Source organism: Sorghum bicolor, chromosome 9 (genome assembly GCF_000003195.3).
Source record: "Sorghum bicolor cultivar BTx623 chromosome 9, Sorghum_bicolor_NCBIv3, whole genome shotgun sequence".
Classification (NCBI taxonomy): domain Eukaryota; kingdom Viridiplantae; phylum Streptophyta; class Magnoliopsida; order Poales; family Poaceae; genus Sorghum; species Sorghum bicolor.
In genome coordinates, this window is record NC_012878.2 from 4,986,347 (window position 1) to 5,129,548 (window position 143,202).

Here is a 143,202-nt window from a genome sequence, read left to right on the forward strand (position 1 = left end):
GTGACAGAGACTGGATCTTCTTCTTCACACCCTTCTGGAGGCCGTACTCCTCCTTGAGCAGCTCGCCTAGCTTGGGAAGAAGGCTCCCCATCACCCCCGTTACCAGCTCCATGGCTGCAAGCTCGATCGGTGTGGATGGCCCCTGCGAGCAGCAGCTTGGTCTGATTAATTTTTTTGTGTTGGCAACAAGGGGGAGTGGAGTGTCGTAGGCTGGTAGCAAGACTCACCTAGCTAGGTAGATTCAGCGCCTGTTCTTGATCTGATCTGAGTCGTGCTCAAGCAGGAGAAAGCCAAGACAGGTCTTCACCACTCCTCTAGCTGCTGGATGGGGAAGGAGAAGAACAAGCAGGTGACAAGGGCCATCACCAATAACGCTGGCTCAAAAGATAAATGTAGTATTATTTACTTAATTAGTGCGTTCAGTGTCATCGAGATGCGCGGCTGTGCTGTGTGTGACAATAAAAATAACTAGAGAGAGAGAGCAGGCAGGCAACTGTACCAGTTGAGGACAACAGAAAAGCTGAGGTTTTTATTTTTCAATCGCTTTTTTAGCGTGTGTATGCGTGTCTCACGCAGAGCTAGCTAGGAAGTTGCACAAAAGAGAATAAAAGCAAGTGCTCCCTCTGTATTGTGTGTCTTCTGTCACTATATTAAACTAATTTAGATCCACACGCACCGGTAAAAATAAGTATGTGTTTGGTCTCTCCAATGAGATTCCGTAGAGCTGCATATATCGTGTATCCTGGACAAGTACAAATAGACTAAGTGTTTGATTAGTTTTATCTATGGATGCAGTCAGCTGGCCTTGTGACTTGTGAAGATATGTGGTTGGCTCTACAAGCAGATACATAGAGCGAACACAATGTTGAAATGTGCTCTTGCAGTTCGATTTGTGATGAGTGATTTTGTTAAGGTGATCCACGACCTAAGTTGAGTGTGTTATCTAACCATGGCATGATTTAGGTGTGCGACATGTCTCTTGGCTTGTGGTGTGCACATGTGGAGCTCGGAGACGGTGGTCGATAGCGAGGAGAATGTCAAGTAGAGACGTGCCGTGCAGATAGACCCAGAGTGATAAAGGACGGACATGAGGCTTGGACCAAGGGAACAGGAGGCCGGGTGACCAGCCATCATGACTGACATCTGGGATATCGATAAGCACATGTGTACATGAGAGTGACCATGTTGACCAAGTCAAGACATCGGACATGCGAGTCGAGTGAGGCTTAGGAGAACTTGGCGCCGGTCGATCGAGGACGGTGGTGACACATGTCGAGTGGCAGGGGACGCGCATGGAGTACGCTACTCGCGGACGGTTTGGTGGTTTGGGCCTCAAAACCATCGGTGATAGGTTTTGCGAGTTTGGGCCTCAAAACTCATATGAAGGCACCAAGAAGAAACGGACGACACGTGACAGCATTGAGGAGTTTGCGTCGAGGCGAAGCTATCTTATAAAGGGCAAGAATGCCCCTATAACTAGATGGTTTGCTCCAAAATATCTAGAAGCAAATGAGAAATGTGTAATAGCCCTCGTAATAAGGATGATAGAGCCCCCATCTCCCTTATCTCTCTAGAAAAAGTCTACATAATCCTCCAAACTATCTAGGGTGAACTACTTCAACCTCCGAACTATAAAACCTGATATTCTACCCCCCTAAACTTTCAAAACTGGTCAAATAACCCCCAACCCCCTCGAGTGGTTTTGGAGGGTGGTTTTGCTTTTTCTTTTTTATTTATTTTCACTAAATCTTTGAAAAATCATAATAAATCATAGAAAATCATAAAATGGAAATTTTAATTTCATTGGACTTCTAATAAGTAGATCTACACAGTGAATATATAATATGGTATACTTTAGTACAGAGTTTTTGTTGTAGCCTTAAATCTATGTTTTTCCATAACTAATTCGAATAATTCATATATGTAGTTCAAATGGTCCAGTTGTGGTAAATTTTTTATGGTGGGCTCATTATTGTATGCTTTAACTATGGTAAAAATTTTATACTCATTGGATTACATATAACTTAGTTATAAATAAAGCATAGATTTAACAAGAATAAAGCTAAATAAATCTATAACTAAGTTATACGTGATCCAATGGATACGAAACTTTTACCATAGTTGCAGCATACAATAATGAGCTCACTATAAAAATTTTACCACAATTGAATGATAGAAACTACATATATAAATTATTCTAATTAATTAGAAAAAAAATATAGATCTAAAGCTATAGCAAAAACTTTATACTAAAGTATACCATATTATATGTTCACTGTGTAGATCTACTCATGTGGAGTCCAACAAGATTAGATTTTATATTTTATGATTTCTCTAAGATTTATTATGATTTTTCAAAGATTCAACAGAAATACATAAAAAAGAAAAAACAAAACCACTATCCAAAACCACTTGAGGGGTTATTTGATCGGTTTTGAAAGTTCAAGGGGTAGAATATCAGGTTTTATAGTTTGGAAGGTGAAGTAATCCACACTAGATAGTTTAGGGGGGGTTATGTAGACTTTTTCCTTATCTCTCTTCCACTCTCTCATTGTTAGTTTTTCTAGTGTTCTAGAAAGGTTCTATGATCTGAAAAAAGCATGGAGTATTTGTTATGATTTGGAGTGGGAATGGAGGCTCAAATCTTCTATGCGCCCTCTGGGATTCATCTATTTTGTCTGTATCATCTATTTTGTTTGTAATTTGTCATAATGTGTCACTATTTTTCGCCATTTTTTGTGCTCGACTACGATCTGATCTTCTGTAAGGTCCAAATAGCTAGAGGGGTGAATAGCCTAATTAAATTTCTACAAATTTAACTAAATAAGTTTGTTAGTAGAATAAATAGTGAAGCAATTCTAGCAGTAGAACTACTGAGCTATGCAAGCCGCCTATACAAGTCTAGTACAAGGCTAAACAATAAACCAAATAAACCACGCCAACAAGAGAAGGCAACCCTAAACTCTACTCATAAACAAGGAAATAAAGCTACACAAGCTAAACAACTAGCAAGGTAACCAAGTAAGTAAAGGAGAGAGTGAGGATTCTTATACCGACATTGAAGAGTAGAGGCACAATCAGGAATCACTCACAATCACAATAACAAGATGAAATCCTCGGCAAGGGGTGACACATGATTTTTTTACGGAGGTTCATTTGCTTCTCGACAAACTAATCCTTATTGTGGCGATACACCTACTTGATGGATTACGAGCTAATTGGTAATCCAAAATCAAATCCTCAGTGGGTACCACATATCCACTCACAAGATGGGAATTCTTCAAGCAACGAGCAATCCACTAGAGTAGCTAATTACGATCTCCCATGAGGAAGGCTCAAGAACCCCTCACAAATTACTTGGTGAGACTCGAAACAATCTCCAATCACGAGCTCAACACCTCTGCTGCTCAAAGCCATCTAGGATGTCAGGAAACACCCAAAAGTAACAAGAAATCCGCAGCAAACTCAAGGATCAAGTGACACTAGATGCAACTCTCAAAGCAATGCACTTGAATCTCACTCTTTCTCACTAGGATGAGCAATCAAGCAAGGAGATGAGTGGAGGAGATGTTCTCTAGTTTAAAGTATGCCTCAAGTGTTCATATGTGCAAGAGAGAACCCCCCATCCCCAAACACAACCACCTTCTATTATAATGTTACCCTTATGGGCTAGCCGTTAGGTGCAGAATTAGGGGTTTCATACGCTCTGACGCTTGCCCATCGGACGTGGCCCAGCATCCGATGCTCGTCTGCGACACGCGTAAAATCTCTGCCACGTGTCACTCTTTAAATGTGATCCGTTGATCTTCAACGGTCACTGAGAACTCACCGAACAGCTGAAACACGCATCGGACGCACCACCTCACACCGGATGCTACTCAGTAAGATTTAGAAACCTTTGAGTTCGCACCGGATGCATCTGACGCTGAGGCATTGGACGCACCTAGCGTCAGATGCTCACCCACGCTAGAACATGCCACTGAACCTGCGGGTACCAGACGCTCAGACGCACAAACTGAGATTTGCCTAAGAGCGTTGCACGCGTCGAACGTGGTCTTAGCGTCCGATGCTGTCTGACCCAGCGTTCGACGTCGCACAACTTCGCCACTTCTTCAACTTCGCCTCCAACGCAATAGAAAATAAGCATTTTATTTTTACAAAAGCGAGGATGGACAGAGCCGAAACACTACTACTTCATAGCAGTGGTCAGTTAGCATCCAGCTGGAGAACAGTGACGGAGGCGGAACTTCAAACTTGGGTATTCTTATTTCCACGTAAAAAAATTGAATCCATAGGTATCCCATAAAGTAGTCTGGTTTGGGAATGTAGAAGTCTGAAAAGTAAACAAAAGGGGTGTTTATTTGATTTTTTAGGCTGCAATAAACGAAAATAGCATAGAATATTGCAAAATATACATTTATACATAAGTATATACACATATATACATGAAAATATCCCAAAAAAATTGGGTATTCCCAGAAATACTGGGAAATACCCTTGGATCCGCCCATACTGGAGAATGTTGTCCTATCCCATTACTTAACCTTCTCTTGCCGAAGGTTAGTTTTATCCTCGTTGCAGGTGCTCATCCATCTTATGAGGCTTGACAAATTTTGTCCAGTTGGTTTATCTTATCTTGATGATGAATTACCCTTCACTTCGGCTTGCACGCAATTGTTAATCATGACATATAGTTTATGGAATTGTTGTTTAAGATATTTATACATTTTAACTGAAAATCTTGCATTGACATATCTATGTTGCGGATTAATAGTATAGTATAGTAAGAATTCTATTTTTTAAAAAATTTAAAAAAGAAACATTATTGCATATATATTTACTTGATATGAAAATTCAAACATCGTCTTAAGATGTGTGGGAGGTGAGTGAGGTGGCTATAAGAGCGCTTTCAATGCAGAAACCATCATAATTTCTATAGACATTAATTATAGTGCCACTAAGTACTTTGCTAATGTGGCAAGGTAGTTATTGAAGAGAGAGCAGAAATCATAGAAACCAGGTCTAAGTTAGAAACCATGTCTACACGAGATCCAAGACATGAAGTAATATGATTACTTGAGAATGGAGAGACAATGAATGTGATTGGATAAAAAAATATTTTGTAGAAACTATCCATTGGACTATGGTTTATATATATATAGTGTCTATAGAAATTAATAGATATAGAAACTACATATAGTTTCTAGCATTGGGATTACCTAAACTACCTAGTCTTTGTGATTCTTTATTAAGTATATAAACAATGATTATAAATGTTTCATTTTTTCAAAAGATTTATTCTGTTTTTTTAAAGCAATTAAAGGTCATAAAAAGACTTTGACTGGGTTTTTACTCTTCCAGATGAGACTGCAGAGATGATCCCTAACTCCCCCATGAGTCAGCACCTGGTGCAAAGATTTAGTTGTGAACATATGAGATTTATCAATCGAAAAACTGACAGCATCCCTATTGGTAAAGTCAAGATGCACCTCTTCCAACAGCTTTTTTAAAAATATCCAGTCCTCAATCAATTCCTCATGCAAACTTCTCCTGAAGGACAAGTTCTACTCTTGTTCATCCCAAACATCTTGGACTGGGGCTTGCTAATTTTCACGATTCTCAAACAAAGAGTGAAACTGAATTTTCAAAGGCATATTGAGTCATATCTCCTCTAAACTAGCACAGGTTCCAAAGAACTTTTAGGCCTTGTTTAGTTACTAAAATTTTTCAAAATTTCCCGCCATATCGAATCTTATGGCACATGCATAAAGTATTAAATATAGATAAAAAAGATAACCAATTACACAGTTTATCTGTAATTTGCGAGACGAATCTTTTGAACTTAGTTAGTCTATAATTGAATAATAATTGTCAAATAAAGTCGAAAGTGCTACAGTGGATAAACCAAAAATTTTCACAAACTAAACAAGGTCTTATTCAATTTAAGCTCATCAATCATCACACGTGCGTATCTACATGCACCGTGTCCACTTCTTTGTTCGTCACTTACCATATTTCTGCCGAGTTTGTGTGTGCTGCTCAATCGGGTTTCCATAGTGTCACAGGGACACTGATTGAAAATAAGAGGTAACTTCCAACTTTTATCAGCAAGTTGAGATGGCCGAGTTGGTCTAAGGCGCCAGATTAAGGTTCTGGTCCGAAAGGGCTTCATCTTGAACTTCCTTTTTGTTGCTCTACATCATTTCTTTACCCCCATTTTTGTTTTTTTTTCAAGATGACTTTTCAACTTCTTTTTTGTTGCTCTACATCATTTCTTTACCCTCCCTATTAACACCAAAATTTTGGTTCTTCTTTTAGACAACTTTTAAACTCCATTTTTGTTGCTCTTCATATCTTTACCCGCTCTCAACACTACAATTTGATTTTTCTTTTTGACAACTTTTAAACTTCTTTTTTGTTGCTCTTCATCATATCACACACTCTCAATACTAAATATTTTGACAGCTTTGAACTTTTTTTAATTATGCTCAGGGCAATAGTTAGTCGAACCACTAATTTTGATTTTTTTCAGATGATTTTTAAACTTCATTTTTGTTGCTCTTCATCATTTCTTTACCCATTCAACACTAAAATTTTGATTTTCTTTTAGGTGACTTCTAAACTTATTTTTCATTATGCTCAGGCCATTGGTGAGGCCGAATCTAGTAACAAGATCATCTTGATCAAACTTGTGAAGAAGATTATGGCCATTGTGAGGTTATTATATATCTATGGTGCTACTAATGTTACTCCTTTTGAGCTACGATGTGGACAATATCAACGAGGTAACTGAAAAAAGATGAAGGCTTTGATGAAGATAGAAAAAAAACTTGTATTGCCAAGGCTTATAACAAGAAGATGAAGAACAAATTGTTTCATGTTGGTGATATGGATTGGAAGACTAGTTTGCCTCTAGGGACCAAGACGAAATAAGTTCGACTAGTGGTCTTAGAGTTAGAAGGACTATATACAAGGTGATCAAGGTTGTCTTCAGGAATTCGGAAATTGGAGAGGCTGCTAGGAGATTGTTTATCTAGAGTGCTTAATAATGAAAGGTATTTGAAGAAGTATCAGCAAGCATCTGGCGGTTAGCATATAATGGTAAAGAAGGCCTATACTTGTGAATATCGCCCTTACAACCGATGGGTCTTCTCCTATTATTGCCTTTAGATGGTTTAAACGCTATAATATGTTTTTAGATTTGTAAGTTTCACCTAAAAGTAGTGGGAATCCGCTTAGTCCATCCTAGTCAGTTGAGCCGTGCATATAAATATGGATGACAGCGGACGCGGTTTTTTTTTGCCTTTAAGGGCATATGCCCTCACTCTCCCACCCATTAGATTCGCTTTGAGAAGTGTGCAAACACACATCTTAAAGCAGTTTCGCATTGAGATGTGTGTTTGCAGTTTTGCACATTTCTCAAAGTGAATCCAATGGGTGGGAGTGTGTGCCCTCAAAGCCAAAATAAACTTTACCTGCACTTAGACCGATCAGCAGGCAAGTACCGGGGAACGATGACGGTGGAGACGGGGTCGCACTGGCAAGCCGACGAGGTGGACTACTGGGCCTGGATCGACACCTCCGCCGCCGCCGCTGCCGCCGGCGACGACGACGACGAGCACCCCCACGCCGTGGTGTCGCAGATCAAGGAAGGGACGAGGAAGAGGCTGTACGAGCACGGCGACGGCGAGGTGGAGGACAGGGAGATGGACAAGATGTACAAGCGCGACTACTGGGAGGACCCGGCGTACGCGCCCCTGCTAGAGTTCTCCGGCCTGCTCGTCGCGCGCGCCGAAGCCGTCCTCTGCTTGAGCGAGCGCGTGCACAGGGACTCCGAGGCCATCGTCGCCGAGTGGCGGCGGGAGCGGGAGCGCCGCAGCAGGGCTGATGAATCGGAGCCGGAGACGGAGACGGCACCGGCTGCCGCCGCCGGCCAAGGTCATCGTCTGTTCATCTTCTGTTTCTGGAGATCAATCGTGGACAACCTAGCTGCCCTGCTACGCTATTTTCTAGGATGATCTGGTAGCCTGCTATAGGAGTACATGCATCATAGGATCGAGTGATGTGCATGCATGCGCATGTGTACGTCACTATACGTGTATATGTCACAAAGGAGATTTAATTTACCACTCTATATATAGCAGTAGTAGTATTTTGTTTGTTACTATATATATGTTTCCATTTTGCATCAGTTCCCCGACCCATACAACCCGATTTTTACTCCGTATTTCGTCCTTCTTATACGATGCCACATCTTTGATATTTTTTATGGTTTTTATTTAATTCATGGCACATTTAGTTCTACAGCAATGAACTAAAATGCCCACAGCATCTCCAAAAGTTTGCCAAAAGCACTTGCCATCCTTGTTATTTTGGCAAAACTTGAAAAATACATGCTCCAACAGTTTGGCAAAGCACTTGGCAAAATTTGACAACTTGCCATCCACCTAGTGTTTTGGCGCATATTTGCGAGCACCGATCGGCTTGCCATCGTGATATTTTCGGCGCGGCTTTCCTCTCCCGCGCAGTTCCCTCCCGTTCCCGCGCGTCCAGACTCTCCGTGATCGGTTTATATCTCTCCAAGCGCGACTCGAAGGGACTCTGTGCGGCGGCCTCCCTCCTCGTGGACGCGGCTGTCGGAGGGGCGCTCCTCGGGGACGCGGCTGTCGGAGGGGCGCTGCGACGGCGGCGTCGACAGCAGCTGCACGGCGACCCTGAAGAGCGCCACGATCGCCTTCTCGGTGAACGGGGACGGCGAGAAGAGCGGCAGCTGCGACACGGCGCTGAAGCACTCGAGCAGCGGCGGCCAGAAGGTGGCGAAGCGCTGGAGGTTCGCCGTGGCCAGGAGCGCCAGGAGGTCCCAGCAGAAACCGACGGTGTCCTCTTCCTCGATGGGCGTGCTGAACTTCTGGCCCTTGCCCCCCGCGGCGAAGATGAGTGCCCGCCCGAGGTTCTGCAGCGCCTCGTCCGGCAGCTTGCCGCTCTCCGTGAAGATGCTCCCGGCCTGGCACTGCTTGATGATCTTGAGGTTGTTCTCGAACTCGCTACCGACGGAGAGCAGCGACTCGCCGCCGTCCAGCGACAGGAACTGCGAGAACCGGCCGATCATGCCGGACACATGCCGGCTCGTCCCCGCACCGTGGTGCGTCGCGGGGAAGATGACGCCAGCTTCCGATGCGGATGACCTGTGCCGGTGCCCCGGGCGCTGCTCCGCGCCGCCACGGGCGCCGCCGCTGCCGTCGGTGTCGATCAGGTGAAGCGTCCAAGTTAGTTGACGGTGGTTTGGGTGGGCCTACTTTTTAATTTTTTGCCAAGCCCATATGGCAAACCATTGGAGAGACAACAATTTTTCACTTGCCAAATGTTTTATTCACTTGCCAAAATACAAGTTTTGCCAAGTGAGTTTTGGCAAACTCTTGGAGATGGTAGAGTTTTTCTTTCTTTCTTTTTTACTTTAGCTTCAGGAGCAGCTCCAAAACAGCTCCTCACTAGACACAAAGAATGGAAAGACTATAATGTGGCATATTTCCTCCCCTTATCTGCTTGGCTTGGGTCTTATCTTCTTACCTGATCTGCTCTTCACTGATGGCCCGTGCGCGCTCAACGGCCGTGCATGCCGGCTTAGGCCTTGTTTAGTTCCCAAAAAAATTTGGATTTCGGCATTTTTATTTTTATTTGATAAATATTATTTAATCATAGACTAACTAGACTCAAAAGATTTATCTCGTGATTTACAGGCAAACTGTGCAATTAGTTTTTATTTTCGTCTATATCTAATGCTTCATGCATGTATTCTAAGATTTGATTTGACAGAGAATCTTGAATAGTTTTTGGTTTTCAGGGTGAACTAAACAAGGCCTTAGAGCAACTCCAACTGTTTTGCAAATAGTTTTGGCATTCTTGTTTTTTTGCCAAAACTCTCAAAATCTTCATGCGCATGCTTTTATAGCAAGCTGACAACCTGATGCTTCAGAACTAGTAGAATTTTGTTTTTGCCAAGTCAAAATTGTCAAACACTTGAAGATGTCCTTTTTTTCCTTCCCCCATATCGTTTTGGGAGTTGGCAAATAACAACATTTGCCAAACAAATTTTGCAAAACTGTTGGAGTTGCTCTTAGTAGCTGCACAGTTGTGCTGCGGCAACCGTGCCTAGGTCCCTACTATGAGGCAAATTCGACCTTTGACCATGCCATGGCCCACAGTGCAAGACGAAGATGAGAGAAACGGCTAATTTAAGCACTCTCTCTCTCTCAGATCCACCCCTTGTAAGAATAGGTTTTCAAAATCTCATCACGTGGATTATTCGATAGGCATGTAGTGAGTTGATTTCTTGCAAAACCTACAACCAAAAACACAAAGAACAAGTACATCAGGGTGAATCTCCCAAAAGCTACGTTACATGAGTACGGGTACGAGTATCCGATACAATACGTATCGGATACGCGGAATATACACTTTCTCAAAAGAAAACCCACTAAAATGATGTATCCAAGTATCCGTATCCGCGTATCCGACGAGTATCAGATACGGATACGTCACCCCTCTTGGAGTATCCGTGTAACATAGCCCAAAAGTAAACATGAGCAACAAGAACATAAGAACAAGCAAAGGATACAGATTTGTTTACTGAAGTTATTCGGTACGTCTCCGTGAATGTGTTAAGAGTGTGTGAGAGAGTGGAGAGTGCGAGGAATCAGTTCCTCCACCAGCCAACGGAGCCTTTAGCACCTCTAGTTTTCCATTCCCTCTAGCCGTTAGCATCTCCAGCCACGGGCCCTAAAGAGCATCTCCAGCCACGGGCCTTAAATCAGGCCCCTACATTTCTATTTGGGAGGTGGCCTGCAAAATTTGAGGACCCAAATCAAAGCCCAACTCCAGCCATAGCCACTGTCCCTCTAGAAAAAAAATCTCATCCTTTCCCACCGGACACCGACGGCCGCAAGCGATGCTAGCGACGCCGACGGCCGGCCTCCGGCACCGGCTGCGCCTCACACCCGCAGGCCGCGCGCCGCTGGGGAGCCACCCCTCCGCCGGACACGCGCCTCTAGGGAGCCGCGCCGTCGAACTGGTCGGCGCCGAAGGAGGAGACGCAGGGCCGGATCCCGGCGGTGCCGAACGCCGTGACGTAGAGCGCCGTCTGGAGGTACGCCATCTGCCAAAGTGCGGCGGGCGCGCAGGCGCCCAGCAGCATGGCGAGCTTGTCGCATCCCTCCTGCGTGGGCACGAGCGCCGGCACGCTGGCGCTGACGGTGAGCGCGATGAGGCCCACCAGGTACATGGTGGTGAAGATGGCGACGGTCCAGTACCGCCCCAGGTAGGCGTCGGCGAGGAACCCGCCCAGCACGGAGGACGCCTGGGAGATGCCGAGGAAGTTGTTGACGGCGTTGGCGGAGCTGGTGAAGGGGCGGTGCATGACCTTGAACATGAAGATGACCATGTCGACGGAGAGGCCGAAGTAGGCCATCCGCTCCGCCATCTCGTTGCCGAAGATGAAGAAGGACGCCACCCACCCACCGATCCTCGATAGGTCCCGGATCGGCTCGCCACGGATGTTCACTGGCGTGGTGCCGCCGCCGGCGGCGGCGCCAACGGAGGAGGGTGGCTCGTCGTAGCCGCCGCCCAGGGGCGTCCTGCAGCCGCGGGAGAAGCGGCGCTCGTCGCTCTCTAGGAAGTGCGCGCCCAGCTTCTTCCGCTGCAGCGCCGACAGCGAGCTTGGCTCCGGCAGCACCTCCGGCGACTTGATCTCCTTGGCCGCCGCCGCCGATGCTGACGCCGGGGGCAGTGCTTCCAGGTCCATCGCGGACAAGCGAGGTGGGGACGAGGACGGAGCGGGGCACTAGCGAGGGGAGGTGCACGGCCAGGGGAGGTGCACGGCAGGGCGGCCGCAGTCGTGCGCGAGATCGGAGATGGAGGCGGGAGGACGGCGTAGGGACACAAGCTTGCGAGTGGAGGCGGGTGTGCTCGTGTCCCCTGTCTGGCGGCGCCCGGAGAGGAGGGGGTGCACACACGGAGGGCGAGGAGGAGGCAGCGGCGGGGGCATCGAGGAAGACAGAAGCGGCGTCGAGGGGGAGACAGAAGCGGTGTCGTGCGAGAGGATAGGATCCTCCTATCCCTGCGGGCCTCAAACTAAAATTTGGAAGTCCTCCTAAAATGAGAGCCCAAATAGGAGGCCCACTGGAGTTGTTTTTTTTTACTCAAACTTCAAAAATTTAGAATGGAGGCATGTTTAGGAGGCCTACTGGAGTTGCTCTCATCTCCTCCTTTGGGGATGCCACCAGAGGTGGCAGTCCAATTTCACCAGCATATGGGCATTAAGCAAATTGGGATCCGGCATGGTAAAACACTCTTCTTTCCATGCTTAATTATGCGAACTTGAGGACTGATGAATAGCGTGAGAATTTCCATGTTCATGAATTGGCTCGCTCAAACTGCAAAGTGATATGCTCTATGAAGCTGAATAAAGAAAAAGAGAATTTAGTCCACACTTGAATAAAGAAATTATCACCAGCGCACCCTGCAAACCGATATTGAATTGGCTTGTCATTTTCAGAGTATAGTAGCATCCCGAACTGGCTTGCCATCCTGTGCTTGCTGAATGCTGACATTGCTATGGATTTCAGTAGCCATTCGTTACACCTTGCTCATGATCAGTTCCAGCTTGGTACTGTTGTACAGCAAGGAATACTAGCTGAGTTAGATAGTTGTTTTTTCTGTTAGAAAGATGTTCTGAACATGTATTAGAATGTTCAAATATTCAGTTCATCAACACTTGATATTGCTTTTTGTTGATTCAGAAAATGAATGTTGACATTATGGTATCATAAAAAAATTTACACTGGTGATGTAAATAACTACTAGTGACATCCATCTACATAGGTATATAAGGTTTGGGGAAATATGGCGCACCGCTCTAGTTGTTTGGTTGTTGTCTCTTGTTTCATGAGTTGCTAGGGTGGTAGGGTGTGCTACGCCGTTTGTTGTTGTTTTAGTGTGCTCAATGTGATGAATTCCTGAGCAAGTTGTCAGAGTTGCTAAGGGTGTGTTTCATTGTTTGATTGCTTTTATTTTTTTAATCCTTTATATCCTAACCATGGGCCACCTTTTTGGCTCGGCGCAGGCACAACATGGCTCAGTGGCTATTGGGCCTATGTGGGTCTAGTTGGGTCGCACCCTTGGGATAGGGTGCCAGCCTAGCCCAGCCCGATGAGATAGAGGTCTGCTAAGGCCCATGTGAGCCACCTTCCTCTCTCATGTATAACCATCAGCAAATCCTAATTTCCTAATCCCACACCCAGCAACTGACTCCCATACCCGATCACTGCAACTCGACTCCACGCGCGCACCCTAAGTCGCTGACTTCGTGCGCACATGCCGTGTCTCGCCGCTACCTCCTTGCTCTCCTCCAACTCCGCCTTCAACTCCCTCTCTCTTCCTCGCTTTTTTCTCCTCCTGGCGGCAACGTAGGAGCTCCTCCTATGACAACCTCGCGCTCCTCCCATGACGGCGGTGCAGCAGCTCTCGCGATGGCGGCAGATAGCGCGTTGCATTAGTGATGGTGTAGTAGCTCACCCCTTGGGCCGGCTCAGGCACGACGGGCTTTGGTGGGCCATCGGACCGGCACGGCACAAGGCCTTATGACCGTGCTTGGGCCGTTGGTGCCACCCATGGGCTGGCACGGCATAGCCCAATGCACCTGACGTGCCGTGCCAACCCGTGCCGAGCACAGGTCTATGTCGTGCCACCGGGTGGCCCGAATGGCCATCTATATTACATTGTAGTTCATTCCTGGTTACCTGCACAAGAACAATATCCCCTAAAGCAAAGCTAGCCTTCATCCCACTATTCGGCCAAATCGTGTGTATTCAGCTATGCACACTTCCTCTTGCGTCTGCTCTTTAGTCGAAGACACAGTCTAACCACTTATGTAAGAAACCAATCATCACATATACATAATTGTACAACTCCCTGTAGAGGCAAACCAAATTGTACCAAATTGCATCGCCTTGTCTAGGTTAACGATATCCTGCATAACTTTTAATATAATGCAATATGGATGCAGAGTAACCAACCAAACCCTTAATAGCTGAAAGATGGTTGTCTTTTTGCTCGATTTTCATTATAAATTAAGGGAATTCTCTTATTGTATATAATAATATTAAGGTTAAACAAAGTCTTTCACCATCCTTTTTTTAAAACCAAATAATGTTTTATACTCCCTCCCATCTGGTAGAGTTTAGTCATGCAGTTACAAGTAAGTTTATGCCTTGGCATTGCCTTTGGTGATACTCATTTTTTTAATACACTGTGTTCGAACCTCCAGGTTCATCCTTTCAGTGTAACAGGGGACCTAAAAGGAAAATATCAACATTCAAATGACGGACCTAAAAATGTACTAATGGGACCTTTTCGTGTTTATTACAGAGACAAACGGCATAACAGCAAATGGCAAAACAGTTGGACGGAGATCCACGTCGTCGGTCAGAGACCGTCCATCACGGAACCAACGGCGGATATTCCTTCACGCGGTTTTGAACACTTCAAGCCCAGCCCCCAACGATTTGTTCGGTTCGTCGACGACATTCCACCCCTCTCTCTCTCTTCTCTCCCTCTCTTCTTCCTCCTCACTCCTCTCTCTCGTCCTCCGCCACGCGCCGCCGCCGTCTCCGGGCAGGCAGGGCAGGAAGGAGGGGGTGGGAAGATGATGATGACGCGGGCCCCGATGGGGCCGATGGAAGGCGCGGCGGTGGACGAGGTGGTGCGCCGCCTCGTGGAGGGCGGCCGCGGCGGGCGCCAGGTGCAGCTGTCCGAGGCGGAGATCCGCCAGCTCTGCGTCGAGGGCAAGCGCGTGCTCCTCTCCCAGCCCAACCTCCTCCGAATCCACGCCCCCGTCAAGATCTGCGGTAATCCTCGCCTTTCTCCTCTCTCTCTCTCTCTCTCTCTATCTATCTATCTATGTACCTGGGCGATGCCGCCTAATTCCTTCCCCTTTTGGTTTGGGCTGCCGCCTAATCTCTACGGCGTCGTGGTTTTCCCGATGTGGATGGGAAAGGGTAATTCGGTTGCGCTATTTTGGTTTCGTGGAGAATTGCTCGGTCATGGTTGGATTTCGTCGACGCGGGATAAAAAAAAAAGTTCTTTGATAGGATTGATTAACCCAATGGTGCCATGTTTTCCTGTCTGCATTCCGTACGCGTTACGTTTGCAGCCTGAGAGTGAGAGGCATGAGAATGATTGATGCAAGTGTGGATAAGTTGGCGGGAGTAAATGATGTGTGATTAGGTAGAAAGGGAATGCCCTCGAGCACCCCGCTTCTGTGTTCTATCTTCCATGCCTAATCTAGTTAGGATAACGTTTTGTCCATATATCACTAATTGCTCCTTCAAGAACTTTCTTTTCCATTAACCTATTGTACAATTGTAGCAAATACTATTATCAGCCGGTTATGCACGACCTGCTTGACACCCATCATTTCCACTGAGAACATGTGTGTGTTGACTCTGCTTAGATACATGAACTGACTTGTGCGATTGAGAATTGTGTTGACATGAACACAGTAACCCTCTTTTCATGCCATGTATTTGTTCTATAAATATAAATTCTTGTACGTCTACAGTCGAAACAATTCCGCCTTATCGGTTGCCGTGTCCTGCAGGTGATATCCACGGCCAGTTTGTTGACCTTCTGAGGTTGTTCGATTTGGGCGGTTATCCTCCAGCTTCGACTTACGTATTCCTCGGAGACTATGTCGATAGAGGCAAACAGAGCTTGGAAACTATATGCTTGCTGCTGGCATACAAAATCCGGTACCCCGAGAAGATTTTCCTGTTGAGGGGGAACCATGAGGATGCCAAGATCAACAGAGTCTACGGTTTCTATGACGAATGTAAGAGGAGGTTCAATGTTCGGCTGTGGAAGATATTCTCCGATTGCTTCAACTGCCTTCCTATTGCAGCGCTCATTGATGACAAAATACTGTGCATGCATGGTGGTCTGTCACCTGAGTTGACTAGTTTGGACCAGATAAAGGATATTGAGCGGCCTGCTGAGATTCCTGATTATGGTCTCCTGTGTGATCTGCTGTGGTCTGATCCTAGCCCTGATGGAGAAGGGTGGGGGGAGAGTGACAGGGGTGTTTCGTGTACGTTTGGTGCAGATAAACTTGTGGAGTTTTTGGAGAAGAACGATCTCGATCTTATATGCCGAGCTCATCAGGTTTGTGAAAGTCTATCTTCTATCTTGTTTTATCAATTATATTTTTGGTTCTCTGTGATCTTTACCTGACAGTGCTGTCATGGCCCTAGGTGGTTGAAGATGGTTATGAGTTCTTTGCACAACGAAGATTAGTGACAATCTTTTCAGCTCCAAATTATTGTGGAGAGTTTGATAATGCTGGTGCCCTATTGAGCATAGATGAGAGCCTAATGTGTTCATTTCAGATCCTGAAACCAACTGATATGGGTCCACCACATGCAAGAAAACAAATTCCGAATAAGGTAAATCAGCTACCTCCACCTAGGTTTAATATTCAGCCATAAAGCTATAACTTGAATCAGTAGAGATCGAATTGTTTGTTATATCATTATCATGTTAGCTTAGATATCTAGAACCCATGCTTCACATAATGACGTAATGGAAGAGTATTTAAGACTCCAGCTATCAGCTGATGACAAAATTTGAATTCCTGAGAAAGACAATGTGTGCAAGATATATTCTGGTTTGCTAATTCGAAAACTTGTGGTCATGTGGTGCTATCACTGAGGCTTATTCATAAGAAAAGTTTAGGGATGTTAATCTCTTTTGCTAATGCTTAATACAGAAGGATGGTGATGTAATTATTACCAGATATCCTTTAATGAACCTTTTTTTTCCTGAGATAACTGATTCCATACATCTCGTCCACCTCAAGACATATCCTGTAATGACAATATGTTGGCATTTCTCACATCTGACTAACATAACTGTTGATTCTTACATAGCGGTAGGCTTATAGGGAAAAAAAATCTTCTGCATAGTGTCCTGATTGTTCACTTGTTTAGTCAGAGAACAATAGGGGTTAGTAGGTTTTATGTTGAGTACTCACCAAAGACTTAATAGATCAAGATGCTTATGTAACGAGATCTAGGAGGAGTACAGCTCATGTTGTTCTGAATAGGTCAGTGAGTATTATACTAATATCAGTAGAGTTTGCATATATCATCCCTTCTGAAATGTCTATGTAGATGAGCTAATGAGTGACCATCAAATAGCTACGTGTGAACCACCCTGAGGTGCAAAGAACAATTGACTCACCATTGGATAATTTTAAAGAAGTACTTTACGATGTATACTTGTTTATATTCAAACAAAATTGTACTTTCCGCCAGACGAATGATTTGAAGGCAAGCAAACTGATTACATCACTCTGTCTCCCACTTTACAGCCAGCAAGAGGGTGAAGCCTCCGACCAGCATCCAATCCAATTTAAGTATCATCACGATCGTCAGTCAGCTCAAAGGGGGTGATCTGTTGTTTGGATAGTTGGATCCACCAGGGCATGGCATTAGACATCCATCAGCCAATCCATCCCCTTAACCACCCTTTACGTACTCAGCGTCTTGGGTGGCGGCGGCTTGGCTGTAAAGGATATTATTCTGTACAGCATTAGGTTGGATTCAGCACACCATCTGTTTTATTGTTCTTCCTGCCGGCACAGGACCTCATTGGCAGCTTGACTTCCAGTAGATGTTAGTGGTCTCTATTTTTTTTCTTAGCTGTGACATGCGTCGTTTTTGTGAGTGACTTTATATTTGGTGATTTTTTATCTTATCTTTGTAATTTGTAGATGTTGCAGGAAATAGGTCTGCACAAAATGTTGTGTCCATCAGCAGTACCATTCTTTTTTTTTTTACCTTACTTTCATTTCTTTTGTGAATCTAGAAGACGTGAAGCTGATAATGTCATGCAAATGCAAGGGGAAAGATAGTGGTGAGCACAAGCACCTAAGTGCCTGTTTGGATCACCTCGTCGAAACTTAGCTCTAAACAAATTTAGAGCAGTTCACCTCAGTTTTAAGCTCTAATGTAAGGTGGGTGAAAGTTTAGGTCTAATTTTAGACCGTGAGTTTGGAGACTTTAGTTCTAAAATTTACAGATAAGTTTAGAGGGGTGGATCCAAACATACCCTTGAAAAGGGATGTTTATCGGCGACGGGAAACAAACGCGAAACAACATTATCGGGTTGCACTGTGAATCCGTGTTCGGTTTCTGGAGCAAATTTGACGGAACCAAATAGGCAAACATTATCTATACTAGCAAAAATATGTCCCGTGTGTTGCAACGAGAGAAAAACATCAAATAACTCTAGAAGTGATGACATAATATTACATATCTATTTATATTTATCCTTTTATACAATTTAAAGTCTATAATTTATTTTATTGATAACCATAACATCTATGGTATTAGATAGTTAATATTTACAATAATATATAGCTTGAAGACATGTTTATTTAATAATAATAATAGAAATTAGTTAAACTTTATCTTACTTTAATATTACCTTTTAATATACCTTAGTATTATATTAAAACATGAAAAGTTTGTTCCTAGCATTAATTTTTTTATTTAGATTAGTATTGTTATGAATATGAATCAAGCATCACATTAAATAGGCTACCATAAAATTTTTATAATAATTGGAGCAAGATAAATATAATTTTAATTTTACACTAAAAAGCATAGGCAAGCATCTCCAGCAAAAAAATATACTAAAATTTGTGATATTTTTTATTTACTATATGGATTTACATATGTGGAGCTGAACAAAATTTGTTTTGTAATTTTTAGATTTTTCTATGAATTACTGCGCATTTATCAATTTTTCAAACGATCAATTTTACACTAAAAAGAATAGGCAACCATCTCTAGCAAAAAAATTATACTAAAATTTGTGATATTTTTTATTTATTGTATGGATCTACATATGTGGATTTAATTTGTTTTGTAGTTTTTAGATTTTTTATGAATTACTACACATTTATCAATTTTCAGCCGATTTAAAGAATAAAAGAAAAGTAAATTGGTGATTTTGCATTGGGAACCCTAGAAAAGCTTCTATTGTTTTTTATCTCTTAGCATTATTTTTTTATTTAGATTAGGATTGCTATGAAATATGAATCAAGCATCACATTAAATAGTCTACCATAAAATTTTCATAATAATTGGAGCAAGATAACTATAATTTTTGTTTTACACTAAAAAACATAGGCAAGCATCTCCAGCAAAAAAAATATACTAAAATTTGTGATAGTTTTTGTTTACTGCATGGATCTACATATGTGGAGCTCAACAAAATTTGTTTTGTAATTTTTAGATTCTTCTTTGAATTACTGCGCATTTATCAATTTTCAAACGATCAATTTTACACTAAAAAGCATAGGCAAGCATCTCTAGCAAAAAATATATTAGAATTTGTGATATTTTTTGTTTACCGTATGGATCTACATATGTGGAGTTGAACAAAATTTGTTTTGTAATTTTTAGATTTTTCTATAAATTGCTACGCATTTATCAATTTTTAGCTGATTTTAAAAATAAAAAAAAGTAAATTTAAGATTTTGCATTGGAAACCTTAGAAAAGCTTTTATTGTTTTATCTCTCTTCCATCCTACCGATTCCGGACGGGTGGATTGGGTGGACGGATTCGCGAGTGGACACATGTATAAGAGATCATTGGGAAGTCTAAAAAACTTCTATTTTTTCTCTCTCTTCCACTAGAGATTCCGGAGGCAGACAGAAGGCGGACAGACAAGCGGCGGACAGAAACGATTGGCGGACTAAATTTTTGTGATTAAGTATTAGGGAAAAATCAGTTTTGGTTTCAAATGCTTGTTTGTCTCCTGAAGACGAAATTTCGTACCAAAATCTCTTTTTTTTTCAAGTTGTATTTACCGAACCACGATTAAGAGCCAAATCCTGTGCAATTGGTGGATGCATATTGATTATTGAAAGGTTGCTTATCTAGTTGTTGCATTTTAATTCAATTGGCAATCGCTAGGTTTTTAGAGGATTTAATTTGCAATTAGTGTTGCGTTGCTATTTTCACTCTATTGGCTTGTATAAAAAGTTGTGGCTTATAAAAATATTATTCGTTGATTCGTCGTGAAAGAAAAAAATACAACCGACTAATTGACAGACTCTTTGTTTGTTAGTAAGCCGACGTGACCAGCCGGGATTGGCAGGCGCTGCTCGACGCCGGCAGCCGGCGCCTGGCGGTGACCGGTGAGCATCGGGCATAGAGCGGCCTGAGATTTTGAGAACGGCAGCGAGGAAGAAGCGGAGCGGAGACAAGGAACGTGGTTCTTGGGCTCATTATCTGTCGGAGGCCCAAACGGGACCAACCAAAGCCCAAGCAAGCTCTCCTCTCAAAAAGGCCCCAAAAAAAAGCCCAACCCGACAACGAGCAGAGGAGAGAGGGGTAGCAAAGAGGCGGCGAGAGAGAGAGTTCTCGAGCTCGACGAGCGCCGCCCGAGGAGAGAGAGAGAGAGAGAGAGATGAGCGGCGAGGCGGCGGCGGCGGCCGTGGGCGGCGGAGGAGGAGGAGGAGGCGAGGGAGAGACGAACGGCGTCCAGCCGAACGTCACCATCTACATCAACAACCTCAACGAGAAGATCAAGCTCGAAGGTCTCTCCTTCCTCCCCTCCTCTCCTCTTCTAAACCCTAAGGGATTTATCTCGATTCCTTCCTTAGTTTTCGCGCCTCCGTCGGGAAACTTGCTTCTTAGAGGGTCGATTTGGGTGCCGTGCTCTAGGCGGTGGGCATTGGAAAGTCTCTCTGGCGTTTCTCGTGGATGTAGTGTGGGCTGGTGTTAGTCCATGGACCATGGATTTGTGAGTGTGTTGTGACCGGCCAGTCTGTGCTGTGTGATGGTCATGGAGTGCTTCGGGTATTTGCATGGACTAGAAGCGGTTGCTGTTGCTGCCTTTGGGGTGCGGATTGGGGGCGGTTACTATCGGAATTGTGCTAGATATAAGTGAGGTTGTGCTTAGTTTGCTACTGAAGATTTGGGCTGAGGCGTCTATATGATGCACTTTTTTTATATATATACTTCCAGCTGCAACTGAAATATCTGTTTGAGATTAGAACCTCAAGAATACTTGTACTCATGTTGGCGTTTATGTGCATTCTTAATTTTATCTTATGATTTTGTTATAGCTGATAGTAATTTTATTAAATCCTTGCAGAACTTAAGAAGTCCCTAACTGCCGTTTTTTCCCAGTTTGGGAAGATTCTTGATGTGCTCGCTTTCAAGACTTTGAAGCATAAAGGCCAAGCTTGGGTTGTCTTCGAAGATGTCGCATCAGCGACTGAGGCTCTCAAGAGGATGCAGGGATTTCCCTTCTATGACAAAACTATGGTGAGTTTCGTCGGTCAGTACAACTGCACTGCAATATGCTGCTGTCTTTGGCTTAATGGGCAGGGTTTTGTGAAATACATTTTGGCAAAGGTCATGCAGTGTTCTCCTTTCTGTCATTCTTTTATGGCTTCAGGAAATCAGCAAAAGCTTATTGGCATTCTTAAGCTCACCTTTGTGTTGTATTTACCAGTGCCAGTTTTAAGACCTGTGGCTAATAAATTAGTTTACATGATGTAGGTGCATTAACACTTCTTTTTTGAGATGATTCTAAACTAAATCAAGCTTTGCCATGTTGTCAAGCATACAACTCATTATGGTCTGCAAGTGCATTTTCGTCTGTGTTGCTGCATTGCATTTAGGCTCCAGGAAACTGTACCACCGACTCACCATTATATTTTCTATTGCTTTACTCCTGAAACGTTTATTGTTTGAATTCAGAGAATTCAATATGCCAAGACCAAGTCGGATATTGTAGCAAAGGCCGATGGCACCTTTGTACCTCGAGAAAGAAGAAAGAGGGTCGATGAAAAACGTAAGATGCTGGCTAAAACACCCTTCTTTTACATTTCTTGTTTATAACTGATGTAATGATGTACCCTTATGTGTCAATATTTTAGCTCTTCTAGACTAATAACTTGATGTTCACCACTTACTTTTACTTGGGACATTATAATTAGGTTAATTTAATCTATTGCAGATTAACACTTCAATACTTCCATGTGTACTTCATAATACCTATTGACATGTCTTCTGAAAGTGGACTAAATACAAGTCACGAGAATTCTAATGTCCCCTTCATGGTTTCTCTTTGTTGCTGGAGAAATGATATGGCACGTAGTGTTACAATATTTGGAATTGATCAGTTAACTGTGGTATCAACATGTTTTGGCGGTCCATCCATTGAATATGAAGCTTTGTTCAGTATGTAATGGTAGCTAGCAACTTTTGGGGAAAAGAAACTCTTCTGATCGGACAGGAGTCGAATTAGCCCTCTTTCTATCGCTACTTTGTAACAGGAAACTATTGTGAATGCATATTTTTAAACCAAGATCACAATTTCCCTATTACTAGAAATATAATTTTGGATTACGGGTTGGCTATTTTTCTTTGTGACAAATGCATTTTGTGTCCAACATATGCTTTTGTTTCTTCTATTAGGATGTGAATACGAAATTGAATAAAACTTATAGAAGTAGTTGTGTCAATGAGGAGGCTCTCTCCCAACCAGAAAATTAGTTATCTCTTCTGCACGCTACACATAAACTCTGAAGAAAGAGTTGCAACTTGTTAGGAAGAAATCATGCCAGTTAAAGCTATGGGCTTATGAAACTTTGTTCACATTCTTTTTTTTCCCCTTTTTGGAGCGCAAGCATCATTAATTTCCCTGCTCTTGAATATTGCCAGCTGAAAAGAAGCAGAAGCGCGAGCACCACCATGATGCTAGTCAAATTGGGATGGGTGTAAATGCTTACCCTGGTGTATATGGGGCTCCACAGGTGAGTTATATTTCTGCTTCATTGCATTTTTTTTCATGCAAAATATTGTGCATGTGGCATGTAAGAGTAGGCCCTTTGTCTTTCCCTTTAGGAGGTGAAGGCTTGTGTTCTGAGCCCTGACCGTGTATTGCATATTCCTTGACCACGAGCACCGATATCCACTCATCTTAGTTCCTCATAATTTTATAATTCTTTATGACAAGTAAATTTTCCAAGGCTGTTCATGATCCAGTTTCTGATTGCATAATCATGTTAGTGGAAGACTTTTGATGTAAAGTATTGAACATTTATCTGACATGCAATATAGCTTGGGTTTTAAGCCTGATAATGTCATAGCTTGGGTTTTAGTGTTATGATAGGAAAGCTCCGTAGTTGATGCTGTTAGCTGCTTTCACATTTGACTGCGTTCCTCCATCACTTGATATGATTCCCTCAACTTACATTACCTGACTTGTTTTCTGTACCAGCTCACCCAGATACCTATAGCTGGAGGACAGAGGGTCATTATGCCAGAGATTATCGTACCAAACAACATCCTGTTCGTCCAAAACCTGCCACACGAGACAACACCCATGATGCTCCAGATGCTCTTCTGCCAGTACCCTGGCTTCAAGGAGGTTCGGATGGTCGAGGCGAAGCCTGGGATTGCTTTCGTGGAGTATGGAGACGAGGGGCAGGCCACTGCTGCCATGAACAACCTTCAAAGCTTCAAGATTACAAAAGAAAACCAGATGGTCATCACATACGCGAAGAAGTAACAACCTCCCGAGCTGTGTTGACCCTGATCTGTTAAATGTTGTATTCCGAGTTTTTGCACAACTGGTAGATTTCCTTCATATGTTAGGTAGACAGCATCCTGAACAACTGTTAATTGTACCCGCTTAACAGCAGCTATGTGCACTTCAGGAACTGAGATGAAATGCAAACTGTTTTTTTTTATACGCTTCCCCATTATTGACACGTAGCAACTGCTCCACTAAATTGGGTATTTGTTTGGAGAAGGTTCTGTTCAACCTGATCCAGGCCAGGCACATGATACAATACAAATGGAGTAAAGAACTAAAGATAGAAAGGAACTTGCGAACATGTCGATCATCCAGAGTAGGCACAGGAACCCGTTAGCATTCTATGTCGTTGTACAACGGCAGAGACTAAGGGGCAAGGAAAAATGCACAATCAAACATCGATAAAGTGAGCTTTGTTCGTGGCTTCCGACCTTTAGAAGCCATCAAAAGCCGATTGCTAATCATGGCGTGTCAGATCTAAAAACATGTACATAGTTTATAGGGCATAACATAACATTTGGTCACCTAGAGGTTCATGGTCACTACAAGGGAAACTGCAGAATCACACTCCTCACACCCTTTCAAGCTCGGTGATGTGCTTGCCCAGCTGCTCCTTCAGTTCTTTTCGCCACCCTTCAATCAACTTCTTGTGCTTGGCAATAAGCTCAGACTTGGTCTTCAGTTCTTCCTCCATTGTAGTAATCTCCTGTGCAGTACAAGCAAAACCAAACATGTCAACAAGATGATAAGTATTGGGTGAGTAGGTATGCTAATTAAGACCGGCAACAATGCACTTGTGATTCTCTCAACTACTCTCTAAATTCCAAATTATAATACGTTTTGGCTTTTTTAGATATATTACTTATATTATGTATCTACACATAGTGCATAGCAAAAGTTATGTAGCTAGAAAAGCCAAAACGTTCTATAATTTGGAATGGCATACTATCAAGGCATCTTTACAGAAACGATTGCATGAAAAAATTCATCTGTACAGAAGATGTATGAATGTACTTGGAAATTCCTTTGGGAACATTATTTTCTTCAAGTGAAGATTCAGGCAGTCCATCAGTTTTCGAATAATAAATGCTTAACTTTCGAGTTAATAGACATCCTATTCAGTACACAAGTTAACCATAAGAATATAACAAAAATATTCAATCACATTCAATGTCAGATTTCGCTGGGTGACGTAGTAATCTTTATATCTAAGGAAAGAAAGGCATTGCGAGAATATGATCAAGGAGTCTTTGTAATAAAGCTATACTGGATGTAAAAACTGCCTGTAGCAAGTAGCAATAGGTGATTTTTAAAGATAGCTATACCAAGGATAGCGCCGACCACAAATGATTAAAGTATTTGGGCTGATCAAATCATATGAAATGTCAATCCCACTACCAATGGGAAGTTGAAGCAATTCTCCAATCTCCATAACCAGTCCCCACTTCAATTTAACCACCCTCCTTACTGCACTCTTAACTATATGAAGATGAAGTGAAATATACCTTCCGAAGCATCTCTTCTGCAGTTGGCTGATCCTCACGCTGCAGGCTGATGAAATAAGACTGGAGCTTCTTGGCAGCCTCCATGAAATCCCTCGCATGTCTCTCAACATCAACTGTTCAATTGAGTAGAAACATAACCACTCAAATATCCTTTCTGGCAGGAATGAATGACAGAATGCAATTTAACTAACTTCTCTAATAAGCATCGCACACCATTTAAGTCGGTATCTAAAAAAAATGTGATTAACATCTCTAATAAGCATTGCAATGTGATCTGAACAGTTGATACAGGTCTAGTTATCAGTCTCAGGACCTAAGCAAAGAATCACTATACAATTTCCCGGGCACAAGATGCAAAATCTTCTTCCTTTAGAAAGAGCAAGATCCCGTTAATCGTCTCGTAGGCAAAACAACGAACACCTGGCCCGCGACGGCGCCGCGGACGGACCGAACACAACTGGGCCTGGCTGGTGCCGGCGACGCCGCAACCGTGCCGTGCGGATCAAAGTGAAGCGAAGTCGAGAGGAGGAGGGGGGAGGGGGGGAGGAAAGGATGGAGGTCGGCGGTCCGTACTCTGGTGGGAGGACTGGAGGGAGCGGTCGACGGCCTGGAGCTCGCGCGCGGGGAGGCACGGCAGCAGCGCGGCCTCAAGCGCCGCCACGCACGCCAGCATGTCCTCGCGTCCGCCCGCCGCGGCAGCCTGCTGCGCCGGCGGCGGGGGCGGTGTCTGCGCCGGCGACTGCGACGGCGTCGGGTCAGCCATGTCGTAGAGCGACGAGGGAGAGGGTCCGAGACGGATTTGGGAGCGCTTGGGCCAACGATTTGCCTTTGGCAAGGATTGATTTACGGAGGGCGTGTTCTGGGCCTGGATGGCCATGGGCTCCAGGGCCGAGGCTGTCTGGGCTCCACGAAAGCATGCTAGTTAGCCTATTCAGGCCTTGTTTAGTTTGCAAAATTTTTAGGTTTTAGCTATTTTTACGAACTAAACAAGGCCTCATTTGAGCTCAGACATTCAGCAATTTTCTTTTATACTAATAAATTAGCGAATAGTAATTTCTGTCATGGCTTATCATTCAAACAAACACGGTTTATTCAGGCTGATGTTTTTTCTGAAATATATTTTATCTTTTCTTTACATAAATAGTATGGATAGGTCAAGGACTCATAGTCATCCTTGCAAATTTGACACACTGTGATAGTAAACTTATCTCAACCTTCAAAACCCCTTTCAAATTTGCTACTTATAGTAAATTTTTAAACATATATAAGATCAACACTGAATGGTATAGCCTTGGGTCCGGTTTTCTTGGTGTAAAGGGTAACATTAAAGTTATGATATATGCATTTGAAAGTTACTCACCTAAGGAGGCAAGGAAACTTGCAAACTTAAGGCACCAACCGTGTCTACAGTGACACAATAGGACATAAAACATTCTTCAGCATTTAGAATTATTTTTTTTACCACTAGAGTTAGAAGATTTGTTAATTTTCTGTCCAATTTCCCTACATGGAGTAACACATATGAATGTCATTGGTTCATGCTAATGATAACAGGATCATAGTGGAGGATGGTAGTTGTCGTGAGGAATAATTACCGGACGAGGAATCTTCGGAGCAAGAACATGGGGAACTTCCTAGAATGAGGGGACGAGCACTAGTTCAATGTGCTTGCGAGGATGAGAGGTGGGACTTGATAACATGTTCTTAAACGCTCTAAGAACACGAGGAATAGACACTGCGTTCTTGGCAAGCTCAAATAAGGAAGATATCATAATGAGAATAAGATTGGAGCCTAGAGGGCGGTGGCATGTGAGACATTATTTTTTCATATATTGATCTAAGCTTGCATGCCTATGTGTTATACCATGACAAAAAGATGCACATCTTATTTTTTGCAACAAAAAGCCATTCTACATTGACATTTAAATAGAGTAATTTATAAGGATGACATACGATGAATGAAATAGTTAGAGATCTCTATTAGTCTATTGCACTATACTTGACGACTACTAGTCTATACTCTGAAGTTCTGTTTAGCAGGTTTATATGCGAATGATTTCACTAAGGGCGTCCCCAACAATTTAAAGAGTTGTGGATCCTACACGTGATTTTTAATTATATCAATCTCCCCAACGGAAACCGCTACACAAGCAAGATTCCCCATCTGCCACCACTGCATGCCCCTGCTTCACCTCGTTTTATTGAGCGATATGAGCGATGAGAAAGTCACTAGCGAGAATGTTTTTCTGTTTTCTCTCACATACACGTCGTGTGGGAAATCTAAGTCATAACACGAAGTCAATAATAGTTAGGGACCCCTAACAAGCCAGAGAAGTTGGAGAAGTCACGCGAGATGGTCTCATCCTTATAGTAAAAAAACTTCTCTCCTCTCTAGATTCACTCGCAAAACAGTTTTTTTAGTGATAGGGCTTTGTCCAAATCCGAAAAGCCAAGGGAAAAACAAAACAAAACTGAAGCCCCCTCTGGAACTACTAGAGAGGACCCCTAAATGGGCATCAACGGGCTAAGACCCAACAAACTAGCTTAATTAGCGAATGGGCCATAAATTTCTATTTTTCACAGTCCAATGAGCCCAATAGCCCACTAACTCAAAACCCTAGCGGCAGCCCCAGACTTCCTCTCCCCCACACTATAAAACTCCGTTGCGCCGCCGCCACACTTCCTTCCCGAGCAGGAGGCGGACAAGGTAAGCAGCCGCAGCAGCCGGAACCCTAGCGCCGCCGCCGCATCCGCAGCCATGGTGAGCACCCGTCCCTTTCCTTGCAGCGTCCCTTTCCAGAGGACTTCTGCGCTTTTCCTGACGCTGATGTCGCGCTGTGTCATTTAGGGTATCGACCTCGTCGCCGGTGGGAGGAACAAGAAGACCAAGCGCACCGCGCCCAAGTCCGACGATGTCTACCTCAAGCTCCTCGTCAAGGTACGCGGTCTCGTGTGGTGGTTTTCTAGCTTTTCCGAGCGACGCGGCGATGTTGGATTCGGTAGATCTGCCCGTGGTCGCGATGTTTGGTTCTGAAAATGCCTTGCGATTTGTAGTCCCGCACTGTTATTATAGCAATAGCATCATTTTCGTGAGGATTTGCTTGTTGAGCTGATGTAGTAATCCTGTAAGCTTCATTAGCCTGAAGAGACTTTGTAAGATTCGTTTTCTATTCATTTGTGTTTTGTAGATAGATGTACCATATGTTATGTTTTGGGTATCTGCTTGATCTTTATCGAAAGTGTCATGCCGTTCTAGGTTTTCATGTATGCCGTGATTTTGAATTGTGTATGCTGGGTGCAGCTCTACCGTTTCCTGGTTAGGAGGACCAAGAGCAACTTCAACGCTGTCATCCTCAAGAGGCTCTTCATGAGCAAAACCAACCGCCCACCAATTTCCCTGCGCCGCCTTGTCAAGTTCATGGAAGGAAAGGTATGCAGTTGACAGCCACTCGAGAACAGTCTGTTATTCCGAAAATGTAATGCAATATGCTTGTCTCTTTTTGCACCTGCTATGTAATTGTCATGTTAGTTTTATGTATGTTAATAGTAGTGCATGAAAAAATAGCTGAAAAGCAAAATGGTTAATCTAGATGGTTTGCACTTAGTTTGGTACATTGGGTATAATGGCCATGAAAATGGTGCTGAAATAGTGTCTAATATGTTAACAGGAGGAGAAGAACATTGCTGTGATTGTTGGCACAGTCACAGATGACAAAAGGATCCAGGAGGTTCCAGCAATGAAGGTTACTGCCCTGAGGTTCACCGAGACAGCAAGAGCCAGGATTGTCAATGCTGGTGGGGAGTGCCTCACATTTGACCAGCTTGCTCTCCGTGCTCCACTTGGCGAGAACACGGTATGTTTTGTTTTAAATGTTGGAAAACAACACATGTTTTGAATGCCACAAGTTGAGTTAACATTAGTTTGCATGTCTTAAGCCATAGTAATTCTCAACAGATGTCAGCCTTATGGGCCTAACAATCATGAAGTGTTATGCTAGTACTGACATTGCTCTTGTCGTTTGGCAGTACTCTTTTTAAGTTTCCTTACCAAGGCAAGGATTCCAACTGTGTTTTAAGCTATTTCTATTGGTTGTTTGGTCTTGTTTTCTGGTTCCCAGTGATGGTATATATACATTAACCATGCTAATGCTGATGTCCTTTGACGAGTATAACAATGTGCTGAGGGAGCTTTATGTGAAAATCTATTTGACTCGCTTAGAACATTGAGTTCTTCATACTTCTGAGCTTCTAACTTTTTTGGTCCTGTTAGTTGAAATTTTGAGCAATTATGTAGTCTTGAATGATTTTTGTGATGATGATAATCTTTCTACCCAGCTCATTATGAGACTTCCCTCTGTGGGCTGTCATGATATGTGCTTTTCCATTACATCTGAGCTCATTCAAGAGTTTTACCTTGAGTTATTTGGTATTATTTTTTCTTTCCAAGCTGTACTATTTTGCTAGTCCATTTAGTTGGCTCAATAAAAGGACATACTTTTGCAATGATGATAGGATTTCTAATCCCAGCTCGATGAGACTTCCCTTTGTGGGTTGTCTGGGATCAAAAAAATTCCTTTCTATCTGAGCATGCATATGTTTTGGATTGTTCGTGATCTTCTTAAAAAGGGTTGTGTAGCAGCTTATTCTCTTGAATGACATTTGCAATGATGATACTCTATTTACCCAGCTCATTATGAGACTTCCCTCTGTGGGTTGTCATGATAAGTGCTTTTCCTTTGTATCTGAGCTCATTCAAGAATTTAGTCCTATGGCGTTTACTATTTTCTTCGTTATCAAGCTGTTTGATTTTACCAATCTATTTAGTCATTTGTACAAAGGGCATAGCCTGATTTGTTCTGCAATGATGATAAGATACTCTAATCCCAGCTCGATGAGACTTCCCTTTGTGGGTTGTCTGGGATCATAATGTTTCCTAGTATCTGAGCAAGTTTGTGCATTCTTTATTTAAACAACATTTGTATAAAAATGATTAAATAGGTTGTACTACGAATGTACAGTGTGTCCAGTCCTGTACTGCAAATATTATTAGTAGTCCTGTACTGCAAATATTATTAGTACTCCTGTACTGCAAATATTAATTTACACTTAAGAAATGTAGACCCTATCCCACTCTACTTGAACTAATGGTCTGGCCATGTTGTGGCTTACCATACTGCAGGTCCTCTTGAGGGGCCCCAAGAATGCTCGTGAGGCGGTGAGGCACTTTGGCAAGGCTCCTGGCGTGCCGCACAGCCACACCAAGCCATATGTGCGCTCCAAGGGAAGGAAGTTCGAAAAGGCTCGTGGCAGGAGGAACAGCCGTGGATTCAAGGTTTAAAAAAGTTGTTTTGTGGTCCTTGTGCGTGTTGCCATCAGCATAGTGCAACCGTTCTGTTTGATCAATCGACAGTAATTAGTAATCACTTTCTACCGAGAGTAGTAGCACAATTTGTTGTCCTGGTTTGAATTTTGAAAGATATTTGAAGGATTTCGTCGCCTTATCTACTGGTTACTGGTTGAGCAAGAAGACAATGATCTGTTGCACCTCTTATCAGAGCCTTGCATCTTATGTTCTGTGATTCGAACCGTGTTGTGGCCTGTGGGATCAGTTCTGTGACCTTGATGCTTGAGGTCATACATATATGGTCTTCTGGGGCGATTGCTGAGTATCATACGTTCCACGTATCATTTTTGTGAAAGCTCTGCTAGCAATCGTGCCCTTGTTCCATCTCAGCTGAATGGCCTACAGCATCATTTGGAAAGGTGGCTTGGGCCTTGTTTAGTTTCCACCGAAATCTAAAAAGTTTTTAAGATTTTTCGTTACATTGAATCTTGCGGCACATTTATGAAGCACTAAATATAGATAAAAACAAAAATTAATTACACAGTTTGTCTGTAAATCACGAGATGAACCTTTTGAACCTAATTAATCTATAATTATATATTATTTATTAAATAAAAACGAAAATGCTACAGTATCGAAATCCGAAATCTTTTCCGAACTAAACAAGGCCTTGGACCTTTTGGGATCTGATGAAAATGAAAAATGCTTACTCATCTCGTCGAGCTTTAATACACGCTTCTTGCATCTCTTATTTTGTGAGCTAAATTCATGCTTCGTCCAAAGTGAAATTGCTTACTCTCTTTGTCCATGAATAAATTCGTATCTTGTTTTTTGAAGAGTCAAACCGTCCATAAATAAATGCACATCTTGCTCTCGAGGAGCCAAACTTTTTTAAGTTTGATTAAAAATATATCAAATAATATCAATGTTTGTATCTATGAATAAGTATATTTCATGCACAATCATTCTAAGAATCTTAAAAAGTTAAAACATCTTAAGTTTGACCAAATTTATATGATAAAATAATAACATTTAAAATACCAACTAATTATAATTAGGTTCTTCATTAATTATATTTTTACAGTGTATCCATTTGATCTTATAAATCTTTATAATTCTTTCTATAATTTTGATCAAACTTAAGATGCTATGACTTTTCAAGATTCTTGGAATGTCTTATAATTTAGGATGGAGAGAGTTCATCTCATCTTCCAAAAAGAAATCATTTGTCGGACCAATGTTCTAATCTAATTAGAAGTAGCCATTATCATATCATGGTGGTTCACTTGTTTGCCTCATGTACAGATCAGCTTCTTCCTGCCTCTCTCTACCAAGACTATATACTACACTAGAGAACCCCTAAATCACCTGTAACAAACACCACACTTGTATAACAACTTAAAACACCACACCGCTCTCCTTGCCCTGTTAATTCCCTAGAGGGGAGCCACTAATTTGGACTCACCCGATCACACTCGCAGCTGCAGAGAAGCAAGCTTAGCAAGAGCGCAGCAGCTCTGGAACAAGGGGGAGAGCAATCTCTAACACAACATCCTAAACCCCACAAATGCAACTTCAAATAATGATATCACAAAATCAGGCTCGTGGCCTGCCTCCCGTTGGATGAGGTTGCCTCCAGGTTCTTGTCATATCATCGACTGGTAACGATACGGAAGAATTGCCATGTCGCCATTGATTATTGATGATGCATCTGGATCTGCAGTTCCTTGTTTTGGTTGGACAGGAGGCATGATTCTCCGGAGATTTGCATTTGGTTTATCAGATAGTCCTAGCTTCACAAAGAACGTTGCCGTACAGCCCTTCCCTACACCTTCGCTTTCGAGCCAGATGTTCCCTTGCATAAGGGTAACAAATCTGAAGGCACCAGAGAGCATATAATTAGCGTCAGAAATCAAATGTTTTCAAGGGGGAATGCATCTGAAATAAGAACTTTACTAGTATACCTTCTGGAAAGGGCCAGACCCAATCCGTTGCCATTATGCAGTTTGTTTATAGCATTTTGCGGGTGTGCAAATTTTGTGAAGGTGTGAGGCATATCTTGCGGGCTAATTCCACAGCCGGTGTCTTTTACCTGCAGCATTATTTGGCATCAGATTTTCTGTAGATATTGTACAAGTATAAGAAGCAGATCAATGTTGTGGCATGCTTGACAAATAGGAATTCCTGCAGGCTAGCAGATAATAACCTACACTTCTTTGAGACGAAGACTATAACCTAAACTCATGTGGAAAATCTCTGATAAATTTAGGTCTTCCATTCTAAATAGAACTGTTCATCTAGATGAACGGCCAGTTGCTCCTCAAATATGAAAATTATGGTATGGTAGCATAAGCGTACCTAAAACTATAATGTAATATCAAGGACTACCAATCAACTCCAAATGCATTGATCGATGCAGAGGCTGGAATATTAATATATTTTCTTTTCAAAAAAAAAAAAATACCTTCCTCTTTTAATTCAAGGTACCCCGTTGCACAATGGATAATAGATGGCTAATTTATATGCCTGGGAACACAACTAACAAGGCTGTAATATAGGCATTCGACCATTGCAGTATTGCACTAGCTATCTGGGCATGACAAACAGTAGTTAGAAATCTATTGGCCATTACTTCAACCTATGAACACACACATTGATAGGCAGAGGAATGAAACCAACATAGTAAATGTTCATCAACTAACCTGCACAGCCAAGTAAAAAGATCCATTGGAGAGAACTGGATGGAAATCAGGAGCATATGGGTCCCTCAGAGAATCTGTCCTAGCAATAGATGCTGAAATTGAAATATGACCCTCCTTTGTAAACTTAACGGAGTTCCCAGCAACATTTAGTATTATCTGCATCAACCTCTTTCGATCACCAATTGCACAGGTGGGCAACTCTGGAGCCAAATGAACCATTACGGATAATCTTTTCAATGCAGCTACTGGTTTAATTAAATCAACCACCTACAAGTGAACAAGTTAAACCAATTTCCCTTGTGGATAACATAATAGTGAATAGTAAAGCATAAAAGTGCAGAAATGGCACTTACATCTGTAAAGGTTGCATGTAGATTAAAAGGTGCAACTTCCAGCTCAAGACTGCCATCCCCAAGCTTGGAGATATCTAAAACATCATTTGAAAGAGTTTCTAGAAGATCACTGCTTTTTAGTATAGTTTCAATCATCACGCGCTGTTCTGCAGTAAGTTTTGTTTCTAACAGGAGGGATGATAAAGAAATGATTGCTCGCATAGGAGTCCGCATTTCATGATTCATGACAGCAAGAAAATCATTCCGAGCACAGATAGCCATTTCTGCCTCTCGCCGTGCTGCGTCCAGAGCAATATTCTGCTCCATTAGCAGATCACGGGCACGCATGGACTCTTCCAAAATGGCAGCATGGGATAGTGCAACTGCCACCTAAATGAGAAAATGAGCTCATTTAGCTATGATATTTATAATGAATTAATGATATAAGACAACAGAAGCAGTGCAAAATATACTTCATATAAAGGCTCATCATGCTAAGTGCTAACAGACAAGCTCAGCATCAGTAGGAATTACTTATTGTAAGTACAGAGAGAGGCCACACTACTCAAACAAATGAGAACAAAAAGAATGACTATTTCTAGATGGCCTACCAAGGTAAATACTACTACCTCCGTCCAAACAAGAATGTAATCCTAGGTTTGGTCTAAGTCAATTTTTTCTTAAGTTTGACTAGGTTTATTGAAAACAATATTAACATTTGTATCTCAAAATATGTTTTGTTTATTATGAAATCTATCCATGATTAATCTAATGATACTTAGCATGCATCATAATGCTAATCAAAAAACGGCTATTGCATCTGTGGGGGGGGGGGGGGATGAGGGAGTATAAAACAAATAGGAGACATTATATCACCAAATAGAGTTTACCATGTTAACACAGTTTATGACAGCAGTTAGCTGATTATGCCAGAAATATTTCTTTAATAACAATAAAAAAATGTCGGTTAAAGCAAATTAGTAACTGAAGTCCTACAATATCAATATTCAAAACTCGACCGCAAACTGAAAAGTGCTGAAAGGCTATTAAAGAGCATCAGGAAATAAAAATTACAGTTGAAAAGAAAAACATCTTATTAAGAAACAAAATAAATAATTTTTAAGAAAAAGTATGTTGGTGCCAAAACTAAATGATTCAAGATGTAAACTTAAGCTCCAATCCTTGTCCTTTCCACAGAGGGCGAACCCAAATTAAGATCCACTCGTAGTAATGTTCTCTTCCTATGGATTTTTGTTTCTTTAAACCTTAATGCTGGTAAGTCACACTAGTACCAATGTGGGAGTGTACTAGACAATGATACCAGATATAAATGGAATGCATACATGAATGCACATGAAGATAGAAATCGAATTGATAACTACCTGATCAGCAACAACTTCAACAAGCTCCAGTTCATGGGGTCGCCATTTTCGTGCACTGTCTGGAGGAAGCATCAAAACCATCACTGCAAAGGCTTTCGCAGACAGCTCAGGCCAATCATTTATTTGGAAATTTGTAAGCTGCAGGAGTGGAACACGGACAGCAACGACCTCGGGTGGGACATACTTGCTCTTCTGAGTCTTTACTGAAGCTAACGGGGAAGTATGTGGTATTCTCTCAGCCCGATTACTATTAAAAATGGTAGCTATAATCGGAAGATTGATAGGAACAACTGATCCAAGCGGAGCATTGCTATTGAGCGCATGTGAGAGCTGAAGGGTTGTTCCAGAGCGGGACGGCGTCCACACGGCACACTCTGCTAAACCAAGAGTTCTCCCCATTTCAACAAGTGTAGTTCTGAGAATGGTATGCCTGTCAAGCGTGCTCCTTATCTCGTGTGTGAGCATATGCACATGTCTTCCCGTCTCCTCTTGTGTCCTTATTATCCCCATCTCCCTATCAAGCTCCTCCGCCTTCGCCTTCAGGAACCTTTCCCTCAACTTCACACTGAGCAAATCAGGGATTATATGAACAAGCATCAGAGCTGTTATGCATGACACAACTGCTGTCGCCACTTTTGCCACCGTCAACACCACGGCTATGGTCCTGGTATGTGTAGTGAAAGTCCACATGTTTATCAGGTGAGTCGCCCCACAGAGGACGATGAAGGCACCAAACTGTATGAGCACCCATCGGTACGGGAAGAAAGCTGACTTCTGAACAAAGTATATCAGCTCCAAAGGGATTGAGAAGTATGCAAGTGCGATGAAGAAGTCAGATATGTACTGGTACTTCATTAGCAGATCATCGGCCTGCCAAAGTGGCTCAATACAATCGCATCCATCCATCTGTAAAGAGGTAAAGCAGTAATCGAGATACTGCAGTTCTTGAAACAGGCAACCACCAAAATGCCACCTGTGAGAACATAGCACCATATATTATACTCAGATTTACTACTTAACTTCTCTGAAACTGGGAACGATGGCTTGAAGTGAAATTACCGAAGGCTTACAAAGAAAAGCTTAATAACCTGTACAAGAAAAAGCAGACTGGACTACGCGTTGGAGAAGCCCGAGTTCGAGCTCGAGCTCGAGTTCGTGCAGGGAGAAGGAAAACAGAGTGGAATGCAAGAAAGGCGGCAACTTTCTCCCCTCCAATCGAAAGAAAACCTCCTCCTCCTCCTCAGCGTCGGAATCAAGAACCGCTCGGCGCCAGAAACCACCAAAAAAACGGCGTGCTTTCGCCGCAAATCGAGGCAATACCCCGGGTGTTGACTTGAACCAACGGCCAAGCTCTGCTACAGGCCTACAGCAGCAGCAGCTGCGATTGGAGGGAGTCTGGGGACTCCGGCCTCCGGGTTGGGTTGGATCGGCGTGGAGGGAGCAGCGGAGGAGGAAGAAGATGGAGATGCGAAAGCGTGGTGGGGTGGCTGCAAGTCAAGTGACTAGGAAAAAAAGGGGCGTCCTTTTGGTGATGGTTGGATGTGAAAGCCCGGACAAGAAACTCCGCCGCTAATTGGACTGCTAATTACACGCTGCTGCTGCTGCTGCTGTCTTTTGTTTAGAAATGATGATCGTATAAAATACTACAAGCAACACGGGGACCCCGTTTTGCTCTATTTACAAGTAGCGGTTAGATACGTCGAACACTGGCCTGCTCTTGACAATGATATATGCTCCTATTTATGAATTCCGTCGCGTGTGTTATGTTTAGGTTTGGTTATAATTGTGTTATGCTATTGTTGGCAAGTACTGTAGGCATTTTTGCTTTTGTTGAGTATTTACTTTATTCGTTCTAAATTATAAATTATTTTGTTTTTTTAATTATATAGCCTTTTTTTATAGAGATATACCTAAATATATTACGTGTCAAAATACATAGCCAATACTTTGTGTCTACAAAAACTAAAACGATATAAAATTAAGAAAAAAAAGACTAGTAACCACAACTGTATGTATTTATAGTTTTGTTATAATAGAAAACCAAGGGGGAAAATGGCTTCGATGCCCATAAGGCCAGTCTCAATGGCCCATTTTAATGCACTGTTTCCAAAACATATGTGCTGACAGAGCATCAATGAAACGAACAATGAAACAACCTCCACAATACATGAGTTTCACCTTGATGTTTCCTAGGCTGGGCAAAGCATTTAATTACTGCAAAATGATTGGATCACATGAAAGATGGTGAAACGATTTAGTCCTCAGTGGGGATTTCATCTTGTTTCACCGCGTGGGAAACAACGCCAGCGGAGTTTCACCATGGTGAAACTACTTCCTTCTCTCTCCTCTTCGTTTCATGCAAAAAGTGCAGTTTTGCTGACATGGCGCTCTAATAAATGTGCATGACATCCTGATGAAACCTCCACTAAGACTGGCCTAAGTAACCTCAAAGAATACAGTGATAACATACTCCCTCTGTTTCATAATAAGAGTTATTTTAGCCTTATATAGTTGTCTAATATTATTGACATTCTCATTTGTCTTTTCTCAATATATTTCTGTCTCTATCTCTACTTCTTGTTTCCTATGTACACCTTATTAATTCTCGTCTAGTTAAAACGACAAATTAATATAAGAAGGAGGGAGTATGCCTGGTTGTTGATCCAAATTTTTAGTTAATCAATAATGAAAGTGGGAATCAATAAGAAATATTCATTATTGACAAATTTTGGAGAACAAAAATACTTAAGTTTATAGACAGCAGTGAGATTACTTTGTTCATCATTCTACACTTTCTAAATCCTTTTCCTAAACTCGAGCATAAATCTTGTTATATGTCAAAGGGCCTTCTTTTAATTGAGGATTCCTGTTTTCACGGAGGGTATGGAATGGAGCCCATTGCTATTGCTATGTAGTACGTATATGATTCCAGCATTTCAGTGGTGGCCTAGACTCTCTAAAGACTGCATATCTACACAAAAAATCTAGAAGAACTTTATACCGGTTTATTATTTGGCCACATGATGTAGACTCTAAATTTTGGACAAACCCTTTTTTTTTAAAAAAATAATCATCTCCAGCCTTACCGGTGAAGATACCATCTGCCGTAGGGAATAAATAATTACGGACTAAATTGTTTTTTTAGTGGGTGGATTAGGGCAATCCTTGGTGACAGCGACAAGGGGGGACTGGATGCATTGCACCTGCTTAATGTATGGGAGATGATGCATGAGAGATCTGACATTTGAGAAGAAAGGGGACCTTTGGAGTTGGGTTATTTGGACTTGGCCAGGAAGGGCCGGTAGCGACAGCGAATGCCCTTTTTCCCTTTGACCCCATGCCCATGTGTGTGATGTCAACCGTCTACGCGGCTCTAACCATCCTTTTTCGTGCCAATTGGTAAATGTACTCCGCGTCACTGAATCCAAGGGCCATGCAGCGAACAATTCTTATTTGGTGCGTATGTGTCCCTACCAGTCTCAATATATAATTTTATGATATAGTTATCAAGACTATAAACTAGGTAACCGAGTCACATGAGTTTCATATGAATAAAACTCCTCTCTCATCTGATGAAACTCTTTCATTTAATGACCTTATCAAGTCAGCAATTTTATTTATGTGGCACCCTATTTAATGTGCATGACACTCTCATGAAACATGCATTGAGACTAGCCTAAGTGACACAAGTGTGAGGATGCTGGCAAAATTAGGTTTTGTTTAGTTTATCCAAAAACCAAAAACTTTTTAAGATTCTCCGTCACATCGAATCTTGCGGCACATGCATGGAGCATTAAATATAGATGAAAACAAAAACTAATTGTACAGTTTGCCCGTAAATCGCGAGACGAATCTTTTAAGCCTAGTTACTCTATGATTAGACAATTTTTGTCAAATAAAAACGAAAGTACTACAGTGTCAAAATCCAAAAACTTTTCGAATCTAAACAAGGCCTTAGAAGAGGAAGGGGCGGGCACTAGTGGCAGTGGAATTTAGGGTTAGGGTTCAAATTTTCAGGGAGTCCTCTATGGCCGATGGGCTTAAAAAGAGAAGGGCGTGGTGGCGGTGGCAGTTTAGCGGTGGTGACTAGTTAAGAGGCGATAAGTAAGGCGATGACAATGCTGCTGAGCGAGCAAAGGAAAATAACCGAATTGATAGCACCAGCGATGGGAGTGAGGTGACAAGCTTTTCTTCTTCGATTAGATTTAGGGGTGGGCAGCCGACGGCGTGGCCGAAAACAGGAGAGACCGGAGGTGGTCATGGGCTGGCGTGGTTCATTGAAAAAAGATGAATAGTTGAACAAGATGGAACAATAGGAGAGAGAGAGAAACAAAATCATACTCTGCGTTACATGGTAGCATGTTTTTACACGGGTTTCACAAAAGATCCAATTGCTTTGTTTTTCTCTTTCTACTCCCTCTATCTTGGAAAAAAATACAATCTTACCAAGTTAAAGTATCTAAAGTTTGACTAACTATATATAAAAGATATTAACAATTATAATATCAATATGTATTATTAGATTTGACATGAGTTATACTTTCATGCTATACATGTGAATATTAATATTTTTATCTATGCATGTGAATGTTGCCTTTTTGACGTGAGATGGAGGTAAGTTTGCCTATAATCTCTTATAAATTGGGACAAATTTAAATGATTAGGTACCTTACATTTCAAGATGGAAGAAGTAAACGGTAGAGGTCGTCAGATGTTAATATGGACCTGCGGTGCCATTATACAGATTCAATAACCTATAAATATGTTCTTAGAGCTTATGTACTTAAATGACATGCATGATAAGTTTATAAGCCTCTGATGTATTTAACTCTATGTATAAGATATAAAATATAATTGGTAATAGTATTTTTGTTTTTGTTTTTGTTTTTCTATAACCTGCAGTGCAGGTGACAAGCTAAGGCTCTGAAAACATTGAATATGGTATGCAGACCTTTTTTTACCATAAATTGCATAGAAATTATGTAAACACTTTATTAACTTTATGCTACCCATGCATTGCTGCAGGAATTTGTAGCATTATACAAGGGGAAGTGGATTCATGGAGTTTGAGAATTTATATGTAGCATCCGCCATGATAACAAAAGATAGTAGCGGCAGAATTGAGGGGAAATTTTAGATAAACAATGGGTAATAATGAGAAATTAAATGACAAAAGAACCTAATCTCATTGGTTCATTGTTTTATCATTGATCCAAACACCATAAAAAATTGATCTTCAATTTATCGGCTAACTTTAAAAATATATTACTAAATATTTTTAAAAATTACACGTTCCCATAGTAGGCTGGAATTTTTGTTTATCCAAACGGCCCATAACCCACGCTAAAATGTCCCCACCCACTGGTGAAGCTTCTGGGCCGTAAATCTCTAGTCCGGCCCATAAGTGACCAGGCTTCAGGCCCATTAGCCCAGCCGACCCAAAGGAAGGAAGGAGAAGAGAAGCAGCAGAGCACAACGTCGCAAGAACGCGTCGAGGAGAGATCACCACCTACGGCCATGGCGAGGAGGAGGCTTCTCGCGCTCGCGTCCCGGCTCCATGGGAGGCCTCAGGCGACGCAGCCTTGGCGGCGACCCCCGCCCCGGTTCCTCTCCTCAGCGGCGTCCGGCCCCCTCGACCGCCTGAAGTCGCCGCCTTTCGCGCGGCCGGGTGCCCGGAACCCCGCCGCCTACCCATGGGATCGATTCGGAGGTTAGGGTTTGCTCTCCCACTTCATCTGTCTTGGTTTAGCGTAAAGGCGTGATTTTTTTTACGGGTCGCGAGGTTGGATTAGCGAATTTGTTTAGGGGTAGGGTGGGTTTCTTCATCTCATCGCTGCTGTGGCCGGCCATTGTGGTGGTAAGGGGATACTCATTTCGTTAGATTAAGGTAGCAATCAGAACTTTTGTATGATTGTTCGTCCGCATTAGCTGTGCCAAATTGTTGGACTTTGATTTGTTGGTGACCTTTTTCTTGTGACGAATTCTTCGCTGCTGGTACTTGGTCGTGTGCTTAATGTTCTTTAATTGGGAGAAATGAGAACTGTGTCATGTGCAGGAGGGCAGAAGAGGACCATGTTCATCCAGACGCAGTCGACGCCGAACCCGCAGTCACTCATGTTCTATCCTGGAAAGCCAGTTATGGAGGTTGGGAGCTCCGATTTCCCTAATGCTCGGACTGCAATGACATCCCCTTTGGCTAAGGCGCTGTTTGCTATTGATGGTATATTTATGCCTCTGTGCATTTGCTTTTGTACTTCTACAAACTTTATTTATATTCAGTTAGTTACTCTACATGTTCCAGTTCTTGAAACATTGGTCGGGTTATATTAATGAGCTGTTTGAATTTTATAACTTGGTGCTAATAACAGTTTCCAATGCTAAACAATAGGGTTTTCTCTCTTTTTGGTCAGTTCTTAATTTTCCTTCTCAGTTTATCTTTTATCATTAGCTATGTAGTTTAGCTCCAACAAAAACCATCCAGTCATAGACTCATAGCTGAAGAAGAGATTTTAAAGTTACCATCCTAAGCCTTACTCAGATTCCATAGAGAAATTTAGTGAAGTGGACAAAAGACCACTATTGATAGCAGTATTGAGCATTGGGATGGTGAAGTATAAAGTAGTGTCGAGCCTGATACAAGAAAGAGTTCAATTTCGGAATTTCTTGCATTAAGTGTCATAGTCTTTTACTGTTAACTCTTTTGAGACAACATTCAAACATTGGAATCTCTATGCAGGAGTAACCAGGATCTTCTTTGGATCTGATTTTGTTACTGTTACAAAATCAGAAGAAACTTCTTGGGATTACCTCAAACCTGAGGTTTTTGCTGCTATAATGGACTTTTACTCATCTGGACAACCACTTTTTCTGGACTCAAATGCTGCAGCTTCTATGGACACAGCAATTCATGAGGTACTCAACTAGTTTCTGTAAACTACCCGTCCTGCATTTTGTTTTCCTTTTCTTGCTTTTCTGAACTTCCCTGTCTACTCTGGCATTTTATTATCACAATACCTGAAACTCATATGCTTTATATTGTAACAGAGAAAACCTGTAGGGATAGTTTCCTTGATGTTCTAACTTCTAATAACATTGCAAATGGGAAAATGGGTTGCCTATTGAGGCAGCATGTAAAGTGTACAGGACTGTACTGGGTCTAGGCAAGATATGGTAGGGATGCCCACACATGCCATATTCAATAGTAAATATCTGCGGAAGTATGTACTACATGAAAAAGTATAGATTAGGAGTGCAATAAAATGAAACTCCATTTATGCCATGATTGAAGTTGCTTAACTTTGCTTCATTTTGAATGTTTGGATTAAATCCTGTATGTCCGCCTTCACCTATAGGTAGGTGTAAAATGGAATTGTTACTATTGCATGACTTCTTTCTGTAGGAATTGCTTAAATGCTTCTTGAATGTGTTGAGTCAGTCCTGTATGTGCACCAGTTGGTAGAAATAATAGGATTGCAATGATCATCAACTCATATGAAGATGTGACCTGTTATGATGAGATATAGAGTGATACTATTGACTCTTTGCACTACATCGCCTCAGAATCTAATTCTAGTAATCTATAATAGAGCTATACTTACCCAAAAAAAATGTTTTGAGATCCTGAATCCTCGTATTAGACTAAGAGTCCATGATGTTACCTAGCACAACATAGTAACATACATTTCAAAATCAAATATATGATATGTTATACTGAATCTTTCTTGCACTGTTTCCTCCTAGGATGATTCAGAAATAGTTGCCATGATAAAAGAATTATTGGAGACTCGCATTCGACCAGCTGTTCAAGATGATGGTGGTGACATTGAATACCGAGGATTTGATCCGTGAGTCTTTCCCTCCCTCCCCTCTCATGCGGTCTGCTATTAAGAATTTGGTTTCCTTGTCTCACTAGAACACTATCCTTTCAGAGAAAACGGGATAGTTAAGCTTAAAATGCAAGGTGCCTGCAGCGGCTGTCCAAGTTCATCAGTCACATTGAAGTCTGGGATAGAAAACATGCTTATGCACTATGTGCCTGAGGTGATATTAAGTGATTTATTCTGTTCTTTGCTGATGTTCCCTAATGCTTGTGGCTCAAAAAATGTTCTCTATTTGATATCTAGAATGTGAAGTGATTTATTTAATTCTTGCTGCTGTTCCTTAATGCATGTGGCTCAAAAAATGTTCTCTGTTTGACAACTAGAATGTGAAGTGATTTATTATGTTCGTGCTGCTGTTCCTTATTCCTTAATGCCTGTAGCTCAAAAAATGTTCTCTATTTGATAACTAGAATGGTTGTCATTTGGTCACATTCAGGAAATTAGTTCCTATAGCAACTGTTCCTTATGATTGTTTTCTCTTAACTATTCATTGATCCATCTATTCCCATTGGCAATTCTCAAGACTTCAATTATGCTAATTTGTCATATTGCTTCCATAAATGACAGGTGAAAGGAGTAGAGCAGGAGTTTGATGGTGATGAGGAAGCTGAACTGGCTGGATAGATGGAGTGAGAGTTCTTACAGGTTTTTGAGGGTCAACACAGCCTCTTCAAATGTTATACCAACTTTCACGTACGATGTTTCCCGGTATTTCTACATCCCAGAAAGGTTATCCATATGTTTCCTTTTGAGAGACCAGGAATGGCCTTAGCATTTACAGTGATTAGCAGCCAGCACCGATCCTGATGTATGCAGGACACAGGCTATCATAGATAGCAGAGGCGTCAGTAGTCTTAACCAACATCAGTTGCACTAGGATCCGAATAAAATGATACAGTGAATGTCTCTTTTATTTTTGCTGCACTTCTGTATATATCTGAGCATGTCTAAGCAATTACGAAGGTATCAAATTTAGTATGACAAATACTTGGGAATAATTTGACGGGGTTGTTTTGCTTATACCTGATGATAGTCCTATCATCAATCAGTTATATTGCTTCTGTGGTGGTTTGAATATCCCAATTTTATTTTTCTAATTTGGTTGGTCATCTAAAGATGCCAGAACTTTTTTTTCCTGTTGGTGTGGCAGAAGTGGCCCTGTTCGGCTGTGGCTGCAGCCGCTTTTTCTACGGTAATTTGTGAGCGCAGAAAAAGCAGCTGTGGCAGCTATGTTTGCCACATAAAAACACAGGTGAAAAAAAAAACTTTCTTTTGCATCTGAAATGGGACGCATAGATCAATTGTATCCACTTCGATCTTTTATTACACATGAAGAAGGGCGATGCCTGCTTTTGATCACCCATCTTCAATCAAGGAGTAACAAAGAACATACACAGGAATTAATCAGGGGGGGGGGGGGATAAAACACATACATTGGCAATGAAAGAAGAAAAAAATGTAAAGGAAAAAATAATAATAATGGAGAGAGACATGGGAGTGAGGCAAAAGGGCCTCTTATACACAGCTAATCACAATTAAGGAGCCTATCAACAACAACAACAACAGGGACAAGGACCACCATCCATCTTACCATGTAGGGCAAACATGCCTTCCCAATAAGTCAACTTCATCACTTTCGGATTCGAACATGACACGACACGACACAGCGAGATCATTAGGTCTGCAGCAGCAGCACAAGAGGTGGGTGAATCCAAAAAACAAATCCAGCCAGCCCTTCAACATCAGCTTCATCCATCCTGGAAAGAGGCCATCTTTTCTTGATAATCCAGGAAAGTTACATGGTTGGCTTGGAACCACTGGGTGGTCTGCTTTGTGTTTCTTGTGTGTCCTGTATATGTACACAATTTGAGCAGGGTGGTGCTGAGATGAGATCCTCCTAGCCATGTAGCAGAGTGGATCTGGATGAGGAGGACAAGGCCATGAGCAGGATTGCGGCCTCCTCCACTCCCATCAGGACCCTCCGTTTCTTCACCACTTGGAGGTTGCTACTTTTGGTGTTGTTCTCTTTGACGACTGCACTTGTTGCTTGACTGTGACTCTGATCTTGATCTTGATGTTGTTGTTGTTGTTGTTGCTGCTGCTGCTGCTGCTGCTGTTGTGGCGTCTGCGGCTGCGCCTGGTTTTGCTGTGGTTTCTTGGTGGTGTCAAGACCAAGTTCTTGCCTCCGCTTCTTCCTATACCGGATCCCGCACGCGTTGCAGAGCGACTGCAACCAAATCAAATTAACAAGATTGCTTAATGCTCATCGAAAACGTTACATAGATCCCGCGATCACTAGCTAGTGGCACTTGTCATTTCTTATAAATTTGTTTTTGTGCTGATTGCTTTGCTCTGTTGATTGCTGGTACTGGATAGGAACGAACAACTGTGATGGAGATATGTATGGATGCTCCTAGCTAAACAATAGTTTGGAGCAATTCATATAAAAAAATGAGATTAGGAACTAGTAGTACTCTAGTAGGAGGGTATCAGGGAAGCTAGCTTGCATTGTCTTCCCCCCAATTTTTTTAAGCGTTCACACACTAGCTAGGGGGATTTGGCTGGGGGGTGGGAGGTTAGCACCGTTGCTTTGCTTGGAACAGCTCACCTAACCACCACCACCCTAGCGGGCGGAGCGGAATCAATCAAAGCGGCGGCGGCAGCCGACGTGCCTTATTCGTTAAGCTTATCAGCCGAATTTGCTAGTTATTCAGTATTGTTTTTTTATCATAAAAATATCTCATAAAAATCAGCCAACAGTATTTTCTGTCATGGCTTATCAGACAAGCGAACAATTGATCGCTAGTCTCCTAAATCCAAATTACTACCAAACTAGAGCATCAACTTGCTATGTGATGTGTTGTGATCATCCCTTTGAGTCAGTACTGTGCAATAATCGCCACTAAGATCGAAGAGGTGGTCGGCGGGGATCGATCGGTTGCTCCGATCGCCTCCAGGGAACAGAGAAAGAAGTGGAGAGAGAGAGAGAGAGAGAGAGAGAGCAGCGGCGGCGGCTAGCTTACCCTGGGTCCCGTCGGGCCGCCGCGCCACATGGGAGTCGCGGTGGTGCGGCACTCGACGCAGCACGGCCTCCCCGCCTCCGCCACCGGCGCGATCCCGATCACCTGAAGGAGCGCGCGAGAGACCAGGCAGCCAGCCAAGGAGATGATCATCAGGCAAAAGTCCAAAAATCCAAAAAAAAAAAAAAGAAGATGCTTTCCTCTTCTCCTTAGCATATGTATGTAGTACAAGAAACAGAGGATATATAGGAGAGGATAAGAGCTGCTGTTGATCAGGACCAACGAATTAACCTTGTGATGCTGATGCTCGGCGGCGGAATCCATCATCATCTCTGACTCTGGCCGATCGATCGATCCTGCTGCGTCGATCTCGTCGAGGCGGCTCCGTGCTGTCGATCTCCCGCTCTGTTTCTTGGAGAGAACGTACGTGAGCTGTGTGGAGAGAGAGAGAGAGAGAGAGAGAGAGAGAGAGAGAGAGAGAGGCAGAGGGGCGTGGACTGGAGCAGTGGAAGGTTGGGGGAAATGGAAGATGATGGTGGTGGAGAGACGAGTCGAGCGGCAGAGACGAGTGTGGAAGCAAGAGCCACGCCACAAGGACGTAATAAGGGACGACGACGGAGAGCCGGAGAGAGATAGGGCTGCGCCGTGGGGCCCACACAGGGCCCAGGGGGAGGGGCAGCAGGTGTTTAGAGACGCCGTGGTCACTCAAACCATGTGTAAGCCAAGTGTTTAAAGATTATTAGGTTTGATCCACCATTTCTTTCTGTGTAACCGCACAAGAAAATAGTTAGGTACCCCCTCCGTCCTAAATTACAATTCATTTCAAGAATCTTAGAGTGTCAAAACATCTCAAGTTTGATCAAAATGTATAAGAAAAACTACAAAGATTTATAACATTAAATAGATATACTATGAAAATATAATTAATGAAGAACCTGATAATACTTAGTTGGTATCATAAATGTTATTATCCTATCATATAAATTTGATCAAATTTGAGATGCTTTGACTCTCCAAAATTCTTGTAATGACTTATAATTTGGATGGAGGAAGTAGATAATAAAAGCTAAGAATTTACTAACTGTTAGAGTATCCCGAGAATTTCCAAAATCTACTCTCAATCTTGAGAAAAAAAAACATTAAAAGTATACACACGCATGTATGGATTGTCCAATCTCGAGGTGGACGGATCACTTGCCCTACTTATTATTCCTATGTCCTTCCACCTTTAGATTGACGGATCGATACACATATGTATATATCCACGTGATTTGATCAATTTCTCCTAGTGCGGAAGGACTGAAAGTTGTGATAGAGAATTGTTGGGGAGAACATTTTTTTTCAATCTTGCCAAAAAAAAAGATTCAAAGTGGGTTTCATAAACTCTTGAAGATACTCTTAAATTAGCTAGTTATTAGTAGGGATTGTGTAAATCCTTCTGCTAATATAAGCTAGACGGTTAGACGATAGTTGGACGAAGGTGTGCATAAACCATTAGCACCCTTTCATGCACTAGCAGTTTAGACTTCCGTTTGTTTGTCTTATAACTTGTATTTTTTCTACCAGTCAGCAGCGTTTTTTTCTCATAATAAATCAATAAGCAAAACAGACTTGTTTGGATTTGTAGTGTACCTACTAATTTTTAGCTGCTAATAACTTTTTTTTTACTAAAGGGTCTCATACACAAATTACGTCTTGTCTGCCCGTGTGCAATACATTCAGTTCACGTGCCAAGCGAGGTCCTAGAGAACATTCTGAACCCACAGTGGTGACGTCGCATAGCTAGGCAAACCACCACACACATTAGGGTGCTGCTAAGTGTCTTTATCCATCAGTTTCCAATCTCCCGTTCTCTATACTCGGCACCGGAGGCGTGTTAAGACTCACAAGTTATTAGTTGTTTGCTTGCCTAGTCATTCAGCCCTACCCACTCAGCGAAACAGAGTCTGAATTTTGGCATGTTCCCAGATGTAGTATTTATATGTAATTAAGTACTAGATCAGAGTAATTAGTTCCCAACAAGCGCATATACATACTTAGGCGCCCGTTCGGTTAGGCGTTCCTGACCGTTCCAAGCCAAGCCGGGACGAATTACATACTCAACCCCTTGCCACATCACCAAACTGATCAGAACATCACATGGCAACAACAAAGGCTTTGTTTGGATGACTTTTTTTTTAAAGTTTGACACTGTAGCACTTTTGTTTGTATTTGACAACTATTGTTCAATTATGCACTAACCAGGCTCACAAGATTCGTCTCACAAATTACAGACAAGCTGTGCAATTAGTTATTTTTTATCTATATTTAATGCTCTATGCATGTGCCACAAGATTCAATGTGATGAGAAATTTTGAAAAGTTTTTACATTTCGGTTGTACTAAATAAGGCAAAAAAATATATATGGACATCTTGATCGCTTTGCTCGACTGGCGGCGCCACACGAGTTTCAGAGCACGGGAATCGAGCACACACAGCAGGGGCATCTAGTAGACGATTATCAATTTGTCAACAAAAAAAAAACACTGTGGAATGCAGGGTAAGCAGGAGGAAACCGGCAAAAAAAAAAAATCCAAATCATTGCTCTGCGCACGCTTAAACAATGGCAACATTAGTTGATTGATTAAAGTAAACCGACCAGGCCGGCTGACACCCCACACACAACACGAAAGTATAGCAGCGTTAATAGACGACCAGACAGACACCTCAAAACTGGCCGGCCGGAGCACAAATTTTAAGGATCGGGCAGCCGCAAGGAAAGGATGCACGCATGAAATGAGAAGGAAGAACCAACGTGCCTGCCGGAAGGAAGAAAGAAAGGAGGGAGGGAGGGAGGGAAAGGTGTCAAAGCACTCACTCCAACAGGGATATCAAAGAAGAATTAGCGCGAAACAGGGGGCCATCCTATCCCATCCAGGACGGATGTTAGTATGATGAGAGCAGCTTTTTGTGAGACAGGGACAGCTGAAAAAAAAGGATATGGAATCTTTACACTACACCTCAGAAAAAAAGGAGAGAAGAAAGATGATGCCAAGTAGTTTAAACAAGTGTCAGTCAACTGCAGAGTCATTGTTGACAACAAAAATAAAAGTGAAAATGCAGAGAGTCATTGCTAACTTTAACTGCAGGCAATACATAGAATAGAAGGTGCTGACTTATAAGACACTCGCCCCCCCCCCCCCCCAAAAAAAAAAAAAGAGACAGTATGCATGAGACCAACATAGATGAGAAATGGTAATTCCCTATTGTTCTAGAATACAACGGATTTGAGTTTACCATCAGTCAAACTTTGCTAGGTTTGACCAAAATTTGTAGAAAAAGAGAGAGTAAATATTTGACATGTTGGATTCATTAACAAATATGCTTTCATAATTTTACATCTTTTATCAATATATGGGTAGATGTTAATATTCTTCAATATATATTTATTAGTCAAATTCAGTATATAGGTTCATTTAGAATAATTTAAAACAGAGCAGAAAGGAAGAGAGGGGGAAGGGGGCAAAGAACGGAATGAAGAGGGAGCAGGCGTTTCATTTAGCATTGTTAGATACATTATTATCAGATATGTGTTTTCATGATTCACATTTTTAATTAATGCAATAGATGTCCATATTCTTCTCTGTATATTCATTATAGTATTTTAGAAAAGAAGTAGAAAGGAAGAGGGGCAAAGAACGGAATAAATGTTAGTTTCTCCGTCCGTCCAACCAATCAACAAACCCAAAGCTGTTTTGTCCCTTCCTTTAGGCTTTGTTTGGATGTTGTTGGATTGACCTCAATCCACATGTGTTGGAGTGGATTGGGGTGGAATTTAGTTCAAGTTCCACTCCAACCCACCTCAACACACGTGGATCGATATAAATCCGACTACATCCAAACGAGGTCTTATGGTGGGGGCATCCATCCTCTATTCCATGGAGTAACAAGGCAACCCATTCGTCCCAAGTACTACTACACCAAAGCTTGAATGAAAAGGGCAGACATATGCAGCAGGTGTGGAACAAAACAAATGGAGACAGCAGAGGAAAGGTGGAAACAAAAGCGGAGCACACAGCCCATGCCTCCATTGCCTATTGCCTCCTCCCACCTTATCATTGTCGCAGCAGCGATGAGACGACTACGGCAAATGACACACCAGACATAGCTAAGCATAACAGGAAACCGGAAACAATCCGCAGCCCCAACCATATATGGCGCCCCCACATGTATGCCAATCATTGGGGCCAATGGGCTGCCAGCATGATTGGGAAGAGATTAGTCGCAATCATCATTCGCCCACCCCTCAACAAACTAGAGTAGTACAGCGGAGCAGCGGAGAACATCGAATGCCATTTGCCATCATAAAAGCATTGCCACGGTGAGAGGACATCGAGGAAGTTCCACGCCGGAATCGCAAACCCAATTGCACAGTTTTATAAATACTTAATAAAACATGCACGATATATATATCTGATGAAACAGAGCCAACATGCACGGAATTTCTTCTTTGATTTCATTCCATTCAGTTGCTACACCATAATTCTCAATGGTTTTATCATGGCCATACAACGATAAATCAGGTTCCACCATAAAACTAGGAACCATATACTGATAACCTCATATAAAAAATGTCTCACAAATACCCCCTGGCCTTCTATTTCTATTGTTCTAGATAAGCATGGAACAACTTTCAGACAACGGTGGCAAATACAAAAGCAAGGAAACAAGACAAGTGACTACAACAGACAAGACATGACCAACCAACCACAAAACCTGTGTATAATTAATACACAATAATAAACCAATGAAATTAGACTCGAGAGACCAGAATGGGGACTCCAAAAAAACCCATTTGACATTATGTCTTATAAGTTGTGCCAATACTCATTGCAACATGTTATACAGCACAGGAACCGCTTTGACAAAAACCGACACATTCCCTATCTTTCAAGGTTCTTTCTACCTCATCAAACAGGTAAAAACAATATAATCCATTCATGCTATATAGGAGGAGGCAAAACCCAAACTCCCGACAACACCTGCGACTCCATGCCTCCCACCATTAGGTGGTGGTGGGAGCAAAGAGCCCAAATGATCCAACCCGCTGACCTTGAAGACTGACCACTGACCAAGCTGCACCACTGGTGATGCAGCCCTAGGACTGACCCTGTTGCTGACTGGGACTGACTTGACCGACTCCCTGAGACCAGACCAATGGGACCCAACCACGACTTGGACGACGCGACTACCCCACCTCTGACTAGCCCCAAGCACTAGCCAAGGCATAATGGCACAGCCGCCATTCCAAATGGGCATCTGCATGTACAATATCACATCAGAAATCAGAATGTTCATACCACCCATTTTTTACTCAAGACCACTAGAGAGAGCATACCTTCAGCCAAAGTTGAATCCACCTGATGGAACAGAGGGCTGGTTCCCAAAGTTGAAGCCATTCTGGGGATTGTCGCCTGAGGGCATGGCATCATCTTCCTCCTCCAGCCAGTAGGATTCGAGCATCTTGACAGCCTTCTCATATATCTCAGTGTTGTCATGGCTCTGCAGGTTCTCGATCTTGTCAAGGCCCTCAGCATCATCAATCATCTGTGCATAGACATTGACATCGCCTCCACCAAGGTTTTTCTCTGCCTCGCCAACCTTCAGGATGTTCTCAAGACCCTCCAAGCAAACTGTTACAATTCTAGGATCTGGGCAGACAAGCAGGTCACAGAGTGGCTTAATGCACCCCTGGGCAACAAGGTACCTACATTCCGTACAGTAGAAATTGTTATCACAACTATTTGTTTAAAATGGAGAATGAGGAATACTAACCACAAATAACACAACAAACTAGATATTTACATACTTGATCTGATCATGTGTGCCCCCAGAAGTGGCATTTGAAATTGCCCAGGCTGCTTCTTTCTTGATGTCAAATTCAGCAGTTTGCAGAAGTTGCACCAGAGGTGCAATTATGTTTGCATTGATCACGGCCTGCAACCATATGATACTAGTTTAGGAAAGAAACCAAACAGAACGGAGCAGTTGAATAAGAAACCAACCAGGTGATATCATTGAAGTTACTGGGACTATGGGAGAAAATGTTTATTTATTGAAATAATTTAAGTCAAACATCAACTACTAAAAAGAAATACCATAAGCTAATTCAATTCAAATACACACATGATTGTAAATATAAGACTTGATTTATCAACAGAACTTTAAGCACACAAACCTGAATTTGTTCCCTGTTACCAGCTGTGATGTTTGAGATTGTCCAGCATGCTTCTTTCTTGATGCTTTTCTTGTGGTTGGTAGTCAGGAGGTTCAAAAGGCATGGAAGTGCTTGATTGTCAATGACACACTGCAGGAAGGAGGGATATTTAGGTTTAGTGGAATATGAAATGTCAATATGGTACAACGGTGTGGAAAACTAATTTTGAATATTTATTTCAATGATGAAATCAGCAAGGAATTCTTGTCATCAAGGCTGAAAATCAATATGACCAACTATTAGGACCGTCTTAAAAGTTAGCTTAGCAATCTGTCATCATCAAGACCTACATCCAATAAGACCTGCTAAACAGTGCTGCTAAAGTGTATTTGTACTTATAAAGGTAACTTAGGCTGGCAGAATCATGATGTGCATAGAGATGCAATGGAAGGGCAGAATCATGATGTGCATAGAGATGCAATGGAAGGTCAGAAGTATATACAAGAAGAGAGGGAGAGACACTAACATATAGACATGAATGAAATAATATAGTACATGTTATTTCTTGCCAAACCAAGACAACGATTCCAGTGTGTATACAAGTTTCTACTCCATGACAATATTGATTTGACTGCTAGGTAATGTATCTGGCAAATAAAACTGTTTAATCAAACTTGTAGGCCCAATTAAAGAAACTAGTGTGACAAAGTAGAAGCTGATGTGACTTCCCCTTGTCTGCATGGACCCATATGGGCACCATGACTAACATGTCTGCAACATCTACAATCTACAGTGCTACCCAAGGACAAAAGAAGCTTTCAAATCTAGTCCAGGCAAGTATTGCAGCTACATAATGAAATCAAGAACATCAATACAAGGGTAGACTGATTTTAACAAATGACAACACACATTCTGACTTGCATTAAATTAGCAACAACAGGATATACATCAATGTAGGGAAAAAAAGAAAACATTAAAAAGGAGGTCCAGCTTGCCAATTGAGTTTACCTGAGTCTGCATGTCATCCCCAGTTACAATGTTACCCACCGTGCGCAGAGCAGGAATGAGTACAGAGGCCGAAGGATGCCTAAATAAAAATTTAGGTGTCATGGTTTCAATCATTGATCATGGTAAAACTTTAGAATGCTAAAGAGAAAACATATATAAAAAATTGAACTTACATCAGAAGTTCCACAAGGCGTGGGAACACGCCAGATTCAATGACAGCTTGGATTTTGTCATTAGTCCCATCAGATAGGTATGAGAGAGCCCAGCAGGCATCAGTTAGGACCTCCTCATCCTGAGAGTGGATAAGGCGCTGCAGTGCTGGCAATGCTGGTTTGACCTACGCAAGCATCAACAAAACAATATCACTCAAAGAATCAACTTTGGCCAACACAAGAAAGAGAAACAATCCCAGATAGAAACCTGATCAAAGTTTGGTTGTGGCTTCCCACGGCAAAAGTTGGAGAGAGTCCATGTGGCATTCCTGAGCATCGAGAGCTTAGCATGCTCATTAAGCTGCTGCAGCAAGGGGAAAAGCCCACCATGACCAAGCACCAGATCACGGCACTTTGGGGAGTCACCAGCAACATTACCTAAAGCCCACACAGCCTGCAAAACAAAAAAAAAGAACCTAAGCATCACTCTACATAAGTCTCATATAGAAGATAGTAACTGTTGTAATTCAGTGCATGCCTGTTCACGAACATCCTCGCTGTGGGAGTTGAGGAGCTTGACAAAGATGGGCACAGCACCACTCTCAACCACCACCTTGGTATTCTCTGATGTGCCGGAGGCAATGTTGGTGAGTGCCCACGCAGCCTCAAACTGCAGCGTAAGTATATAAGAACAAGTTGCCACCAATTAATAAGAGAGCAAATAAAGTAAAGCCACATGATTGATCAGTGTGACTGTTCCCAGACCTGGAGTTGGGGATGGTCCTCGCGTGTAAGGAACTCGATGAATCGAGGGACCACTCCTGTGCTGATCACCTCCTCAATTGGGGGACTACGCTCTAGAGAAATTGAAGGAAACTCAATCAGCAAGTTGCTACTAAACAACTCCCACATAAAGTTGCAGTATGAGTTAAGAAAGAAGTATCAGGTACTCATCTAGATTCACCAGCAAATACAAAAATCTCACAGTACAATCAAAGCTGCTATCTAGGATGTACAAGAATATAGAAGAGGCGTGCAGCCTCTCCATGACCTTTTTTATACAATTCTCTCCAGTCCAAAAAATAAAGAAACAAATGAATATATATTTATTTATATACACATGGATGAAACAATAATTGCCACAGCAGCAAGCAGAATAGTTCATGAAATCAAATGCTTTCAGGAGCATAGCTTTTTTAAAACTTCCTGGCATACATGGTCATAAGCACGTTGCAGAGGCTAGAGGGTAGGGTTTGTTTATCTAACGAGACAGTAAATTTACACAGTCAGAAAATGGGAGGGTGCAATGACTAATTTTGCCACCATGCAATCCACAAGTCAAGACCCGTATATGACGGTTACCTTGAGCACCTAGAACTGACCATACCCTCACGCATGGCCTAATAATACTACTCGACAAACCGCCCAAATCTCACCCCCCCATAAACTACTATCCATCCGGAAACGGTAACTGCACATAAGATCCGAATCTCACCTATGGAGAGCAGCTTCCTGAACTGCGTGGTGGCGTCAAGCTGCACGGTGGGGTCGTTGGAGAGGACGGCCTGCACCATAGCGGGCAAGCCATCGAGCTGCACAAGCAGACAACAAGAGAAGAATCATCAGATCCGAACCCGGCAGATCGAGTACCAGCCCCCCCGCGTCTCCCAAACCCTAACGAAGGAGGGGGTGGCGCGGGACGGATCAGATCGGGAGCGAGGCAGGGAGGGCAGCGGCCGCACCTTCTGCTGGAGCGCGGTGGAGTGTCCCATGGGCGGGACGGCGCCGGCGGCGGAGGCCGGGAAGCCGTCGCGGCGCTTCTTCTGGAGGCTCTCCTCGCGCTTGGCCTTGCGGATGTCCACCATCTGGCCCTCCCGGCGGCGGCGGCTCTCCTCCGCGTCCACCGTCTGCTTGTAGTTGCCCTTCCGCATCTGCTCCCGCTCGCTCGGCCGGAGCGACATCGCGGCGAAACCCTAGGGGGGAAGACCCGGCGGCGGCGGGAGGGAGGAGCGGGGTGGGGGGTGTGCAGTCGAGTCGTTCGCGCAGCCACGCACGCACGCACGGCAAGACCGACCCGATTCGATTTCGAATTGGGGAACGGGTGGGGGAAGAGGGGGAGATGGAGGAGGTGGGGGAGATTTATATAGGCGGGCGTTCCAACCGAGGGCCGGTGCGAACGGGGGAGTACGGGACATTGGAGATGGGAGATATGGCGGTTTCGCACGGGTGAATATGGACGTTTGCTACCGCGGCTCTTGCGTAGAGGACTGTCAAACGGCTTCCTCGGGTTCAAATACACATTGACACTTTTTTTTATAGGCAGTTAGTTTTTATATCTATTAATTTATATAGATACTATATATAAAAAAATTATAATCTCAATAGATAGTTTTTATGTAATTTTTTTTATCAAATCATATTCATTCTCTCTCCATTCTAAAGCAATCATAGCACTTCATGTTTTGGGTGACACTATAATTAATGTCTATAGAAACTATGATAATTTCTACATTGGAAGTGCTCTTACTGGCCATTCCTCGCGAAAGGATTTAAACCTTTTGCTCCGAAAAAGCTATTTGTACCGAGAAGTAGCCTAAAATACATAACTTCTTTTAAGCTCTTTACAAGCGGTTTGGCGAAACAATGACTATTTTTATATTGAGAACTTGGGGTCAAACACATGACTTATTTTTAGATTTTGATAACTTGATATAAAATATTACAAATTTTTCATTAAAGTTCTTTTTTTGTCAACCACTTTTTTTAAAAAAAGGGTTTCATGTTTACTAGAGAAACTACTTCACATGATCCAGAGCTTTGCCAAACTAAGAACCATATGCACTCATCGTTTTCTTATCAAAGCTAGTATATAAACATGCACATAGTAAGTTGCAGGTACAGTTTGCCTTCATCTATTTTTAATATGCTTTAGAATCAAATTTTGTACCATAGCTAGACGCACACTACTTTAACTTGTATAGTATGGGTCACAGATATGATGGTTTTTTATCTTTAATTTATCGTATTACTACTCTTAAAAAACTGAGCAAAACTCATGCTTAGGGGAGTCAGGAGCATAAACGTGAACGGATGGAGGAGAGAGTGATAGACCAAAAGATAGAGGAAGAATTTTTCTCCTTTTTATTTTTAAGTATAGACTATTAGCACACATGCCCATGCATTTCAATGGAGTGTACAAACTCACGTCATATGTTTCAATGTCTTGAAATTGATTTGTTCTAATACGTCTAGAAAACAGATTTTGTCAATGTACAATGACCAGATGCATGTAATTCTAACTCATATGAGAATGGACCCCAAATGGGATGTTAAACCAATAGAACTCTTAATCTTACCTCTAATAGTCTTATGTCTAATAATTAATCATGTACTATTGCTCTGAGTAAGATTGGTTAAGACTCTTATGCTCAAAGAGTGGATGACACATAGTGGGTCAAGAGAGAGTAACAGATAAATAATTAGAGGAGAGAATTTTTCTCTTTAATATTAGGTATATAGTTATATAACTCTGTTTTGGTACATCTTTTTTCTAGGAGTGCTCTTCTCAGAAAAGCACAGTCAAAATAAAACTAGTCTAACCCAGTTTCTATATTTTAAATGGACTTAAATGTGGTTGACGTCGCAAGCTTCTTCATTTTGGGTTCTCCTTCAACCACTTCTTTCTCAATGAGAACCAACTCTTTTGAGGCAATCTGGGTGTTGAATAGGTCACAACTTTCTCGATTGTGTAGCCCCTAAAACTTGAGCTTGAGGTAGACATAGGATTCTCATAAACTTTGCATAGCTGGTCAACAAAAATTGTGTGGTAGATGCTCAAGAAGTTGACCACCTCAAAGGTGAGGTACTCAATTCGGTTATTGTTTTAGTTACGTGCAAGGATTTACTGATGTGTTGGTGAGAGTTGGAAAATATGTTTCTTGATCTGAGACCCGCCCTTATTATATAGTCTAGGAGGTGATTGTAGTTTCATTCCCCTGATTAGGTGCATATTAGTTTTCTACTCAGTCACAAGAAATTCTAACCATATAAGATTACATACACGTATTGGTTTCTATTCTATCTCTATATCTTTGGATTACTTGCTTGCCTACTTTCGGGAGACACCCATGAGTTGTTTCCTCCATCTAGTCAGTCCGACCCACTCCCTACTTGAGGCATGTTTTAACTTTGTTGAGTATACATTTGTGGCCTTTGTTAGTAAAGCTAGTACTCCTACACATCTCTGCCATTAATTGGATATCCTGATTCCTGACCAAATATAGAAAAAAGTTGAGCAATGATTAACCCCTTTACTAATGGATCTTATGGGCAGTGGCCTCATTCTCGTGTGGGGAAAGATATACACACCCATATGCAGATATTAATTATTCTGGAACGATGACATGCTCTTAGTTACGGTCAAGCTCTTTATCTTTAGCCTCATATGAAAGGACTCATAGATCAAGCTCCAGCCATCCTGCTTTTATTCATGTTCATGCTTAGATATTTTTAATACCTAGCCCATGTGGTCTTTGAGTGATCACCTCTACTTTAGTGTGTGGAATAAGTTGTTGAATAATGTGTTGTAACTTAAGTATGTTTCTTAAGAACTCAGGTGAGGTATACAAAGAGTTCGTTAGAGACACGAGAGATATAGAAAGAAAATATTCATTGAATGGCTCTGTAAGATTGAAAGTTATAGATGCTCTTAGAGTTGCTTTAAGCATGCACGTACATAAACTTTATTCTTATGGGCACATTCGAAAGACTAAAGCCGTCGTCGACACATCGCCTACCACCAAAAACAATGCTATATTAAATCCTAAAATAAATATTCAAAAATGCAAATACTCATGCAAAATTGTGGATCTTGTCCACACTTGAAGCCACTGCCACGACCACCTTCTCTCACTTTGCTCCTTTACCTCACCTAGGGTAGAGGGAAGGGCCGCCAGTAACTCCAAGCCCTTCAAATGGGACCCATCCCCCTCAACAACTAACACACCTTGTTAATCGAGTGGCTCAGCGCGCAATTGATGACCTTGGGCACCTGTGTGACATGGTTGCAATGTAGGAGGTCGTCGTGCAGCAAGGGAGCGAGGGAGGGGGCATGTGACTACTGACTAGGTCCATGAGGGCTAAGGCATAAACGCCTTTTGAGGGTGGGGACAGTTCCTTCACGGGCATGCTCCTCCCTATCTGACCCATTTGCCAAGCTCCGCTACGTGGACGAGTCCTCCTCGATGCATGGAGGAACGATGCCGAGTCCAGCAGAGGAGATGAGGGTAGTGATCGACGTGTGGGAGTCTCGTGGACGTTATTGGACTATGCAAGGTCACATGAGAGCAAGTGGCAGAGAGAAAAAGAAGAAAGAGGCAAAGGCATTGCGACCGACCATCATCTTGAAGGTGCCTTACAGTGCTACTAGACGTAGGACGTGACATATTTCATAGAGCAATAATTATAATGACATATCTCAAGTTATATAAATTGTAAAGATGTTTTTCAACTTCGCAAAAATTATACTGACACTATTCTAATTAACCCACATTCTAACTTGTGAAGCACAACACATGTTCTTTTATCATGCAAGGAAAACTAAACGGAATGGTAAATCACAACATAGGAGTAGGAAGGAACTGATAAGGAAGGAACACAAATATTGCCTTAAATGTTATGAATTCCACTCTAAAGTAGAAAGTCCAAATAAAATGCTGTTAAAAAGTTGTTTAAAATCTAAAACGTTAGATGAACTAAAACTAGATGGTGGTAAATAATTTTTGAAAGAAATTACAGAAAAGTATGGTCAATTTTTTTTTGACCAGACCAAATGACACTAAAGAAAATTTAAGCAAAAACATTTTAAAAGGTTATAAAAAATATGGATGGATTTTTTACTAGAAAATCAATGTTTCTTAAGAGGAAAATATTGAGTGAAAACTTGTAGAAAGAATGAATAAAAAAATCAATGCTGGTAAAAAGAAAAAAATTGAGTGGAAACATGTAAAAAGAATGCGAGTAAAGAGAAAAGAAATTAAGTGAAAACACGAAAAATGGATGAGTGAAAACATGTAAGAAGAAATCTCTACTATAATTGAAATCTTCTCTAGGCAAGTCCCACCTACAAGAACAACGGCTCACAACATATGTTCTACAGATTAGACGGCCCAGATTAGAAGTATGATCACGACCTTACACACCTTTGGTCTCGCGGCATCTCACACATGCCCACGCTCGCGCGACTCTCATGATCGCAACAACCACGGTTCGATCCCTACTCGTTCCTCCTCCCTCCGAAAAAAGAAAAAAATTGTTGACCTCACGTCGTCCACAAGCGGGAGGCACGGGCGGCGCCCCAATCTCGGCGCCGTCGACTCTCTCCCTCATCCACCTCACGACTGCTGGATCGCTCCTCCGTGAGGCTTGTGCAGGCGCAAGGAACGCAGCGGCGGCCTCCCTGTACCCTCGGGTCACAACTGCTATCCTTTGTAGTAATGGCTTCGTCGACCAGATCCGGTGCCTTGGTGGCCGGATCAGGTATCTCTAAGGTTGGATCTGCACGGTGCTTTTTCGGCAGGGCGCAACGGCAGCAGTGGAGGCGCGATGGGCCGCAGGCCACCGGTCAGTCTCCATCGGTGAGCCAGTCAATCCCATGATGTATTTCCTACTTGCATCTCATCCATCCCCGTTTAGGCTTGCGTAGGCATGTGACAATGACAGGTTATTCAAAATCGATTTCTTTTGAATGTTTGGTTTCCTCTGTGATAGTAACTATATTTTTTAATCACGTCATAACCTACTGGACACATCTTTCATATAGTAGATGTTTCTTGTTAATTATTTATCATCATAAATTTATATTATTTAGATCTAAAGTTCTGTTTCTTGTGCCATCAAATATGCCTCAGTTATACCTGTGCTATATATCAAATATTTATCTCAACTATACCTGGTGAGTTATTATAGTATTTTTTATTGTAATAGTAAGATCCTAGGTTTGATCCCTACTTTCTTTATCTCGATTTCTCTGGAAAAATATTAAACACAAAAAATTCAATTCATAGCCATAAAGTAATTAGTTTTTTTTGCACTACCTGGATTGGGCACAAGGTGACAGGGGAAGGAAGGGGTAGTAGAGATTCTTGTATGCTTGTTCAATGAGAGATTACTTAATTATCCAATCAGAGGAGCTTGAGGAGGCAAATCGTTCCAGAACTGAGAAAATTCAATTCACAGTCATAATGCGACTGGCTCTTTTTTTATTTTTCTTTTTTTTGAAGCTGTAACTGGAGTCTCAATTGCCAATCTAAAGCTTAACTACTCAAATAGGAATTGTGGTTTATTTCCAATTGACAGTCGCTGAAAAATAATATCCAGTATGCAAGTCCTTACCGGGTGTAGAAGGCTAAGGGCAGTGCCAACGTTTTCAAGGGCGTTTGGAAGAGCATTAGCTGGTGAGTAAATCACAACCCAAATTATCTCAGGATTCGAGTTCATGTCATTCTGCCCATATACTTTTGTTGAAATTTAGTTGAACAAGAAATAGGCCAACAATTTTTTTCTTCTCATGGAAGCGGCTCTATTGTGCACATATGTATAGGTCTAGATGTAGATTCCTAAAACAATATGGTAGAGCTTATTTCATTACTTTATTTTTGTAAAATGCTTTGTTTTTGTAAAATGCTATCAGGTTAGAAGAGCACTCAACTAATTTGTAAAACAAGATCACAACTAATTTCTAGGAAGATATTAGGAAGAATACATGTAATGTAATATTTTTATATATGCAATTTGAGGAGTGTTGTTACCAAATTAGTCTCATGAGAAGAAAAAAAATTCTTACTTGAGATGGCTGCTAAAGAAAGACAAACTCCCATATTGGATTAGAGTATTAGATGTTGCCTACTGCTAATTTGGTTCTAAGTATTGGATAACTGTTGTCTCCAATTGAATTTCATTATCATCGTACCGTGGAATTGGAAGCTAACTAAATGCTCTGTTGTTAAATTCCCATGTTTCATGTATAGTTAGTGATGATGCCATGATATTGATTTTGGGCACCTGACGTGAGAGCTTTATTATAATAGTTTTTGCAAACTTGAATGTAATGAGCCTGATGTCAAATTCAAGGAAACAGGGCACACTAAAATATACTTCCCTCAAGGAAACATGGCACACTAAAATGTACTTTCCTCAGGTTCACAAAGAAGATATATTTGTTTCTACTTTTATTTTTTGGGTTAGTGTTTAGCCAAAACGATCATGATACAACATGTTCTCAGCGAGCTTCCATCGCCTGAGTGGGGAGCAACACGACACGGGTGTGAGCGCATGCACTGGCGCAAGTGAAATCAAATTAGAGGAGGTTGTTATTCTGAATTACACCTACACAAAGCTCTTCGACTTCATCTCAAGCTGGAATATGGGTGTTGCTGAACAATGTGAAGCCATGTTTTATCTTGGAATTTGACAGAATGGAAATTGGCTTTGCTGGTAGTCTCTTCAGATTGTTTAGCTAGGTGAACATACCTTATTGTACGAACAACAGTCATTTACTGATCTGCTGACGCTCTTGCCATGCCGAAGTATAAATAATCTTTATCAGGTTTATCAAATAGGTTTCATTTCAAATGTTTCCCTTTACAACATAAGTGTTGCTCTCCATTTGTTTTCATCATACAAAAATATTATCATTTGAAATAAAATCGTGGCGTTAGCACATGCACTATACTAGTGCGGTAAAGAGAAAAGATCGAGTGAAAATGAAAACATATAAAAAGGATGAATGGAAACATGTAAAAAGAAATACGGGTAAAGAAATATATTTTAGGCAAAAACATGTAAAAAGAAAAGAAAAAATTTTAAGTGAGAACATGTAAAAAGAAAATAAAATGAGTGAAAACATGTGAAAATAACCGAGAACATATAAATAAAAAGAAAAGAGAAAAAACACAAATGAGAATATGTAATGATGTAAATAAAAAGGAAAAAAATTAGTGAAAACATATAAAAAGAAAAAAAAATTAAGTGAGAACATGTAAAAAGGAAGAAAAAAAGAATGAAAATATGTAAAATAAGTGAGAATATATAAATAAATAAAAAGAAAAGAGAAGAAAAACATGTAATAATGTAAATAAAAAAAATAAAATGCTCTCGTTGAGAGTCGAACTCAAGACCTCCCGCTTACTAAACGGGTGCTCTAACCAACTGAGCTACGAGAGCTTTAGATACATAAATTTACACTCTAGTTAATTTGAAGGCTAAAGTAAATTCCCCTTAACCTGTCCTCTTCTATCTCACAGAGGAGAAGATCCAAAAATGCACGACACCGTCGTCGCCATCGCCGGCGACGGTGACGACTCCGACCGCCGCCGCCCCCTGCTCGCCCCGAACGAAGAGATCCACCCATACACTGACCCCCCGTCCCCTGAGCATCCGCCTCTAGATGCTGCGGCGGCGCAGCCCGAGGAGCAGCGGAAGCCGGAGAGAGTGGCCTCGCTGGACGTGTTCCGCGGCTTCACTGTTGCCGTGAGTGGAAATTCTACCCGGATTCTTTGCTCGGCAGGCTCCGAAATTCAGGCGTGGACTCTGGTTGCGTGCGCAGATGATGATACTCGCGGACGACGCCGGCGGGGCGTGGCCGGGCATCAACCACTCGCCGTGGTTCGGGGTTACGGTGGCGGACTTCGTCATGCCCGCCTTCCTCTTCATCATCGGCGTCTCCGCCGCACTCGTCTTCAAGGTAGTATGCTGAACTACTAACTACTAGCTGCTCGAGCACAGTATGAATGAAGCAACCAATCTGTATAGAATGTTGGATCTTTTGATTTATTATCCTGAACCCTGGGCCACTGGCTGCTGCGAATTGATGCCACCATATGGGTTGGGATTGGGAATTTGTTGAGCTATTCCATTGCCCCTCAAATGGGACTATGGGAGGGGAAATTTGAGAGGGCTCGTTGAGCTGTGTCTCTGCGATTGCCAAATGGTGAAGTCAACACTTTTTCTGAGTATAAAGGCTAGAGACTTGCAGACATATCCTACTTTCCAGGGCAATGGATTATTGAAAACATCCTTGGTAGAATCTGTTGACTTTGGCTACCTCATCAACTTAATTCTGTAAACCATTTCTCTTGCTGCTCCTATGCCAAAAACAGTAATATGGTTACCATTGAAAAGATGCGATGCGTGATCATTGGATATAAGAGGGATGCTAGTTCTACATTGTAGATGAAGTATGATGTAAGATTTCACATTTAGGAACAAATATTACTCTTTACATCTGTTGTGCTCTGTCCAGAATACAGTTTTGTTTGTATATCTTTCTTGGGTGGTTGGTGCTTGGTGCACAATGTAATCAGTTATTAGGATAAAAATAACCTCTGACAGTTGCAGATGTTGGACTGCAGAAAATGCCAAACAAGACAGATGCAACTAAGAAGGCTGCAATCCGGGCTTCAAAACTTTTCATATTGGGTGTGATTTTGCAAGGTTATACTTATTGCTAGTTCTTTGCCAGCTCTCATCCACCCATTTTGTGGGATTCCTATCTGGTTGGAGTTTATCCTGGTGTTCTTTTGTACTTGTAGGAGGATACATTCATGGACGACACAAACTAACTTATGGTGTCGATTTGGATCATATTCGATGGCTTGGTGTGCTGCAGGTGATGAATAAAACAAGCCTATTTATTTAAGTTGGTGTATTCCATTTCTTTTCTATTCATGTAATATTTGAAACTTTTGATTTCTTATTGCTATCATTCTTCTTGTACTTGTAGAGGATAGCTATTGGATACTTTGTAGCAGCAATGTCAGAGATTTGGCTTGTCAACAATAATTTGGTGGATTCACCTGTATCATTTGTGAAGAAATACTTCATGGAGTGGTTAGTCAATATGGGCAGCATTTAAATTTGGAAAAAGATTGTTTCTATGTTTTTTTTACAAATCCTTATTCACCATTTCAGTAACGTACACTTGAACTTCTATCCTAGTTCTTTACTATGGTTATTTCCCTTGGTTCAGTAAAGTGAACTTTGCCATCAAGTTTTCTTTTCTATAACTCAGAACAACCTGTCTAGTTATCTGTCAGGAATGCTATCCTTTATTTATGCAAGCTTTGAAATTCTGGACCATGACAGAGAGTCTTGTGCATGAAGTCTGCAACTCCATATCAACTTCTTTTGTAAGGATGAAAATCAACCAGCCAAATAGTAGTCTGGACCTTTCAGTAGACTTCTAGTGTTCCTTAGCTAGCATGCTAGGATTTCAGGCTTATCCTGCAACTATGTCAGTAGCTGTAGACTGTTGATTGCAGTACAACAGTCAACTTGCACTAGGTAAGTTCATACTTCATATGCATATGCAACTATGTAAATGAATAAGTAAGCTATTGCAGCAGCAACAACAAGCCTTCAGCCGTGTGACTACTTTGTGTGTGTGTGAGAGTGGGAGTTATGTCACTTCCAACAGTCCTTATGGTCATGTTCAAACTGCGGTGTTTACATAAGGTTTAGCTGTATAGCCAGTTAGCCACAACTTATAAGAGCTTTGTAGTTTTGGTGTACTGCATATGAGTTTAGTTGTGTGAATACCTCTGAGTTTATTATGAAAACCAAAATGTATTAATACGAATACTGACATTTGTTTGTCTCCTGAAGGTTCATGGCCATAGCTATTACAGTGCTTTATGTTGCCTTGGTATTTGGCCTTTATGTTTCAAACTGGGAATTTCAAATTCAAACTAGCAATTCAACCCTTTCAATCCCAAGCAATTCAATTGAATCAAAGATGGTAAGAAGAGAATCTTCGGTTTATTCTAATTACTTGTATAATGGAGTGTCTTATGTGATACAACATTTTCTGCTTCCGATACTGTATATAATTTTCAAAGCTTTAATAACATGATGATTACAATGTGTATATATGTTTGAAAGGATGAGATGTACTCAAGCTGCTGTAATTCAGCTATTTCCGGTTGATGTATTTTCCACCTACTATGCTTTGGCACCATTTGTGTTGAATGATTAGCTAATTATTTTTGTACTTACATCTGCAAAAGCAGTTGGTGTACTTTGAGATTCAAATTTTAGCATTCACTGTGTTGATACTGTTTTTGTGTGGGAAGTTACACTAAAAATGCTTTTTAGGATTGGAAAGGGATTGGGAACCTAGGCAGTTACCAATAAACTTATAAAGAGTTCCCTGCCAGTAATCATGTGGAACTAGAAATTTGAACTTAATTGAAGTGTAAATTAGAAAAGATCAGCAGGTTTTCTAAGTGCCAGTTCCAACCAGCATTTTTGGGAGCCACCAGTTGTTTGTGGGTTTGAAAACAGAAAACGTAGGGATTATAATCCATTGAGTAGCTGAAAGCTTGTCGTGGCCCTTCCTTCTAGAGGTTCTACAACAGCTCGGTTTTGGACAGATTTGGAGAGATATAATCAGTGGGCTGCTCTCCTCATCATCAACCCAAGTTCTAGTAAATGGGTTGCCTGGGGATCATATTCATCATCAACGTGGACTACGGCAAGGTGACCCCCTCTCCCCCATGCTATTTATCCTAGTAATGGATGTGTTGGGATATATGATTGCTAAAGCCACCAGTGAAGGTTTGTTGCTGCCCCTGTCCTCTCGAGGTTTACAGCACCGCATTTCTATTTATGCCGATGATGTGGCTATCTTTCTCCGTCCGGAGTCTGGAGATATATCTACAACATTGGATATCCTTAACCTGTTTGGTGAAGCTTCTGGGCTCAAGACTAATCTGCAGAAAAGTAATGTACTTCCGATCAGGTGTACTGATTTGGAAATTGCAACCATACAAAACCTGTTGCCTTGTCCCCTTTCAGATTTCCCTTGCAAATACTTAGGAGTGCCCCTCTCCCTAAGAAAACTAACTAAAGAGCAAGTGCAACCCTTTATTGATCGCATTGCAGATCAACTGCCTAGCTGGAAGGCTGATCTAATGACAAGGGCTGGAAGAAGAATCCTAGTACAATCCGTTCTCACTGGGATGCTCATTTACTTGGCTACGGCCATCGATTTTCCTCCATGGGCAGTCAAAGCAGTGGATAAAATTCGGCGCGGTTTTCTTTGGAGAGGTTGTAAAGATGCGAAAGGTGGGCATTATCTTGTGGCCTGGGTCAAGGTTTGTCGGCCACCGGAACTCGGAGGGCTGGGAATTTCAGATCTCAAGTCTCTTGGTTGGGCTCTGCGTATGAGATGGGTGTGGCTGCAAAAAACAGAGCCTCATCGCCCTTGGGCTGCTCTTCCTGTACATGTACCTGATCAAGTGAGAGCCTTCTTCTCTGTTGCAGTAGAGTCTATTGTTGGAAATGGTGCAAACACTCTTTTCTGGACAGATCGATGGCTCCATGGGAAATGTATTGCAGACCTTGCCCCTCGCCTTTTCTCGGTTATCCCTAAAAGGAGGGTCAAGCAGCGCACTGTCCAGGACGCCCTCACTAATCATGCTTGGACTTCAGACATTCGGGGTGCTCTCACAGTGGGTGTCTTTGCTGAATATTTCCAATTATGGGATCTTTTGATAGGTTTTCAGCTACTTCCAGAGGTTGAAGATAAACATGTTTGGAGGCTCTCTTCTAATGGACAATACTCAGCTAAGTCGGCGTATGATGGATTCTTTTTGGGGTCTACGATTTTTGGACCATGGGAAAGAATATGGAAATCTTGGGCACTGCCCAAATGTCGTTTCTTTATGTGGCTGGTTGCACACAACAAGTGTTGGACAGCTGATCGCTTGGCACGTCGTGGGTTGCCTCATCCAGAATCCTGCCCTCTCTGTGACCAAGAAGACGAGACCATAGACCATCTGCTTGTCCATTGTGTATTCGCAAGAGAATTTTGGTTCAGACTGTTCAGACAGGTCGGACTTCATAACCTGTCCCCTCAGCCTTCTGAGTTGTCCTTCCATGCTTGGTGGGAGAAAGTTAGCAGCAGCTTTGTTGATGAGCTGATGAGGCAAGGTGTTAATTCTCTTATCACTCTTGGAGCTTGGACTATCTGGAACCATCGTAATGGGTGTGTCTTTGATGGAGCAAATCCAAATTTAGCCGGTGCTCTGATCATCGCCGGCGAGGAGCGCCGCATGTGGTCGGCGGCGGGGGCTCGAGGGCTTTCTTTCTTATCTGCCCTCCTCCCTAGTAGTTAGCTTGTCTAGCTTAGTTTTGGTCGCCTTGTGTTCTTTTTGTCATCGGTGCAAATGTAATCTTTGTTCTGTTGGAGGGTGAGTGTGAGTGTGAGTGTTAGTGTGAGTGTGTTTGTGTTGTGTGGTGTGTGTTGTGTTGTTTGGGCTCTCGCCCTTTTCTCTCTTCTTAATATAATGAAACGCAGCTCTCCTGCGTTTTCGAGAAAAAAAAAGCTTGTTGCACTACTCCCTTTATTTTTACTGCCAAATTACTAATCATAGTACTTACCTTGTTGCACTTTTTTTTTGGTAATTTGCAGGTCCAATGTGGAGTCAGAGGTAGTCTTGGACCACCTTGCAATGCAGTTGGCTTGGTAGATCGAGTTTTGCTTGGTGAAAATCACCTGTACAAGAACCCAGTCTACAAAAGGACAAAGGTCTTCATTCAAGAAATGGACTGATGTTTACTTTTTACTCTTCTTCACTCGAAAGTCGTTAAGTTTTTATAGGACAGAAATTTCATAATACCATATCCTAAGCATAACTTATCTTCTTTTTTCCTTTTAATTTCATCCCATAGGAATGCAGTATTAATTCTCCTGATTATGGACCACTTCCTCCGAATGCACCAGATTGGTGCCTGGCTCCATTTGATCCCGAGGGTTTATTAAGGTAGTTATATCTACATTCTGTTGTCATCTGTTGCTCTGTAATAAGCATATGGCCCATTCAAGGAGGAATAACATCTAATCCTACATGAACCATACTTTGTTCCTCGCCCCAACCAAAATTAGCTAAGCACATCTATTGAAGGCAAATCAGGGTAACGTCCCATTTTGATTTTGCAGTACGCTGATGGCTGCGGTTACTTGCTTTGTTGGTTTGTTCTTTGGACATGTTTTAATTCATTGCAAGGTATGCCACTTGAAATGCAGTACCTTCTAAACCATATACTTATCTGTAGGAACCCTTTAGTATTGAACAAAATAAAATTGTGTAACGGAATGTCATTTCCAAATTAACCTTGCTTCTGCTGCAGAATCATTCAAAGCGAATGCTAGTATGGCTGCTAGCTTCTGTGGTGCTGACGATCTCTGCATTTTTAGTGCTATTATTAGGTAATCACATATTTGCAAGAACCTGTCATGCATAATTTTAACCAATCCTTCAGTTTCTGGGTCTCACATACATGTATATGCTGGTTTTAAGGCATGCCTTTCAGCAAGCCTTTGTATACAGTGAGCTACATGCTACTCACTGGAGGAGTATCTGGGTTCTTGTTGCTGCTGTTGTACTACATAGTAAGTATTATATTCTAGTAATCTCAATTTCGTTTGTTAAATTGTGAGTGCTGAACCATCTCTGGATATTGTTACTAAAGAACAGCATGTTATTCTTGATATCATTTTTTTGTAGCCCTTGTTTTCATATAACTATTTGTGTCCTTACATTACTTTGTATAAAGTCTATGCATCTTACTTTAGCAAACTAGTAGTAGAAGGCAATACTTGCTACTACCAGATGGTTCAGATGCATCTTATTACAAAGGCTCTGTCTATTTTGCAGGTTGATGTTATTCATATTAAGAAGCCCTTCGTACTATTCCAGTGGATGGGCATGAACGCACTTATAGTCTATGTTCTAGCTGCTTGCGAGCTGTTCCCCACCCTTATTCAAGGGTTTTATTGGCGGTCACCTGAGAACAACCTGGTAAATGTCTCGTGTGTTGCCAAATCTGTTATATGTTCTCACACTTGCACCAATATTTTGTGCATACCAAATCTTGCGGTGTAGGTTTTACCCTTGCTATTTTCTCAGGAAAAAAGTGCTAAACATATTATGGGAAACCTCCCCTTGTCTTTCAGGTGGATGTTACTGAATCTCTGCTCCAGGCCGTCTTCCAGTCGAAACGATGGGGCACCTTGGCGTTCGTCCTCCTGGAGATAGTCTTTTGGTGCTTGGCCGCTGGCTTCCTGCACATGAAAGGCATCTACTTGAAACTGTAGAACCAAATCGTCGACAGTTCTCTGATGGACGGAATCGATGACCTGTAAATATTGGTGAAACGCCTGGTAACCCTGTTTTATCTGTAAATGCAACACGACTCTGGAACCATGGGTCTAGTGGTTGATTTCAGCACGTTGTGGTGTCAAGGTCGATATCATCCGCCTCCAAGTAGACAAGGAAAATGTATTGCTGGAAGTTGCAAGTGTTTCACCACGTAATCTTGCTGTTTCACACTCGTAATCTTGTGAAAAACTCAAAAATACTTCATTGTTTTCTGGTTCTAGTGGTTTCGTAGGGTTCCTACTTCTAGTATATTTGCTAATTATTCCATGGTCAAGTGGGTGACTGCCTGACTGGACATGTACACCATGCCCAACTGCAGAGCTGTGGTGCTTTTATGAAAGTAAAGTATGAACTGTCAATACACAGTGAAATTTTATGGAAGTACCTTCAAGCTCTGGCCTCTCAAACATGCATACCAATGAAAAATACTGTACCGTTTAATTACAAGGCATTAGTATGGCCATTGAATTGAAATGCCAGAGCTCTTAAATGCAGCAGATCATGCATCTATCATCTATGGATCAATGGAGAGCAAATAAAGTACAGTAATAGTGCACCACCTTCCAATCTCCCATAGTTCATGGCTTGAAGCACTGCCTTGAACACTTGTACCATACCTGTAGCTGGCAATCTTAGCTTCATCTTCATGTGGAATCTGCCGATCTTATAAGTATGCATCCCTTGTGTGACTAGGTGTCTAGTAGATCATCAGTGAGTGTGTGTTGGAAAAAGTTTTCAAGATGGAAGAACAACATAGTAGTGGATTGTGAGTAGGAGTCATCTGGAACGTCACCTATGTTAGCTAATCAAGTTGCATACCGGGTCTGTTGGCTTCACGGACTGAAAAACGTCCCTGGTCCAAGAAAAACACAGTCAGCAGAGAAAATACCCGGAAAATAAAAAGAGAAAAAGAAGAAGTGCTGCTCAAGCCATGCATGCATGGTCCATCCAAAAGCCAACGGATCGTCCGTTTGTTTAGTGTATGGTCTGAAATGCTGATGGCTAGTGCTCCGGCCCACTCGTGCATGAACTGATGGACACTACTCATTGCTGCCTGTATTTAGTACAACACTGCTTATAGAACACAAACATAGTGAGGAGTAGTGGCGGACCCAAGATTTGGTCAAGACTAAGGCCAAATTCTAACGGCCAAATCCTAGTGGACAAATTTTAAAAGCTACCGCCTACAATATATTCGTATATCACGGAAAATAAATATTTTCAAACAAAGTTTGCAAATTCAGAGAAATTATTGAACTATATAATTAATAGGACGATAATTAATAATACATTAAAAAATAAATACCTATTGTCTAGTGATGATTTGTTGTATTCGCATCTTCCACTTCCATGTCTTCAATAACAACTCCTAGTTTGGACAAGATCTAACAGTTAATAAAAACAGAAATAGCCAAAGAAAAATAATCCCATATTAATATGTATTTGTATTCTAAGGGGGTGTTTGGGACTGCTCTGCTCCACGTTTTTCAGCTCCGCTCTACGTTTTTTAGTCAAACGGTTTCAGCTCCACGCACTCATTTCGAGGAAAAAGGATGGAGTTGTGAGAGCATCTAAAGAGGTACTCCACAAACTCTAGTTTTTTGTGGAGCTACTCCATGGTAGAGTTTGTGGAGCAGAGTTCGTGGAACTGTGCCAAACACCCCCTAAATGGTTGAATGTAACATACCAGAAGTACTAGGTAGATTAGGTATCCTATGATTCAACCAGTCATCTCCCATTTTATTTCGAGATTCAGTTCTACAGTTGGTTGGCTCAAATTTACATCTACTGCACTAGCTCTGGCTCAAAAGTTAAAATTAGCAATTAGAATCAAAGTAAACAAATAGTAGAAGCACTGAAGCAGTGAAGAAGTATATGATTGAAGAAATACCTTCACAAATCACCGTCACAGACTCACAGTCACACAGACTGACAGACACAGGGAGAGGGCCGGAGGGGAGCTCGGCCGGGACGACAGCCAAGGGCCAAGCCACCAATGCCAAGGGGCGAGGCACGGTCGGTCGTTGGTCCGCCAGCCAGCCTCCCTGTAAGGGCGACGACGGTCGACCGCAGGGTGTCAGCAAGCGGCAGGGCAGTGAGGCAGGAGGTCATGAGGTGGGAGGCTGCAGCGGGAGGCCACGAGGCGGGAGGCTGCAGCGGGATGCGGGCAGGAGCAAGGGCGGTGCCGCAGGAGGCAGGAGCAGGGGCGGCGCCGTGGGAGGCACAGCGCGACTCACCGACTCGTGAAGTCCCGAGCAGGAGCAGCTGTGGTCTGCCTTGTCTCCTCCTTGTTGGGCTTCATTGTTGCTTGCTGGGCCAAAATTGAAACCTTCTTCTAAAAAATCTGGGCCACGACTAGGGCCATGGTCCTACTGGCCTTAGGCCTAGGCCCGCCCCTGGTGAGGAGGTGAACTATAAAAGAGATCAGAGGATGCCAGTAGATGCAACGTAGTAATCAGGCATATGTGCTGATGCATAAACCTTAGCTGCTTAATGCCTGTTCAGATTCAGAATGAGAATTAAAATAGAGATTGTAGCTCTGCTCCAACTCTGCATTGCCAAACATCATCAGATCCAAGAAAAGTTTTTTTTTATGTGGCGTTTCATTTGTTTGGTGAACTGTTTCTGTGTTTCCCTGCGGAAACATTTCTAGTGAGTTAATTTGGAAACCAGGATCTTGCTGTTTCTCACTTGTAATCTTGTGCAGAACTCTCGAAAACACTCGGTCGCTTTCTGGTTCTAATGGTTTGGTAGGGTTCCTAGTATATTTGCTAATGGTTCCACGGCCAAATACTCAAACGAGGGACTGGACATGTACACCATGCCCAACTGCAGAGCTGTGGTACTTTTATGAAAGTACGGACACCGTATAATCCATGCACTTCAACTCACACAGCCAATGCAAAGCTCTGGACTATCAATCGTACATATCATGAAAGATACTCTGCCATTTGAAGGAGGACTCAATCACCAGATTCGGAAATGAGAGGATTGCATGAAAATGGTTCAGATTTTCTCATTAATTAATTAGATAGGTTGGTAGACAGAAAATATAATGGCTATATGCACTTTTTTTTGAGGAAACAGGAGGGGTTTCACCCCCTACTGGATTTTATTGAAAAGAACAAAAAGTACAAAGTGTTACAAGCCTCACTTAGGAGACAAAAAAGAGTGGAAAAAGATAAAAAATATTATAATAAGCTTGTAGCCATGTCTTCATCGATGGTTGCAAGTCACTCTTTGCTCGTAGGATAACCTGAGCAAATTCTTGTTTGAAGAACTCCTTACAGCGGCGGATAGAGTTGTCAATGCCTCTGAAGATCTTATCATTTCGCGAGGACCAAATTGCCCAACACATTGTTACTATTACATCCATGAAAAAAGGTGCAAGAAGCTGAGATTTAAGAATTTCCACAATTTGGCAAACGCTCATACTATTTGGCACTATTACCTGAAGACTCCACCAACAAGAAATTGAAAAAGGACAATGAAAGAAGAGGTGGGTAAGGTCTTCATCAATATTGCTTTGACAAAGAACACAGCAGTAAGAAGGTAAGTGCATGTTTTTCCTGTGAAGGAGGGATCTAGTATTAAGGCGATCATTAAGAAGGAGCCAAAAGAAGATTTTCCTCTTGTTTTGGGAAAACGATTGCCAGAGCCAGCGAAAGGCAGGATGAGGGTTGTGCTGTCCAACAAGGTGAAGGTATGCATTGTGGGAAGAAAAGGTTCTGTGGCCATTGTTATAAGTCCAAATGTCACATTCATTTGTTAGTTGCAAGTTTTGAAGGAGAGTAGACAGGTTAAGGAACTGCAGATAGGCTTCAGAGGTTAGGGGAAGATGGAAAAGGGAATGAAGATCAGTAGAGGCGCAAGCAGTGGCCAGCGAAATTCTTGGGTTTCGGGCAAAAGAAAAGAGCTCAGGGTATTGGTGATTTAGAGGAGCATTGGTCCAGTGATCAAACCAAAGGAGACAAGTAGATCCATTTTTGATTGTGATTGTGGCAAGGTTCTTGAAAGAACTAAGAGATTTTAAGATATCACGCCACCAAAAGGATCCCCTAAAATAGACATTTAAGAAAGGGAGTTTAGCTCCTGAGTAGTATTTGTCCCAAACAAGCTGAACCCAGGGAGTGTTATCTTTATTAAAGAATTTGTGAAGGTGTTTTAGAAGAAGACTTTCATTTTGTTTGTTGATGTCAAGAATGCCCAAACCTCCTTCATTTTTTGGTAGGCAGCATTTGGGCCAAGCGGCTTTAGGAGGTTTCCTGCTACTAATGTTAGAACCCCTCCAAAGACAATGTCTTCTGAACCTATCAATTTGATCCACTATGGTCTTAGGGAGCAGATAGCTGCTCATGGCGAACATTGGTAGGGCAGTTAAAATCGAGTTGGTGAGCTGTAATCTGCCTGCTTCATTGAGAAAGGATGAGAAAGCAGCAAGCCTTCTTTCGCATTTAGTGGTTAGTGGCCAGAAATCTGCTACTGATGGTTTAGAAAGGGAGAGGGGGAGACCTAAGTAGGTAAAAGGGAGGTCACCAATAGGGCAACCTAGAATTTGAGCAAGAGGATGGGTTGCATCTTGGTGCAGATTAAGGGGAACCATCATGGACTTAGAATAATTAACTTTAAGCCCTGAGGATTCAGCAAAGGAGGAGAGGATGTCTTTTAAATGAGCAAGTTCAGTGGGACAGGCTTTGATAAAGATAAGGGTGTCGTCAGCATATTGTAGAATAGGGAAATCTTGATCAGTAATGGGGATGGGAAGAGAAAGAGTTCCAGAAGAGACTGCATGGTTGAGAAGGGTTTGTAAGAAATCAGCTGCTAAGACAAAGAGGAGAGGAGAAAGGGGATCCCCTTGCCTGACCCCTCTTTTACAGTGAAAGACTTTCCCAGGAAGCCCATTTAGGATGACAGATGAAGTACCAGAATTAAAGATAGCAGTCATCCACTGGATCCATTTTGGGGGAAGGCCCTTGTGAGTCATAATTTGGATCATGAATTCATGTTCCACCTTATCAAAGGCCTTCTCAAAATCAAGTTTGAGGATGAGAAGCTCTTTTTTTGATTGATGACAAGAGTGGAGATATTCAAGGGCCCAGGCTATACAATCTTGAATTGATCTATTTTTAATGAAACCATACTGATTCTTATGGAGGAGAGAAGGCAAAACAGTTTGAAGTCTATTAGCCAACAGTTTAGTAAGGATTTTTACAGAAGTATTTAGAAGAGAAATGGGTCTAAAGTCATTAACTTTTGAAGCATCATCTTTCTTAGGGATTAGGGTTATGTAGGACCCGTTAATACTTTTTAGACAGATTGATTCAGGATTAGAGTGAAAATCAGAGCAAAGATTATAGAAGTCAGTACTAATGATTGGCCAACATTTTTTAACGAAGTCAGTGTTAAAGCCATCAGGGCCAGGAGATTTATCAGAAGGGAGGGCTTTGACGACAAAGTCAATTTCTTCCTTAGAAAAGGGACAAGATAAAGATTCTAACTGAGGGTTGGGGGATAAAAAGGAGGAGAGGTCAAAACCAATAGAAGTGAAGTTAGAAGAACCTAGTCTTTCTTTAAAGGAGGTCCAAATGAGATTAGCCTTATCTTGGTGTTCAGTCCAGATCAAACCATTATCATCCTGAAGATGAGAGATGAAATTTTTCCTGAATTTGATGGTGGCATGGGCATGAAAGAATTTGGTGTTGGCATCACCTAGGGTGATCCACTTTATGGAACCACGCTGCTTCCAGTAGGTTTTTTGTTGCTGAAGGAGGGAGATAAGCTTTTGTTGAAGAAGTTTTCTGAAGTTCCATTCAATGGTGCTTAAATCTCTATGCTCTTCCAGGAAGTTGAGAAGGGAGAGGATGAGTTTGACATTACTGATGGTAGAGCTTAAGTTAGAGAGAGTTTGTTTCCAAGCTTTAAGAACACTTCGCAAGTTTTTGAATCTTGCAGTAATATTTTTGGCTGCATCAGAATGCAGAATGTTGGTGAACCAGCCATCTTGGACTTGGGCAAGGAAGTCATCATGGTTTAGCCAATAATTCTCAAAACGAAAGATGGAACCTTTAGGAATGGCAGTGGAAATCGATATGAGACAAGGAACGTGATCTGAGGTTTCCATGGGAAGAGTATTCACAGAGGTGTTGGGGTAGGAGATAGTCCAACTAACAAAAGTGAAAAACCAATCTAAACGTTCAAGAAGGGGAGGATGCTGCTTGTTAGACCAAGTAAAGCGTTGTCCTTTAAGAGGAAGCTCTATGAGACCTAAAGAACTGATAGCATCATTGAACATGAGCATTGCAGGGAAGTTGGCTCCATCTCGGTTTCTATCCTCAGGATTGCGATAAAGGTTGAAGTCTCCAACTATTAACCAGTCAATAGTATCAGGCATGGAAATGTGTTTAAACCAGTGGACAAAGTCAGCTTTCCCTTGATCAGTGCATGGCGCGTACACATTAGTTAAAATCCAACAAGAATTATTGATCGTGGAAGTGAAGAGGACAGAAGAAGCATAAGCATTCTGGAAAATACAATGTCCATGAAAGATGGAGCTTTTCCAACAAATAATAGATCCCCTAGAGGCTCCAATGGACGGAAGAGAAACAAAAGAGTCAAAAGAAGGGGGGCAGAAAAGTCTAAGATAGTTTTGATCAAAAGCTTCACGTTTTGTCTCTTGAAGACAGACTATATCACAATTTGACTCCAAAACTCTATCCTTAATAGCATTCCATTTTTTCTCTGAGTTGATACCCCTGATATTCCAGCTAAGAATTTTCCAGTGTTTAATAGCCATAAAACTAAGTTTGGTAGAAAGAAAGATTAGAAGGCTACTTTAGACAACCAAAGGAGCAAAAGAGAGAGAGGAGTCGAACTACTTCTTGGGCCCTTTCCCTTTACCCCCATTGTCAGGCTGATCTTTGGGGGGAGCTTCTTTTCCTTTTGTCTTCCTGGGCCGGCCCACTGCTCTTTTCTTGGGTGAAGGCTTGTCCATCAGAATCTCCTGGTCTATTTGGTCAGGCTTCAGATTGCAAAAGGTGACACCTAGATTGCGCACAACAACAGAGGAAAGAGTTGGAGGTTGAGAATCACAGCCAAGACAACATTTTTTCTCTTTTTTTGAAGAGGACTTGAAACCTCTGTTGAGATTATGAATTCTATTACTTATTCTCAGGCCTTCTTCAGAAATATAAAGTTGTTTACCTTTATTGTCCCTTGTAGGGGTATTGGAAGGGTCCCGAGCAGATGGAGGGCTTTGATAAACTGTCTGTTCAAAGTGGACGTCTTCTAGATGGGGGGTAACTTCCAAGGTGACATCATCCTGGGGACCTGTCAACATTGTCGAAGCACTTTGTAGGTTATCATGCACTTCGCAATCAGTGCAGGCTATTTCAGAAATTGAGATGGAGGGTTTAGAAGAGGGAGGAGTGAAGCAATAACCTTCATTAAGGGAGTCTCCGGAAATCAGTTGCCAGGCAGGTGATTGAAGAAGGTCTTTTGCCCAGTCAAAAGATGATTGTTTAAGTAACAGCAGGGTGAAAAAGTTCATCCACTGAGTTGGTACTAAGACATTGGGCTGTGATTGGTCCATTCCCCTGAAGAATTTGGCCCAAAGTCTGATTGCTTCTGGGTTTGGATTGGAATTTAAGATGCCCTGTGTTGGAGACAGTCCACTATGGTATTGTTGAGTTGAAGAGCAGCCATTGTTGTCATGCAAAACTGGGCCCAAACTGAAATGAGGAGAGGACTGCTTTTGCTTATCCATTAAGCTTTGAACCAGTCCAGTATCTGCAGTGTTGGGCTTTTCCCAGAAAGGATGAAGAAACTGATCAGGGGTGCTAATGTTAAAGAAATGGCTGGGATCTGGATTATTAAAAAAGGTATGCACCATTCCTAAATTGATGTCTGCTGGGCGAAAGTCTTGATTTTGATTGGGATTGGGCAAATCTTCAAAGTGAGCTTCATCAACCATTAAGTGTTGTACATTCTGCAGATTTGGAAATGGTGGCATTTCCACTTCTACCTCATTTTCAATGATATCAATTAGAGGAGGCATTTCATTTGAAGAGTCTGTCAAATCATCCATAGCCAGGATATGTTCCTGCTGGTCCGGGATTGGAGGGGGTTGTACCAAATTCTGAGCTTGGGCTTGAAGAATTTCTTCTTGGGGTTCAACCAGATTGTTGTCCATAACTTCATCTTGAAGAGGAATTAAAAGAGGGATGTGAGCATCTTCTTCATCCTGGGGCAATGCTTGGAAACCAGGGTGATTTAGGAGACCTTGGTTTGGATTAAACTGATGAACTGGAGCTGGTGGGGCATCTGGTTAACTGGCTGACCGAAGCCTTGAAAGTGAAAACTATTGGGATTGAAATCACCATCATTAGGGGGCAGGTCTTCATCTTGAGGAGGAACACCTAACAAAGTAGTTTGTAGAATTTCACATTGCACACACCAACTGTTTGACTCAAACTGTGTTCCCTCTGTGAAGACAAAAAACCAAGGGATGTCCTCAAGATTGGAAACTCTGACCCTAATCACAGCTCTAGACATGTGAAACATATCTTCTTGCCACAAAAGAAGGCGACCAAAGGAGGAAACTGCTTTATCTAGCAATTGTTCTGACCACAAGTCCAGGTTCAATCCCAAGAGCATTAACCAAACCTCGTGAGTCATTACAGCAGTGCGGTTATTCCATGCTCTGTTGTGGGGAGTGAAGAAGATGGAATCGCCATTTGGCATTAGTTGGGGCCCCCCATGAACTAACAGATCTTTCTCAAAAACAGAAGCAAGTCGCACGTATGCTTGACCAAAAGGACAAGGCTGGATGGACAGGAAGCCAATGTTTCGCTGGTTGAGAAACCCCTCGATCAAATCTCTAATCATCATGAAGTTGATTGGCTCCTGCGGGGCTGGAAGGAAGTTAGCAATGGCCAGGTTATTGTTGTGTTCTTGAACATGTCCAGTGACCACTCGACGCATAACCGGTCTCCCATTGACCATCATCCTCTGAGCCCCAGGAGGCATGAAAGGGGCCGGGTCCACCAGTCGAAAAGCCATTCCCGGCTGCGAGATCGATGGGACAGATGGATTAGAAATCTGTTGCCAAGGAACGTGCAAAGATGGGAGTCGAGGCTGGGGTTTTAGGAGACAAGCTGAGGCGTACTCACCGAGGCCTTGTTGGAGAGGGATTTTCACCGAGGTTGAGGAGTCCAGGGCCAGGACAAGGGAGGGAGGAGGTGGCACTGGGGCGGGAGACACCGTCGAGGTTGACTCCTCGAGATCGTCGTCTTCAAATTCGGGGGCTTTGAGTCTCCAGGGGAGGGCCCAGGGGATAACCACTGGGGTCGGCGGGGCTAAATTGGTAAAGAATTGGAACATAGCACCGAAAGAGGGAAAGAGCAAGTGCTCGGTCCTATGTTGCAGCGACGTAGGCAGGCCAGAATTGGAAGGGGCACAAGGGCTAATTGGGGCAGGGGCAGGATCAGGCCGGTGCGATGGCCGAGGCGGAAGATTCGCAGGTCGGCTGGTAGGTTTAGAAATAACTCTGCCCGATTGAAGCGTGCGCATCTGGACATCCAAATCAGAGGCTAGTTGGGCTGGTCTTTTGCCCAGTAATCCCGGCCCAAAAGGTAACATTGATTTAGGCAGATGGCCTATTCGAAAATGAGGAGCCTTGGGTTGCGCCAAGCGAGAAGTGGCCAGCGACTTGAATTTTGAAAAGGTTTGTTGACGGGATTCAGGGCGCGATCTGGAGGCTGATTTGAAAGGAGAAGTTTTTGAAAAATTCAAAGGCACGGAATTTGCTCCTGAGAGCGGGATCACTGGAGGTTTCAGTTTGACGTTGCGGGAAACCAAATTCCAAGAGTTTGATTCTTCTTTAAGCCAATTTTGATATTCAAGCAAATAATTTGGTCCGCCACCACTCCAGAGATTAAAGAAGAGTTTAAACTGTTCACATTCAAAGTTCTTTAAATTGTAAATATGAAATCCAATTTCTGGAGTGGAGACCTTGAAACTAAACACTCGATCAGAAAGGGTAGATACACAGAAGCCAGAAGGCGAACCACCTAGAACTGCCTGAAGGATGAGACTAACAGATTGGGGAGAGAGACGAAAACGACATCTCCCAAAAGAAACAACAAGCAAAAAATGTTTGGAATGGTGGGATTCAGGGGTAATGGAAGTGCCAAATTTGCGCTTAATCTCAGCTTCAATCACCCGACCCGGCCTAAAGTTTAGACCAGGTAGGAACATGGATGTGAAAGAAACATTGTGTCGAGACAACTGACCTGCATCCATGATCTCAAGATCGAGGGAGACGCGCAGCACTAGAAGACTGATGAGGACGCACCGGCGGCGAAGAGGCCGAAAATCCTGCCTGATGCTCCTTAGAGAGGTCAGATCTCGGCAACGGGGAGCAGGCGACGAGAGGAGAAGAGGAAGCCGACGCGGAGGTGGAGAGGGCCGCCGTCCACGATGGCCACGGCGAGGGCGGAGGCGCCCGGCGTCACCGGGGGCCCCCCGCAGGGGCGGTCGAAGGGCACTCAGAGGGCCGCCGTCCACGACGACCACGGCGAGGGCGGAGGCGCCCGGTGTCACCGGGGGCCCCCCGCAGGGGCGGTCCAAGGGCACTCAGTCATGATAAGCCAAAGCGAGATGCTTAGTGTCACTGTTCTTCCGGACTCGCCCTCTTGCTGCGTTCTCTCCTCCCTTTTGCAAATATATGGTCCATAATATCGATAACTCAGCTTGTGATTATGGCTATATGCACTTGAAATAATGAATGACAATTGGCAAAGGTCGTATGACGCTAAGAGCCTAAGGCTCCTACTTATAAGTATGTATCCTTGTGTGTGGCTGATAGCGAGTGGCTTCTAATCAGTGCAACACAGTATGGGGAGAGACAGTCAAAGTTTGGGTGATCAATCAAAGAACAGAAAAGCACGTTGTGAGTAGGAGGCATCTGGAACAAAGTATCTACGGTGCAGAATGTTGATGTTGAAAAATAATCAAGCTACAGGGAGCCCGTAGCCGGGGAGCCCTGGGCGAGCTGGTAGCTGCCTGACGCCATATCCTGCAAGTGTGCTGAGTATCTTCATCATGTCGCGTGCCATCGAGTCTGCTATACTGGCCTGAATGTATGTGGCGGCACGCGCATGAGCAGCGATGCGAGCACTGGGTCACCCCATGGAACAACCATGTGCACCCACCATTCAGATGATGAAGAGCATGAGAAAGCCCCAGGACATGTGGCGCCGCAGGGACAGGGGCATGCACGGTTGGCGTGCGGCACTAGTGACCATACCATTTGCACTACTGGAAACTCGAATACTTCTGTGGATGTTGAATTTTTCTATGCGTTTTTTTCCATACGCACACAGAAGAATTCAAGTTTCAGTGCACATGTACTCTTTGTTTCTGTTTTGCATCAGCTAGGCTAGGGGAGGCGTGTGGCCGAAGGCATGTTTGGTCGACGATGCAGCCCGGGTTGTTCGGTTCTGTGTGCCCATGCCAAACATCGGTACACACAGCGCACATCATGGAAAAGAGGCGAGTTTGTAACAAACTAGATAATTAGAAGGAAATGCTTGCTACTAGCACGAGGGTTCAGATGCATCCTATTACATAGGCTGTGTCTATTTTGCAGGTTGATGTTATTCGTATTAAGAAGCTCAGTGGATGGGCATGAACGCACTTTATATACTCTATGTTCTAGCTAGCTGCTTCCTGCCTGTGAGCTGTTATATATGTGTGGCCGCTAGCGAGTAGTGAGTGGCTTCAAACCACTGCAAGTTTGAGAGATCAAAGAACAAATTGAAGTTCACTATGAGTAGGAGGCATCTGGAACAACATTGCCTATGGTGCAGAAAATTGCTTTGCATATCTGCAGCATGTTGGTACGTAGAAGCCTTCCCACTAGTTGGCTGACACTCTAAGCCCAGTTGTGGCAGCGCAGAAATCTTCTCTTCCACACTGGCTTATTCCATCTTTTTAGTTGGGTGCATTCACATAGGATGCTGAAGGTCCCCTGTGCTCTTTCCTTTCTTCTTGCGCTACTGCCCTTTGCATGGGAGGCTTGCGCTTGTCAAAGGATCAACATGTCCTGTGGACGCTCTCATCATTGCTTTGGCTTCTTCCATAGGAGTGGAGGAGTATATATATGGCGGCGCAGGCTGTCAATGTAATCCACCTCTGAGGATGTATTTGCGACATATTCAAAACCTTATAAAATATAAGTTGTTTTAGGTTTGCTCTAAGTCAAACTTCTCTAGTTCTGACCAAATTTATAGAAAAATAAACAAACATCTACAACATCAAACTAGATTAATTAAATACACCATAAAATACATTTTGATAGTGCATTTATGTGGTATTGTACATGTTAAAACATTTTCCAATAAACTTGTTTAAAGTTAGACAAATTTAACATAGGACAAGTTATAATAACTTATGAGGAACATAATGAGTGCTAAGATGGGAGGGGAGGGGGTGGGTGGTTTAATTAGGTCACTTAAAACCGAGGCAAAAATCCACTTCTAAAAAGATACACAAGTTCTATATATATGTGTACAGGGTTTTTCCAAGTGTTGCTATCTCTAATGCCAAAAGATTTGTGCCATAGTTTCCAATCCTTTTAAATAATCTAGAAAGCTTTACTAGAAAGGAAAAGACCATATGCAATACAAAGGAATGCAAGAATATAAGCGTGAAATGTAAAAAGATTAGAGAATGCAAACTCCCACATAATGATATTTTCTACCAAGGTACGGTATTGGTAAACTATGCTTTCCACCAGTCCTGATTGGAGCCCCTTACAAGGATGCCCTTGCAAGGGCCAATCTCCCAGTCAGGTATAACTCCGTGGATAGCTCACAACCCTTCCTCATGCGCAAGTGGTTCTCCACCAAGCCTATCCTAGATGTTGTCCATTGTCTGGTAGAGCTCCGGCCAAAATGCCAAGAGCCTCTCCTCCTTCATAGACCACCAAAGACCACTCCACAAATGTAGTTGGAGTGATATGGCAATACTTACAAGTCCCAAAATGTACATCCTTGGTACATGCAATAGCTTATAGGCCAAAACCTAAAAAAAAATTGCTATTATGACCTAATCTAGTCTACGCACCAATCCTAAAGCTTTTGATAATTGCCTACTCTTGTCTTAAGCACATGTAGTGGTTAGATAACTAAGAGATGAGCCTCAACTCAACTACAATTTCAACCAACTTCAACACACTCTAATTGGCTGGGTATGAGGGTATGTATAGCCCCAAATTAATAAACTAGCCGTTGCACACTCTGCATTTGCAATGAGCACCAGATAGCTTTAGTGACCACATGAGAAAAATTGGGTGCCCCTGCCATGTCAAACTTGCCATTGCTAACTATTGCTATTTGAGTTTTCCATGACCGACCTCAACAACCTTCACCACTTCCTCGATCAACATCTCTTTAATGTGCTCCTCTGTTGGGTTGGTTCTATCTCAACAACAATATGCCATTGATTTACTACAACAGGCAATCATGGTTGAGTGTCACTCTACAACAACACTTGTGGATGCTCATGCCAAGTTGTCTATGGGGTGTGCTCTTGGTCTCCTACCCTTGCCGGCGAACAATGAGGAGGAGGTTGATGGTGTCCCACAGGAGAAAAAGAACAAGGGTTGTCAAATAAGGGAACAAGGGTGAGTAGCGATAAATTTAGGAGTAAATGGCCATTAATTCATTCCTCTCTATAGTGTCACCCATCGGGTATTTGTAGGACATACATGGGGTAGGTGAAATTACATCATTCTCCCTCTAGGGTGAGCATCCTTTTTACAAAGACATGGGGGCTTGGTGGACATTTCCTGTGTTCCCCTCACCTACTATTTTGACGCTATTGAGGGTTTTGTTCTTGGGGACCACCGTCTCCCGTCCTCGGTCTCATGGTCACGAGGTTAGGCACACCACAACATTCCTTCCTTTGAGTGGCCTATGGGGCGATGCTTCATCTGTAGAGACAGATCAAAACCGTGCCTATCTTCGCTTGTGGAGTTAGCGAGGCATCCTCCGATCAAGTAGCAGGCAGGCGAGCGCCCCACCGGTGCGGTTCCTAGCCACATCACAATCGAGAAAAAGGGTTAGCTGAGGGCTTAGCCCCGAGCAAAGGTAGAGATGGGGCAGCATGTTAAGGGTGTTCCCCTAACACTATCCCACCACGGATAACGCTGCTGACCCTATTGAGTACCAGGGTCTTGCTGACACTCCTTAGTACATCAAGTTGACCTGTGCTGACTTAGCGTATGGAGTATAATGGGTGTGTACGATCCCTGAGACCCTTATCTCACGTTGATCGAGCACATTCTATGCTACGTGAACGGTAAATTGTCAACTGGCCTCCACGTCGGCACCAAGCCAGTCAAGTTCTCACCTTGTACTCTGACATGGACTGTCCAGATTCTCGATGCTCCACCTCCAGTACTGTATCTTTCTCGGTGACCTCGTGCCTTTGTCGTCCAAGCAGCAGACTACCGTCTCTCATTCTAGTGCAAAGGCATACTATACCATGTTGTTGCTCATGCGGTTGTGGGGTGTTGTTAGCTTTTGCCAGCCCTACAGGAGCTCCATGTCCTGATTACTTCTATGATGGTCATCTAGTGCGACATTGTTGGTGCTGTCTACACGAGAAGCAATCCTGTTCATCCCTGGTGACTAGGGACTTACCGGCGGCACTACACATATCGAGATTGATATTCATTGTTTGCAAGAAAAAATATCACTTTGAGATAGGTTCAAGTGCTCCACGGCGTGTCAACATATCAGTTCACAGACATCATATGATGACTAAAGGCCTGCCTATATACTTGTTTACAGATTTTAGATCCATTCAAATGAGTGACTGGACACCGTGGCCAATTGCATGTCAGTGCTACTGTTAAAGTGAACCATCAATCACCATATCATAAGCCATCCATCTACCCGCGGTCAAGCTTTGGACTCAACCATACATATCAATGACAAATATATTTCGCATAATAGAAGCCAATGGATCATGCATCTATGGAATAATAATAGTGCAGAGCAAATGAAGTGCAGGAATAGTGCTCTATACCTATACCAAGCTCGCATTATTCATGGCTTGTAGCGTTGCCTTGAATATAAATATATACCCTTGTTGTTGGTAGTCTCAGGCTCTTAGCTTCATACGACCACTCTCCCTATGTTATAAGTTGTGCGTGGCTGCTAGTAATGAGTGGCTTAAAACGAGTGCAACAGTATGAGTCTATGAGGAGGGATGGAGTGAAAGATTGGGTGATCGAAGAACAACAAAGCTCATTGTGAGTAGGAGACATCTGGAACAACGTTACCTACCGTGCAGGATATTGATGTAGAAAACTAATCAAGCTATGGAGTGCACATATGTAATTTGGAGTGTAACTTTTCCTTTCCTCTTCCTTTCGAGTTAAATGAATGAGCGGTCCTTGAACTTGTCAAGGGATGCCACTTAGGTTCATGAACTTTTAAACCGTATTTTTAGGTTTCTAAACTTGTTAAATGGTGCACTACGGTGGTAGATATAGTCCAAAAGTAGACCTGTGCTGCATCATTTTACAAGTTTAGACTGTCTCCAATAATGAGGAGGCAAATATGATACCTTTGGGTCATGCACAGTGAAAGCCTAGCCACCCAAATTTCACCGTTCCCCAACAGCGAAGGAGAACGCAAATCCCCTGCTCCTCCTGCACCACGCGATGCTCCTGACCGCCGCCGCCGCCGGCCCCCCTCCGTCATCTCCCTTCTCTTTTCCCTCCGCGCTAGTAGATCCAACCGCCACCACATCCCCTGCCTCCTTCGGTTGCGCCTCTGCACGAGCCAGCGCTGCCACCCCCTCCTCGCCGCCGGATCCAGAGGAGCTGCCGCCGCCGCCGCCTGCCGGAGCCCGATCAGCCAAAGGTAGCCGCCGGTGGGGGCCACCGCAAGCACCTCACTATGCTCGAGCGCCTCTCCAAGCGCTCCTCCTCCTCGACGGGTGCCCCACCCTCGGATTCCTCTGCCGCCTCCCTCGTCGAGGCCTTCCTTTCTTGCTTCACTGGCGTCAAGCTCGCTGTGGTTGTGGTGGTGGACCCCGCGCTGCAGGACGACGCTAAGAGACCAAGGGAAGACGCTTTTTGATTACACAGCGGCTCCGACCCAAAATGGGTGCCGTGTTTGCCTACCTTGTTGGAGGATATTTTTACAATGTGTCACACCCATTTTAGGTATGAGTCTTGCAATGCCAACTCTGTTGGAGATAGCCTTAGGGATGTATAGTGCACCAGGGACCTAGAAAAATGCATTTCTAGAGTTTGTGGACCTAAGTGACATCTCTTGACAAGTTGAGGAGCCATGGATGCATTAACTCCGTTTGTTTATCTTCTTTCTTTGTGAGTATTTGTTTTTTTGGCAAGGTGGGAAGCCTCCACCGTGACCAAACCCGGCCAGTATGTCAAAACATGAAAGAGATGAGCGCTGATGAGAGTAGCCAAGGTTTTTTTTGGTTTGCTTGAAATTCAATTAGTTATAGTTGACAAGTTCTTTGCCACTGTCAAGATGGGGGATCATCTCGTTGCGTCGGCTGCAGGTATGGGAAATACACTACTCCAAACATTAAAAATTCTTGATGCTCGATGAATTTCTTATCAGGAATATATTCATGACGTCCCACTAGTAGAGAACAGACCTTAGCTTTTAGTCTCATCTGGATTTTGACCCAAGACTAATAAGAGATTTAGTCCCGGTTGGATTTTGACTCAAGACTAATAAGGGATTTAGTCCCGATTGGAACTACCAACCGGGACTCAAATCCCTAGTGTAGTAGGCTTTTATAGTAGGGATCTTTAGTCCTGGTTGGTAATACCAGTTAGGACTAAAAACCACCCTTTAGTCCCGGTTGGTGTAAGGTCCTCCAACCTTTAATCCCAGTTGGTAACACCAACTGGGACTAAAGGATGTCCTTTTAGTCCCGGTTGGTGTCACAAACTTAGACTAAAGGTCTTTTACCCGGGACTGAAGTTCCCCCATGGGTTAATTTAAAAGGAGAGCGCCCACGACTATGTTAAATGTGGTGTGCAGTTGAGTTGGTAAGAAAGCTACGTGCGAGATAAGAGGTCTTGGGTTTCGAATCTCACGCATAGCAAGAGCGGTCTCCTAGGATTTAAACTATTTTTTTAGTTCCAAGAGTGGGCTTTAGTTCCGATTGTATGACCCGAGATTAAAGGTCCCGGCCTGTAGTCCCAGGTCCTGACTAAATGGGGTTTCCTAACCGGAATTGAATAGTCCCAGGTCCTGACTAAATGGGGTTTCCTAACCGGAATTGAAGCCCACCTGTGTACTGTCCATCAAACGGACCAAATGGGGTTTCCTAACCGGAATTGAAGCCCACCTGTGTACTGTCCATCAAACATAAGCCGTCAGGGACTATTGCTAGGAGAAGTTGATCTTTCCTGTCGACAAGTCGGTCTTGTTGGCCGATTCCTAACAGCTAGTGTTTCTTTCTTGGCCGTCAAGGAAAAACTGTCCCTGGTAGTAATATACCTCATCATTCATTATTATACGCCAAGCTAGCCAAATAATAAATAAACTCGATGCTCAATCCACAACTGACTTTCCAGTTTTTGTATGCAGACATAGTGTTGACGTGGTGGCTATGTCATCTGTGCATATTTTCTGAGATGTAGAACCTCAAGCAGAAAGGCACTGAGTCGATTGAGTAATATATATGAAACTGAATGCAACGATTTAGATTTCAATCTGGCCATTGAGCATTCAGCTAGCCATGAATCGAGACCCTTCATGGTTGCATAGCTTCCATGCTGATTGACAAAGCTGAGGCCATGGAGGAGCCGTCAGGATAATATAATTAACTTTCCTGAATTTTGAAAATATTTGTACTACAGGATCCAGCGGATCATGCATCTATGGAATAATGGAGAGAAAATAAAGTGCAGAAAAAGTGCATGCACCACATATAGGAAGAATAGAGTTGAATGAAACTGAATTGATTTCTGATCTTCACGAGCTGATTATATAGTATAGAGGACCATCACTACCCACATTGGTAAGCTGCGTGGCCGGTCTCTATTCCTATAAATTTAACACCCCCGCAATCCTAGCAGGAGCACTAAAGACAGTGAAACTGTGGAGAAGAATCCCATTTGTCGATGCCCATAGTCATTGCTGATTATCAAATAAAGGGAAATAAGAGCACACTTCAGAACGAAAATTATAAGCAAACTCTGTTACTGTTTTTTCATCCATTCTTGACAAAGATATTTGGAGCAACCACCTCCAAAGATTTCCTTGCCATGCCACGTTATATGCCACGACAATGCATGGGGTACGGTATCATATCCTATAACACATCCATCTACATGCACAGTCAAGCTCTGGACTCTTTGCCATACATATCAATGGAAGATAATAATACCAATTCAAGAATGAATACGGCGATTGAATTGAAATGCATGAATGCTGAAAATGTTTTTCATCACAGGATCCAACAGATCATGCATAATAGTAAATGGATTAATGCAAAGATCAAATAAAGTGCAGGAATGGTGCACTACCTGTTAGGTTGATCTCTACCGGCCCAAGTTCAAAGACTGGGCCGGACCCTTGACCACGTCCTGATCGGGGACGTTCAGCCTTCTATGGGCTGGTGGGCCCCTTGACCACGTCCTGATCGGGGACGTTCAGCCTTCTATGGGCTGGTGGGCCCCCGTCGCGCAGTGTATAAAGAGAAGGTGGGGGCTAGGGCACAAAAGACGAGGTTCGTCACAACAGTGCCACTAGCCACACCTAACCCTAGACCGATCGAGGGGAGTCACTGCCAGCGACGGGAAGTCCGCTGCCGCCGCCACTGCCTCGAACACGACCCTCTCTACCGACCCGAAGGTATGGTTCACCGTCCTATTCTATCTTTCTCCCCGGATCCATGACATTCCAACTTGTTTATCCCAAATAGAAAGTAAACACCGACTGATCTATACACTAGAACGATCCTAAGATCATAACAATGGTACCAGAGCCGGGTTTTTCTTATCTAGCTGTGTAAATCGATTCGGGAAAGAATTAAAAGGACTAGATCCGATGCGGATCTATCAAATCCCTAGCAGGGAAAAAAGTAAAGGAGTTGATCCGATTTCGAATCGGATAAAGAAGCAACCCTAACCCTAACAAACTAAGACCGACGCGAAGACCCATCCAGTTTCGGAAGTCACCACTCGGGCTCGGAACAGCGCACCACCACAAGGCCCACTCGACGGTGGCGCGTTCACCCTCAAGCGAACGCGCACGCCGACGAGGAGGCCCGGAGCGGCGCAAAAATCTCCAGTCGCATTTCTCTGGTGCAGTGTGGTGGAGAAGCTGAAAGAGAAAGAAAAGAAAGTGGAAGAGGAGGTGGGGGCCGGTCGGATCTGGCCCGGCGCCGCCGCCCATTACCGACGCAGACGGCCATGGTGGCCGCCGCCTCTGACGCCGCCGCGGCGTGAGAAGGAGGGAGAAAGGGAAAAGGAAGAGCTGGCGACGGGGAGCAAGCTGGACTCGGTCCGACGGCACTGCTCCGTCCCCGGCAACGGCGAGCTCTCCCTGGCCACACTCAGCCGCCGTCGGCTGAAGACAGGAAAGGGAGAGGGAAGAGAATGGGTTAGGGTTTGGAGAGTGGCCAGCGCAGGGCTTTTGTTCGGCCGAGATTGAAGGACGACCGTCGATCTCGATCGGACGGTGCTCAACAGCTGGACCAGATACGGCCCAAGAGGGGAAGCAAATTCCCGACCCAGGCCCAGGTTGCGGCCCGAGCACGGGGAGAGCCGCGTCGGCTGATGGGCCACGCGCCCGTTTTCGCCTGCTGGGCCGCGCGCGTGCGAGGCCGGCCTGCTGCGCGAGCAGCTGCTGTGCTGCTGGCTGTGCTGGGCCCTGCAGGAGCACAGTGCCAGTAAACTTAGTTTATTTTGTTTTTAATTTTCCAGAAGCTAATTTTGAATGCTGTTTGAATAAATGTGTATGGTTTTGATGTTATTTCCTGTACAAAATTTGCTCAAAGATAATTTTGCTCAGAAAATAGTAAAGTATTTAAAGAGTTTCTGGAAAACAGAATTAAAGTTTATTAAAGTTTCCGCTGACAGTTATTTGATAATTTTTCATTATTAAATTCAAATCAAAGGGATATTTTAATATTGAAAAGTGGATAAAATTATAGATTATTATGATATTATTATGGTTTTTTGTCATGCATTAATTCTATTTCTGCCCAAAGGTGATGTAGAATTAGTGTAAAAGAATTAATTGTATACCATAATTTAATTTGAAGGGCAGTTACAGACATTCAATAAATTATAATATTGTTATTTTTTGACCAAAGTTGATGATAACAATATTATAAGTTATGTTTAAAGTTTAAGTTTCTGATGAATTTTGCATCAAAGTGACCAATTTGTCGGAGAATAGATAAAGATCTAGAAATGTCCCTGAAAATGGAAAATAGGATTTTCACGTTTCCGCTGTAAAGATGATTATGATATTGTCCTTTTCTGAGCAAAGTTGTTAACAGGAATGTCATGACATTGTTTATCAATTATATGCATTAATTCTACTTCTGCCGAAAGGTGATTTAGAATTGATGTAGAAGAATCATGACATTGCTTATCAGTTATATATGCATTAATTCTATTTCTACCCAAAGGTGTTTTAGAATTGATGTAGAATGATGATTTATTCTATTTCTGCCCAAAGGTGATTTAGAATATAAAAGGAAAGATTTAAAATTCTAATGTGCATGTCTTTAACCCGACCAATGTAGGGTTATTTTCATTCTCATTATTATTGATCATTTGTTGAACGTGTTTCAGAAAAGGATCTCCATGCTTTCATTCTTGAAGGTAGCAAAGGAAAGAACTGGGTACTTGTGACTCAAAGGTGAAAAGTGCAAGTCTGCATGAAAGAATGCCATTATATAAGGGACAGTGTTCTCCTTAAAGAATGGCTTGAAAAGAAAGGAATTCAGGGACATTGGTCCAAGAAAGAAGATAGAGGAATAAAAGTTTAGTTTAACTTTTATGTACCCTCTATGTAAAAGAGTTTTGCCTTCAGTTTCACTGATGAGAGTTGTAAAAGGTTTATGCATGTTTAATTTTGACCAAAGTTGGATTAAACATGTGTGTTAAAAGAGTTTTCGGATTTGTTTCTGATTGAAAATGTTGAAAGCCAGTTATGGCATTTATGTCCCTTATAGGGAGTCATCTCGCAAGGCGGGAAAAGTTTTGGCATAGTACTCATCCTGCATGGCAGGAAAAAGAAAGTTGCATATGAACCAAAAGATAAGAGTAACATGCATGTATGACTTGCAATAGTACTAAAGGACTTTGCTGAGTTCTTGAAGTGAAATGAGGAAAGTGTACTCCCAAAAGATTTAGGAAATAACTCAGTTTTACATGACACAATCATGTGAATGAGTAAGCATTCAAAGTTTTCTCATTCTCAAAAGTAACAGATAGTTTCGAAATTATGGCAATAAAGTTCATGCCACATTTCGAGGGGGAGGATTGAAAGATACTCTTGAAAGATACCCCCCAATTCCCTAATGTATGGTATGCATTGAGGGTAAAAGTGATAAAGATGATCTATAAATGATGAACATGATTGTTGAGGGAGTACAACAATCATAATAACGATACCCCTAAGCAGACAAAGTACAAAGATGGTGCTTAAAGTGACCATATAAAGTTTCAACAGATTAAACCCAAATAAGAAAGCTAAAAATGGTGAAATCTGGGGGAGCATGGTATGTATAGATCTAAAGACTTGAAGAGAAGTGGGACTACGTGCTCACTCCAATGATTCAAGATCGATAAATTGCTTAATACCATGTTGATGTTGTATGACTTATACAACACCCGTTGTTGGCTCTTCAAAGGTGTACAATGTAAACAAGGATCTTGTGATACAGGAGCCTATAGAATCAATTGCCTCTTGGCAATAAAAGAGCAACAACAGTCCCACATGAAAGAAGTGCCCGTTAGAAAAGTCAGTATTGACTATAAAGTATACGCTAGTAAAGAAACTCAAATAGAGAATGATCCCATCTCATTTGAATAAGTCATGAGAAGCACTCACTCATCCAAATAGCAAAAAGCTATGGAGGATGAGATGAAAGAAATAAGTACCAACCGTGTTTTGGGACTTAGAAGTTCCTAATGGAGCCAAAACAGTAGACTGTAATGGGTCTACAAGATAAAGCGTGACACCAAAGGGAATATAGAAACATATAGCATGACTTATGGCAAAAGAAATGAAAAGGTTACAATGAGTATTAGTGGCACACTACGATTCAGAGTTACCATAGATGAATGTAAAGATGGCATTCCTTAATGGGGATTTATACGAAAAGCATACATGGCACAAACTATTGGTTTTGTCATGGATGTAAAGAACATAAGAGATGCCACCTAAAGTAATCTATTTATAATTTAGAGCAAGGCTCTAGATAATAGTATTGAAAGTTTTAAAAAAAAAGTCAATGAGAAAAGTTTGGGTTTTAAAGATAATGAGAAGGACAATAGCAGTTATGCAAAGTCTAAGAATGGAAATTTTCCTGATCCCATATGTGGACGACATCTTACTTACTAGTAGTAATGTTGGTCTAAAGAAAAGAAGAAGTTATTGTCCTTAAGTTTCAATAAGTATAATCTCGGTAAAGTGTCTTCCGTTCTAGAAACTCGAACTTGCCGAGATAAAAGAAAGGGGTATTAAAGATGTTGCAAGTGCATGCTTGGAAAAGGTTCTGAAGAAATAAAGCATGCATATATATATATATAAATGTACGCCTGATCCTGTGGTCAAGGGTAAGAGTTTTGAAAAGTGTGAGAAAGAACAGATGGACGTCCAATGTGCTTCAGCTGTTGGAAGCTTTATAAGTGTATGGATAAAATCTTACCCTGACATAGTCTATATATCCGGGAAGTTTTGGCAAAAGTCCAATCTAGACATAGATCACTAGAATGGAATTAAGAATGTCTTGCAATGACGCAAGGACTTATAGGCCTCATGGTGACTAAGAAAGAACAAGTACTCTCAAATAGTTGTGAGTACAAATGTTTAAATTTAGGCGAGATGTTTGGTGAAACCCACATAGTAGCTAACGCTCGCAATTGGAGTTTTATTGTGGAAAAGCTCCAAAGAAACAGTTATGGTGTCATCACGGATGCATACCTATAGTATAGTTGATTATGAGGCTTAAAAGGCAGGCGAAATGGTTAAGAAAATCTATACCCGGAATCGATAATGGTTGTCAACAGCAATAACTGTTTAAGTATTTCACTCCTATGACAACGAGTCAAGTGTGCTGCCAAACACATTGACGTAAAGTTACACGTTGTAATGGAGATAGTCTGGAATCATATTAAAAGTATTGAGCGAGTGCTCACGGATCCACTTACCAAAGGCTTACCACCCAGTGTGTTCAGAGAACACATAGTCGACATGGGTTTATGGTAAAGCCTATGATTTCCGGACAACAAAAGGCCCAAAGTTAAAGTTACTGTTTCAGATCAGAGACATGCATTGTAGCTGTCAAGTCTATCGGCGAAAGACCGTGATGATGAAACATGCTCTGTGCACTCATCTGTGATGGAATGAGTAAAAAGAAAAGTGTTAAAGTCAAAGTTTAAAAGTTAAAGTAAAAGTTGAGATCAAGGGGGAGAATGTTAGGTTGATCTCTACCGGCCCAAGTCCAAAGACTGGGCCGGACCCTTGACCACGTCCTGATCGGGGACGTTCAGCCTTCTATGGGCTGGTGGGCCCCCGTCGCGCAGTGTATAAAGAGAGGGTGGGGGCTAGGGCACAAAAGACGAGGTTCGTCACAACAGTGCCACTAGCCACACCTAACCCTAGACCGATCGAGGGGAGTCACTGCCAGCGACGGGAAGTCCGCTGCCGCCGCCACTGCCTCGAACACGACCCTCTCTACCGACCCGAAGGTATGGTTCACCGTCCTATTCTATCTTTCTCCCCGGATCCATGACATTCCAACTTGTTTATCCCAAATAGAAAGTAAACACCGACTGATCTATACACTAGAACGATCCTAAGATCATAACACTACCTACCAAGCTCGCAATCATTAATGATGCACTGATGGCTCGAAGAAGCGCTGCCTACTTGTGGTTGGTAGTCTTAGCGACCTATCTTATAGTAAGTATGTATCCTTGTGTGTAGCTTAAAACCAATGCAATAGCATGGGCCTATGGGGAGAGACACAGATTGAATGTTTGGGAGATCGAAGAACAAATTAAAGTTCACTATGAGTAGGAGGCATCTGGAACAGTGTTACCTATATGTCGCAGAATATTGTTGTAGGAAAATGATCAAGCTGTTAGAACTCCACATGTGTATCTGCAGCAAGAAACCCTCACGGTAGTTGGGTGACACTGCAGGGTGGTCAATTGAATCCAGAAAGGCTCAATTGCAGAAACCTTCACTCACTAGTACGAAAAAGCTCTACGCTAGCGGTGGAGTATAATTTTTACAGACGGTTTCAATTAAAGAACACCTGTGGAAAGAAATCGGTTTGTGGTTGTCTTAGCAAACCGCATGTGAAAATAGATTTTCACAGGCGGTTCTCAGTTAACCGCCAGTACAAAGATTTATTTGTACTGGCTCTTAGCGCCAGCGGTTACGAAAAACACCTGTAGAAATATGTTGACAACCGCCACTATTGAGCTTCTTTCTACTAGTGACTTCCACTTGGCTTTTGCGTCTATTTAGTTTGGTGCTCCCAGAGAGATAGGATTATGACGACGAATCGTGGTTCCAACTGTGCTTCTGTTTTTATACTTTTCTTCCTGGGATTGCCGTGGACCGTGGTGGTTGGGAACATGCATGTTAGAATGAAAACCGCTAATTGATGTGGCCATAGGTTAGCCGGTGCCCTTTGTGCAGCACGCTTGCGGTTGTCAAACGATCAACATGTATTACAAGTGCCCCCCTCATTTCTTTGCCTTCTTACATATGATCAGACGAGTATATATATGGGGGCAGAAGCTCTCAATGTTGTATTTAGGTTTATGTCGAGTTATAACAAATCTATATAAATCCAATGCTTGGGACGTTTTAGCTATTATATATACTCACTTTGTTCAGAATTTTAAGCTGTTTTAGCTAGTGGCAAATCTACGATTTTGTCTAAGGGTATGTCGCCCAAGAATTTGCGTATGCTATTCGGTAAATCCATTTCAGGTAGTTTGGTAATCATTGTAAAATTGACAACATAATTCGGTATCACTACTACAGAATGAGGCATTGGTCGATGCCCAAAATAGCCAAAAATCTCGGCCTTTTTGCGGCCCGGGGTTAAAGACCCCTTTAGAACCGGTTCGTGTTACAAACCGGTGCTAAAGGGTCCTGCCCGATGGCTACTGACATGTGCCGTCGGGCAGAGACCGTTTAGCACCGGTTTGTAACACGAACCGGTGCTAAAGGGGTCCCTTTAGCACCGGCCAGAGCCACGGGCCGAGGCAAACCCTTTAGCACCGGTTTGTGTTACAAACCGGTGCTAAAAGGTAACCCTTTAGCACCGGTTTTTGCCCTGAACCGGTGCTAAAGGTCCAGTTTATAGGCCGGCTCCCTCCTCCCCTCTGCCCATTTGAAACCGAGAGCACCATTGTTGTTCTTGGAGCTTCTTCTTGCTTGTTCTTCATTTGTTCTTCATCTCCAACGCCCATCGTTGATCTTCTTCGACTCCGTCATCGTCTCTTCGCGCTTAGAGGTGACTAACTTCAGCCTTTCTTGTCTTTTTCATGTTGTTTTTGGCTTGTGATGTTCCCATCATTTTTTAGTTCAAATCCACTTTGTTATTTTGAATCATTCACATGAATTAGTATCCATATATATATCATATTTCATGGTTGACCTAGTTTTAATGTATTTTCCAAGAATGAATTATAGTATATTTTTATGATCATAGAAAGTAGGATAGTTCAAATTAATTGGTTTGTTAATATCACTTGATTTATTTTTATTACTACATATAATGTCCATTGTATCATACATGTTTACTAGTAAATGTGGAATTTATAATTGTTTTAAAATTGAGTATGGATAGTAGATGGCAACCGTGACCGGGTCTTCAGTCTCTCAACGGGACTCCCTCTCATTACTTGTGGCAAGTGTGGCAGAAGATTTTGATGGAGTACAAAGTGTCGAAAGAGGGAGTAAACAAGGGTCGTATATTCTACAAGTGTCCAGATCGTAATGTGAGTTATTTCCAGACATTTGCTTATATATGTGCATATTTTTTTAAATGATATTAATTAAACTTTTGATTCTCTCTTTTCATTTCAGTGGGACGGTACCGGCGGATGTACAGGTTGGTACTGGGAGGAAGAATACATTGAACACATTAAGAAATCTTTTGCACAGGTGGTTGAGGCTGAAGGTGGTGAGGCAGTGAGCCGACGAAAGAAGTTCAATGATGTTGATCAAGCGAATGATCTATCTATTATAGTTGGGATCGGACGCGAACTAATTATGTTGCTTAAGTGCATTTTAGTTTTATTTTTTTTAATGCTAGTTGCGATTGTATTTGTTGTAGCCAAGCTTTCCTAAATTAATCAACTATGTATCTTAGACATGTTGTGCAATAAGATGAGAAACTATATGTGTGCATGGTTTTCATAATATATATGTTATCTTTAATGCAGATGGTAACACGTAATTGGATGTATAATGCCGATCGGCGCTCCGAAGAGTTCATTAATGGCGTGCACTATTTCTTAAGTGTGGCCGAGTCAAATAAGAGGGACGGTTTCATGTGCTGTCCATGTGCCGTGTGCAAGAATTTGACGGAATATTCTAACTCAAGAACTCTTCATTCACACTTATTAAAGTCTGGTTTCGTACCAAACTATATTTGTTGGACCAAACATGGAGAAAGCGGGATTATAATGGATGAAGGTGAAGAAGAAGAAGAAGAAGAATTGGACCATGCCAATATTATTGCTCAGTACGGTGGCTTCAATGATGTTGCAATGGGGGGAGATAATGAAGAAGAGGTGGCGGCAGAAGATGATCGGAGCGATGATGCTTTTGGTGATGCCATCCGTGATGCACAAAGAGAATGTGATAGTGATAAAGAGAAAGCCAAGTTCGAGCGCATGCTAGAGGACCACAGGAAATCGCTATATCCCACCGCTGAAGAGGGGCAAAAAAAGCTGGGTACCACACTAGAATTGCTGCAATGGAAGGCAAAGAATGGTACATCTGACAAGGCATTTGGGCAGTTATTGAAGATCATAAAAAAGATGCTTCCGAAAGGCAACGAATTGCGCACCACTACGTATGAAGCAAAACAGGTTGTCTGCCCTTTGGGATTAGAAATCCAGAAGATACACGCATGTCCTAATGACTGCATCCTCTACCGTGGGGAGGAATACGAGAATTTGGATGCATGTCCAGTATGTAAGGCATCACGGTATAAGATTAGACGAGATGATCCTGGTGATGTTGAGGGTGAAGAACGTCATAGGAAGAAAATTCCAGCCAAGGTTATGTGGTATGCTCCTATAATACCACGATTAAAACGTCTGTTCAGAAATAAGGACAATGCAAAGTTGTTGCGGTGGCATAAAGAAGACCGTAAGATAGACAATATGCTGAGACACCCTGCCGATGGATCCCAGTGGAGAGCGATAGACAGAGAATTCCCAGATTTTGCAAATGATGCTAGAAACTTGCGGTTCGCCTTAAGTACAGATGGTATGAATCCTTTCGGTGAGCAGAGCAGTAGTCACAGCACTTGGCCAGTTACTCTATGTATCTACAACCTTCCTCCATGGCTATGCATGAAGCGGAAGTTTATTATGATGCCGGTGCTTATCCAAGGACCGAAGCAACCTGGCAATGACATAGATGTCTACCTTAGGCCATTAGTTGAGGAACTTCAACTTTTATGGAGCAAACCAGGAGTTCGCGTGTGGGATGAGTACAAACAAGAGCACTTTGACCTACGAGCATTGCTGTTTGTAACAATCAATGATTGGCCAGCTCTGAGTAATCTTTCAGGCCAGTCAAACAAGGGATATAATGCATGCACACATTGTTATGAAGACCTTGACTGTGTATTTTTGAAAAAATGTCGAAAGGTCGTGTACCTTGGCCACCGTCGGTTTCTTCCTGTGAACCACCCAGTACGAAAGAAAGGCAAGCATTTTAAAGGCAAGGCAGACCACCAGACCAAACCTCTCAATCGAACCGGGGATGATGTACTCGAAATGGTCAAGGATATAAAAGTAGTATTTGGAAAGGGACGAGGCAGCGAACCTATTCCCAAGGATGCTAAGGGACACGTACCCATGTGGAAGAAGAAATCCATATTTTTGGAGCTACCTTACTGGAATGTCCTAGAGGTCCGCAACGCGATCGACGTGATGCACCTGACAAAGAATCTTTGTGTGAACTTGCTCGGATTCATGGGTGTCTACGGGAAGTCTAAGGATTCACTTGAAGCACGACAAGACTTGCAGCGCATGAAAGAACGAGACAACCTGCATCCAGAAAAGACAGATGATGGACGTCATTACTTAAGCCCTGCTAGCTACACTCTGAGCAAAGAAGAGAAGGAAAGCATGTTTGAATGTCTTAGCAGCATCAAGGTCCCATCTGGATTCTCCTCCAATATCAAGGGAATAATTAATGTGCCAGAGAAGAAATTCCTGAACTTGAAGTCCCATGACTGTCACGTTCTAATGACGCAATTGCTGCCGGTCGTTTTAAGAGGAATTCTACCTCCACACGTACGTCTAGCCACCGTAAAGCTATGTGCATTCCTCAATGCAATTTCTCAGAAGGCAATCAATCCAGAGCAACTAGCTACTCTGCAGAATGATGTCGTTCAATGTCTCGTCAGCTTTGAGTTGGTGTTCCCTCCATCCTTCTTCGATATCATGACACACCTCCTAGTTCATCTGGTCAAAGAGATTCGTATTCTCGGTCCTGTGTTCCTACACAACATGTTCCCCTTCGAGAGATTCATGGGTGTCCTAAAGAAATATGTCCATAGTCGTTCCCGGCCAGAAGGAAGCATTGCCAAGGGCTACGGAACAGAGGAGGTCATAGAGTTCTGTGTTGACTTTATTCCAGACCTTGACCCAATTGGCATTCCTGAATCTCGACACGAGGGCAGACTCAGCGGAAAGGGAACACTTGGGAAGAAAACATATATTGGTACGGGAAACGATTACTTCAATAAAGCACACTACACAGTTCTCCAGAACTCCTCATTGGTGGAACCATATGTTGAGGTACACAAAGATTTCCTACGGTCCCAGTGGCCCGGGAAGAATGAAGCTTGGATAATGCGTCAGCACATGGAAACTTTTGGCGATTGGTTGCGCAAAAAATGTCAAGGTGATGAAAACATTGATGAGCAGCTTTATTTGTTGGCCAGGCAACCATCATGGCATGTCCTCATATACAAAGGGTACGAGATAAATGGTAACACATTTTACACAGTTGGCCAAGATAAAAGGAGCACCAACCAAAATAGTGGTGTACGCGTGGATGCCACGGATCCAAATGGGAACAGACAAACATATTATGGACGCATAGAAGACATATGGGAACTAGTCTATGCAGCTAATTTTAAAGTTCCTTTGTTCCGGTGCCAATGGGTGAAGATGACCGGAGGTGGGGTAACAGTCGACAAGGAGTATGGGATGACAACCGTGGACCTTAACAATAGTGGGTTCAAAGACGAACCATTCGTCCTTGCTGCAGACGTGAGTCAGGTGTTCTATGTCAAAGATATGTCTACGAAACTAAAGAGAGGAAAAAATGATGACCACTCAATCATCAATGAGCCAAAGCGCCACATTGTCCTTTCTGGGAAAAGAAACATTGTCGGAATTGAGGACAAGTCAGACATGTCAGGCGATTACGAAAGGGATGATCGAATTCCGCCCTTCATAGTCAACAAAGACCCAAGCATTCTGTTAAACAATGAGGATACTCCATGGTTACGGCAGGATCATAACCAAGGGTCATACGTCAAGAAGAAGTTCACTGTTGTGTCGGCTTGACTTTGTATGAAACTATATTTGAGAATTGTGAATTTTGATGTGTGTAACAAACTTTGTATTCATGACTTTTCCATTCGAGACCATCTAGGGTTCCGAAACCGCTGCGTGGCTATGAGTTCTATGAAAATTCAAAATTCAGTGGTTCAAACTTTTCCAAATGAAAAGTTGACCATTAGACAAAATGTAGAACTTGATGAGTGTAGCAAACTTTGTATTCATGACTTTTCCATTTGGGACAATCTAGGGTTCGGTCAAAGGGTGTGTTTGTAAAAACCAATGCTTTGACTTTGGTCAAACTTGGTCAAATAGCCCATTTGATGACTTGAAATGAAAAAAGTTTGAATACAAAGTTGTTAGAGGTCATCAAGATCTATATTTAATATATTGTCCATTTTTCCATTTGGATAATTTTGAGCCAATCCTAATTACATTTCTATAAAATCCAAGACGGGTTTTGGTCAAACTTGGTCAAATGACAAACTAAATTACTTGAAATGAAAATATTTTGAATACCAAGTTGTTAGATATCTTCAAGATCTAAACTTTTTATATACACAACTTTTCCATTTGAGAAAGTCTAAGTTAACAATACCCACCAATTCTTGAATCTCACACAAACTATATGAAACTATATGTGTCAATTGTGGATTTTCAACTACACCTTCCCAAAACTTTGTCAAATGCAAAAATGGTCTATATATGAAATGTAGATTTTGATGAGTGGAACAATATTGGTATTCATGACTTTTCCATTCGAGACCATCTAGGGTTCCGAAACCGCTACGTGGCTATGAGTTCTATGAAAATTCAAAATTCAGTGGTTCAAACTTTTCCAAATAAAAAGTTGACCATTAGACAAAATGTAGAACTTGATAAGTGTAGCAGAATTTGTATTAATGACTTTTCCATTTGGGACAATCTAGGGTTCGGTCAAAGGGTGTGTTTGTAAAAACCAATGCTTTGACTTTGGTCAAACTTGGTCAAATAGCCCATTTGATGACTTGAAATGAAAAAAGTTTGAATACAAAGTTGTTAGAGATCATCAAGATCTATATTTTATATATTGTCTATTTTTCCATTTGGATAATTTTGAGCCAATCCTAATTACATTTCTATAAAATCCAAGACGGGTTTTTGTCAAACTTGGTCAAACTTGGTCAAATGACAAACTAAATTACTTGAAATGAAAATATTTTGAATACCAAGTTGTTAGATATCTTCAAGATCTAAACTTTTTATATACACAACTTTTCCATTTGAGAAAGTCTAAGTTAACAATACCCACCAATTCTTGAATCTCACAAAAACTATATGAAACTATATGTGTCAATTGTGGATTTTCAACTACACCTTCCCAAAACTTTGTCAAATGCAAAAATGGTCTATATATGAAATGTAGATTTTGATGAGTGGAACAATATTGGTATTCATGACTTTTCCATTCGAGACCATCTAGGGTTCCGAAACCGCTGCGTGGCTATGAGTTCTATGAAAATTCAAAATTCAGTGGTTCAAACTTTTCCAAATGAAAAGTTGACCATTAGACAAAATGTAGAACTTGATGAGTGTAGCAGACTTTATATTCATGACTTTTCCATTTGGGACAATCTAGGGTTCGGTCAAAGGGTGTGTTCATCAAGATATATATTTTTATATGATTTTTTATTTGATGAAAATTATACCCAACTAGCATTCCTAGTAATAAATAATAAAAATAAAAAGTTTTACGTCAATATGATGTGAAAATAAATTTCCAGTTCATTGGATATAGTTTTTGTAAATTTATTGAAATAATATATTTTTGCATTAACAAAATACTAAACATTTCTTACAAAATCATTGCAAATTATAAAAATACAATAAGATATTTAAGTTTAAAAATTTTCATGTGTACATTAAAACAAATTACAATATATGTTACTGTTTAAAAAACATTATGCAAAATATTTAATTTACTATACAATTTATAATATAAACTGTATATATAAAACAATTGAAAAACCCTAAACTAAAAAAATGGGCCTTTAGCACCGGCCCATAGTGGGAACCGGTGCTAAAGGGTCCTGAAAATTTCAGGAGCCCGCCCTAGCGCGCGCTGGACCCTTTAGCACCGGTCCGTGGCTGGAACCGGTGCTAAAGGGTCCTTTTAGCACCGGCTGGTAACACGAGCCGGTGCTAAAGGGTGACCCTTTAACACCGGCTCTTGTTACCAGCCGGTGTTAAAGACCCTTTAGCACCGGTTCCAACCACGGACCGGTGCTAAAGGGTCCCGCAAGAGCTCTGGATCTGGGCAGTTCCCTTCGTCTTCGTCTTCGTCGAGCAGAGATCTCCGCGCCGCCGTCGTCCAGCGCCGCCCGTTCGTCTCCCCAGCGCCGCCGTTCGTCTCCAGCGTCGCCGCCGCCATCTACAGCGCCGCCCGTTTGTCTCCCCAGCGCCGCCGTTCATCTCCAGCGTCGCTGCAGCGGCTCTCCACAGATCTACGTATATTTCTTCATGTATCGATCGCTCGTGTGTATATATATATATATGGATGATTAATGTCAAAACAGTTTATATGTATAGACTAAAATTGTATATATGAATTGTATAGATATATATGAATACCAACAGTTTATATTTATATATATATATATATATATATAAGATATATATATATATGTGTATGTATGTATATATATATACTATTATTCTTGTATCATTTTGTTCTTGTATCATTATTTTATATTATTAATATATTTTGTATCATTATGTATATATACTATTATTTTATATGCACTTAATTATGTACTATTATTTTGTATCATTATATATGCACTTATATTTCATACCGAACAGTTTATATACTATTATTTTGTATTATTATGTATATATATGCACTTATATTATTCTTGTATCATTTTGTAGTAGTATTAATTTTTTAGTACATTATTCTATGTGCAAGTGTGTATTACTTGGCTTAAAACATATACTATTAGTTTATACTATTATTTTAGTATTATTTTTTGGTATTATATTTTAGTATATTATTCTAGTATATTACTTGGCTTAAAAGACTTTGTAGTATGTTATTCTAGTATATTATGAATTGTAGTGTTTTGAATTGTTATGAAATATATTTTGTGCTAGTGTTTTGAATTATTATGAAATATATTGTGTGCTAGTATATTATTCTAGTGTTATTGTCCGTATTATTTTTTTAGTATTACTTTTTAGTTTGGAGCACTCTAGCACTTATATTATTCTAGTGTATTTCTTATTATGTATATATATGCACTTATATTATTCTTGTATCAATTTGTAGTAGTATGAATTTTTTAGTACATTATTCTATGTGCAAGTGTATTACTTGGCTTAAAACATATACTATTAGTTTATACTATTATTATAGTATTATTTTTTTACTATTATATTTTAGTATATTATTCTAGTATATTACTTGGCTTAAAAGACTTTTTAGTATGTTATTCTAGTATATTATGAATTGTAGTGTATTTCTTATTAATGTATTACTTGGCTTAAAAGATCCTAGTATTATTTTTAGAGCACTCCAACACTTTCATTTGTAGTAGTATTAGTGTATTTCTTATCTTATATAGAATATATATATATGTATGGTTGCAGACATAGAAATGGCTGACCGTCCTCATGATGATTCCGATTATATGGAAGCTGCCATTCAAAATATGATCGACGACTTTGTTGATTACCACGACATCATGCAAGGCAATCCTACTGAGCAACAAGAGGGCAATGCCCCTGAGCAACAAGCACTACTAGAAATACCCCCCTATAGCGACGCTTTATTTATACATTAGACACGCTTTATTTCATGTCTACAAGAATATTGTGACGTTTTCATAAAGTGTCTTAGAAGCGTCTTCGTATGGACCGTGTCAGAACTTGTAGAGACGAATTCTCAAAGCATATCAAGTAGATGAAAGGACGCTTTGTAGAGACGCTATTTGCATGTCTACACATATTGATACACTTTTATAGATACATTTATACAGCGTGTCTATTCTTTTAGTTACGATGTCTAGTAGCGCTTTGTTATGTATTAAGAAATTTAGAGACGCTCTCATAGATACATTAATATTACATGTGTACCTACTTAGTCACACTATGTTGTAACGCCATATTATGCATCAAGAAGCATAGAGACGTTTTAATAGATATGTTTATATGGCGTGTGTACCGATTTTGATACATTGTATAGGTACACCATGTTGCGTCTCAATAGAAAAGTAAAAATTTCATATTGGTGTCTATTAATCTAAATATGTTGTGTTGTAGCTTTTTAGTACGACTTAACAAAAATAGAGACACTTCTATAGGTCCATATACTATAATGATTAATATGGACACACTTTATATTAACATATTTTCACATACTAGGAACAAAGATATTTTTTTACTGGTTGTAGATATTAATTTCTATGATTCGACAAAAAGAAAGTGAATCATAGAGATTGCACTGATAAAATCTATTTTATCTTTACAAACCAAGATACTGATTAAATAATAGATTAAAGTGCATTGAACAAGACAAGAAGCATAGAGAAGGTGACCATATCATACAAATATATATATAGTTTGTCCTAACGCCTAAAATCTATCTTGTTCACACTAAACTTGTAGCTTGCCTTCCCATCCACATCAAGTCACATGCGTCCAGTTACTTGTAGCTTCCATCCACATCAAGTCACATGCTTCCATCATGCTACAAAATAAGAGGAACCAAAGTTTCTAGGACGTCAGCAACTATTTATGTACTATGCTTGTAGCTAGAGAAATGAGAAATAAAATAGAAAATATATTATATGCAAATCAATTTTTAGAGACTATGCATTAGCATTTGATTCTTCAGAACTTTTAGGCTACAAACTAATAACAGAACCTCCTTACTTGCATTCTGAAATATATTGTCCAAATTTCAATTGTTACATGTTATCACATAGTTCCACTGACAACTCAATATCTAATCATTTGCTCTCAGTTGTATATAGCATCTATCTTATCAATTTAAAGAAGCCATTTAATTTGCTCTCAGTCTTACTCTAAAGGCTGCTAAGAGTATATGCTCATATCAAAATTAGTATAGAAAAACCAAAAAAACGCTGAGTCTCATGTGATCCAGATAGACACAGTAGACTGATACGAGGTGTTCTATCACTCGGCAACGATTTGCTCATGTGGTAGCGATGACTAGGCAAAATCCTGGTTTACTTTAGAACTATGGCATGTGACTGCTGCCATTTGCAAAGAACTATAGTACTTAGGACAATAGAATGTACCTAAATGCTATATTGTAACTAAGAAACTAGAGATAGAAAGGTTATTGTGTTACCCAAACATCATTTGTTGGAGAGTAAACATTTTCATTTGAGTCTTCAGGATCAATGCCAATATCATTATTACTGTAAGTGCCATGGCCATCATCATCATCATCATCACTACAAGCGTGCGCTCTGTATCATCACCATCATCCATTTCAGTATGACCAACCTGCAGGAAATGAAACATCAAACACAGTAAAGATAAAATGAGAACAAACTGATCTCTGATGGACCCATAGATACTTACTTCATCGTGGAGAGCTGATCCCATTTCATTTATGCAATCAATTTCAGGTAACACCTTAGACATTAAAGCAAGCCACCGTTTCATGATACCAGTAATGTGTTGTCTATATCTTATAGAATTGATGAATTAACATCATATCCAGATATGTAAGCTAGCAATATCAAACTTGCTGGCCAATATATCATCAATATCTAGTTCTCATTGTGTACCAAATTTTCAGACCCTGCCAGCATAGGTTTTCCATCCTGCTTCAAGGTTCAAGTTCCTTAATCTTCGGGGTCCTCTTGCCATGATTTATATATCTTGCAAAGAAACCCAAAATTAGGGAAAACTGACAAATTAAGCTATTGACGAAGTCTAAAGAACTTATTAGCTCCATTCAGAATAGCAACAACCAGCCAATAGCGCTTCATTGGAAAATAGCATCACCAAATTAGAGTACTCAAGAACAAAAGCATCTGAACCTACCACTATGTTCAATTAAGGAGCATAACAGACTAATCTCCAACAAAAATAGACCTAGACTAATCTCTACATTAAGGAGCATAACACCAGAATCCAGTAAGTAAGACCATCTAGGAATCAGTAACTTGTTGAACGGTTACAGTAGTATCCAGCCAAACATTAGCTCTTCATTGCAAAATAGCATCACCAAAGTAAAGTCCTCAAAGACAAAAAAAACATCTGAAGTTCTGAACCTATTACCACTACATTCAATCAGATATGACCAATTAGGCTAGAAAGAATTAATCAATGGTAGCTGCAACAGTAATATAAATTAGGCTAGGAGCGAACTGGCAGACGACAAGAAAAACTTTAGGTATGGCGAGATTGATAACATAGATAGTAAAGTATAAGATTTAACATACATAGACAATTGCACTTACCTATCTTTCACTGCTTCACAAGTTAATTAACCAAATTGAGTAATAAAACCAACATAAATAAAGTAAACAAACAATAATTTGAAAGTAGCTGGTGATTAAAAAGAACAAGTAATTTATCTGATCTAATGACTAATGCTTGATGGCGGGACATCGTTGGCGTGTCTACTCCAGACTGATGTTTGCTAGTAAAGACTGCAGACTACAATGCCACCATGCTTTGACTACTCCCCTTACCGCACTACATTGGTGTGAACTCACATAGTGTAAACAGCCACACCGAAACTTACCTATCGCATCACCGGAACTCTAGCGCACAAATTCGTAGAGGGTTGCCGGAACTGGAGCTCATAGAAGGTGATGGCCAGACACCCGGACGAGATCACAATTCAATTGTTCACAAGAAATTGTAAAGTGACGAATATATATACATAGGCTTAAGGCCCAAAATACTAGCTGAGTCACAGAACATTTACCGAGAGCAGACAGTTTCTTCTTCCTCTAGATGGCGTTCAGAGGTTAGCAGCTCTCATCTATGGCAGATTATTAGGGTAAGGGACAGTGATTAAAGAAGGAAGTCATGGCATAATCGAGGTATCACTGCTGCCTTACCTTGCAATATTGGGTCCTTGGCCCTTGGTTAGTTGCGAGACAATAGAAATAGATGACGAGGGGGAAAGCTGCAGATTTGCTCACGGACGGCAATAGGATTTAGCAATAGGGATGAAAGTGGTTTGCGGCACAATCGAAGTTGATGAAGATCACCACCACCCGGCCATCCACAGGCAGCGGTTCCCATCGGGCCAAGAGCAACAGCGTCCAGCCGGGCGGCCAGCGCGCAGATGGCCTTCACGATGTCATCACAATGTAATGGGGTTTGTGTTGTTCTGGTGGTGGAGTCAGGGTGCAGCGGAGGATTGTGTGGTTGCCGGTTGTTGCTAGGTGCAGCAGAGTACGGAGGTTAGATCTAGCGAAGATAATGGAGAGGCGGCGGCGGGGAGTTTTAATCCAGTTTTTCCGTCAAACTCGATTGCGCGGGGAATCATTAGGCGGCAAATGAAAATGGGAAACACTATAATTAGGCGGCAAGTGAATAATTTACAATACAGTGGTCAGCAATGATACATAAATATTAAGTTAATTTTAATATTTTTCTAATTCTGTTCAAACCTATTTATTGCCATGAATTATTTTAACACTTCAATTTTTGTTGATGTAAATTATTTTATAAAATTTATAATCTCATGATAAACATTTAAGTAATGATTGATTAATTGATATAAATAATTCGTAACACCAGTCGGTGCTAAAGGGACACTTTAGCACCGGTTCCAGCCACGGGCCGGTGCTAAAGGGTTCTTAAGCGGGCTCAGGCGGGGTTCTGGAATTTTCAGGACCCTTTAGCACCGGTTCCAACCATGCGCCGGTGCTAAAGGGCCTATTTTTTAGTTTCAGCTTTTTAAAGTGTTTATATATACACTATACATTATTAATTATATAGTAAATTAAATATTTTGCATAATATTTTTTAAAAAGTGACATGTATTGTATTTTTTTAATGTACACATGAAAAATTTTAATGTACAATATATCAAATGTAGCATTTAGCACCGGTTTGTGCCACGAACCGGTGCTAAAGGGTTTGCCTCGGCCCATAACAAAAGTTCATGGTTCGAACCTACTAGTTTCTTGTTATTTGCATTATTATTGTTATTATATGAATTACCTCCTTAGGATGGTACTACATTTTTTGTTATTTTCATATTATTATTATTATTATTATTATTATTATTATTATTATTATTATTATTATTATTATTATTATTATTATTATTATTATTATTATTATTATTATTATTATTATTATTTCATAGTACACTACTAGGCTTCGGCTCATAACAAAAGTTCATGGTTCGAACCTAAAACATACACTTTGTTTTTTTATTCTCTTTATATCATATAATATTATATAAATTTGATAGTGGATGACCAAGGCATATTTAATTTCATTTTGAGATGTTTTAATATCATATCAAGAAGCATGTTTACATGACTATGTATGATTATTTATACGCCTTTGAACCTATACTGACCTTCAAAGTGTGTCTAACTTCATGTTACATTGAAACAACTTTTTTATTGTATCAAAAAACATCTTTAATTACCTATGGAGCATTTTCTGATACGCTATGTAGTGTATCTACACGCTACTGACGATTAAAAGCATGTCTAGCACAGTGTCGGTTTGAGACGTTTGCAGTATCATCATAAGAAGTGTCTTTATATGCCTTTTAACACTAAAAACGTGTCTAATATCGTATTATGTTGAGGCGTTCATAAAATCGTGTTAAAAAACATATTTACATGACCGTGTAGAGACGCTTTATTGTGCGTTACTATTAAAGCGTGCCTACAACCAGTTTTTTATGTAGTGAAGAGGGCAATGCCCCTGAGCAACAACTTGTCGTGCAACAAAAAAAAATACTGGCGAGGTATGTAAATGTAAACATATATAAATAATGCATCTCTTACATTAGGTTTTAGACTTATTACTTGGTTATTAATTTAGTATTTTTGTTTCTATATGTACGTGTAGCCTTCTAGATCGACCTCTACGGGGAGAAGCGTACCTCCACGAGGGCCAAAGAAGCCATTGGAGGGCCGCTATGTAATCTCTGAGTTTGAGATAGCTACAGGCAGACCACTTGGTGAGCATGCAAATAAATATGTTAGTCACTGTGGATATCTTGTAAGAGATCAAATACCGATCAGTTGTCGTGAATGGAGAGAGAAGCGAGGTGCTCCTGAGATCAGTTTTGTCTCTGATCGTGACAAGGAGTTAGTTTGGAAAGCCGTCACAGACGTTTTCACCTTCGACACCAACGATGAAGAGTTGAAGGTGCGAATTTATGACTGGACTATGAAGAAGATGGCAGTACTCTTCCAGAATTGGAAGAAGTCTTTGTACAATAAATATGTCAAGAAAAACGAGACTACAGATTTCAACCTCAAGCAATATGTAAAGCTGAGGGCCTTCTGGGATGACTTTGTGCAGTACAAAACATCAGAAGAGGGCGAGGAACGAGCCAATAGAAACAAAGAGAATGCCAGTAAAAAGGCATACCACCATCATATGGGATCAGGTGGTTATAAGAGTGCTGTTCCCAAGTGGGACCGAATGTAACAGGAGATGCTTGCTAGGGGGGTCACACCCGAGACAATAGCAAAGAATTGGAGCGAGCGCTCCAAGCATTGGTTCTACGGTCATGGGGGAAGCGTGGACCCAGACACCGGGGCGCTAGTTTGGGGCCAAGAAATCTCTAGAGCAGTAGAGAGACTAGTCCGTGCACGAGAGGCGGTTCAGTCTGGTGAGTTCAGGCCTAACAGGGAGAAGGATGAACTCACCTATGCGCTTGAAAATCCTGAGCACGGTGGGCGTACGAGAGGCTATGGGGCAGTTCCGTGGCTGCAATCATTCCAAGCCGATCAAGATACCTACAGAAGCCGCCAGAGAAAGAAGGATGAGGAGGCAGAGCGGATCCGCCGCCTGGAAGCTTTTGTTCTGCAGTCACAAGAGCGCGAGAAAGCTCGTGAAGAATGGATGCAGGCAGAGATTCAAAGGCAAGTGCAAGCAACACTTAGTCAAATGATGAAAGGGCAAGGTACATCACAGCCTGAGGTCAATGTTAGCCCCCCAGGCCAGTTGAAAAGCAGCTGCGCATCCACGGAAGTACCAACCATTCAGGATGACACGAAGCTACACTTCCCCGTGGATGATGTCACAGAGGCTTTTACTACCTGTGAGCTGCATGTACCAGATGGGAATGCCACCAAAAAGGTGGCTATCGCTGTTGTCAACCCTATCGACCGAACGGGCACTCTAAGAATCCATAATCGACCAGTACCTGGTGGATATGCTAGCGTCTCGGTTGATAGGGTTGAGAAAGGTTGTGGCAATGTGCCACTAGACATAGAAGGGGGAGACGGAGAGAAGACCTTAGGTGAAGCTGAGAAGACATTTATTTGTTGGCGCAAGCGCTTCATAATTATTCCTCAACATAGGTTTGTGTGTGATTTTACTTCTTATATTATTTATTATGTATTGAAATTTAAAAAAAGTTTACTCACAAAACTTGTAATTGTTTTCTTTGCAGGGACTCCTCCAACCTAAGTCCAGTTCTCTCCCCAGCGCATCATAGTGCTGCGGGCGGTGACAATGCTGGATCTCCTCCAACACCTGCGGCGGCCACACCGACCCCGCCACCGCCTCCACCACGGTCTCCACCTCCTCCACCGAGGTCTCCAACTCCTCCACCGCGTTCTCCAACTCCTCCACCGCGTTCTCCAACGCCAAAAAGATCGGCCCCACCCCCTCCACCGCCTGCACCGCCCTCTCCAAAGAGTGCACGGTCGGTCCCCTCACCTCCAAAGCGAGGTAGTAAGAAGCGGTCCGCCCAAGAAGGACCGAAGTCATCGGTCCCACCTCCAAAGAAGGCTGCCTCAGCAAAGAGAGCTAAGACGCCAGAAAAATTACCTTACGAAAAGAGTGAAGAGGAGGTAATTGCTACATCTAAAGCTGAGGTCCAACAATTTTTTGATAAAATAAAGGAGGATAGGAAAAAACGGCTTAACCCAGAAAAGCCGTACATTTATGTGAAGCCATCGGAACTGAGGCAGAAGGTGGCGGACCATCAAAAGAAGCAATGCGAAGCTCAGAAAAAGCCAGCACTTTCGGACTATGAGCGGTCTCTGGTCAAGTCTTCACAGCCTACTAAGAAGAGAGTAGGAAAGGGGGTCCCACAGCTCGGAGAAGTATCAAAACCGGTGCCCCCTTTGATTGTGCCAAATCAATACGGCTCAAATGAAGACTTGATGCCAAAGAAATCCTTAGCGTTGTCTGAGCTAAACTCGCTTGAGAGTTACTTTGGACAGAGCGGTTTAAATATAGAAGAAATTACCGCCATTCTTGGATGCCATACATTTGAAAAAGCCAAGGTAGTTGATCAATGGAGGGCAAGATATGAACCGGGCAAGAGTCTATTCGACCCTAAGCGTTTACACGAGCTCGGCACACAAATGTTTGCAATAAACAAATGGTGCATTGAGGCGTCTAAAAGGGGAGAGAATTGGATTTCTGTTCGTATTAGACAACATCACTACTTCCGTGGAGATGACCTCATATACGTGCAGTTCGAAGAATTGCACCAATTATACCACCTCGACGCTCTTGACAAATCTCTTGTCAGCTGCTTTTGTCTGTAAGTATTTTTTTCTTTTTATTATACTTCTAACTTCTTTAATTACATGTATATAATCCTTACACACTTAGGATTTGTATGTATATATGCAGGCACCAAATGAGAGAGCTCAGAATGAGAAATGACAATAGTATTGGGTTCGTTGACCCTTATATTGTTTTCAAGGCTCCGCAGGCAGTGTGGACAGCAGATTATGAGACAGAAATCCGCACCAATCTTATGAGGTTCTTTGTGAACCAAAAAGAAAAACAAAAAATACTCTTCCCCTTCAACTTCGAGTGAGTTATATAGTTATTAAGTGCATGCATATTTTATTTTACATTATAGGACTGACCCTATATATGTGTGTGTAAACAGCTTTCACTGGATACTCATGGTCATTGAAATTCCCAAGAACCGATTGATAATCTTTGACTCAATGAGAAAACCACAAGAAAATTATCAACAAATGGTAAACGTTATTCAAAGGTACGTAATGTCGATCTCAGCTACAAAAATATCATAATATGACTCTGTAATTATTAGTTCACGATCCACAATGGCTGTGTGTAGGGTTTGGGAAAGATTCATTGACCGTGAACATCTCAGTGGATGTAAAGCGCCGCTTAACATAATACATCCACAAATAAGTTCTACTAGCTAACAAACTTTCGCTAACTTTTAGCCTTCTTATTGTCGTGGTCATGAATATTTTTATATATATACATCGTACAGTGGTGTTTAAGACAAGAAGGGGGGAACAATCTATGTGCATATTACGTGTGCAAATTCATGATGGCACAAGTCAATCAAACACCCACAGAGACGCTCAGAGTACGTTACATGTCTCTTTTCATTATCTCCTGAATTATATTGATTAGATAACTAATACCTTTTTTATTTATTGCAAATTAAAGACGGAATGGCTGAGGGAAAAGGTCCTACAACAAGACCGAATCAAAGCTATCCAAGAGACGATAGCAGGATTTCTCCGCGACCAAGTGATCAATCCAAACGGCGAGTTTCACTTCAACGGCAACGAAACTCTTATACCAAACAACGATGATCATTTGTAGACATTGGGAGAACAAACTCTATGTATATATGTGTTACGAATTTTGTACATATAAAACTATATATATATAAAGCTTTTTATATATATATTTAATTTTTGATGTGGTCTATTCATTTTATTATAGGCAAAGCTTAATTATTAAGCTAAGCCTATAATTTTCATTTATATATGCTTAATATACGTGTAATATAAATATATTATTGTATCAGCAAAACATGTATTGAAAAACCTATTATTATATATTATATATAAACAATAAACAGAACCGAAGAAGTGAACCAAAAAAAAAAAAAGAAACCCTTTACCAACCGGTGTTAAAGGGTCCTGCAACGTGGCAGCCCTGGCTGGACCCTTTAACACCGGTTGGTATTACCAACCGGTGTTAAAGAGGGGGCTTTAGCCCCGGTTACCGGAACCGGGACTAAAGGGTGGGCCTTTAGTCCCGGAAGGGCAGCACCGGCTCGGGAACCGGGGCAACAGGCCCTTCCCGACCGGTGCTAATGCCCGAACGTGTGGCAGTGTATATATGCACTAATTAACATAAAAAAGCTTAAATTCAAGAATTAAATTCAAACCATCCACTAAGTATAGTATAAATAGTTGAAAAGTCATACTGATAGTTGAAATAAGGCATAAAAGAGAATCAGAGACTTACAATGGCATTTTTGTGACTACTTTATTCGACGCTTTCGAAGGGACATAAATGTCACCATCTTCATCTACTTCTAGATTGACTCTGATGTTGGGAAAAATCCTCCGCTTCGCTGAGCGATATATGGTTCTATAATTTTAGCGCTAAGCAATTAGCAATTAAAGTACACATGATTTTTTTAAAATGAAGAACAAAGTGAATCTCACTAAACAATTTTGAAAAAAAATCACCTAGCTGCGCGCGATGCTATATGGGATGAGATCACAAGGACAAAGGACGATTGGACAATGACAGGCCTTGGGCGACAGTTGACCCCCGACGGCAACTGCATGAACGTCCACGATCTGTATTGGGCTAGGCGATTTGGCACGGCGAAGACTTAAGATCGGTAGTTCTGTATTGTCTCCCGTACGAGATCGGTGATTCTGTCTGCGGTCTGCCACTCGATCGGTCTCCGTCTCAGTCACTGGGCCCTTGGCCGCATGGACCGTGTGTGCATGCCTGCATGGGACTGAGCCTGACGCTCGTGACTGCACTTGCCTCTTGCTCGTGGCACAGCTGCCTCTCGCTCGTGGAGTCGGCAGATGAGCGTATTTTCCTTTTTTTTAGAAAATTTGTATATATACGGGATGTCTACACGGAATTGCAGGGTATGCCAGTGCGTACTTGGCATACCCTGTAGCTCTGCCACTGGTTTTAGCTTTGTCCTAAGTCAAATTTTTTAGTTTCAACCAATATCATATTCCTATACAATATTAGATGCATTTCGTAACATGATATTAAGTTCAGAATCTTAGGGGATGATATGTATGGAAGTCAAAGGAAATTTCATAGGATTTCCATCAGCATATAGGATGATGTCAAATGTTTAGTAGAACTCTAGTTATGCTTGTTTTAATGGACTGATGTTGTTTTGCTATTAGAAAAGTTCAATTAGATTGCAGGCTTGTTTTGCATATCCAACAAAGGTTTTTATGTTTTAGACTATTGTTTATCTACAACAAAAACGTGAATTAGAGTTGCTGCTATTGGTTGAACAATTAGTGGTTACTTGGGAGAAATGGTGGTGCAGGGTTTAGGAGCTCTTTATGTGCTATAACTATAAGTCTTTGCGTTTATGAGCTTGGATTCTGAGGTGGTGCTTGCTGAATAGGTGGCGTACCTTTAGACCCTTCTTAGCTCATGTTCTTGATCTTCGGTCAAAAGCATGTATGTACATGTGTGATAAACTATCTTTGACATTGATGTTCCGATTGCCTCCTGTTGATGCAAAATTGATCAAAAACGGTGTCAACACCTCCACCTAATTTCAGTACCAAAAACAATATAATATGAACTTGGTTTTATTTCTTTATATTAGAATATGCTATCTCATAGATTTATGATATTACCTAATGCTATAGAATGCTGTTCCCATTCTGGGATGCTATAGATTTCAATAAGAGTACCATAATTAAATGTTAAATAATTCATAGACGTATTTACTAACCTATAGCTATGGCTTTGTCATTAAATGCCTTGCTATCACCTTAAAGATTCTCATATATTTATTTGTTTAAGATCAATCAGTGATTCTGATATAGTATGAACATGTGACACTAAGGAAAACATTAAATTAACTCATCAATGTTCTCAACCAACCATTTTATGGTGAAGATTAATACTAATCTTTCATCAAGATCCCGACAACAATATATGATCTGAAATATTAATTGATGCTTATAAATTTGTAATATAAGAATTTAGCTACTGAGATGTACTAGAATCTCTTGAACTCTAAGACCGCCTTTTGGAAACTGTATGAGATCCAACAATCATGCTAGTTTTTGCCCAGTTTCTAGCTTCAATTTTTGCCAGATTCTTAAAAAACAAGAAGCTGTTGATACCCCCAGCTTTTGCCAGTTTCTTGTGACCCTGTGAGCAATAAATGAAGCCAAATTGTTAAAAACTAGGGGATCCAAACACCCCTACTAGTTTTTGCTTAGAATCCAGATTTTAGAAATTAGAGACAAAAACTGGTTTCTAAGAACCTGAAACTCGTCTAAACATACCATGTAGAGATTTGGGTTACAATATATGGCATTTAATTTATGTTTGTCTCATCAGTGTCTTATGTGGACTACTGTATGGATTTCTGAACAAACCCTCCGTCCATTTATCGGGTTCGTTTGAGCAAAAACGAAAATTCTAGGAGTCGGCGTCGTTTAAGGTGGGTCATCCTGTTTTTTCTCGGGCTGCTGCGCGTGAGATGTGCTTCATATCCCATGTTGAGTTAATATGATGCCTCCCTCCTGTTATCCTCGTATACGACTGATCCGTCCGCTCCATTTTCTCATCGCACCGATGCGCTGCGAGTCGCTCCACCTCGTGTCGTTATGTATGACCGCCGCCATTCTGCTGATTAGCTCACGCTGCCACGCGCTGCAAGTCTCTCCACCTTGCGTCACTACCGTGCCGCTACGCTGTCGAGTTGTTCAATGCTGCTGCGCTGCCGAGTTGGTCCATCCATGGCGCCGCCATGCTACGCAAGCTGCATGCGATGGACTGCTAGGATGCTACTCCGTGTGTTGTTCCTTCGCTTGTATGGAGACCATGACGAGGACATCAATGAAGCTGCAGCATCCTGTTGTGGATTGGCCGTGGATACTGGAATGTCAGTAATGGATGGCCAAGGATTCCAGATGAAGGTCTGGATGCTGAGAATATTGAAGAAGCTAAGATGTCCATGCTGAAGAAGATTGAAGAAGTCAAGATGTCCAAGTTCAAGATTGTTTTCCTTCCACGTATGGCAACTAGTAGTAGTATTAGTTGGAGTAATTTTAGTGTTAGTTTTAGCAGTTCTGTAAGTTTCCATCGACGGATGGTAATTTTAGCAGTTCTGTAATTTTACTAGCACTAGTATTAGTTGAAGATTGTTTTCCCTTCCATGTTCAAGACTTCAAGGTGAATTACTCCTTGACCTCTATCGGACAAAAAGAAAAAGGCTGAACTGACTCTCAAAAAACTAGACTGATTAAAAAAAACTAGACTGAACTGAACCTGATTGCTGCAGGATCATTGGCGATTTGTATGTTTCTAATGTTAACACACAAAAGATGTGTAGAAATACCAAAATTAACGAGTAACCATGGAAGGCATATAATCTCTGCAGTGGTAGTAGCAAGTGCTTGAAGTTCTGCTTCTGTACTAGAGTGAGACACAACAACTTGCTTCTTGGACTTCCATGCAAGAGGAGAAGAGAAGGATACAATAACCTGTGATAGATCGGCGATCTGTGGGATTACTTTCCCAAGTGGAGTCTAAGTAAGCATGAACCTGAAGTGGACTTTTGCAAGCATAAAACAAGCACTGAGATGATTTCCCCCGTAAGTATCATAGTACACAAAGCAAATGACCAAAATGAACAGAAGTAGGAGCACTCACAAATTGACTTAGAATGTGAACAACATGAGCAATGTCAGGTCTAGAAACAGTAAGATAAACAAGGCTGCCCATAATATGCCAATAGCGAGAACGATCCTCAAGAGGTGTTCCATCAGTAGCACGAAGTTGCAAGTGCATATCCATATGTGTTGCAGTCATGCGATTATCAGTAATGCCCGAACGAACAATAATGTCTTGGATATATTTTGACTGAGAGAGATAATAGCCATTGGCAGAATGTGAAACCTCAATGCCCAAGAAATAACTAAGAGGACCCAAACTAGACATTTGAAATTGCACACCAAGTTGCTTCTTCACATGGGAAATATGTTCCACATCATTTCCTGTAATTAAAATGTCACCAACATACAAAAGGAGCAAGATACGCCCACATGAAGAGAGGTGAATAAATAGAGCAGGATCATGAGCACTAGGTGAAAAACCAGCAGCTCATATCACAGAAACAAATATCTCAAACCAAGCACGAGGAGCCTGTTTGACACCATATAAGGCACCACAAAGACGACAAACATATACTAGGGAGCATTAACACTTGGAGGTGGCTGCATGTAAACTTCTTCATTCAAATCACCATGAAGAAAAACATTCTTAACATCCATCTAAGAGATAGCCCAATTTGAAGTGGCAGCCACTGCAATCAGAGTATGAACGATAGTAGTCATATGAGCAATGGGTGCAAATGTCTCATCATAATCACGTCCTTGAGCCTGCTGGAAACCTCTAGCAACAAGTCTAGCCTTATATCTCTCTATAGAACCATCAGATTTTCTCTTAATCTTGAACAGCCACTTAGATGTTATTGGTACCACATGTGATGGTAATGGAACAAGATCCCAAGTCCCTTGATGATCAAGCGCAGCAAAGCTCCTCACACATTGCAAGCTGCCATTCAGGAATGCTGCAAACTTCCTCATACGTGGAGGGTTCATCAACAACAGCATTGACACATGGAAAACCATACTTGTCAGCAGGCCCAATAGTAGTGTGACCCCGAAGATTATATCTTGGAACTTTAAAATATATATGGGAACTTTTTAAAAAAATATATGGGCATCTAAAATATCCCAAACCAAAAAAGTTGTCAACTAGAAAGATAGAATGCATTGAGATATACAACTTGGTACAAAACATGTCAACATCCAAGGTCATTCTAAAAGTTCCAAAATCCGAATTCAAAATATGAGAACTTAAAATGAATATTAAACAATTTACAATATAAAAGTTGACAACCACAAAATTATAGGTCTAGTTGAGCCCTATAATTCCAATATGGAGTTTTTCTTCGTCTAACTATATATGCAGAAGATTCAATTTCTTTTGTGTCACAACAGCATAGAAGATGGTCTCCTCTGTAAAATTGATTTGTAGAGACAGTTTCTTAACAGGCCCTTATTTCCAGATATGTTATATATTTTTGACCACCTTTAAAAATAAATTTTAGTGTCCTGTCAAATTGTTTTTTAGTAGTAAGTTACATATATAACATAGCAGATGCCATGGCGGCAATGGAGGCTACAGATAGTGAATTCCTCCTCCCAATGAACAATCCCCTCATTATTATTTTTATTACAATACATGAAAGGACCTTAATGCATCTACGGGCTAATTAATGTTGATCGAGTAAATATAGTATAAAAGCCAACCTCCCATTGTTTAGGGATTGAATGCCTTGTTTCTCATTGGGAGTCTTTATGAAAACATTCAGTAGCGGTGGGCAGGGAGAGGGCCAGGGCAATGGTTGGGAAACTAGCATCATATAGAGATATGGAGACTGGACAAATAAAGAGATAGTGTTTTGAGATTAGGAGGCATCTGGAGCAACATTACAATCAGTGCATTAAGTTACTGTAAGAAAATCCAGACAGCAGAACCGAGCATATGTGCCTAGAGCAGATCATCTGAAGGGCAGCATAAGATCGACCAGGACATCCCACGAATCAAGAAGCGGCGCTGTCCCACCGGACCATGGCTCATGGATGCCTTTCCCTTCTTCACAGTCCTCAGAAGGATTCAAAGACAACTAGGAGGACGAACGTGGAAGGATTCATAGGATAATACTGGATGCCCCTGTAATCTTCGTCAATCTGCACTGACCCATAGCTATGTCACCCAACTGTGCTAGCGTGGACCTACTGAACACTGAAAATAGTTCTAGGAGTATATACCTTTTGGAACATTTGTTTTAGAAATGATTAGATAGTGCAAAATATTAAATGGGCATACTTTACTGGTGATGAAAAAACTTGAGGTCCCTAAGACACCTGATTTACTAGAAATACGGTGCTATATGTATGTATATACATGCGCTTATTTCTAGCAGGCTAGTAGAAACATAGCCGATGCTAATGCATCTATGGATTATCGGGAAGCACATAAAGTGCAGAAATAGTTCACCACTTACCAACCTCCATCTTTTCATGGCTTCAAGTATTACCTTGAACATTTCTACTTCTACCATACTGTCATTGGTTATCTTAGGTTCACGAGACCTCTGCCAATCCCATAAATATGTATCCTTGTGTGTGGGGAACTCTCCCACATTAGGGAAATGTTTTGGTTAGCGGAAGGCACGTCAAGTGGCCTCATTTTGCTGGGAGTACAAGTCCCAAAGGTGTAATTTTGCGATCATGAGAATCCCAAAGGCATCAAAGCAATTTGATGGAATGCAGTCTGGAAGGTGTAAAGCGCCAGCCGAAGGGCAAGACTATAGAGAGCTTCGGCACGAAGCTGAACCATGTGGCCCCTAGGCTAGGCCATGCAAAGGTTGACAATGCTCATGGGCTGAGGAAAACCCAAAATTGTTTGTGGATATTCCCAAAATATGTTTGTTGGATTATTACCAGCAACCTGTAATCTTGTTTTTGACCGTGTACTTCCTATAAATACCCAAAAGCAGACTGTACACGGATCTGATGTAATATTATACTACTGTTTGTTAAAATCAACATGAAAACTTTAATGATATATCTGATAACTTGGTATTAGAATTCAAATCTTCAACTCCAACATCTTAAAAAATAAAAAAAATATTTGGGCTTCTAGAAGGTCTCAAATCGAAAAAAGTGCCAACTTAAAAGTTATAGATCGTGCTGATATATACAACATTGGTACACAACATTTCAAATGTCATTTGGAAAAAATTAAAATATTATTTTCAAAATATGATAACTTAAAACAAGTAGTTTTGTCTCAAAACAATCACAAAGAAAATGCTGATGTCTACAAATTTGTAGATCACACTGAGCTCTACAATTTAAAATAGAAATTGTCATCATTGGACCATATATACACAAAAGTTATGGATTTTTGTGTGACAACCATTTACAGAGACACAGTCTACATAGAAATCGATTTCTAAATGTGCCTTTTTAGGCAGCCAACATCTTGAAATCATTTCCTGGATACATCATGGCTGTTGAGCCCCTTGCCTATTTCTAGATAAGGTACATCCTTTTAAATGTGTCTAAAAATAAAATTTAGTGTCGTGCAATTTTTTTTTTGTTGTAGCAGGGACCTACCTAACCTGCTGGATGGTAGCAAATTCCTCTGCCCATCTCCTCGTAATGATCAGTCTTCAATTATATTTAATACTACAGTACATCATAGGACCGTAATGTCTACAGCGGGTTAATGTTGAGTAAATATAAGTGCAGAAGCAGTGCACCTGACCTACGACCAACCTCCCATTGTTTAAGGCTCTTGAACTTGAACATGACTATGTCTCATTGGTAGTCTGTTCTTACAACAAACAAGCAAGTCTCTATTCTTACTTTAGAACAGCTAGTCAGCAGCTTAAAACCCATGAAAAACTCAGTAAGTCGTCAGTGGACAGAGAGATGGGTGGGTTGCGGGGGAGGGGGGGGGGGGGTGGGGGATGGATGGTTGGGAAACTAACATCTGGAGTGATCGAAACAGGACACAGACACACATTATTTTGGGATTAGGAGGCATCAAGAACAACATCACAAACAGCGCTTCAGCTAATTGAAAGCAAATCTGGAGTGCAGGACGGGGCTGATCAGTTTGGCAGAAGTACACTGTAGGATCTGGTAGTCACAAACATCAGGAAGCTTTGTTGTCCCGCCAGACCATGGCTTCTAGATGACATTCGATTTCTCGTTCTCCTCAGGGCAAGATCATTCAGCCTTTCCAGATCCACCCTGTGCCAACCATCTTTTTTTTCGCAATGGCGACTTCACACATTTTTCATTACTAGCAAATATGCTTATACATTGCAACGGTAGGAAAAAAAACTACTAAACATTCATACAAAAACTATAACATGAATGGTACATATCTAATTATGTTTAATGCTTTTATAAATTTTTTTATGATGACCATCACACCCATAATATGATTTAATGCTGACAATAAATAACAATGTCCTATTAAACCTATATCGAATTAAACTACACCTTCATATATAACAATGCCCTATTAAACCTATATCGAATTAAATTATACCTTGATATATTTTTTCTTGTGTTGAAAAGCACATAATTATTTAGATATAAGTATGTGACCATAACTTTGTAGCATTTTTCATACTATATTCATGGGTTTCTATGACTCAATATCGATCTTTGTAGCTTTTTTGACGCGTCATATCAACCTCCATAACTTTTTTGTTGATGTGTCAGGATTGGTATGTCCGCCATGATTATGACGGGAGATCTCTCTTGATTTTTTACATGGCATCCGTTGTCCACAATTATATAAATATATTTGTTTAGATTTTGTTAGACAATAATCTACCTAAGATTCCGGTTCACAAAATAATTAGTTGTACCATTGACTAATCTTTATTTCAATAAAAATAGGTTTTGTTCCTTATCAAAACTACATCAGATTGTGTAAACATTTCTCCTCAAAACTTAATGCGCAAAGAAACATAATGGCTGCTGAAAAGTATTGGTTATTGCGCTGGGGCTTGCCTTGAGTAGGAACCGGACAACATAAAGTTAGTGAGGGCTTCAGGAACACAGATGATGAGGACATCCTCCTCATACTCCTCGGCCATCTCTGCATATTCCGGGTCTGCCTCTGGCACATTCTCAGTCATCGCCAAACCTATATGCATGCAACATATGTAATATTGATTTAACACACCTATAAACAAAAGCATAACCCAACAAGATTCATAACATCTATGGATAAATCACATTTTTATGAAGCTAACAAAGTTGTTTCGGTATTTTTTTTCTGATTTTTCTATGATTTTTGGTGGATTTTGCAAGATCTCTCTCTTTTTATAGAAAAAGAGAAAAATGAAATAAAAGGAAAAAGGCTTGCATGGGCTTGGTCTAGACCAGAACAAAGTCGGCCCAACTACAAGGCCCACTTGATTTGGATATTTTACATCAGGAACCCTGATTTATTTTAAAAACTATTAAGATCTTCCCACATTTTCTTTCTCTCTGGCATCTTTACATTTGAAACCTTGTATTTCTTTCTATTATCTTCCATACTCCTAGTTTCTGTTTGCAATATGGATATATACCGAGCCTGAGCTGGTGATGGGCACTGTTGGATGAAAAAACATATCCAGAAATTTTGCCTCTTTAGTATTAGGTATATAAAAAGAAAGAGGCCAAAAGAACGGCTTACATAAAATAGCTATGTGATCTTGGGAGATCCCATAGTGTAGGTACAAAACCACAGAGGAGTGGCTAGGAACCAAAACAATAATGGAACAGAAAGAAAGGTGGTAAGGCCCCCCACCACAAACATAGTTGACTAGATCTTCAGGTAAAATACATCAATGCAATGCTGCCAACTTAGAAGGTGAAGCCACGGTGGCAAAGCATCTACCAAGTTGATAGGTGACAACGGTGGCAAAGTATCCACCCAAGCGGGGAACACGACGACAAAGTATCCGCCCGAGCACAAACCTCCAGCAGAATAGCGGCAAAGCATCCACTAGAATGGGGGCCATCACGCACTTAGTGAAATTGCATGAGGGAGCTTGAAGCGACATCAGTGGCAAAGCATCTGCTAGAAGAGGGGTGTCAGACACTTAACAGAACTTGCATGAAGTGGCATCGGCGGCAAAGCCTTCGCTCGAGCAGCAATGACAATGATGGTAAAACATGCATCAAAAAATGACAGTGGCAAAACATCTGCTGCAAAGAGCCAAGCGACTATGGCAACACCTAACAAGCTGAATAGACCATTTCGAAGAAGAGCTTGAAGGACACACAGGCCCAACACATGAACGAGCGGCTCCGCCGAGAGTAGCGGAAGGTGTGCTACAAAAGTGCTCCAGTAATGCCTTTAGAAAGGATAATGACATCTGCATACGACAACAATGCTGGTAGAAGCACATGAGCAGGTCTTTTGACCCCAACCTGTCCCCAATGAACAGAATTTTTGATGACTCCTGCACACTGCCACCGGCCTAGGAACCGGGTAGGTTTTTCTTTAGTACCATTGGCTGGAGATATTTGCAGAGAACCCACCAGGCCATCTTAAATTGAATGATACTTAAAGTAGAAACATGTAGATCATTTCATGAACAATAACTTTGGTATATATCTTGTCAACGAACAACGTCTTTCAAAAATTCAAATTCTGTATTCGAATATCTGAGAACATAAAACCAATATCCTAGTTTCTTAAGGAATCAAAAAAATTGTAAACTATAAAGTTATTGATTGTGTTGAGATTTGTAACTTCTGTGTAGAACATGTAAAAATCTGAGGTTATTTGAAAAATGCAAGATTTCATACTATGATAACTTAAAACAAATATTTGTGTCTCAAGACAATCTTGATTAAAAAAGTTGACAACAACAAAATCTTAGATCACATCGAGCTATACAATTTTAATGTAAAATTTGTCTCCATCCAATACACACACACACACACAAGTTATGTATTTTTTTGGTGATAACAATTTACAAAGACGAACCCTCTAGAAATCAATTTCGAGAGTGGTTCTTATGAGGCGCACATCTAAAAATCTTTTTGAGAGATGGATCATGGCCATTGAGCCCTTTGACTATTTCCAGATGTGATAGCTTATTTTAACCACCTCTAAAGATAAAATTTATTGTCCTCTAACATCATGTTTTTGGTAGTATATATAATCTGGTGGATGACATGGTGCCCGAGGCGGCCGACAGCAAATTTCCTCCATCCAACGATCAATCTTGCCTTTTTTTTAAGTCTGTAGTACATGAAAAAAGTGACCTTAATGCATCTGTGGTTTTAATGTATAAGCTCAATATAAATGTAGAAATAGTGCACCCGACCTACTACCATCACCCCATTATTTAAGGCTTGAAAATGACTCAATCATCTCTTATTTGTAGACCTCTTTTTCCATCTCTACTCTTACCTTTGAACGGCTAGTTAGCAGTTCAAAACTATGAAAAAAGCCCAGTAAGTAATAATCAGTGGACTCAGGGAAATTGGCATCTAGAGAGATGGAGATGGGACATGATGTTTTGGGATTAGGAGGCATCTGGAGCAACAACACAAGTAGTGTTTCAAGTTACTGTGAGAAAATCTAGAGTGCCCAACTAGGCATACCTGGCTGGGGCAGACGGCCACAACGAACATGTAGAATCTGGGGGTCAAACACATCTAGAAGCATGGGTGTTCCACTGGACCCAGAGTCGTGGGTGCCTTCACAGATCCACCCTGGGCCATCCATATGACTGAACTTTCGTGCTTCATCCTTCTCCTGTGGAATCGTGGAAGGAGCTAAACACCGAGAACCAGGACTCTCTCTCTCCAGCCACCAGATGTCATACTAGCTAGTGAGATCTCAGGTGCTGGTGACGTGATTTTTGGCCTGGAAAGTTGTGCCTTTGTGAGGTGACGTTCTATTTTCAGATTAGTTGGTGACCAACACAGAAAGCTTGAGGCCTACTAGAGATGCTGTTGATGGAGGGATGTTGTTAGTGGTGTCACCGACACACCATATATGATAGTAAACTGAATTAGTTACTTATAAATAAATAATAAATATTTCAGTGCTGAGAAATTTACTCACGATCCTGCACTCGTGTTGTAAGCTCTACCTTCTATAACAAGTATTATTTTAGCACTGGGATTTTAGAATTTCTCGACCTTTGGGTTTAAAAACCAAACAGGATGGTCTTGAATTTAAGATGTATCTAGTTCATAGGATGAGACATGATGGGTCCATTCCATCTGACTTTTGCTAGTGTTTGGTCAAGTATCTAGGGATGGGGCATCCAAGAAATTAAAGGGATATCCACACAAGATTCAGGCTCCACTCCTCGCGAAAAGGCCCAACATGCTCATTCCTTTTGTATAGTGTTTCCGGCCATCTCTCTCTCTCTCTCTCTCTCTCTCTCTCTCTCTCTCTCTCTCTCTCTCTCTCTCCGGCAACCAAGCGAGAGCAGCAGCGGTAGCCACGAGCGTCAGGTTCTCGATGATGTTTTCACTTGCAATTGGATCTGTTGCTTCATGCAGGGCCGTGAGTGCTCTCTCTCGCTCTTTGTTTCATTTTTTCTTCTAGGTGCTTTCTTAGGGCCCGTTCGTTTCTCACGGAATGGAGACCTGGAATGATTTCAGCCAGAAACATTATGTAAATTTATACTATTTTTGATCGTCTGAAATGAATCCATCGGGAACAAAGGCTAAACGAACGAGCCCTTAGTAATCACTCTCATGGTTAGCTGATCTGAGATCTGAGAGGTTATATTATGTGAATCCATTTTAATTAGTCCCTCTATAACCTTTTTTCATGTTTGCCTTCTGAAGAATCATCATACGGAGTGAAGAAAGCTAGATGCATGCTACATTATTGCATTGGGCAAAATTATGGGAATAAAAAAATAATGATGCTACATTACCTGGCGAATGCTTGGACAGATGTGAGATGTATTGGCCAGTTATGGAAAAAAAATAATGATGCTGTTATGAAGCACTATATACATAACTTGTTCTCTTATTAAGAACGACCATTTCCAATGACCCATCATGTCATTCGAGGAATACAGATTTTTGTGCTTTGCATGCTGGTGGCCACTAACCGATTGATCGAAGGTGCTTTTTGGTTCCACACTCTGTGGGAATAGTAATGCTAATGTAATAAGGTAGCGCTGCAATCTGTTACTACAGTTTAAGGAAAAAAAACTGAATTGATTTGGTTGCCTCCTGTAATGCTTGGAGCTGTTAGCTAGTCAAAACATAGAGTCCAATACATAAGTATCCCACAATCACCAGCGAGGATGCAGCAGAAGACACATGCTGGAGTTTCTGATGGCAGTGGTTGCAGTGTCGCTAGTTAAGACCGCTACAATTCAGGCGCTCCTTAGAGAAGCTCAACGTACGTGGTCAGGAAGCCGTGCACCACCCCCAACAAGGAGGAAGGATGGAGCAGAGACATTGCTGGCGCAGACAGAGAAGTGGCACATCAGTATAGATGCCAGAGATGCGAGAGAATCATGATGACTTGAGCTAGGGTTGTGGTCCAGCACACGTCAAGGGGCCGTGGCGTGTAGTCCAGCGGAGAGGAAGCGGCGAGGGAATCATGATGAGTTGCATGTAGGGATGAAAACGGATCGGATACGGACGGATATCCCCGATATCATATTTGTTTTCATATTTCTGGTCGGATTCGGATTCGAATACGGATAATGTCAACCATGTCAGATAAGATACAATTGGATATCAACATCATAAATATACAATTTAAGTATTCGGATACGGATATGGTATCGGATATTGAATATTCGGACTTAGATACAGCAGATCTAAACCCCTTGAAACGAATTCGGTCTTGAATACGGTCGGAAAATATCCGTACCGTTTTCATCCCTGGTTGCATGAGGTGCGGTCTAGGGCAGGGGAAGGGGAATGGATGAAGCTGGTTCGTGAGGAAAATCCCATAACTTGCCGTGGTTATGTTTATTATGACCCATCATGACATCAGCCAAAATGTTATGAATGTGGCAGGCTGAAATAGAGATCATTGCAGGTAAGCAATGTGTCCAAGAGGTGATAGAGTGCACTTAGGGGCACTAATTAAGATCAGGAGGCATCAGGAACTAGAACCCCTATGACTTGACCTGAAGTTGTAGGATGAGTCATACTGAATGGAGCCGCGGATGAGGACCCTGTCCTTGTCCAGATACTGTTGCAGCCTTGCCATTTGTTTAGATCATTTTAATCCCCTCTAAATATAAAATTTATTGCCCTCTAAAATTGTTTTGTACTAGCAACCTACCTATATATTACTAGGAGGATGCCATGCCGACGGAGGCTACTGGCAATGGATTCGTGCACCCAACAATCGATCTTCTATTATTTAACTCCTCAGTATGTGTAACAACATTAATGCATCATCTATAGGTGAATATACAGTAAATATAAGTGAAGTAGTGCACCCGAACTGTGACCAACATCCCATTGTTATGGCCTGAAACTGACCATCTCTAGTCTAGTTTCTGCAACCTCTTGTAGGTAATCTTACGAGCAAGTCGAAACCAATGAAAAATCATCAGTAAGTCATTGGTTGATTGAGAGAGATGGAAATTGTTGTGAAACTAACATCTCGAGTGATGGAGATGGGACGCAGAATCTTTTCTTTATGGGTTAGGAGACATCTGGAGTTAGATCACAGCATTGGGTTGAAGTCGATCACTGCAAAAAAACTAGACTGCGGATGGTGGCATATTGGACTGCAGTGGGTTGGCTAAAGACCACAGTAGGACATGGGCGTCGCACCCATAAGAAGTGGTGTCATGCCACCGGACCTCACAAGCTCGTGTTCATGGGAGCTGCATTGCCTCTTGCATCTAGTGCGCAAGCTTCAAATTAACCAAGGACCTCAGCATGGACGAAGCTAGCGGTGGGGCTAGGGGGCTCTAGCCCCCCTACCGCTGCTGATTCAGTGGAGCTTCTAGTGTTTTTCTTCTAATTTTAGATACAAATTTATAAAGTAGGGTGGGCTGAGACCTTTATTTTTAGATATATTTTGTGAATTAATATATGACTACTTCAAGCTAATATATTTTTTTCTATTGTGAGAGTTTATAGTAAAGTTAGGTCGATGTAGCAATTTTGTTCAGCCTCTCCTACAATTTTTTCTGGCTTCGTCCCTGGACCTCAGTGACTTGATTTTTGTCCTAGATTGGTGAGAGGGAGGGATCTGGTGGGTTTAGATGGGTCAGCCTGAAAACTACTGCTTTGAGATCTCATGATAAATTTGATCGCCAAAGCTTTTGTAAGGCCGTTGCAGTTTTTGATTTTCTATAACGATTCAGGTATGGCCAACTGTCTTCTCTAGAGGACATGTTTACCTGCTATTCTCATGGTCATGTTTCATGCAGATGCAGTTCCAATCCATGCATGTCCTTTTTCCTTTTTTTTAATTTCATCCAAATAGGTTTTGGCTTTTGCATTTAATTACTGGCTGTATTATTTGCTACTCCCTCGATTCCAAATTAAAAGACATTTTGAATTGTTTAGTTAGACACTAGAGATGTCGTAAAAGTAATGTATCTAGAGAATACAAAATATCTTATAATTTGGAATGGAGGGATTAGTTATTAAAATTGATAGCAGGTCATTCTAACTGGGCATCTAATTAAGTTGCAAGATGGTGTGGTTGAAATCGATGGTTGTGGTAGCTCCTGATCACACGCCTGTTTTGAGATCTGAAATGAACTAGCGTACTTAACAGTAGTACTAGTCATATTTAACTCTCTCTCTCTCTCTCTCTCTCTCTCCGGCAACCAAGCGAGAGCAGCAGCGGTAGCCACGAGCGTCAGGTTCTCGATGATGTTTTCACTTGCAATTGGATCTGTTGCTTCATGCAGGGCCGTGAGTGCTCTCTCTCGCTCTTTGTTTCATTTTTTCTTCTAGGTGCTTTCTTAGGGCCCGTTCGTTTCTCACGGAATGGAGACCTGGAATGATTTCAGCCAGAAACATTATGTAAATTTATACTATTTTTGATCGTCTGAAATGAATCCATCGGGAACAAAGGCTAAACGAACGAGCCCTTAGTAATCACTCTCATGGTTAGCTGATCTGAGATCTGAGAGGTTATATTATGTGAATCCATTTTAATTAGTCCCTCTATAACCTTTTTTCATGTTTGCCTTCTGAAGAATCATCATACGGAGTGAAGAAAGCTAGATGCATGCTACATTATTGCATTGGGCAAAATTATGGGAATAAAAAAATAATGATGCTACATTACCTGGCGAATGCTTGGACAGATGTGAGATGTATTGGCCAGTTATGGAAAAAAAATAATGATGCTGTTATGAAGCACTATATACATAACTTGTTCTCTTATTAAGAACGACCATTTCCAATGACCCATCATGTCATTCGAGGAATACAGATTTTTGTGCTTTGCATGCTGGTGGCCACTAACCGATTGATCGAAGGTGCTTTTTGGTTCCACACTCTGTGGGAATAGTAATGCTAATGTAATAAGGTAGCGCTGCAATCTGTTACTACAGTTTAAGGAAAAAAAACTGAATTGATTTGGTTGCCTCCTGTAATGCTTGGAGCTGTTAGCTAGTCAAAACATAGAGTCCAATACATAAGTATCCCACAATCACCAGCGAGGATGCAGCAGAAGACACATGCTGGAGTTTCTGATGGCAGTGGTTGCAGTGTCGCTAGTTAAGACCGCTACAATTCAGGCGCTCCTTAGAGAAGCTCAACGTACGTGGTCAGGAAGCCGTGCACCACCCCCAACAAGGAGGAAGGATGGAGCAGAGACATTCCTGGCGCAGACAGAGAAGTGGCACATCAGTATAGATGCCAGAGATGCGAGAGAATCATGATGACTTGAGCTAGGGTTGTGGTCCAGCACACGTCAAGGGGCCGTGGCGTGTAGTCCAGCGGAGAGGAAGCGGCGAGGGAATCATGATGAGTTGCATGTAGGGATGAAAACGGATCGGATACGGACGGATATCCCCGATATCATATTTGTTTTCATATTTCTGGTCGGATTCGGATTCGAATACGGATAATGTCAACCATGTCAGATAAGATACAATTGGATATCAACATCATAAATATACAATTTAAGTATTCGGATACGGATATGGTATCGGATATTGAATATTCGGACTTAGATACAGCAGATCTAAACCCCTTGAAACGAATTCGGTCTTGAATACGGTCGGAAAATATCCGTACCGTTTTCATCCCTGGTTGCATGAGGTGCGGTCTAGGGCAGGGGAAGGGGAATGGATGAAGCTGGTTCGTGAGGAAAATCCCATAACTTGCCGTGGTTATGTTTATTATGACCCATCATGACATCAGCCAAAATGTTATGAATGTGGCAGGCTGAAATAGAGATCATTGCAGGTAAGCAATGTGTCCAAGAGGTGATAGAGTGCACTTAGGGGCACTAATTAAGATCAGGAGGCATCAGGAACTAGAACCCCTATGACTTGACCTGAAGTTGTAGGATGAGTCATACTGAATGGAGCCGCGGATGAGGACCCTGTCCTTGTCCAGATACTGTTGCAGCCTTGCCATTTGTTTAGATCATTTTAATCCCCTCTAAATATAAAATTTATTGCCCTCTAAAATTGTTTTGTACTAGCAACCTACCTATATATTACTAGGAGGATGCCATGCCGACGGAGGCTACTGGCAATGGATTCGTGCACCCAACAATCGATCTTCTATTATTTAACTCCTCAGTATGTGTAACAACATTAATGCATCATCTATAGGTGAATATACAGTAAATATAAGTGAAGTAGTGCACCCGAACTGTGACCAACATCCCATTGTTATGGCCTGAAACTGACCATCTCTAGTCTAGTTTCTGCAACCTCTTGTAGGTAATCTTACGAGCAAGTCGAAACCAATGAAAAATCATCAGTAAGTCATTGGTTGATTGAGAGAGATGGAAATTGTTGTGAAACTAACATCTCGAGTGATGGAGATGGGACGTAGAATCTTTTCTTTATGGGTTAGGAGACATCTGGAGTTAGATCACAGCATTGGGTTGAAGTCGATCACTGCAAAAAAACTAGACTGCGGATGGTGGCATATTGGACTGCAGTGGGTTGGCTAAAGACCACAGTAGGACATGGGCGTCGCACCCATAAGAAGTGGTGTCATGCCACCGGACCTCACAAGCTCGTGTTCATGGGAGCTGCATTGCCTCTTGCATCTAGTGCGCAAGCTTCAAATTAACCAAGGACCTCAGCATGGACGAAGCTAGCGGTGGGGCTAGGGGGCTCTAGCCCCCCTACCGCTGCTGATTCAGTGGAGCTTCTAGTGTTTTTCTTCTAATTTTAGATACAAATTTATAAAGTAGGGTGGGCTGAGACCTTTATTTTTAGATATATTTTGTGAATTAATATATGACTACTTCAAGCTAATATATTTTTTTCTATTGTGAGAGTTTATAGTAAAGTTAGGTCGATGTAGCAATTTTGTTCAGCCTCTCCTACAATTTTTTCTGGCTTCGTCCCTGGACCTCAGTGACTTGATTTTTGTCCTAGATTGGTGAGAGGGAGGGATCTGGTGGGTTTAGATGGGTCAGCCTGAAAACTACTGCTTTGAGATCTCATGATAAATTTGATCGCCAAAGCTTTTGTAAGGCCGTTGCAGTTTTTGATTTTCTATAACGATTCAGGTATGGCCAACTGTCTTCTCTAGAGGACATGTTTACCTGCTATTCTCATGGTCATGTTTCATGCAGATGCAGTTCCAATCCATGCATGTCCTTTTTCCTTTTTTTTAATTTCATCCAAATAGGTTTTGGCTTTTGCATTTAATTACTGGCTGTATTATTTGCTACTCCCTCGATTCCAAATTAAAAGACATTTTGAATTGTTTAGTTAGACACTAGAGATGTCGTAAAAGTAATGTATCTAGAGAATACAAAATATCTTATAATTTGGAATGGAGGGATTAGTTATTAAAATTGATAGCAGGTCATTCTAACTGGGCATCTAATTAAGTTGCAAGATGGTGTGGTTGAAATCGATGGTTGTGGTAGCTCCTGATCACACGCCTGTTTTGAGATCTGAAATGAACTAGCGTACTTAACAGTAGTACTAGTCATATTTAACTCTCTCTCTCTCTCTCTCTCTCTCTCTCTCTCTCCGGCAACCAAGCGAGAGCAGCAGCGGTAGCCACGAGCGTCAGGTTCTCGATGATGTTTTCACTTGCAATTGGATCTGTTGCTTCATGCAGGGCCGTGAGTGCTCTCTCTCGCTCTTTGTTTCATTTTTTCTTCTAGGTGCTTTCTTAGGGCCCGTTCGTTTCTCACGGAATGGAGACCTGGAATGATTTCAGCCAGAAACATTATGTAAATTTATACTATTTTTGATCGTCTGAAATGAATCCATCGGGAACAAAGGCTAAACGAACGAGCCCTTAGTAATCACTCTCATGGTTAGCTGATCTGAGATCTGAGAGGTTATATTATGTGAATCCATTTTAATTAGTCCCTCTATAACCTTTTTTCATGTTTGCCTTCTGAAGAATCATCATACGGAGTGAAGAAAGCTAGATGCATGCTACATTATTGCATTGGGCAAAATTATGGGAATAAAAAAATAATGATGCTACATTACCTGGCGAATGCTTGGACAGATGTGAGATGTATTGGCCAGTTATGGAAAAAAAATAATGATGCTGTTATGAAGCACTATATACATAACTTGTTCTCTTATTAAGAACGACCATTTCCAATGACCCATCATGTCATTCGAGGAATACAGATTTTTGTGCTTTGCATGCTGGTGGCCACTAACCGATTGATCGAAGGTGCTTTTTGGTTCCACACTCTGTGGGAATAGTAATGCTAATGTAATAAGGTAGCGCTGCAATCTGTTACTACAGTTTAAGGAAAAAAAACTGAATTGATTTGGTTGCCTCCTGTAATGCTTGGAGCTGTTAGCTAGTCAAAACATAGAGTCCAATACATAAGTATCCCACAATCACCAGCGAGGATGCAGCAGAAGACACATGCTGGAGTTTCTGATGGCAGTGGTTGCAGTGTCGCTAGTTAAGACCGCTACAATTCAGGCGCTCCTTAGAGAAGCTCAACGTACGTGGTCAGGAAGCCGTGCACCACCCCCAACAAGGAGGAAGGATGGAGCAGAGACATTCCTGGCGCAGACAGAGAAGTGGCACATCAGTATAGATGCCAGAGATGCGAGAGAATCATGATGACTTGAGCTAGGGTTGTGGTCCAGCACACGTCAAGGGGCCGTGGCGTGTAGTCCAGCGGAGAGGAAGCGGCGAGGGAATCATGATGAGTTGCATGTAGGGATGAAAACGGATCGGATACGGACGGATATCCCCGATATCATATTTGTTTTCATATTTCTGGTCGGATTCGGATTCGAATACGGATAATGTCAACCATGTCAGATAAGATACAATTGGATATCAACATCATAAATATACAATTTAAGTATTCGGATACGGATATGGTATCGGATATTGAATATTCGGACTTAGATACAGCAGATCTAAACCCCTTGAAACGAATTCGGTCTTGAATACGGTCGGAAAATATCCGTACCGTTTTCATCCCTGGTTGCATGAGGTGCGGTCTAGGGCAGGGGAAGGGGAATGGATGAAGCTGGTTCGTGAGGAAAATCCCATAACTTGCCGTGGTTATGTTTATTATGACCCATCATGACATCAGCCAAAATGTTATGAATGTGGCAGGCTGAAATAGAGATCATTGCAGGTAAGCAATGTGTCCAAGAGGTGATAGAGTGCACTTAGGGGCACTAATTAAGATCAGGAGGCATCAGGAACTAGAACCCCTATGACTTGACCTGAAGTTGTAGGATGAGTCATACTGAATGGAGCCGCGGATGAGGACCCTGTCCTTGTCCAGATACTGTTGCAGCCTTGCCATTTGTTTAGATCATTTTAATCCCCTCTAAATATAAAATTTATTGCCCTCTAAAATTGTTTTGTACTAGCAACCTACCTATATATTACTAGGAGGATGCCATGCCGACGGAGGCTACTGGCAATGGATTCGTGCACCCAACAATCGATCTTCTATTATTTAACTCCTCAGTATGTGTAACAACATTAATGCATCATCTATAGGTGAATATACAGTAAATATAAGTGAAGTAGTGCACCCGAACTGTGACCAACATCCCATTGTTATGGCCTGAAACTGACCATCTCTAGTCTAGTTTCTGCAACCTCTTGTAGGTAATCTTACGAGCAAGTCGAAACCAATGAAAAATCATCAGTAAGTCATTGGTTGATTGAGAGAGATGGAAATTGTTGTGAAACTAACATCTCGAGTGATGGAGATGGGACGCAGAATCTTTTCTTTATGGGTTAGGAGACATCTGGAGTTAGATCACAGCATTGGGTTGAAGTCGATCACTGCAAAAAAACTAGACTGCGGATGGTGGCATATTGGACTGCAGTGGGTTGGCTAAAGACCACAGTAGGACATGGGCGTCGCACCCATAAGAAGTGGTGTCATGCCACCGGACCTCACAAGCTCGTGTTCATGGGAGCTGCATTGCCTCTTGCATCTAGTGCGCAAGCTTCAAATTAACCAAGGACCTCAGCATGGACGAAGCTAGCGGTGGGGCTAGGGGGCTCTAGCCCCCCTACCGCTGCTGATTCAGTGGAGCTTCTAGTGTTTTTCTTCTAATTTTATATACAAATTTATAAAGTAGGGTGGGCTGAGACCTTTATTTTTAGATATATTTTGTGAATTAATATATGACTACTTCAAGCTAATATATTTTTTTCTATTGTGAGAGTTTATAGTAAAGTTAGGTCGATGTAGCAATTTTGTTCAGCCTCTCCTACAATTTTTTCTGGCTTCGTCCCTGGACCTCAGTGACTTGATTTTTGTCCTAGATTGGTGAGAGGGAGGGATCTGGTGGGTTTAGATGGGTCAGCCTGAAAACTACTGCTTTGAGATCTCATGATAAATTTGATCGCCAAAGCTTTTGTAAGGCCGTTGCAGTTTTTGATTTTCTATAACGATTCAGGTATGGCCAACTGTCTTCTCTAGAGGACATGTTTACCTGCTATTCTCATGGTCATGTTTCATGCAGATGCAGTTCCAATCCATGCATGTCCTTTTTCCTTTTTTTAATTTCATGCAAATAGGTTTTGGCTTTTGCATTTAATTACTGGCTGTATTATTTGCTACTCCCTCGATTCCAAATTAAAAGACATTTTGAATTGTTTAGTTAGACACTAGAGATGTCGTAAAAGTAATGTATCTAGAGAATACAAAATATCTTATAATTTGGAATGGAGGGATGAGTTATTAAAATTGATAGCAGGTCATTCTAACTGGGCATCTAATTAAGTTGCAAGATGGTGTGGTTGAAATCGATGGTTGTGGTAGCTCCTGATCACACGCCTGTTTTGAGATCTGAAATGAACTAGCGTACTTAACAGTAGTACTAGTCATATTTAACTCTCTCTCTCTCTCTCTCTCTCCGGCAACCAAGCGAGAGCAGCAGCGGTAGCCACGAGCGTCAGGTTCTCGATGATGTTTTCACTTGCAATTGGATCTGTTGCTTCATGCAGGGCCGTGAGTGCTCTCTCTCGCTCTTTGTTTCATTTTTTCTTCTAGGTGCTTTCTTAGGGCCCGTTCGTTTCTCACGGAATGGAGACCTGGAATGATTTCAGCCAGAAACATTATGTAAATTTATACTATTTTTGATCGTCTGAAATGAATCCATCGGGAACAAAGGCTAAACGAACGAGCCCTTAGTAATCACTCTCATGGTTAGCTGATCTGAGATCTGAGAGGTTATATTATATGAATCCATTTTAATTAGTCCCTCTATAACCTTTTTTCATGTTTGCCTTCTGAAGAATCATCATACGGAGTGAAGAAAGCTAGATGCATGCTACATTATTGCATTGGGCAAAATTATGGGAATAAAAAAATAATGATGCTACATTACCTGGCGAATGCTTGGACAGATGTGAGATGTATTGGCCAGTTATGGAAAAAAAATAATGATGCTGTTATGAAGCACTATATACATAACTTGTTCTCTTATTAAGAACGACCATTTCCAATGACCCATCATGTCATTCGAGGAATACAGATTTTTGTGCTTTGCATGCTGGTGGCCACTAACCGATTGATCGAAGGTGCTTTTTGGTTCCACACTCTGTGGGAATAGTAATGCTAATGTAATAAGGTAGCGCTGCAATCTGTTACTACAGTTTAAGGAAAAAAAACTGAATTGATTTGGTTGCCTCCTGTAATGCTTGGAGCTGTTAGCTAGTCAAAACATAGAGTCCAATACATAAGTATCCCACAATCACCAGCGAGGATGCAGCAGAAGACACATGCTGGAGTTTCTGATGGCAGTGGTTGCAGTGTCGCTAGTTAAGACCGCTACAATTCAGGCGCTCCTTAGAGAAGCTCAACGTACGTGGTCAGGAAGCCGTGCACCACCCCCAACAAGGAGGAAGGATGGAGCAGAGACATTGCTGGCGCAGACAGAGAAGTGGCACATCAGTATAGATGCCAGAGATGCGAGAGAATCATGATGACTTGAGCTAGGGTTGTGGTCCAGCACACGTCAAGGGGCCGTGGCGTGTAGTCCAGCGGAGAGGAAGCGGCGAGGGAATCATGATGAGTTGCATGTAGGGATGAAAACGGATCGGATACGGACGGATATCCCCGATATCATATTTGTTTTCATATTTCTGGTCGGATTCGGATTCGAATACGGATAATGTCAACCATGTCAGATAAGATACAATTGGATATCAACATCATAAATATACAATTTAAGTATTCGGATACGGATATGGTATCGGATATTGAATATTCGGACTTAGATACAGCAGATCTAAACCCCTTGAAACGAATTCGGTCTTGAATACGGTCGGAAAATATCCGTACCGTTTTCATCCCTGGTTGCATGAGGTGCGGTCTAGGGCAGGGGAAGGGGAATGGATGAAGCTGGTTCGTGAGGAAAATCCCATAACTTGCCGTGGTTATGTTTATTATGACCCATCATGACATCAGCCAAAATGTTATGAATGTGGCAGGCTGAAATAGAGATCATTGCAGGTAAGCAATGTGTCCAAGAGGTGATAGAGTGCACTTAGGGGCACTAATTAAGATCAGGAGGCATCAGGAACTAGAACCCCTATGACTTGACCTGAAGTTGTAGGATGAGTCATACTGAATGGAGCCGCGGATGAGGACCCTGTCCTTGTCCAGATACTGTTGCAGCCTTGCCATTTGTTTAGATCATTTTAATCCCCTCTAAATATAAAATTTATTGCCCTCTAAAATTGTTTTGTACTAGCAACCTACCTATATATTACTAGGAGGATGCCATGCCGACGGAGGCTACTGGCAATGGATTCGTGCACCCAACAATCGATCTTCTATTATTTAACTCCTCAGTATGTGTAACAACATTAATGCATCATCTATAGGTGAATATACAGTAAATATAAGTGAAGTAGTGCACCCGAACTGTGACCAACATCCCATTGTTATGGCCTGAAACTGACCATCTCTAGTCTAGTTTCTGCAACCTCTTGTAGGTAATCTTACGAGCAAGTCGAAACCAATGAAAAATCATCAGTAAGTCATTGGTTGATTGAGAGAGATGGAAATTGTTGTGAAACTAACATCTCGAGTGATGGAGATGGGACGTAGAATCTTTTCTTTATGGGTTAGGAGACATCTGGAGTTAGATCACAGCATTGGGTTGAAGTCGATCACTGCAAAAAAACTAGACTGCGGATGGTGGCATATTGGACTGCAGTGGGTTGGCTAAAGACCACAGTAGGACATGGGCGTCGCACCCATAAGAAGTGGTGTCATGCCACCGGACCTCACAAGCTCGTGTTCATGGGAGCTGCATTGCCTCTTGCATCTAGTGCGCAAGCTTCAAATTAACCAAGGACCTCAGCATGGACGAAGCTAGCGGTGGGGCTAGGGGGCTCTAGCCCCCCTACCGCTGCTGATTCAGTGGAGCTTCTAGTGTTTTTCTTCTAATTTTAGATACAAATTTATAAAGTAGGGTGGGCTGAGACCTTTATTTTTAGATATATTTTGTGAATTAATATATGACTACTTCAAGCTAATATATTTTTTTCTATTGTGAGAGTTTATAGTAAAGTTAGGTCGATGTAGCAATTTTGTTCAGCCTCTCCTACAATTTTTTCTGGCTTCGTCCCTGGACCTCAGTGACTTGATTTTTGTCCTAGATTGGTGAGAGGGAGGGATCTGGTGGGTTTAGATGGGTCAGCCTGAAAACTACTGCTTTGAGATCTCATGATAAATTTGATCGCCAAAGCTTTTGTAAGGCCGTTGCAGTTTTTGATTTTCTATAACGATTCAGGTATGGCCAACTGTCTTCTCTAGAGGACATGTTTACCTGCTATTCTCATGGTCATGTTTCATGCAGATGCAGTTCCAATCCATGCATGTCCTTTTTCCTTTTTTTTAATTTCATCCAAATAGGTTTTGGCTTTTGCATTTAATTACTGGCTGTATTATTTGCTACTCCCTCGATTCCAAATTAAAAGACATTTTGAATTGTTTAGTTAGACACTAGAGATGTCGTAAAAGTAATGTATCTAGAGAATACAAAATATCTTATAATTTGGAATGGAGGGATTAGTTATTAAAATTGATAGCAGGTCATTCTAACTGGGCATCTAATTAAGTTGCAAGATGGTGTGGTTGAAATCGATGGTTGTGGTAGCTCCTGATCACACGCCTGTTTTGAGATCTGAAATGAACTAGCGTACTTAACAGTAGTACTAGTCATATTTAACTCTCTCTCTCTCTCTCTCTCTCTCTCTCCGGCAACCAAGCGAGAGCAGCAGCGGTAGCCACGAGCGTCAGGTTCTCGATGATGTTTTCACTTGCAATTGGATCTGTTGCTTCATGCAGGGCCGTGAGTGCTCTCTCTCGCTCTTTGTTTCATTTTTTCTTCTAGGTGCTTTCTTAGGGCCCGTTCGTTTCTCACGGAATGGAGACCTGGAATGATTTCAGCCAGAAACATTATGTAAATTTATACTATTTTTGATCGTCTGAAATGAATCCATCGGGAACAAAGGCTAAACGAACGAGCCCTTAGTAATCACTCTCATGGTTAGCTGATCTGAGATCTGAGAGGTTATATTATGTGAATCCATTTTAATTAGTCCCTCTATAACCTTTTTTCATGTTTGCCTTCTGAAGAATCATCATACGGAGTGAAGAAAGCTAGATGCATGCTACATTATTGCATTGGGCAAAATTATGGGAATAAAAAAATAATGATGCTACATTACCTGGCGAATGCTTGGACAGATGTGAGATGTATTGGCCAGTTATGGAAAAAAAATAATGATGCTGTTATGAAGCACTATATACATAACTTGTTCTCTTATTAAGAACGACCATTTCCAATGACCCATCATGTCATTCGAGGAATACAGATTTTTGTGCTTTGCATGCTGGTGGCCACTAACCGATTGATCGAAGGTGCTTTTTGGTTCCACACTCTGTGGGAATAGTAATGCTAATGTAATAAGGTAGCGCTGCAATCTGTTACTACAGTTTAAGGAAAAAAAACTGAATTGATTTGGTTGCCTCCTGTAATGCTTGGAGCTGTTAGCTAGTCAAAACATAGAGTCCAATACATAAGTATCCCACAATCACCAGCGAGGATGCAGCAGAAGACACATGCTGGAGTTTCTGATGGCAGTGGTTGCAGTGTCGCTAGTTAAGACCGCTACAATTCAGGCGCTCCTTAGAGAAGCTCAACGTACGTGGTCAGGAAGCCGTGCACCACCCCCAACAAGGAGGAAGGATGGAGCAGAGACATTGCTGGCGCAGACAGAGAAGTGGCACATCAGTATAGATGCCAGAGATGCGAGAGAATCATGATGATTTGAGCTAGGGTTGTGGTCCAGCACACGTCAAGGGGCCGTGGCGTGTAGTCCAGCGGAGAGGAAGCGGCGAGGGAATCATGATGAGTTGCATGTAGGGATGAAAACGGATCGGATACGGACGGATATCCCCGATATCATATTTGTTTTCATATTTCTGGTCGGATTCGGATTCGAATACGGATAATGTCAACCATGTCAGATAAGATACAATTGGATATCAACATCATAAATATACAATTTAAGTATTCGGATACAGATATGGTATCGGATATTGAATATTCGGACTAAGATACAGCAGATCTAAACCCCTTGAAACGAATTCGGTCTTGAATACGGTCGGAAAATATCCGTACCGTTTTCATCCCTGGTTGCATGAGGTGCGGTCTAGGGCAGGGGAAGGGGAATGGATGAAGCTGGTTCGTGAGGAAAATCCCATAACTTGCCGTGGTTATGTTTATTATGACCCATCATGACATCAGCCAAAATGTTATGAATGTGGCAGGCTGAAATAGAGATCATTGCAGGTTTAGATGGGTCAGCCTGAAAACTACTGCTTTGAGATCTCATGATAAATTTGATCGCCAAAGCTTTTGTAAGGCCGTTGCAGTTTTTGATTTTCTATAACGATTCAGGTATGGCCAACTATCTTCTCTAGAGGACATGTTTACCTGCTATTCTCATGGTCATGTTTCATGCAGATGCAGTTCCAATCCATGCATGTCCTTTTTCCTTTTTTTTAATTTCATCCAAATAGGTTTTGGCTTTTGCATTTAATTACTGGCTGTATTATTTGCTACTCCCTCGATTCCAAATTAAAAGACATTTTGAATTGTTTAGTTAGACACTAGAGATGTCGTAAAAGTAATGTATCTAGAGAATACAAAATATCTTATAATTTGGAATGGAGGGATTAGTTATTAAAATTGATAGCAGGTCATTCTAACTGGGCATCTAATTAAGTTGCAAGATGGTGTGGTTGAAATCGATGGTTGTGGTAGCTCCTGATCACACGCCTGTTTTGAGATCTGAAATGAACTAGCGTACTTAACAGTAGTACTAGTCATATTTAACTCTCTCTCTCTCTCTCTCTCTCTCTCTCTCTTCATGTATATGTTTAGCTCTAACACAGGATTTATATACTGGATGTGCTTGTACTTTAGCAACTGAAACCAACTGGAGCACGGTTGTTGTAGCCACTACCAGAAAACTGACTATCCTTGAGGGCCAGCAATTTCCTTGAGGGGTGAAATTAAACCCCCAAGGATATACAATTACCTTGAGGGTTGTATAAAACCCCCAAGAAAATGCATATTCTTGAGTGCTAAACCAAACCGCCAAGTTAAATCTATATTTCCTTGAGTGCTAGTTGAAACCGCCAAGGTAATTCTATGTTTCCTTGAGTGTTATTATAAACCACCAAAGGTAATTCACATTTCCTTGGGTGTAACAAGAAACCGCCAAGGAAGTTCTAGTTTCTTTGGGTGTAAACCCTCAAGTAAATTATTGTAGCTGCCAAGGAAAAAACAGTTTATAGTCATATTTCTCTTAACCACCGATATAGTGAACTCATTGCATTCTTGTTAGTTAGACATTGCATTTTATAGACACATAAACGCTCCATTGACATGTTTGAAAAATGATATATAATTTTGTTAGTAAATTAATCCATTAAAAGTTATAATTTTGTGTTGTTATGCATTAGAGAATGCATATACTAGCACTTAGCTTGAGATGCCTGCTTATTTTAAAGCTAAAAAGTAACATAATATCGTATGGAGGCAAAGTTTATATCAAAGTTATAGAGCCCGAAGAGATATACAACTTCTTAGTTGATGAAATTTTCATTTGAGATTATTTGAGGTCCATAAAATATGTTTTAAATTATTAGAACTTTAAACTTTAAATTTTTTGAATCTTTCAAATGACCTCAGATAGAGATACAACCTAAACCAAAGTTATAGTACTCGATGAGATATAAAACTTTATAATTCAAACTTTTTTCATTTGAAATCATTTAGGTTCTCAAATATTCATTACAAGATCCACTAAAGTGAAAACAAAAAGAAAGAAACATTCACTTAGTCACAAAAGACTTCGTGGTGTAGTGGTAAGTTAGTTTCACATGGAATATCAAGTCATGAGTTTGATTCTCAGCTACAACAAATATGAGATTGTTTCTCTTTTTTTTCATGCATATCCTTGAGGGTCATCGGCACTCAAGAAAACATCTATCCTTAGGTGTTTTATCTATCCTTGGGTGTTTTTACATTTTCTTGGGTGCCATCGGCACTCAAGGAAACCTATATCCTTAGGTGTTTTTACATTTTCTTGAGTGTCATTGGCACTCAAGGAAACCTATATCCTTGGGTGTCGTTACATTTTCTTGACGATGTTAAAAATCTGACCACTAATTTATTTTCTTGACGGTTTAACCCTCAAGAAATTGATTTGTGGCGGCCGGCACTCAAGAAAATAGTATTTCCTTGTCTCTCTATCCTTGGCGGTCATTCCTTGAGTGCTAGCCGCCAATATTGATTTTTTTGGCGGTTTTAGGGGTTTCCTTGAGGGTTTTTGACCCTCAAGGGTATTCAGTTTAGTTTTGTGGTAGTGAGCAGTAGAGACCCAGGACGGTACTGCAGCAGGTGAAACTCTGTTCGGTACATGTAGCACCCAGTTTAATGTAACGCCCTGAAATTTGCATTCTTTTGAAGTAGTCTAAATTGATTTAATTATGCAATTGTGTGAGTATATGTATATCAATGTTGGGAATTTTTGATAATTAAAATCAATCACAAGGCTAGACACATGCTGTTGCATACATGCTTGTGCATTGGTGGCCTTTCTGTTGTTCTGAAACTAAATCTGAATTCAAAACTGTTTGGAAAATTCAGTTTATGCCGAAAAAAAAGAGAAAAGCTTCTCTCCCTCCCTCTCTGATTTCGGCCTGGTGGCCTTCTCACCCTCTCGGCGTGCAGTGGCCCAGCCTGCACGGCCCAGCGCTGCACCTGCACCCCAGCCAGAGCGCTGGTGCGCCGGACCTCATTCACTCTCTCACCGCCACACTGGCCCCGCACTTCAGCGCACCTCATTGCCTTATTTTGTTAATAAGGTATTATGAATTTGCAATATGTCCAACAATCAGGCCTTAATTTGTATATGGGTCCCTTAACAAGTTGTGTCCAGTGAGGTGAATCTGATATTTTCCTTCTAAGCTTCTTGAACATGACTGTTTTTTCATTTTGAAAACATCGCAGCAAGTAATTGTAAATATAATGTGTATACTCATATATATAATAAATATTCGTAAAATACAATTTCATTTTGAAATTATCTATAATGTAAAGGACCAGCTTGCTTGCACTGGGGTAGAAAATAACATGGTTCGCCAAGAGGTGTGTCAGTGCTCAAGTGAAAATCATGGCCACAGCCCACATTATAACAAATGATAAACCAGCACAATTGGCATGGTGGTTACTCTATATGTATACTAAATATCACTCCCTCTATTCCAAATTATAAGTGGTTTTAGCTTTTTAGATAAATAATAAAAGTTATTTGCCTGCTGCTGTAAGTTGGATTTCTGCACTATTTCGTGGGTTTACCATTTACCACACATCAACGTGTCATATGTCCTTGTACAAGTCTTGAAGCAGCATTCAACGTACGTGAAGAGCACCTTTCTAGCATTTCCTCTTGACAAATCACTATAAAAGGATCAGATCATCACGTATATATGTAGTATGTTTTTACCATCATAGCCAGCAGTTCGACAACATTAAGATATATATATATATATATATATATATATATATATATATATATATATAGAACTATTAGTCCATAGCTAGCTATAGAATAAGTGACCCAGCCTCCTCATTCTGCCGCCGATAGGCATGCATGCTTTGATTCATGCATGCGCAGACGTACGGCTACCTTGCTGTACGGCCGCCATGGCGATCGTGCGAGCGGAACCTCAC

At 41.6% G+C, this 143,202-nt stretch overlaps 10 protein-coding genes, 1 non-coding gene and 1 pseudogene across 15 annotated transcripts; 5 read left to right on the forward strand and 7 right to left on the reverse strand.

Moving 5' to 3' along the window:
• Positions 1-405, reverse strand: part of LOC8076008 — a 17,865-nt pseudogene extending 17,460 nt beyond the window's left edge.
• LOC8069535 (protein NRT1/ PTR FAMILY 6.1) lies at positions 9,966-12,023 on the reverse strand. 3 transcript variants are annotated; one of them, XM_021447031.1, is made up of 3 exons: positions 10,924-12,023; positions 10,729-10,839; positions 9,966-10,339 (listed from the first exon to the last, which is right to left on the reverse strand). In XM_021447031.1, exon 1 carries the CDS (start codon positions 11,795-11,797, stop codon positions 11,045-11,047), a length of 753 nt encoding a protein of 250 aa, XP_021302706.1. In that variant the 5' UTR covers positions 11,798-12,023; the 3' UTR covers positions 9,966-10,339; positions 10,729-10,839; positions 10,924-11,044. The 3 variants fall into 3 exon arrangements, with proteins under 3 accessions (XP_021302706.1, XP_002440627.1, XP_021302705.1); XM_002440582.2 differs by having other exon boundaries at positions 9,966-10,839; XM_021447030.1 differs by having other exon boundaries at positions 10,628-12,023.
• LOC8069536 (serine/threonine-protein phosphatase PP1) lies at positions 14,568-17,957 on the forward strand. Its single transcript, XM_002439271.2, has 4 exons — positions 14,568-14,900; positions 15,653-16,212; positions 16,302-16,493; positions 17,420-17,957. Exons 1-4 carry the CDS (start codon positions 14,699-14,701, stop codon positions 17,432-17,434), a joined length of 969 nt encoding a protein of 322 aa, XP_002439316.1. The 5' UTR covers positions 14,568-14,698; the 3' UTR covers positions 17,435-17,957.
• On the forward strand, positions 20,468-23,828 carry LOC8076009 (U1 small nuclear ribonucleoprotein A). Its single transcript, XM_002439272.2, has 5 exons — positions 20,468-20,660; positions 21,221-21,393; positions 21,832-21,925; positions 22,798-22,889; positions 23,357-23,828. Exons 1-5 carry the CDS (start codon positions 20,531-20,533, stop codon positions 23,645-23,647), a joined length of 780 nt encoding a protein of 259 aa, XP_002439317.1. The 5' UTR covers positions 20,468-20,530; the 3' UTR covers positions 23,648-23,828.
• Positions 24,042-26,006, reverse strand: LOC8076010 (mediator of RNA polymerase II transcription subunit 28). Its single transcript, XM_002440583.2, has 3 exons — positions 25,753-26,006; positions 25,180-25,292; positions 24,042-24,380 (listed from the first exon to the last, which is right to left on the reverse strand). Exons 1-3 carry the CDS (start codon positions 25,940-25,942, stop codon positions 24,246-24,248), a joined length of 438 nt encoding a protein of 145 aa, XP_002440628.1. The 5' UTR covers positions 25,943-26,006; the 3' UTR covers positions 24,042-24,245.
• On the forward strand, positions 27,782-30,733 carry LOC8069537 (60S ribosomal protein L18-3). Its single transcript, XM_002439273.2, has 5 exons — positions 27,782-27,940; positions 28,028-28,117; positions 28,481-28,609; positions 28,848-29,033; positions 30,359-30,733. Exons 1-5 carry the CDS (start codon positions 27,938-27,940, stop codon positions 30,515-30,517), a joined length of 567 nt encoding a protein of 188 aa, XP_002439318.1. The 5' UTR covers positions 27,782-27,937; the 3' UTR covers positions 30,518-30,733.
• Positions 31,767-36,560, reverse strand: LOC8076011 (probable ethylene response sensor 2). 3 transcript variants are annotated; one of them, XM_021448003.1, is made up of 6 exons: positions 36,010-36,560; positions 34,940-35,912; positions 33,579-33,947; positions 33,226-33,492; positions 32,488-32,615; positions 31,767-32,398 (listed from the first exon to the last, which is right to left on the reverse strand). In XM_021448003.1, the coding sequence occupies exons 2-6, from the start codon at positions 35,843-35,845 to the stop codon at positions 32,170-32,172; spliced, it is 1,899 nt and encodes a 632-aa protein (XP_021303678.1). In that variant the 5' UTR covers positions 35,846-35,912; positions 36,010-36,560; the 3' UTR covers positions 31,767-32,169. The 3 variants fall into 3 exon arrangements, with proteins under 3 accessions (XP_021303678.1, XP_021303677.1, XP_002440629.1); XM_021448002.1 differs by having other exon boundaries at positions 35,999-36,560; XM_002440584.2 differs by having other exon boundaries at positions 36,028-36,559.
• LOC8069538 (nifU-like protein 4, mitochondrial) lies at positions 40,377-43,871 on the forward strand. The gene is made up of 6 exons (XM_002439274.2): positions 40,377-40,649; positions 40,995-41,159; positions 41,676-41,851; positions 42,680-42,783; positions 42,868-42,979; positions 43,387-43,871. Exons 1-6 carry the CDS (start codon positions 40,457-40,459, stop codon positions 43,441-43,443), a joined length of 807 nt encoding a protein of 268 aa, XP_002439319.1. The 5' UTR covers positions 40,377-40,456; the 3' UTR covers positions 43,444-43,871.
• LOC8076012 (GATA transcription factor 23) lies at positions 44,113-46,434 on the reverse strand. The gene is made up of 3 exons (XM_002440585.2): positions 46,131-46,434; positions 45,843-45,944; positions 44,113-45,046 (listed from the first exon to the last, which is right to left on the reverse strand). Exons 1-3 carry the CDS (start codon positions 46,167-46,169, stop codon positions 44,717-44,719), a joined length of 471 nt encoding a protein of 156 aa, XP_002440630.2. The 5' UTR covers positions 46,170-46,434; the 3' UTR covers positions 44,113-44,716.
• On the reverse strand, positions 50,312-55,317 carry LOC8069539 (importin subunit alpha-1b). Its single transcript, XM_002440586.2, has 11 exons — positions 54,938-55,317; positions 54,691-54,787; positions 53,961-54,052; positions 53,734-53,865; positions 53,464-53,649; positions 53,217-53,380; positions 53,044-53,122; positions 52,057-52,185; positions 51,688-51,815; positions 51,217-51,585; positions 50,312-51,137 (listed from the first exon to the last, which is right to left on the reverse strand). Exons 1-10 carry the CDS (start codon positions 55,154-55,156, stop codon positions 51,219-51,221), a joined length of 1,593 nt encoding a protein of 530 aa, XP_002440631.1. The 5' UTR covers positions 55,157-55,317; the 3' UTR covers positions 50,312-51,137; positions 51,217-51,218.
• TRNAT-AGU lies at positions 62,344-62,417 on the reverse strand. The gene has a single exon. It is a non-coding gene; the product is annotated as a tRNA-Thr (tRNA).
• On the forward strand, positions 62,460-69,760 carry LOC110430352 (heparan-alpha-glucosaminide N-acetyltransferase-like). Its single transcript, XM_021447954.1, has 13 exons — positions 62,460-62,723; positions 62,800-62,937; positions 63,605-63,686; positions 63,785-63,861; positions 63,976-64,082; positions 64,857-64,989; positions 67,666-67,782; positions 67,926-68,017; positions 68,194-68,260; positions 68,385-68,463; positions 68,555-68,646; positions 68,912-69,055; positions 69,211-69,760. Exons 1-13 carry the CDS (start codon positions 62,514-62,516, stop codon positions 69,349-69,351), a joined length of 1,479 nt encoding a protein of 492 aa, XP_021303629.1. The 5' UTR covers positions 62,460-62,513; the 3' UTR covers positions 69,352-69,760.

Coding starts and splice junctions, on each gene's coding strand:
- LOC8069537 (XM_002439273.2), top strand. Junction 28,118..28,480: donor ACCTCAAGCTCCTCGTCAAG/GTACGCGGTCTC, acceptor TGCTGGGTGCAG/CTCTACCGTTTCCTGGTTAG. Junction 28,610..28,847: donor TCAAGTTCATGGAAGGAAAG/GTATGCAGTTGA, acceptor ATATGTTAACAG/GAGGAGAAGAACATTGCTGT.
- LOC8069539 (XM_002440586.2), bottom strand. CDS start 55,156: ATGTCGCTCCGGCCGAGCGAGCGGGAGCAGATGCGGAAGGGCAACTAC. Junction 54,788..54,937: donor CCACCGCGCTCCAGCAGAAG/GTGCGGCCGCTG, acceptor CTGCTTGTGCAG/CTCGATGGCTTGCCCGCTAT. Junction 52,186..53,043: donor GGGATGACATGCAGACTCAG/GTAAACTCAATT, acceptor TCCTTCCTGCAG/TGTGTCATTGACAATCAAGC.
- LOC8076009 (XM_002439272.2), top strand. CDS start 20,531: ATGAGCGGCGAGGCGGCGGCGGCGGCCGTGGGCGGCGGAGGAGGAGGA. Junction 20,661..21,220: donor CGAGAAGATCAAGCTCGAAG/GTCTCTCCTTCC, acceptor AAATCCTTGCAG/AACTTAAGAAGTCCCTAACT. Junction 21,926..22,797: donor AAAGAGGGTCGATGAAAAAC/GTAAGATGCTGG, acceptor GAATATTGCCAG/CTGAAAAGAAGCAGAAGCGC.
- LOC8076012 (XM_002440585.2), bottom strand. CDS start 46,169: ATGATGATGGATTCCGCCGCCGAGCATCAGCATCACAAG. Junction 45,945..46,130: donor CCGAGCATCAGCATCACAAG/GTTAATTCGTTG, acceptor GCGCTCCTTCAG/GTGATCGGGATCGCGCCGGT. Junction 45,047..45,842: donor GCGGCCCGACGGGACCCAGG/GTAAGCTAGCCG, acceptor ATTTGGTTGCAG/TCGCTCTGCAACGCGTGCGG.
- LOC110430352 (XM_021447954.1), top strand. CDS start 62,514: ATGCACGACACCGTCGTCGCCATCGCCGGCGACGGTGACGACTCCGAC. Junction 67,783..67,925: donor CAGTCTACAAAAGGACAAAG/GTCTTCATTCAA, acceptor TTCATCCCATAG/GAATGCAGTATTAATTCTCC. Junction 68,018..68,193: donor GATCCCGAGGGTTTATTAAG/GTAGTTATATCT, acceptor TTGATTTTGCAG/TACGCTGATGGCTGCGGTTA.
- LOC8069535 (XM_021447031.1), bottom strand. CDS start 11,797: ATGGACCTGGAAGCACTGCCCCCGGCGTCAGCATCGGCGGCGGCGGCC.
- LOC8076011 (XM_021448003.1), bottom strand. CDS start 35,845: ATGGATGGATGCGATTGTATTGAGCCACTTTGGCAGGCCGATGATCTG. Junction 33,948..34,939: donor TTGAAGTTGTTGCTGATCAG/GTAGTTATCAAT, acceptor TTTCTCATTTAG/GTGGCAGTTGCACTATCCCA. Junction 32,616..33,225: donor CTTTTTACTTGGCTGTGCAG/GTTAGTTGATGA, acceptor ATAATGCTGCAG/GTAAAAGACACCGGCTGTGG.
- LOC8076010 (XM_002440583.2), bottom strand. CDS start 25,942: ATGGCTGACCCGACGCCGTCGCAGTCGCCGGCGCAGACACCGCCCCCG. Junction 25,293..25,752: donor CCTCCAGTCCTCCCACCAGA/GTACGGACCGCC, acceptor TCAATTGAACAG/TTGATGTTGAGAGACATGCG. Junction 24,381..25,179: donor CAGAAGAGATGCTTCGGAAG/GTATATTTCACT, acceptor TGTACTGCACAG/GAGATTACTACAATGGAGGA.
- LOC8069536 (XM_002439271.2), top strand. CDS start 14,699: ATGATGATGACGCGGGCCCCGATGGGGCCGATGGAAGGCGCGGCGGTG. Junction 14,901..15,652: donor CGCCCCCGTCAAGATCTGCG/GTAATCCTCGCC, acceptor CGTGTCCTGCAG/GTGATATCCACGGCCAGTTT. Junction 16,213..16,301: donor TTATATGCCGAGCTCATCAG/GTTTGTGAAAGT, acceptor TCATGGCCCTAG/GTGGTTGAAGATGGTTATGA.
- LOC8069538 (XM_002439274.2), top strand. CDS start 40,457: ATGGCGAGGAGGAGGCTTCTCGCGCTCGCGTCCCGGCTCCATGGGAGG. Junction 41,160..41,675: donor GGCGCTGTTTGCTATTGATG/GTATATTTATGC, acceptor ATCTCTATGCAG/GAGTAACCAGGATCTTCTTT. Junction 41,852..42,679: donor TGGACACAGCAATTCATGAG/GTACTCAACTAG, acceptor GTTTCCTCCTAG/GATGATTCAGAAATAGTTGC.